Source organism: Echiichthys vipera, assembly GCF_963691815.1.
Source record: "Echiichthys vipera genome assembly, chromosome: 4".
In the NCBI taxonomy this organism is placed as follows: domain Eukaryota; kingdom Metazoa; phylum Chordata; class Actinopteri; order Perciformes; family Trachinidae; genus Echiichthys; species Echiichthys vipera.
Window position 1 is genome coordinate 12,533,790 of NC_139829.1, and position 144,179 is coordinate 12,677,968.

General features: G+C 39.4%; 7 protein-coding genes across 8 annotated transcripts; 3 read left to right on the plus strand and 4 right to left on the minus strand.

Annotated features, from left to right (window-relative positions):
- Positions 1-11,105: 11,105 nt before the first annotated feature.
- On the minus strand, positions 11,106-20,122 carry erap1b (endoplasmic reticulum aminopeptidase 1b). Its single transcript, XM_083912744.1, has 20 exons — positions 20,109-20,122; positions 19,670-19,694; positions 18,331-18,833; positions 18,109-18,247; positions 17,786-17,920; positions 17,437-17,557; positions 17,012-17,166; positions 16,686-16,799; positions 16,381-16,512; positions 15,973-16,104; positions 15,553-15,636; positions 15,099-15,256; positions 14,660-14,739; positions 14,351-14,534; positions 13,991-14,147; positions 13,419-13,603; positions 13,128-13,289; positions 12,753-12,893; positions 12,438-12,519; positions 11,106-12,130 (listed from the first exon to the last, which is right to left on the minus strand). Exons 3-20 carry the CDS (start codon positions 18,819-18,821, stop codon positions 11,960-11,962), a joined length of 2,823 nt encoding a protein of 940 aa, XP_083768870.1. The 5' UTR covers positions 18,822-18,833; positions 19,670-19,694; positions 20,109-20,122; the 3' UTR covers positions 11,106-11,959.
- A 1,904-nt stretch (positions 20,123-22,026) lies between these two features.
- On the plus strand, positions 22,027-32,875 carry naaladl1 (N-acetylated alpha-linked acidic dipeptidase like 1; the record flags this gene model as incomplete). The annotated part of the gene is made up of 19 exons (XM_083911798.1): positions 22,027-22,226; positions 22,659-22,831; positions 23,004-23,125; positions 24,843-24,962; positions 26,772-26,964; positions 27,159-27,252; positions 27,349-27,447; positions 27,843-27,928; positions 28,027-28,146; positions 28,239-28,324; positions 28,585-28,648; positions 28,895-28,962; positions 29,063-29,154; positions 29,838-29,931; positions 30,395-30,476; positions 30,645-30,818; positions 31,238-31,325; positions 31,431-31,523; positions 32,707-32,875. 19 exons carry the CDS (start codon positions 22,027-22,029, stop codon positions 32,873-32,875), a joined length of 2,217 nt encoding a protein of 738 aa, XP_083767924.1.
- Positions 32,876-35,447: 2,572 nt separating this feature from the next.
- Positions 35,448-61,906, minus strand: atosb (atos homolog b). 2 transcript variants are annotated; one of them, XM_083912853.1, is made up of 10 exons: positions 61,597-61,906; positions 45,727-45,913; positions 45,277-45,475; positions 43,329-44,684; positions 41,371-41,429; positions 40,889-40,988; positions 39,948-40,106; positions 38,973-39,041; positions 38,495-38,700; positions 35,448-36,795 (listed from the first exon to the last, which is right to left on the minus strand). In XM_083912853.1, the coding sequence occupies exons 4-10, from the start codon at positions 44,514-44,516 to the stop codon at positions 36,642-36,644; spliced, it is 1,935 nt and encodes a 644-aa protein (XP_083768979.1). In that variant the 5' UTR covers positions 44,517-44,684; positions 45,277-45,475; positions 45,727-45,913; positions 61,597-61,906; the 3' UTR covers positions 35,448-36,641. The 2 variants fall into 2 exon arrangements, with proteins under 2 accessions (XP_083768979.1, XP_083768978.1); XM_083912852.1 differs by lacking the exon at positions 61,597-61,906 and adding an exon at positions 50,460-50,929.
- A 1,167-nt stretch (positions 61,907-63,073) lies between these two features.
- Positions 63,074-70,462, minus strand: cenatac (centrosomal AT-AC splicing factor). Its single transcript, XM_083912310.1, has 11 exons — positions 70,327-70,462; positions 70,030-70,196; positions 68,972-69,070; positions 68,820-68,886; positions 68,419-68,481; positions 67,893-67,960; positions 67,671-67,785; positions 67,514-67,544; positions 66,564-66,665; positions 65,835-65,967; positions 63,074-64,292 (listed from the first exon to the last, which is right to left on the minus strand). The coding sequence occupies exons 1-11, from the start codon at positions 70,441-70,443 to the stop codon at positions 64,193-64,195; spliced, it is 1,062 nt and encodes a 353-aa protein (XP_083768436.1). The 5' UTR covers positions 70,444-70,462; the 3' UTR covers positions 63,074-64,192.
- Positions 70,463-77,848: 7,386 nt separating this feature from the next.
- Positions 77,849-79,148, minus strand: LOC310945920 (uncharacterized protein; the record flags this gene model as incomplete). Its single annotated transcript, XM_083912181.1, has 2 exons — positions 78,928-79,148; positions 77,849-78,795 (listed from the first exon to the last, which is right to left on the minus strand). The coding sequence occupies exons 1-2, from the start codon at positions 79,097-79,099 to the stop codon at positions 77,849-77,851; spliced, it is 1,119 nt and encodes a 372-aa protein (XP_083768307.1). The 5' UTR covers positions 79,100-79,148.
- Positions 79,149-80,063: 915 nt separating this feature from the next.
- On the plus strand, positions 80,064-89,155 carry LOC310945924 (uncharacterized protein). Its single transcript, XM_083912185.1, has 4 exons — positions 80,064-80,251; positions 81,932-83,283; positions 86,821-86,977; positions 87,824-89,155. Exons 1-4 carry the CDS (start codon positions 80,080-80,082, stop codon positions 88,744-88,746), a joined length of 2,604 nt encoding a protein of 867 aa, XP_083768311.1. The 5' UTR covers positions 80,064-80,079; the 3' UTR covers positions 88,747-89,155.
- Positions 89,156-92,146: 2,991 nt separating this feature from the next.
- LOC310945769 (uncharacterized protein) lies at positions 92,147-97,500 on the plus strand. Its single transcript, XM_083911976.1, has 2 exons — positions 92,147-92,346; positions 94,232-97,500. The coding sequence occupies exons 1-2, from the start codon at positions 92,175-92,177 to the stop codon at positions 96,364-96,366; spliced, it is 2,307 nt and encodes a 768-aa protein (XP_083768102.1). The 5' UTR covers positions 92,147-92,174; the 3' UTR covers positions 96,367-97,500.
- The last annotated feature ends 46,679 nt before the right edge of the window (positions 97,501-144,179 follow it).

Below are 144,179 nucleotides of genomic sequence, written 5' to 3' on the forward strand. Positions count from 1 at the left end.
ACAATAACAGAGGAGTCCTGGTTAGTCCGCTCCACACACAGTATCTGTTCAGCCAGTTGGCGTGGTGCTTCCTGCACGTTGTTCTGTGTAAACATAGAACTTTTGAAAACAAGAGTTAGAAAGTATTTAATAACAGGAGACATTAACTTTATTACTTCAAACTGCCATTTTCGTAAATTATATCTCAGGGGCCTGTTTTAAAATCAAAAGTTATCCAGCAAACTTAAAGATAGTACTTAATGAGAAAGGCTGCAGAGGACTCTGCTGCACACACCCCTGTAAGATGATATGTATTGGCCGCTACCCTGCCCCGGCCCCCCTTGGACCCTCTACAGCCACAAACTCTCCTGTTTTCTTTTGCGACCCCCAACATTCCTGAGTCCCACTGATCAGATTAACATCATATGCACAAACATGGTCAAATGTATAACATGGTGACACTTTTTGTCTTCACATCAGACCGTCATTATGATCCTTAAAAAATGCAAACCTTTCCCTTCTGTAAAGTCTTTGTACAAAATTATGAAAGCATACATTTTTAATGATTTAAAAAAAAATCATCCTGCAAAATGAAGTGACAAGTTAGGTGTTTTTAGAACCTCGTAATTTAGTTAAAAAGGGTTTCAATTGTAGCTTTGGGTTGATCAGATATTGTTTTAATGAATAACATTTGTGGGGGTAAGGGAAGGGGTGAGAGTAGGTTTTCAGGGTGCATTTGTCTCTTGTTATGCAAACATAATTATTGTGACAACTATCCCACAAGGCATGAAATTGTCTTTAAAAAACGTTCAAGGTTGTAATTTCGACAGTTGGCTCCATGAATAAAGCAGATAATGCCAATCAAACCTGTTGATGAGTATATGTTGATGTTAGTATGTATCAGTGTGAATGATTTTTCATGATACATTATTGGTTTTGCCAAATAGATTGACTGAAATGCCACACAGTTTAGAGTTTGTGATGATGAAGGCCAGACAAAGATAGCAGTGCATGGAAAGACTCATGCCATCAGACAGTGTAATGCCAGGGGCTCTCCAGTGTGTATTCATATCACAGACGAGTGGGGGAGGGTAGGTAAAGAGAATGGGAGGAAGGTAAGAGAGACGAGTCATAAGCAAAGAAAAAAAGCAACTGTGCCCCGTTATCATTCAACTGAACATGAACAGATACACAAACGCATGCCGTTAGCAGCTCTCTTGCTCTGACACTCTTTTCTTGACCGACATGCTCACATGCACAGACACAAAAACATCCCATGCATTCCTTTTCATATTATCTGTGCTTCTCTTTGCCTGTGCAGCCCTCTGGGAATTTTCTTTCTCTAAATATATTCCAGGATCCAGGATTAGCAGCATTCAAACTCACCAGAACTCACTATGTGCGCTACCTTTTCTCAATAATGTCACTCACATACAAAATTAACTTTAAAGACTTCTCTTTCTCTTTGTTTAGCCCTGTCGGTCTGTTGGTCTGTTTGTCTGCAAGAAGGATTTAGAAACACTGATGACCAGATGTCTTTCTAGTTTGGTGGACCTTTTAAACTGCCCTCATGTGGGTCATTAATATAAATGCACAATGAGAGATGCCATGTTAAAACCCACTAAGTAGTCCAGATCATAAAGCCTCAGACTGACACTGAAAAGAGTAAAAACTATCTACAGACCAGATCCAGATTTAACAATGGTATCCTACGACGTGACTTCCCTTTTAACCTGTATTCCAACCATGGAGGCTCTGGCCACGGTAAGAGAGCGGCTCACACAAGACAAATCCTTACACAACCGAACAAATCTCAAACCAGACCACATTTGCCAACTTCTGGATTTTTGCCTGAACACCATATATTTCCAGTTTAATGACACTTTTTAAAGAACAAAAACATGGCTGTGCCAGTATCCCCTATTGTTGCAAATCTATACATGGAGGAGGTAGAGAACAGGGCTTTGAACTCATTCACAGGAGTAACCCCGAGTTATTGGTTCAGATATGTGGACGACACATTGGTTTAAATCAAATCCAAACTTTTCCTGAACATTTAAACTCTGTGGACAGAAACATTAAGTTCACCAAACAACCACTGCATAAACGCATGACCCAACACAGGAGAGCTAACTCCTCAGGCCTGGACTCTGCTGTCCACTTACATCTCAAGGAGAAAGCCCACTCCTTTGAGGACAACAATGTCCACATCCTGGACAGAAAGGACAAATGGTTTGAAAGAGGAGTAAAATAAGCCATCTATGCAAACGTAGAAAAACCATTGCTTAACAGAGGAGGAGGTCTGAAGGGCTCACACCACTTATCTCCAATTTACAATGCGGCCCTTTCATCCCTTCCCAGGAGATTCAACAATCTAACCTCAAAAAACAACTGTTCACGGATGGCCTCCTGTGACTCCAACGACTGTCGTTAAGACTCAATAGAGCACTCACGAAGTCGAAACTTCCCACCAACGACTGTAACTGTTACGACTGTTGTTGGCACTTGGAGCACAAAGGGTTCCAGTGAAATCATCAGCCTTGTGAAAGGCTAGATCTCTACACCAGATAGTTGGACCAGTATCAGCCATGTCAGTTGCGTAAATGAACTTATTAAGCCACTTTGATGAGAGGTGACTTCCGAAATAAATAACCAAGTCCAGTGGTTTTGACGCAAATTGCTTTGGGTATATCAATGGGGACCTGTACAAATGAGAACATTCACAGGCATAAACTATCTATGTTTCCCTTTGATGTAATACTACATGCACAGCGTGTAGGGAATTGTATACGTAGGTATACAACGTATACCTCCCTCTTTTTCTGGTGTTGTACAATATCCCCACCTTTCAGCCAAAAAGCCATTTGAATATGAAGGAAAACATACCCTCTTCCTCCTTGATAACCTGACTATAACCCACCTCATCAAATACCACTACCCCACTGTTCATGCATGTAATTCAAAATAATCTACTGAAATCGGGTGTCTTTCTTTGCCCCCCCCCCCCCCCCCCCCCAATTTATTGGACCACAAAATGGTACTAATGAGAAAAAGGGAGGTGGAGCAACAGTTGACACAGATAATAGCTTGATCACAGAATGATGCCAGTAGGATGCCCACATGCTGTATTATGTCACTCCTTGCTCCTTTTGAAAACATGAGATAAAATATTTGGCTTCAGTATGAGCCAGTTTGAGTGAATAAAGTAAGAAAGACGTCTTCTTTTTTGAGTATGTTAAGCGGTGGCCAAACAGCTCATGGTGAAGGAAACTCTTTAACTTGCAGACATCTAAAAAACACAAAAAAACGACATGCCACTTAGGAACATGGTGAAAACAGCAAACAGGCGAATGATTAGCAGTTCTGCTGATTCACTTGAACTTTGAACCTCCTCAATTAAGCTTATATTACTTACATACTTACTTACTATTACCTGTTACTTACTTTCTGAATCCTATTTTCCCACTGATAACTGCTTACATCAACTCTCTGTACAAAGGCTGGTTGGCCTGCGGACATGTGCCCAACTACTGAAATGATCAAGCCATTAAATGACACATAGTAGCAATAAAATAAAAATAAATATTGGAAACTATAATTATCCCTGTAATATAGATGTATGCATGATGGAATTTTTTTTGTGTCAACTTTAAAACAGTCTGATGAACTTCTAACTGACAATCGTAGACTGGCCAGGGAAGTGTGGTTTGTTCTATCTTCTAAGGCTGCTCTTGAGCAAGTGACTTACCTATCAGCTGCTGTGTGGTTGTGCTCAAGTACAAAAAAAATGCAAGAACTTCCTAGACATACTGTAAATAAATCAAAATATATTCTGGGAACTAATCTACACACTTGCACTGCCCTCTAGTGTTTAATTTGCACTATACAACAATATCTTACAGCCACAGTCCAAACTTCAGTAAATTGTATGCAAGTGTGTAAATGGTTTCTGCTGTGGAAGCCGCCAACAACCTCAACAGTATTGCATGTGTTTTATTACAGTATGATTAAGAGGATTAACGTGACATGGAAAGATAGAAAAGAAAGAACGAAAGAAAGAAAAGCCTCAATTAACAAAAATACATGTGAAGATTGATTATTATTATTATTATTAGTTAGTTATTATTATTAGTGATATGATCAAGACACACAATGTAATTAACATACTGATGAAGAAATATAGAAAGAAAGAAAAATAAATAAATAACAGTGACATGAATAAATACGGAAATAATAAACAATGAAATAAAAGCATTGAATTTGAAAATAAATTTTTATTTCTATTTATGTGCATTTTTTTCAAACAATTCTGCATATTTATTTGATAGTTGCGTCTTTTATTCATTCATTAATTTATCTATTTTAATGTCAGCTTTGGTCCTCCACGGTTGAGATTCCCGGTGCTTAACTCTCTTGCAGAGTTTAATGTCATGAATCAGGAATAGTTTGTGTCATACAATTACACTGACTCAAAAATAAGTACAGGGTTAGGGTCACACATCCACTCAGACATACAGTACTCCGCACATGCAGCCATACCCCCTGCACATGGAACTATATGCATAGCGTAGTAAAGATATGTCTAAGAGGAGAGGATCTTCCCTTATAGAGGCTGGAAGACGACACCAAATCCGGTTGCTGTAAAACACAGATAAAGGGACACGTTTGAGTCCTCCTGACATATATAGGATTACAGATCATGTGTGTATGTCTGGGATACTGTTGGACCATGTGTGGCTGTATGTCAGCCTGTCCACACAAGTGTTAGGGATTGTAGACATCTGGTCTGCCTATATATTCCGACTTTCACTCAACAAATTTGGCTCCCTGTCAGAGAAAAATATATGTAATTATCTTGAGATAAGGAGTTAATGTCAACCAATACATGTGATTATAAGAAATACAATGTGCCTACATTTCAGTGGCATTGATGATGTCTTTTAATGCAACAGCAAGTTAAGTAAGAGGAAAAATTTGATGTATATATGAACTTAAATAAACCTTAAACTTGAGTGCTCGCCAGGCTAAGATGTGCGTTGTTGTACTTTTTGTGGTGGACTGGAATCTGCTCAACTGAAGAAAATATCAAAACATTTAAAAAATGTAAAAAGTGAGCTTGGATGGCACGACTGGACACTCCGTCTATCGTCAGCCGCCTCTGTCTAAATATTAATATACAACAGAGAGTTCAATTACAGTGCTGTATTTATTGTTTGTTGAAAACATATATGATCTGTATATACAATAATATCATTATCATGAATATTATATATTTTTAATAATTAGATTTACATAGAAATATGTTATAAAATTAAATATATAGCCATAAAGGTAGATTTCTATACTCAGTCTATCTCTCTCTCTATATCTCTCTCTCTCTCTCTCTCTCTCTCTCTCTCTCTCTCTCTATATATATATATATATATATATATATATATATATATATATACAAATGTTTTTTATTTATTCAGGAATCTATTTGTAGACCAGCTACTATATGTAAATGCCCTGAGACTTTATTTTACAATTTACACATTTATTGCACTGTATCACCATTGTTTAATTAAAGCCTTTTAGATCAAATTCTCCAGAAATCTCACAAAAAGTTCTCCTGTGGTTTTCAGAGCAGGATGTTTTAACTGTATGTCATGTAATTTTGGAAAGACTCTGTAGACAAACAGCACACCGCTGACCTTAAAATACTGATTTCAGGTTAATACTCTTAACATGAGTTTTAACGTGCAAACATACAACATAATCATATAAAAATCTACAGAAAACTTCAGTCAAGTTTGATTACCTGAGAACAAGCTGTTGCTTTGGACCATCATGTCACATCATTTCTGAAAGTCATTCCAACTTCATTTGAATTCAACATAAATAGATAATTCAGTCACTGAAAACAATTGCTACTTTCCATACATGTCTCTGCTTTTGTCTCAATGCTGCTACTCAGTTTAGTGGGTTATGGGGGGTTTTGTATAAGGATAAATTGTGCCAAAAGAATGATGCAACTCATGAACATTGAGTTATGGCCATTTTCCATTTAGCATGTTGTTGTGGCACATAAAGACAACATACTATCAGATTTGTCTTGATTTTACAGAATCAATACATGCAATCTTAATTTGATTGAAAACAGCCAATGCATTTAATAGTTTATCAATTAGGTCACAACTACAAGACTATATGCCAACCAAATATATAATATAGCATATTTTGGTGAAGATTGGATTAACTGGTGTTGATAAAGAATAACTTCACAAGTACTAATACATATTGGAAAAAGATATCCAGGGGGCAAATGGCAGCCAGAGTCCCCTTGATTCAGGATACATGAGCTGAAACAAAGTGCTTTATAAATTGCCACATAGTGACACCTTTGGATTCACATTCGCACCTGAATTTACACTGATTTTATTAATACTTTTAAAGTGATTTTTGAGATCCTGCTAATGGAACATCAGACATACTTTACATGCAAACACACAATACCAAAAGCAAAACCTCCTTGTTGGAGAAAATAACAAGTGGGGAAAGTAGTGTGCACACAGATCCCATTTTAACGATCACCATACATGGGAATAAAATCTATTTTGGGTTTTAAGAGCAACTCATACTTATGGCCATCGCTGCCGCTTTTATCCCATCTGTGCCATTATCACATTCATTACCACAATAAAAAAAAAATACAAGCTCACAATAAAAAAATATTTTAAACATTATAAACTCCAGTGTCGGCTCACTCAAGTCCATGAGTGGCAGTTCAATATCCAAGGCTGCCCATAACTTCAACACAGGCACAGTGTGATAGTCCTGGATTATTGTTGTGACTGTGTTTGTGGTTGAACCATGTCTATGTGAGTTGGAGGTGTGATGGGATACACAGGGACGTTATACTCTGTGTAAGCAGGGGGAAGATCCTCAGGCTTAAATTCCAACTGAAAAACACGGAAAGGAATGCAAAGTTAAAATACGAAATACCCAGAATCATTAGCCTATTTTTTACAATGAATTTGGGATTTCAGGAACAGGAAGGACTGAAGGCAATATCAAAATGCGACACTGTCTGAAGCCTGGTCTGACTAGTGCAGTTTTCAGTTTTTATCTGACATTGAGTGGTTTTGTTTTAAAATCACCTCATTATAGGAAGGTGGGGGCCCACAGTAGGCAGCATTGTTATGTTGTGGTGGGGTGTGGAGCTCCTGGCTGTATCGAGGCACCCTGGGGTGGTCCTCACTGTCCTGTTGCGACAGGCTTCCATGGAAGGGGATGAAATATATCGGAGGCGGGCGTGCGCCCTGCTCACTGCGTCTCCAGGCCTCCCTCTCTATCTGCTCCTCCCTTAGGCGACTGCACGCTCTGCAGAAGGTCGTGCAGAACAAGATGGAGAGGCCGAAGCCCATGATGCCCAGGAAGATCCTTGAAGAGGAAGAGGAGGAGGAGGAGGTAGGTGAGAGGAGGATGGGAGAGATGGAGATGGGTGCAACAGGGCAAGATGGAGAAAGGAAAGAGAAGAGGCAATGAAGGAAGTGTCAATGGGAATGGATGAGAAAAGCAAAAATACAGAAAAAGTAAACCTTTCTTCCAAAGAAAACAGAGATACTCTAAAAAATTGCCCCTGTTAAGTAACTCAAAAGCCCTAGCTGTACAATGTGGTGAATATAAGACATTTTTAGATTTAGATACATTTTTCTTTGTATTTGAAACACATATAACATATAAAACATGAAATATGTCATTACTTGCAGCTTAAGGGTCCTTTCCCTAATTTGTCACATTCATTCATTCACATCAATTATGTAAGCTCAGTTTATGGCAAAGGTCAGTGTTTCCACTTTAATTAATTTCTGTTTAAATAAGGTTAGAAGGTGAGGGGGGACAGTTGATGTTTCACTTTTTATGAATAATGAATTCTCATTCAATCTGTATTGGCTCAGTAGGGCCCCCCAATGAGTAAGTAAAGCCAGTGTCAACAAATTAATAGGAACTAGATGATAAACTCGATGAGACTAGAAGAAAATAATTGTGTCTTACTCTAGAATGGGAATGTAGCTGAATGGCATCCTTAGAGATCAGTGGATAAACTCCCGATGCGCCAAAATGGAAGTGGAGTCAGAAAAACACAGTATGAACCTAAAGGGGACACAGGCCAAAACATCATCAACTACACACTTAACTAAACACACTTGCCTTTGTGGACTACGGAGTTTCGACATTATTTCTCTTCCTGATCAACAGAGACATATACTTTGAACTTAAGACCCATAATTTTATTGTCCAAGACACCATGAACCAAGAATATTGTACTGCCTGTCTCTACTTGTAGGTGGAGTTACAATAGAAGTACAACTCTAATTGCCCTGCAGTAACCTCATACAGTTTACAGTCTTCTGCAATGGTTGCTGTTATTACGGAAAGATTGGATGATTACATTTGTAACTGTGCACTGTGCTCAGAAATCTGTCAGGTGATCAACCGGAAAAGTAATGTAAAGGGAGGTCGGAGGCATTGGTATCAAGATGTGGTGTAAATTTCATTTTGCATTTCAGGATTTTCAAAGAACAACGAAGCAGGTTGATGGTTGCCTCATAAAGGAATAATTCACCCTCAAAATGGTCACTTGTATATCAATTATTCAGCATGTGTTACCTCAAATTCTTGAAAGAAAAACGCTTGTACCACATGCCTCTATAGCGAACGAAGAATCACTCACAGTGGAGGCACAGGCATATGAGAAAAACTGGATTTGAAAATTGTGAAAATTTGAATAGAATTTTAAAATTTAAAAGATTTGAAAATTTGAAAAATTAAGCAAACAAAGAATTCAAAGTAACACATGATTAGATACACAGATGATTATATTGAAAGAGAAGTCTTCCATTGAGCTATTTGGTCATTTAAAAACCCAGTGGGTTACCTGAAAAATGCTTTGTGACTGTAGCTGTTCTTAGTTCATAAAAAGCAGATGTCTCGGAGATGCATTGTTTTCACAGGACAGCAACCAAATGATATGATAAGGCCAGCAACTACTGACATATTCACTCATACTGTCATTAGCTGACATATAACTTATAGCACACCCTTGAATCAAAAGTAAATCCCTGCCAATGTCATTCAAATCAAACAGAGAGTTGAACAGTTTTATATCAACACCTAAAAAAGTGTGTATAGACACTGAGGTACCACAGTGCAACCACGTTACTGTTAACAAGTTGTAACTGCTTGTACACTGTAACCTAATGTGAGGTGTTTGGCTCTGTGACCAAAGTTTATAACAGGTTGACTGAACTTTCTCCTTTTACCACATGAAGTCCTCAGCATGATGAGTGTGAATCTGTAGCATAGGGGAAAACAACTCTATACATATTCTGAGGTAGTGGATGTTACCACATTTTATATGTTTTAAAGATCGTTCAAGAAAATCAAGTTAACAAAAGAGAGGTCAAAATTCACAACACATGATCCGGGAGAACACTGAACACACTGACCAAGTCTGTCAATACTGACCAAACAAAACATCTCCTAAAATTGCTTTATTTGAGATCGCAGTGAGATTAACTTTGAGAAATTTCCAGAAATTAAGCAGTAAATTCCACTTAACTGGAAGCAGAAGCAGAAAGACAAACTTCAGGCTCTTACCTCCAGTCCAGACGGCTCTCCTCAGGTGTAGGACAGGGAGGGAAAACTCACTGGAGCAGAGAGCATTTTCTATTGTGGGTGCGCTGATGAGGGGGGCGGTGTGTGTGTGTGTGTGTGTGTGTGTGTGTGTGTGTACATGCATTGGAGTGAGTGCAAAGCCCAGTATGTACAGTATATAACCCCTGAAGCACCCTCAGAAATTGAAGCATTCTTTGTTATATCAACAGTGTGTTTAAGTTTGTGCTAAGCGTATACACAAGTGTTATGTGTATTAATATATGTTCATATGTAACGTATGTGTGTGTTTTATCAGTTAGACGGTGTGTTTTATTGGTTTGTGCTAAAGGTCCATCTGAAGAATTTATGGCACCATTAGAAGATTTAAAGTCACAGCTACCACAAGGCCTCAACTGAGAGGTTAGTCACCTGAGAAACAAGCAGGAAGAGCAGTAAAATAAAGTTTTACATAGAGATTCACCAGAAAGAATACAACTACAAAAAACAACAACAATTAGAACATGCAGCAGAGGGAAGAAAGACTACATGACTGTTTCCCAAGGGAAGAGCACCTTTATCTTGTTCCTCTGTGTACTTGAGCAGAGAGTCAATACTTGTGCTCCAGAGTCAAAGAGACAGGTGAAGACACCATGCTTTCATCTTTTATCGACAGCTGCCAAAGAACTTTGTCCTTCCTCCTAAAATTCTGGAAACAAGGCGGCAGAGTTTGAGCCATGTGTACGTGTGAACCCACATGAGTTTGTTTGAATGCACATGCTAACAATTAGCTTAGTTAAGGTTAAACCATGAATTCAGCCTGAAGTTGAGCATTGAACTAACATTTCATTTAACTGATTGTGTCAACTTGGATCAAGTATAAAGGGCAGCGGTTTAATATTGCACTTGCAAAAAAGTGAGACAGAGATCAGGAAAAAAATGTCAGAGGTTAGATATCGTGAGTTTTAGACCCCGGTATGAATCATGCAATCCCCACAATTCAACTCAACACCCATGTCTTACAAACTCTACCCAAAGGTCCTTTTCAAATACTTGGCAGAGCTCCTCAAGAGCAACAAGGTTCATTATGCAACTGTAGGCTACTCCCCATAACAAGTAAACTGATGCCAATGCTTAAAAATTGGTGGTTTTGTTTCAAAGACAAATGCTCCTTGAATTAATCAGCCGCCTGCTTTGCTTTTCTTACTGTGCCAGTGCTTGTTTGTGTGACTGCATAGCAACACAGCTTAACCAAATGATTGTAAAATGACCCCACAAACCTGGAAACTTAATCTTTACTGCTGGCAAAGTGTTCAACCTGCTGATCAGACAAGTGAAATGGTACAAAGGTTACCTTCATATAACGCCCAAGATGCAACGTCTGTCAATATTAATGAGATAAAACAATAATAGAATATGAGAATAGAACCACAAATTAACTCAAAGGAATTTTATTGATCAAATATTAATTTCAGTCAGCTGGGATCGGCTCCAGCCCCCCCGCGACCCCAATAGGGACAAGCGGTTGAAGATGGATAGATGAATAAAATATTCAATTCAGCCAACACATATTGTCCTCACAAATTCACAGAATTGTTATGAATCCTGTCCTACAGAACATTTTACAGTAGCATAAAAATAAGACATGCACTGTTGTTTTTTTAACAACACATTCCTAATTTAAGTTCTTTTCTCATCTAAGAGAATTTTAATAAAGTGCTACCAAGAAGAACCAGTGGTGTCAGTTAACATATTAATATTCTCAATATTGAGAAAACTGTATCTGATCTGATCTTACAGCAGTGTGTTCTTAACATATTTAAGTCAAAAATCTAACAAGTGTATTAGGGTAACTTTCTCTTTCTGGCTTCTTTCTCTACAGGGAATATCCAATATTTATTACTTTTTTTGTTTTTCATGTTGGGGAGAAGGAGTGGTTTGGTACCTAAATATCGGAGAAAAAAATAAATCTCTCATGCGCAGTACAGTTATTTTGTACAACATTTACTATGTACAACACCGTACAATATTTATTCTTGTTGCTTTCTGCAGTGACAATGCAGCACAAATTAATTTAACTTCACAAATGGAGAGAAACTCAAGAAACACTGCTCACCCACCCTCACTTAATAAAAAACGCACACACACCCAACAAACATACAGACAGTCTGCTCTGATCACAGATGTTCAGTTGTCATGACTCTTGCAGAGCGCTTTTTTCAAACTGAAGTTACCTCTTCCAACCATTATCATATGGACTCTTCTGTGTTGCATCCACACCTCTTGTCGTTTCTGCCTTTAGCTACATATTTGTCCAATCTAAACTTTCTTGGTTCCACTGGATCTATAAATCTTGATGCACGTCCCTGTGGTTGCGTTTGTCCAGCCAGGCCTGCAGCAGGGAAAGGTTGGTGTCCATCCAGCGGATGTTATCCTCGATGGTCTCGTAGGTCTGCCGGATACATCTCATCTCTGAGCCCGACTCCTCAGTCAGAGAGCCAAAGAAGCTTCTCACCTGAGCATATACAGGGAAGGTAAACTTAAATACATGTCCGTCTAACCTTTAGGCCGCCACTGCCCAATTACAAAGAGACAAATTAAGAGGAACATACTTTATATAGTCTTGTGTCTGAATATTTCTTTTGAATTAGGAACACAGAGTAAAAAGGAAAAAATGTGGGATATGGGCCTAGGATTGCGGATCAATAATGAGATAAATTTAAAATAAAAAATCCACATTCTTTGGGCAACAGCACACACTTTCTAAAGACAAACATACGTAAGTTCTGGAAGCCCAAAAGAATGGACACAGCCTTCCTTACCTCATCTAACATCTCCCTGGTGGAATACTGGTTGGTCACCCCCGTCACCATGTATGATACAGTGTGAGAGCCCAAGTCAAATCTACAGCATCGAATCAAACAGAGACAAAGTTCAGAATACACAACCTTCATATACAAAACAAGCATGCTAAGGCTCTACAGGTTTGAGCCACAGTGTCAATACAGCAAGTTATTTTAACTTTAGTTTTATTCAAGAAGGACTTTAATAACATGAAAAATTCTTGCATTACACATAGTAGCAACAATTTTGTCCAAAAAAAACCCCCATAGTATATGTCTAATAGGCGTACTGACTTCTTGATCAGGGTGTGCCAGTTGGCCCGGAGGAAGTCCCAAGCCAGTTTGTAGCCACGGGGGTTCTTGCTGACAGAGACGATCACGTCAGGGAGGTCCTGAGTCTTCATTACTGCACCGTGGAGGCTCTGCTCCATCATCCTGCAGACAGAAAGAACAGGCAGAGTGAAAAAGAGGAGGAAACAGGAGGCGAGAGGATAATGGAGTGGCATAGAGAAGGGCAGAAAGGAGGGAGTTAGAGAGAGTATGAAATTAAAAAAGGCAAACTAAACGTCGCAGAAGTGTGATGTACAAGCTGCAACCTCTGGGGCTGAAAGATGAAGCCAGTGACAAAAACTGCACTTCCTCAAATGGCCACTAGGGGCTGGTCCTCACCACTTCAGCTTGTCCTGCAGTGGACTGACGGCCATTGCAGTCTTCATACGGCTCTTTACGGACATTTGCATTGAACTGCGGTACTTTTCAAACAGGAAGTCCCACCCCTCTGGTGTTCGAGCTCCAATCACAAACACAGCCATGGTGATGTCAACAGGGAGGCTAAAAACAGGGAAAGCTTCCAGTTCAGTAACAGTTACATTAAAACAATTGATTTCTACATCACTTATTATTTTGAAAGCTCAGCTCAGAATGCAGGCAGTATTTTTGTGCTATTTCATGACCCCTGACCTCATGGTGCCGTCAGAGTCCCTCCACTTGTTAAAAAACTGGGTGGCTTTCCTCACACATGGAGCGTAGTTCCTGACGCAGCCAAACAGAAGCAGGTAGCTCCTCAGCACTCGCTCAGACACTGATCCAGAGTCAGTCCACTCCTGACGCTCAATCAGTCCCCGGAACAGATCCACAATGTAATCCTGAGAGACACATGATATGAATCAATCTATTTTTAATTATGATTATTCAATTCTGACATTTATGAATCAAAAATATGACTTCAGCCTTGATGTTTCTTTTAGGTGGGCTTTTTATTTTTTAGGTAGCTAAAATACATTAAGCCGCTGCCCTTGTCTACAGCAGCACACTGCTAGCTTCCGGGCCTTTCCTCCTGCCTGCTTCTCCAAACTGCTGACCCCCTTCCATTTTAGGTCACACACCGACTATCGTTAAGTACCTCATACAACCCCACATTTAAGCTGCTTCCACTTTAAGACAGACTGGTGGGCAAGATTTTTATGAATTTTATCAACATACATGGAATATTGTCTGTTTTGTGACATGCAATCAATGCTGCCTTCGCCAACCTTCATCTGATTCTCCAGAGCAGCCATGTCTCTCTTCTCCATCAGTTTGTAGAGAGGTACGAGCTCTCCAAAGCCCTGAGTCACAGCCATGATCTCAGTCTCTCTGGACAGGTACAGAGACAGCTCCAGAGCCGTGTCCAGCCTCACCTTCTCTGTACTGTAACACACATGACAGGCTCTAAATCAACACCAGACATACAATTTTAGGTCATTTTAAATATTAAAAATGTATTGTATTTGGTTTAATGAATATCTTGGGAATTAAAATTGAACTTGGAGCCAACTGTATTTCTTCACTTAAACTAGTCATTGTGTGACATAGGATAAACATCACCGTTATTATCCGATCTTTACACAGACCTGACCAGCTGGAAGACGTTGTGGATGAGGCTGGCGCGGTCGTTGCTGCTCAGGGCTGTGTGATTGTGTTGCAGCAGTTTGATAATGGAGTTCCACCCCTCGCCTGCGTAGTGGACCATGTAGTAGCCGCTCATATCCACATTGAACTTTACCCAGTCTACCTCCTCCGGCAGGTACAGGACATCTGCATGAAGGAGGAGGAAAGACTAAGCTCTAAAGTGAAGAGGCGTTCTACAATTAAGCTTTTATGAACAATATGTGGATAAAGGATATAAGAATCCGAATCATCACACTGAGCAACACACTCACCAGTCTTTGTCTTCAGCAGGAAGCGGTGGATGGTGTTGGAGGCACTGGTCATGTAGGTCAGTGGGATCAGCCACAAGAATCTAACAATACACAAAGAGCATCATTAAATAATACAACAAATAAATAACTACAACATGTAAATACAATGTAACAAATACTAAAACTATACAGTCAGTGAGGATGACACACTTTTCACTGCATGCTTCAAATGTTGCTACACTATTACATCCCAAAAGAAGCTATTTTGCTGATGTATCATTTTTGGCAAAAAATGGATGGATTTCTGCATCTAAGCTGCTTCAACAGTTTGTACAGTATTTGAAAATGTATTCATTTGTCCCAATCTGGTGGCAGTATAGACAAAGACACTGTGGCTTTAAATATACTTCGAATGCAGGAAGAGAGTCTGCCATAACACTTGATTAATGTGACATTATACCCTTCAGTGAGGGAGTGGTCGTCTGTCTTCAGGTAACGCCCCTGACTGAGCCTGACCTCCCGACCTCTGACCTCCACAGTGATCAGTGGGAAGCCCTCCTGCAGCGTCCAGGTGTCCATGATGGCCTTGACATCCAGCTCATCACCAGAGTACCATTTCTGCGTATGCACACACATTTAGATACACACGAGTGACAGAGCTACATGACAGTACCATAGAAACATTTGGGAAATAAAGAAATACTGAATTTGTGTAGTCAGTAGTTGCAAAGAATCATGTATGTAAATAAAAAAAACACAATACAAAATATCAGCTGGAAAGCATAAAAATTACATGCATGATATTCCACTTTGATCAATTATGCTTGTGATCTTAGTATTATTATAAATAATCAAGTCTGTTTGCTCAGTCAAAGTGCTGTGTTGAACCTGGTTGTTACAAAGGGTGGACTTACAGAAGCTCCAGACTGGTGGTTGCGCTTGGTGCAGAATTCTTTGTGTTTCATTCGGCCTTCGTCCAAATCGTCTGTGTTGCAGATCTGATCGAGACCCACAAAACTTAAGCAGAGAATCCAAACAGTGCCAACAATGGCAGACACATTCAGCATACACTCTTAAAAAACTCCCAAATCTACAACTGTACTACTGATACTTCAGGGTCACATGAGCAGGAGAATTAAATATGGAAAATCTGTCCCCCAAAAAAGATTTGTATGGTGAGCTGAACAGTAATGTGAACATAAAACTTAACAAAACCTGCTCTGTGTGTACACTGGGCTTTTACTATGAGAGGCTTATTTTAAGCTCTAAATGTGACGTTGTGGTGTATCCTGCCCTCTAACCACTTACCCATACACTCACATACACACACTCACATTAGTTAAGCTCTCCCAAAGGTGACTGTTGACAGTGTTTTGGTAGCTGTAGCGCTTGAGGTATCGGATGATGCCAATCTCAAAGGCTTCAGGAGTCAGGAAGTCCCGCAGCATATTCAGAATACATGCCCCCTTAAAAAATAAAGAATAAACAGCTCGCTGAAAATGTACAATCCAAATACTTCCTGTTTTGTGATTAAGTATTTTTAGAAGTCATTTGACCTGTATTTTATGTTTTGTTTCGACTTCACAGTTAAGGTTAATGGGCAAATGATGCTGTACAGAAATTACTAGCACACTTTTTGATTAGTCTACTTTTAACCAAGTGCCCAGATAATTGTTCACACAGTTCCACTATCCAAGTGCATCAACGCCAAACGGTTGGTCCACTGACAGAATGAGGCTGACCTTGTCATATGAAACGTCGTCGAACATCTCCTGGATCTGTGTGGGGTTTTCCACAGGGGTGGAGACTGGGTGGGAGGAGCTGAGGGAGTCTACCTCCATGGCCTCAAAACATTTCCCTAAGAAGAAGTCATCCTAGGAGAAAGAAAGAGGAGGAAGAAAATGTGGGAGAGTACAGATAAGAGAAAAATATACTGTACTGTATGGCAGAAAGGCAAATTAGAGGATCATCTTGAAATGCATGCTCTGACTGCTCATTCACATGGTCCAATTAGGAAACGAGTCCGTTCCCTTTACTCGGTTCTTACCACTTGCAGCTCTGGGTAGGTGATGTCAAGAGAAATAAACTCCATGAACTTGGCAAAACCCTCGTTGAGCCACAGGTCATTCCACCACTCCATCGTCACCAGGTTCCCAAACCACTGCACAGGAAGAAGAACGTGTAAAAACAGATTTGCGTACAAGAACAGGATTTTCATACAAATGCATCGTTTAGTTTAGATCTATACTGTGCATGCTGACATATTGCCTTAGCTTGTAGCACGAGACGGCAGCTTTCAGCTTCAATCGTCTCCTCTTAAAAAAAGAGATGAAAATGACTTTTCTTGTTTTTTTTCAAAACAGATGCAGCTACCTGGTGTGCGAGCTCATGGGCGATGACCTTTGTGATGCCCAGTTTGTCTGAAGCTGAGGACTTGTCAGGGTCAAAGAGGAGGCCCGTCTCTCTGTAGGTGGTTAGCCCCCAGTTCTCCATCGCACCAGACTGGAAGTCAGGGATAGCAGCCAGGTCTGTAAGGAACAACAACAATCACGTAAGCTACATATGGTATATTCACGTCACTTGCTCCTGGACTCATGCCATATTAGACACTCTACCCAGTGAGCTACCAGGGCACCAAATTTATGCTGATTCTACCCTATGGAAATTTCTTTCTTAAACTGAGGCCCGTGAAAATTCAAAGTCTAAACCTTCATTTATACAAAGTAAATACCACATAACTAGAAATATTGCTACTCCAGTTGCTAAATAACATGGTAATAAGATATATTTCCACTGACCCTGTTTGGGAAGCGGGTAAGGAATATCGAAGTAGTCATCATAGAAGTCCAACAGCCTGACGGCAGCATCCAGCGCAAAGGCTGTCTGGTTGATCTTCTCGGGTACAGCGTAGACTGAAATCTGATGGGAGTTATGGAAAAGAACAAACTCTTCAATACTAATGTTACAGCAATTACTTTAAGTATTAACGATGGATGTATGGTTGCTACATGATAGTTTAAATATATACTGTACTGTTGAACTCTCTAAAATACTGTAAATTTAAAAAGTTACAAATATTTTTACATAAACAATTTCTGATTTAGATCAGTAAACGATAGCATGGCCGGTGTCTGTTGTCCTCCTCACCTTGACACCATGTCGCGTTGTCTTGCTCACAGACAGGAAGTCAGACACTATGTAGGCCACCAGGTAAGTGCTCATTTTTACAGAGGGGTCAAAGTGGTCCTCAAGCAAACCACCCGGCAACTCCACAGTTTTTACCTGAGAAACACAGGTGTGTAGTGATAGAAATGGAGAAAAGAAAGGAGAGGTTAACAGAGTTGACAGTGAATTAAAAATCACAATAGCTCTTTACTCTGTAGTGTGTTTCATTAGATGAAGGCAACACTCAATTTTGTCAACCATTTCTTATTTGGAATAATTCTTGATATTTCTGCGTTCCTGTGTACCATGGGCATGTTGGATATGGTCATGTGGCGTGGCTCTCGTATAATCCGTATGGTGTAGACTGCTTTGAATGCAGGCTCATCAAAACAGGGGAAGGCTCCACGAGCAAAGGTGGCTTCAAACTGTGTGGATGCCATAACCCTAATAATGTAAATAAATACTAGTAAAATAAGAGTTATACTGTGACAAACATAAGATGCTGTATTAGTTATTTATGCTCTTACCGAACTTCCCCACTGCTGGTGCGGTAGCTGCTCTTGTAGAAACCATGAAAGCTGTCAGAAAGGTTGGCAGCAAACTCCAGCTGAACTTCGTACCTCCTACCTTTGGTCAGCACTGATTCTGACAGCAGGGCGAGCTGATGGAAACGAGGATACTCCAACACCTGGAGAGGCCTCACACCCTCAGGTGCAAAAAGCCACACATTGGATATCTGCAACTGCTTTGCATGGAGGACAATAGTGCTGGTGTCTTTGAGCACGTCCAGCTGGATCCGAACGACTCCAGTGAAGTCGAGGGTGGTCAGGTTGGGATGGATGGTCATGTCATAGTGGATGGGGAAGATGGTTTTAGGAAGTCTCATGCGGTCCCAGGGGAATGGCTGACCGTTGGTGGCTATGGGGGCATTCTTGGCTTGGCCTTGGTTTGGTAGCTGTGCTCCTGATGAGGGAGGAAAGGAAACTAACAGCAGCAGCAGGAGAGGTGCTGCTAACATGGTGATGATCACCTGTACAAATATCATACAAATGCATGGTTATGTTCAGGGATACCTTTTTACTTTACTTGTTACTTTGTGTAATTTCAAATTGTATTTAAAAGGTCCCATATTGTAAAAAAGCAATATACCATTATCTTTTGTTATCATTATTATAAAGCAGGTCAAGAGGCTATATTTACTGTGAATGTATAAAAATGCTCAATCCACTGAGAAATGCAAACTATGCGTTTAAACAAACTGTCAGGATTTCTGTACGGTTGCGATGTCACAACATACTATAGGTTGAAAGTGCTGCTACAGTGCCATTACAGTCATTCGCCGACTGCAGTGATGATGGAGAAATGCAGAGAGTGGAGATGTTAAAGACTCAGAAATCCTGACCAATCAGAGCAGACAGGGCTTTTTTGGAGGGGGGCTTGAAGAGACAGGCGCTAAAATGGAGGTTTCAGACTAAGGGTGACTACAGGTATATTCAGACATACACTATGAGTAAAATAACGTTAGCTTGTTTCACATTTAAGCATGTAAACATATTACAGTACAGTAGTACAGTTAATAGCCATTGAAAGATTTAGCGTCACATTCTTAACATGTATGTGGGACTTTTCTAAAAAAAAAACATCAGTGAAAAATGCATAGTATTGCTAGCAAACACTGTGATACGCACTAACACAAGTGAGGCGGAAGTGCAACACTTTCGATTTTAACACAAAGTTCCATTCATTTATGGTCACGTATTTCTACCGGGTTAAAAACTCTTATTCCACCAATACTGAGGCGTTATATCGTATTTTACATTACATTGTTAACATTAATCATATGTGTAATGTAGCGTGGCAACTCACCGTGTTGTCTTGCACACGCAGCAATCTTTAAGGACACAAAAATTCAAGAGTGAAAGTGAAACAGCTGGAGGATTTGCATGCTGGGACAAACTGGAGGAAACGTGTCAGTTGAGGTCATGCATGGTCATGGATCTGCAGCTTTTATGTGGAGAGTGCAATTTAATGATGCTTTTAAAAAAATATATGTATATATAGATCTATATATATATATATATAGATATATATATATATATATATATATATATAGATCTATATATCAGGACACATCTTCGTGCCTGCTGCTTCTACAGACAGCCAAGGAAGCATGAGTTGGAATTTATGCCAAATATCAACACATTTTCCAAAGTAACATTACAGATTCATTCCATCATGGTTACAAAAGGTTGCCAAAACAACCACGAGCTATACATTACAGTAGGAAGTAGAAGGAAACACCTACTGTGAACAGGAAGTTCCGTGTTGTTATGGTCTGCAATGATACATTTCGCCACTAGAATGCGCCATTGCTTTGATAAAGGGCCATATGATCTGTTTTCCGTTGGCTTCCTGTAGTTGTGTGTCTGATGATGGTCTACTCTAAATCACTGGTTTTGAAACTGGTACAAGCTCTTTCTGGTGGTACGCGAAGGATTCTCCAAAATCTTTAAAAAAAAAAAAAAAAAAGGAAACATTAATTGCTAAATTATTATAATTCTAAGAAAATACTTAAATTTCTAAGATCTGTGAAATGTAATTTAAAATAAATTTAGCATTTCCTGTCATATTTTCGTTTCGATATCAGCCTGACACGTAGCCACATTCATGAGTTAGAAGCTAAGCTGTGATGGCAAGATAGTAAGCAGAGGTAAAATGATTGGTTTGAAAAAACCGACATATCAGTTCTTATGGGGAGTTTACCTATGTTCACCGGGTCTTATGTTCCCTACAACATGGCTGTGGCTGAAGACAGTCAACAATAAATTTTCTGATTAGGTATAAACCTTTCTGTCCGTAGCTGAATAGTGTAGTCCTACGCTACTGTATTTTAACATTGGTCTTAGTGGTGATACTTGAGAGAACCTGATATTTTTTGAGCTGGTACGTCATGTACAAAGTTTTAGAACCACTGGTCTAAATAATACGAATACATTTTATGGAACAACCTGAAATTAATTGAAACTAGCTAAATCAAACCATTGCCCTTTTCCATCTGTCCACCAGACTTCCCTCTTTTCTCCATCCCCTGATTGCCACACCCATACACCTGCCCACACTTTACTTTTCCTGTCGCTGCTCAAGGCCTTCCCCAGCCACCTGCATCTCATTCACTCATCAGCAACACTACATCTCTACCAGTTCACCTCTTTTTGTTCTTTGGCAGATAAAGTTGCAGTGTGGTTTTATGTGACTGACCTGCTAAATGTCCCCTACCTGCTTGTTATCTGTCACTCCCACTACCATTTTGGACTCTTTCACATCAAATCAAATCAAACTTTATTCATAGAGCACATTTTAAACAACCAATGGTCGACCAAAGTGCTGTACAGTTCAGTAAACAATACAATTAGAATACAAAATACACAAAAAATACAGTAGACGGGTATCATGCTCAGCCTAAATTAAAAGCCAGTACACTCATTTATACAGTAATTCACTGAACTGCACAAGTATGCTTGTTTCCTCTTTCCTCTTGTTTCTCTTTTAAGAAATATATTTTAATGCACACAGTTCACAATAATTGTACAGCAAGACGAATGTGAGTTCGGTGGTTAATTAAATTGGGGAAACATAACAACATAGCATTGTCTAACTGGTCTAATTGATAATTATCATCACAGATTAGTCTTTAGACTGTGGTAAATGTGTGCAACTTTGTGCAATTATCTTTCAATTATCACTATTGTGGTACCAAGAGTTTATTTTTCTCACTTTAGAAATGAGGATTTAATGTTTTAAACAATATGAGACACTGCTAAATATCACCTCAAATATGTATATACATAGCACATGTACGCATGCACACACACACACACACACACACACACACACACACACACACACACACACACACACACACACACACACACACACACACACACACACACACACACACAGGGATAAAGTCCATGCCATCTGTAAACATTAATGAGTAAACTTTACAATGAGCATGTCTCCTTCTTATGGGAGGTCACTTCAGCAGCTGCACTGGTATCGCAGTGATCATTTGGGAGTCAGATGCAAGGATTTCCCCTTACATAAGACTGGATTCATAAACAACACATTCTTGACCTTTAGAGAAAGCTCACTGTCTGGTATAAGATTCAGATCCAAAGCGAAGGAGAACTATTTTGTTTGAAGGCTTGAATCCAAGGAGGAGAATGATAAAGCAGTTGCTGATTGGGATTCTTTGTGGTGCTGCCGTACTGACCGCAGGTATCCTAATCGGCCACTACGGTATTACTAAGAGCAGCAGCTCGGAGCCGTCCTGGGTGAAGGATGTTGCGAAGGATGTGGACGAGAGCCTTATTGACAAGTTCTTGTCTGAGGTGGACACCATCCAGATTCAGGAAAACCTCCGGTGAGTTGGTGAATGGTCAAATTTAGATTCAAAATCAATTATTCTTTTCATTGTGTTTATTTATTCAAGTGCTAAAAAATTGAATTGGATAGAATAAGTAAAAAAAAAGGGAAACGAGATGGATTATAAAGAAATTTCAACATATATTCAGTATTGTATTTAGTTGTGTTTAAGTGTCTCAGTGTAAAAACTGAAGGATCCACGTTCTTATGCAGTCGTGGGATTCATTTAGCATCATGAAGTTTTTCTTCTATACAGTACCATATATTCCTTAAGGATTCTTAAAAAAATGCATGTCACTTGATCTCTCTGTGGTTTCCCCAAGGTAACACTTTACATTCCTTATAGCCCTGTAAGGTTTTAAACAGTGAATTATCCAAAACATTACAGAAACCATTACAAGCCTTTCTCTATCCTTGTCTTCCTCCACAGGGAGTTGACCAAAGTGCCTCATATGGCCACCACAGCTGGAGACGAGCAGACAGTGCAGTTTATGCTAAAGAGATGGCAGGACTCTGAAACCGGTCTGGACCAGGCCTGGAGAGAGGAATATATGGTTTATCTGTCCTTCCCAGACCCCAAGAAGCCCAACAAGGTCACTGTAGGTGAGTCAACAGGTTGTTTAAGAAAGTTCAGGGATGAAGGGGCATTCACTCAGGTAGTGGGGTCTAGTGAATTCATGGAAACTGTCCAAATGACACATTATAAGATGGTGTATGATTTACTGCAGTGAGAGCTGGCACTAGCAGAGCAGTCACCATGAGTTGTTCATTTCAGTGAGCACGTCTGATACTGTGCTATACACTGCAAGAAAAAAGGAGAAGAGTTATACTTCGGACCAAAATGATCCTGAGGTGGTTCAGCCATACGCTGCATACTCCCCTGCCGGACACGCAAAGGTAAAAGCATTTTCAAAATTCATACGTTATTCCTACGACAGTCCAGAAACATTAGTTAACATGAACAAATCTCTCCAAACAAAATCGAAAAAACTAGATTGAGAAAACTCAAATTTGTGATGCCGTCAAGTATATAGAGTGGAGCTGTTAATTACATTAGGTCCTGATGAGCAGATGGCACCTTGTAAGGCAGCCTTGTGTACGAATGTGTGTGTGAATGGGTGAATGTGGGAAGTAGTGTAAAAGGTGCCTTAAGTGGTCGAAGACTAAAAAGGCACTGTATGAATACAATTCCATTTACCATTTTCTGTTTCAGAACTGCAATACTACAATAGAATAAAGCTCATTTGGGTATTAAAGTAAGTTTTAGACTTACCTTTTCACTGTTTTCTGGCTTTGAGAGAGGGCAGCTCATGTTCACAAATATGAACTGAAATTTCTTAGGCTAAAGATTGAGGTGGTGTTCCCCTTTAAAGAAATCTTAAAGATCCCTGATCCTTTAGTAGTCTAAAGCGGATAAGGCAGCGCTGACTTGACCAGGCACATCAGCCTGTAATATACACATCGTGAAAATTCCTATAACCTGCCATTTTACTTTCAAGCAAATTCAAGGAAAGCAAATCTAATTTACCCATAGAAATAACCTTGTCCAAAGGATGATTTCCCCCCTTTGGGTCATGTATTTTTTAGAAAAAAACAAAAGGAGGCCTTTTAACAAGAACAAGTTTACAACCTGTGTCTTGGAAACCAAATTTGTAGCACTTAGCAAAACTAATGAGTACAATATAATACAATATAGACTAGTCACAGAAGAAGCATCCAGCATTATTCCATGGATACAGTATTAGGTGAGCAGATGAGTGGACAGATGAAACCACAGATAGTCAGTGTTTATGTGACTTTTGCTTCAAATGAGGCATACATCATTTAAAGGAAGTAACTCACTGACACTATAAAAGATCACATGATAGTCACAGCACAAGCTCATCTGCTATAACCTTTGAGGCCTCTTTCTTGACAAATAAGTAACATTTATCCTGCTTTAAACAATGGTCAAGTGGTGGTGCAACAAAATATATCTGGAGCTTAGGGGAAAGTTTTGTTTAGTTTTAGCTTTTACAGCATGAAAACCTTAAAAAAGGTTAAAGTGGAAAAAGCAGAATAATAATTTGGAATGTTTTTTTTTAGCTGTTAGACCAGGAAGATATGACTGGTGGATAAATGATGCCACAAAATGGCATTCCCATCATCCAGAAGGCTAGAACCCTTTGTTTGTCTTATCAAGTACAGATAATGTTACACTTGATGTATATTGGGTTTATAAAACAACAAGAGCCCATCTGTTAAGAATCACACATCATGGTTAAACTGTAATCTGTTTATCCAGGGAGGAGGAGGGCATAATAATGTAATCAAAGAGGAAGCAATCATAACTTATATCATAAAGTATTTTATAAGTCAGCACTTTACTTAAAATATATATAACAGCAAAAGAGTTTAGTGCTATGATTAACATGGTGCTGCATGATGTTTTAGATTTATGAGGATTAGGATTTATGAGAAGATTTGGGGAATTTGTATGTATAAAGTATTTCTTACAGACTAATATTGCCATGTCTATGTGTAATTTATCTTCCCTGTGCTATGAGGAACTGAACTTGTGTCATGAAACGATCATCTAATCCTGGCCAATTGTTGATTTTTCCAATGGTTTTAGGGGAAACTGGTGTACGCCAATCAGGGGAAGCCAAGTGACTACGAGCTGTTGAGTGAGAAAGTGGACCTTAGAGGAACCATCGCTATCACCAGATATGGCGGGGCAGGAAGAGCTGCTAAAGTGAGTGACTTATTATCCTTTTTGTGTGTGGTTATGTTTTATAAAGCTGTCCAGGAGAAATAAAACATTTGAGGTGACACTTACATGATTGTAAGCTTTGAGTGCTTTGGCAAGTCAATACAGTCAACACCTCTAATCTTCAAATTACACATTTTATTGAGATACTAAAGGGTGTGGAGCATAGACTGTATAAAAAAATGGACGTAACCTCTCCGCCAGGGCCCCTTCTCTCAACCTGATCCAATCGTACTCGCCTCTGGGAGCCCCAAACTTGTCAGACTTTGACTCTTCCCCAATTCTCTAACCAAGAAAGGGCATTGATGTGATGTTGGGGGGAGGGAGATACGGCTGTCTTGCTGACATTTACAGGATTAGCCATATTAGCTCACATTAGCTCCGACACCCGGGAGCTAGGCTAAGAGAACACGTTACTAGATAAACGGGAGCCAGTGTTGAGATTTTTTCCGGGACCGGGAGGGAATGAGAGTAATTTTTTTTAATTTTGTAACGAGAACGGGATTTTTTAGAAGTTAGAGACTGATGCGGCACTCCGTTTGTCCAGTGGAGATTACACCGGCTCCGGGAGTAAAGTGCAGGCAGCATTTATGATATATGTTTTAAACCGATTTTCAACACAGTACCATGCTCATAGACTGTAAAACACCGACCCTCACGGCCCGAATCTTCCCGGTGCTCCAGATTAGCATCTAGTGTAATTTCTATCGATCTAGCCATCGATAGAAGGCTGTAATGCAAGTCATGGTGCAAGTGCGGCCATTTAATTAGCATAACAGAGCTAACGTTAACACAGTGTGTTCCTAACCCATCTTTTTGTACAGTTGAGCAAAGAGCAAACCATGTTGTCACTTATGGTAACACATCCACACAGGTTGAGATGACGGAGTTAGCAGCTTATCCTGACAATCAGCGTCCGAGGTGAAGTGAGGGACAGCGGCTAGCTGTCACTCAAGAGGCCGCTCCCCTAATTATTCATGAACTTTAACCTCCAATAACATAAAACCTAGCCTGGTACAAAAAAATTCACCCCCCTCAGTGTTGTCATGGAGATATGACCTAAACATACAGACTAGAATGTTCTTTTATACCAGGCTTTAAACAGGTTTATTAAGCTGTGAAAAAGGTCTATTTAACTCTATTGTGCAAACTACTCCTCGTGGACACTCGGAGAACTGCAGTTTTGGGCACTTCCGTATTGGATCAACCTGGAAGTTGCTGTGGTGGGGGCTTGGTGTGGACGACATATTGACAGTCTTACCACTTTAAACAAAAGTAGCCCTACAGGTTTCTTCACAGCAATGAGAACTAAACAGCTGAAAGAGAAAACATGTTTTTGTTTTGTTTTTTACATTGCATACTTTATTGTGCTGCATAATAGGCCTGGAAATTCAGAAAATGTGTCCATTATGTGAGCAAGATTCAAAATGAGTTTCTATAAAGCGGGAAATTAAAGGCTCACATGAAACCTACACTTCTCTGTATTATTATTATTATTATTATGAAATCATGCTAATAAAATGGTTTATTCTAAACAAACGTATACAACCAGTTGTGAATCTTGTTTCTTAATAAATCATTTGTTATTGAAATAGAGGTTAAAAAATCCTTAATACTGACCCTTTGACTCTTTATAGTGCACAAAATAACAAATTACCACCAAGTCATTATGATGTCTAAATTATGTTCTACCTAATTTAAGATTCAGATTTTGAAATTATTGGAAAGTGTAAATCAACAAATGATGTCAATAAAATCCAGCTGTTCATCAAATGCCATGTGTGTCTCATCCAGGCCATCAATGCAGCCCCTTACGGAGTCATTGGTGTGCTTGTCTACACAGACCCTTCGGACATCAACGACGGTCTCATGTCAGACATCAATGAGACGTATCCTCACTCCTGGTACATGCCGCCCTCTGGTGTGGAGAGAGGTTCCTTCAACAGTCGCTATGGAGACTTGCTCACACCATACCTGGCTGCCAAAGGTAACCAGTAATTCTTCTTTTTTATTGTGTCTACTACTTCACTTAAGCTTTAACACAGTCTGATGAGGAGCTTTTACAACAGCTATACACAGCTTCAAGCATAAATATACAGTTAATGTCAGGAATTTTTAATAATTTTTGTTTTAATATTTAACTATTCTATAAATTCCCCACAATTGTGAATTCTTTTGCAGATGAAACCTATAGAATTCCAGTCGAGAACATCACAGGGCTCCCTCCCATTCCAATTCAACCAATCGGGTTTGAGGACGCCTACATGCTAATTTGGTTTGTGACGAGACAAATCTGCTTGTGTTGTTTTTTGAAATAAAGTGCTGGTTGGTTATGAGCTAACTCTAACTTGTTTTTCATTGGTCATTTCAGTGAGCTCGGTGGAGAAGCATCTCCATGGCAGGGAGGATTCAACTGTACCTACAACTTTGGCGGTCCGGGGTTCAAAAATACATCTCATTTCAATGACAGGTAGTCAACTGCAAGATAAATTCAGGCATTAGTTGCATTTAAGTAGCTGATACAGGAGCACTTTTGCTGTGCAATGCATTTGCTTCAATTATAAAGTCAACAGCATCAAACCTTTCATTTTTACTTAATTCTGTATCTGTTAAGGCTTATTTATCTTGTTTTCAAACCTTATGTTAAAGCTGTATCCTTGTCTCACACCTTTGAATTTCTGCCCACATCTACAATTTATTTAAGCAATTCAAATAAATAATATGATAATGAAGTAAAATAAAGCCTTAATGTTTCACTAAAGGGAAATTAAAGTGTAGAGTGATTAAAACCATTTAATCTCCGTGGGACATATTTATCACTATTTTTTGTTGCTTCATACTTCTGAATTTGAACCTCTTTTCCAGTGATGTGAAACTGGACATCTTCAACTATGAAAAGGTGAAGAACTCCTCCAATGTGATGGGAGTTATCAGAGGGAGTGTCGAGCCAGGTGAGACTAGAGACCAAGTCTAAATCAGCCATTCTCTATCATCTGTTTTCAGCTTGTAATTCCTCTGCTCTGTGTTTGTACTCTGCGTGTGTCAATAGACAGGTATGTGATCTATGGGAATCACAGGGACAGTTGGGTTCATGGTGCCATCGACCCGAGCAGCGGGACGTCAGTCATGCTGGAATTGACAAGAGTGCTGGGCAAGATGGTCAAACAAGGTGAGTGTGAGTGAGTGTCAAAGCTGAATGAATGACTAATTGCCTTGTTTAGGACCGGATGAAGAGTTAACTTCTGTTCCTCTCTGTGGCAGGCAAATGGAGGCCTCGCAGGTCCATTATCTTTGGAAGCTGGGGAGCGGAGGAGTTTGGCCTTATTGGGTCCGCAGAATACACAGAGGTTGTTTGCAATTAATCTGCAAGATTAGACATAAAACCAAACGATATATAAATGTAATTCTATTGGTTTTTTTGTTTTTTTTTAAAGCAAGACTGTGTACATTTTGAAGGCAGAAATAAGTCTTTCATTACAAATGAAAAGATGAATTCATAAGCAAAAAAACAAACAAAAACACTCAATTGAACACACTTTAAGTAGGCCTATATCATTTAAACTTACATGTGGTGTCAGATATGACCTTGATCTTGTTTTTTCTCCAGCAATACTTCACCAAGCTCAGTGAACGAACTGTTGCTTACATAAATGTGGATATAGCTGTTTTTGGTAAGAAGCTACTGCTGCACTACTATAAAAATATTACATGCCTTGTAGTCAAAATTTACAATTTTGTTCGATTAATGCTTTCAGACGTTTGTAGAAATGTTGTTGTGAATTATTTGGTGGTACAAATAATTCCTACAATGGCTGCAACTGCATGTTGTGTTCTGAGACTGCAAATACTGTGCTTTGGAAATGTACAAGTTCGAAGTAATGCTAATCCAGAACACTCATTCATCTTCCACTCCTAAGCCAACGCCACTCTCAGGGCTTCTGGGATGCCATCACTACAGAACGTCATCTTCAAAGCCGCAAAACAGGTGAGCTCACTTCTGTCAGTTCAGGTGTTTCCCTCCAGCATTTTAACTTGAACAGAAAGGAAAAAGGAACATGTCACATGAAAATGTGGTCATTCTCCAGGTCGATGCACCTGGACTGGACTCCACATCTGTGTATGACAACTGGATCAAATATGCCAACAGGACAAGCCCGGAGCATGATGTCATTCCCAAGTAATTGAGCTATAGTTACACTTTCCTAATTTCCCCACATTTTGCACTGCATCCTCGGAGAAGGTTATCAAGGTTTTGTTTCTTTTTCCAAATCCTCCTCTTGGTTTGAAAGTTGGCAAAAGTATTTAAGGAAGGTATTTGGCCCATTGTGGATCTAGACCAAGAAGCCTCATCCATAAACTGACGGGAGGTTTTGGCTTGGGGTCAGACATTTGAAACAAATAGGGTTAGCTGGTTAACTGTTAACCCGAGTGATTGATAAATGTGAGCCCACCTCAACTGTTCAATGTTCTTCAGCAGAGAGCCTAATTAGAGGTAATCAAGCCTTTGATTGGCGAACAAAGGAATTATTTGACTGCATGTGTGCATCAAACTGTTTGCAACTAAAAAAAAGGAGCATGTGTTATTCAGTTTTAATTATGTGGTCATGACAGTTTGAATTATTTAATATTCCGTACCTCGTTAGATAATCCCACATAGTTTTTGTCTTTTTAAAGATTCGACAAATACACTGAAATTGTGGAATTGTGTCTCCTATACAGTATGTAGTTTATTATCTGTCTCGTGAGATGCATCATAACCATGTTCATGTTCATATGTGTTCTCACAATTCTTAGGTTAGTCATGCACTCAATAAAAGATGTAATAATAAAAGTTCTTGTTTTCTTGCTGTCCTTTGACAGGATGGGATACCTGTCAGGAGCAGGGAGTGATTATGCTGCCTTTGTCCATTACCTTGGAATCACTTCCATGGACATTTCATACACATACGACAGGGTATGAAAGATTTGCTGCCTTTGACTCACTCACATAGTATTTTGTCTGATGACAATGTGAGTGCTGCATGTAGGATGTAAAATCCTTCTATGGTTCTGTTGAATTTTTCCAGCTAAGGCAGCAGGAACAAGCCAACAAATCTCTTCAATCTGCAGTGCTGTGGCCATAAATGAAAGCCTTGTTTTTTTATTTTCTGCTGTCATTTATTTATCCTTTCATTGGGTCCAAGACACATTCCACCTCCTCGCCAAATGGTACTTTCTCTTTTTTTATTTTTTGCCCTTTGCTATCTTGCTGCACAGTTAACTTGTAAGCTGTGTCATCTTACTTCTTGTTTGAAGCAGGCTGTCACCTAAGAGGAAAACAGATGATGTGCACATGTTTGAGGAGAAGTCAGAATTGGATCACATTTAGTCAGTTATGTTATGGAACTCCTATCACATAGATATTTTTCTTTTTACAGAGTAAAACAAACGCTCGGATTTATCCTGCATACCACACAGCATACGACACCTTTGACTACGCTTCAAAGTTCATTGATCCCGGTGAGCACTGATGTCTCTCATGTTAGCTAGTTGGATTATGTTGAAATGTACATCTTTTACAGCCAGTTTCGGTTCAATCTTCTACAAATTTGACAGCTGAAAAGACAAAACATTTCCCAAGAATTTCTCTTGTGTCTAACATCTCATTCTACCACTTCCTCCTCTCAGGGTTCGTCAGTCACCAGGCCATAGCCAGGACAGCAGGAAACGTCCTGATTCGACTGGCTGACAGCCTGGTGTTGCCATTAAACTGCAGTGACTATGCTGAGATTCTGGAGGACTACCTCGAAACAGCAGTGACCCTGTATCAGCCTGAACTGCAAGAAAGGAATATCTCCATGGGTAAGCACAGGACAGTTAGTTGCAGTACACAACACACACAAATAGAAATATTATGCAGGTAATTGAATATCATCTGGGATTTATGTTACAGTATGTAAAGACAAGGTTGTGTTACAAATGGGGCTGTAAATGTTTTTATGGTTTGACCAAGGCAGCTGGAATAATTACTGCATTACATCTAATTGTTGGACCTAAAATCGACAATGCCTCTGACTGGAACCTGCAATAACCGAACATACTCTCTGTAGCAGGAAAAACCTGAAGACAGATACGTGCTTAAAACACTGTCTTCGGACTGCACTTAAAAACAGAACAAACAACAGAAGCTGCATCTGTATGCCCTACCAGCAGTCACAGAGGATTAGAGACAGTGAAATCTTTTCGGGGAGGCTACACAGCTGATCTGTGTCTTGTTTCAGAACCACTAAAACGTGCAGTGGCCAGCATTCGCAGTGCGGCTACCCATTTGGACCAGGTGATTCACAGTTCAGACCTGGCAAATGAAACGTAAGAGTCCAAACATACACACTTATATTGTTATCTCCTTTGTCATCAACATAGAAATTGATGCCAGTTAACCCCCCCTCTCTCTCTCCGTCCCTCTTCTATTAGACCACTGAAGGTCAGAAGGATCAACGACCAGCTCATGCTGCTGGACCGAGCTTTCTTGGACCCTCTGGCCTTCCCAGATAAGTATGCGTACAGGTAAGATGATGATGATTTGTCTCCAGGGCGTACATGTTGGTTTCTTGGGTAGTGTGCAAAATATAAAGAAAATGTCATGCGTATTTTGCTGTGTGCACTGTACCTGACGGCCACAAGTTATACGTCATAAAAAGACAGTAGGGAGGAGGAATGAGGGCCTAGTAAAGACTCACTACTCCTTTTTGATTACCCTGGTAATAGCCACTGTTTTATGTAAAATCTTCTGACTCAAGAAGGTTTATAAATAGTGCTTCTGCAGGACTGGTATATAGCCTAAAAATCCTTTTAAAAAAAAGCACAATTAACAACTGTACCAAATGTCTTTTTGGGGCTGCAACATATAACCATTAAAACTTACATAGTGACAGACGGACACACAATGATAAAAAGACAACAAGACATCATGTTTGGCTTTAAATAAATACGAAAATACGGAATTCTGGATGGAAATATGGAGTCAAGCTAGGAAATTGTAAATACGACCTTTTTTACCAAATTAGCAACAAGGCTCTAAGGATGTTTGTAGAGGTCTAGAATTAAATATCTTGTTGGACAGAGGTCAAACATTCATGTTCCCCAAATTATGTAGGTGTCTCAAACTGATTCTGTAAAGGGCCGCTGTGGCTGCTGGTTTCTATTCCAACCAAGCAAGAACACACCTGATCCAACAAATCCAACTGTGTGAAGGCGATTCAGTTGGTTGAATAAGTCTAGTCAGGTGTGTTCTTGCTTGGTTGGAGTAAAAACCTGCAGCCACAGCGGCCCTTTACTGGATCAGTTTGAGACACCTGATTGACTTTGGTGATTAAGTCTTTTCCCTTTAGCACCACCAGCAGGTTGACATTTGTGGTTACAAGTTAAATGTCCCAACAACTGTAGATCTACTTTACGTTAGCATGCATATCTACATTTATGAGCATGCTGTGTCTCAAGAAAGCGTGACGCAGCCGCTAGCACGGTTGATTCTTGTTGCAAAGAATTATGCAAAGCATTCATTCTATACAGTCCAATCCCTTTTATTTATTACACATGCTGCATTGTTGAGGGTCCCCAGAGCTCTTTTCTGTCTCTCTTCCTCACTTTGACTCCATCTTACCCTTCTCTCCTCCTGCCATGTTCAAGATAATGACAAATGATCTGCGTCATTGTCATGTGACTCTTTATTTCCCTTTATCTCCCCCAGGCATGTTATCTGGGCCTCAAGTAGTGCTGGCAAGCCAACTTTTCCAGGTCTGGCTGATGCCTATGCCAACGCTGAGTCATCAGGACAGTGGGACAAAGTGCACTACCACCTGTCAGTCCTGAGCCAGGCCATCGAGGGCGCTGCCCACACACTGGTTGATGTCATATAGATGCAGAGAAGGGAGGAGGAAGGAACTGCACTCTCTCAGAGATTTAAAAAAAAAAATGGAACCTGGAATACGGACCTGCAGCCAATCAACACTGATCAGTTGGACAATGGGCTGGATGGGGGAGGATTTAGTAATCAATGAAAAAAGATCATCGCCAAACAGTAACATGAATGATGTCTTCTTCTCTTCTTATATCTTTTTTTTCCAAGATGTGAGACACCATTGTGACATATAACTAAGGTACATCAGAAGATAAATATATATATTCCTTAATTATGTCTTCTATCTTTGTTAAAATGATAAGAACATTTAAATATGACAGTTCTTTTTTATTAAAGTACTCCATTCAAGATGAACTACTGTGAAGATTTTTAAGTGTACACCAACTAAAATTTGCTTACACAAAAAAGTACCTTGGAGAGTACTCTTTAGTACTCTGTAGTCTTTTCGACTGCAACAATAAGTACAATAAGAACAATGATGAAGAAAGGGAAAACAGAATTGAGACAGGGCACACTAATGACATGGAAGACACATAAATATCCACTTTATTAAAGCAAAATACACTACATTATTTTATATTGCCATGTGCCACAGCAGAATATTTCCAGAAATATTTTCTGTTCTTATAGCAAAGATCTCATATTTTCATAATTAACATTTTGGGGTCTTGACAATCACAGGAGCAAGAATGAGTCACAATCAATGAGGGATGATGACATGCTAATAATTCAGACATTTACATCATCTATGTGTGCCAACACTATTTTATCTGACAGGAGCAGTTAACAGTCATACCCCTGAGTCACCAAACTGCCAGACAGAGGCAGCAGAGACGCTATAGCAGAATGATGCAGAAATTTACTGGGTTTATGATCCAGAAGTCAATGCATCAAGACCATGACTGACAGAAGGATACACTTTAAGTTAGAAAGACTGGTGCAAACATTTGTCAGCTCATATCATCACTTTGGTGTCTACATTTCCACACTAATGTGAGATGACTATCTGAATTCCAAAAAAGCTCAATTATCTATGCGGAAACTGCAAAAACTGCTAATTTTGCACTGACTTACTGCACCTCAGTAAAAACCTGCATATAGCCTGCAATCTGGACGTGGCGCCACAGTACTGGCTTCTGCCACCAGGGGTCAGATGCTGCTTTAAAAACTATCCTATGGGCCAAATCAGGATGCCAGATTACAAAAGCTGAGTGACAGTATGCTACAAACCCTGTCAAGCAGCCACCTGGAAAGGTAAAGCTAACATTACTGTTGTCAAGCCTAGATAAAAGGCATATGTAGTGAAGAAGTGTATAGAAAGGGAGAAAAGGGCTATGAAGAGAGAGAGAAGGGAAATAAAAAGAAGTGTGAATAGCTGTTCTTTTTCTACTTTACTTTCTTGCCTGTTCAGGCGCTCCTGTAAACACAGGTCTCCCAGGGACTTCTGGTTTGATCCATCCCCCTTCCCTCTGGTTAAAGTTTACAGTGTTAGTCACACCCATCTGAGCCCTTAAAGGCACTGTGCAAACACAACTTAGTAGCACTGGTGTTTAATAAATAATGTGTTTGTGTGGGTTGGTGGTGAGAGGTGGGCGGTGTATTATTAAATTACAAACACTGCACACAAAGGTGGGTCAAATTAAGTTAAATGTGATTTAGCAGCATTGTGAGCTTTAAAATGTGCATTTAAAGCAACACAAGGCACCTAATAGAACTGTGGAGGCAAGATGCAGGTCTATAAGTCACAAAAATTACACAAAGAGGAACAGGAGATATGAGTTAAAAGTAACTGGCAGGTGCAGTAGGTACCAGTTGTCTAGATGTTCCTCTGTATTTTTAGCTTGGGAATATATTACAGATGATGGATTCCCTTTTCAGCAATGCTGTACCTGACATTCACACCGTTTGACATTAATATTTTTGCAGAACTGCCCAGAACAACCAGTCTGTCTGTTGGTAACCACTGAGCAGTTTCAGTGGTGCAGTAAGCCGGGGGGAGGAAGCACTTAACAGCTTAAAGGTTCCTCTCATGCAGATTTGTAAACAATCTGCAAGAATGGAAATCAAGCTGAATCTCTGTGAGCAGGCTTCCTTTTGTGAGGCAGCTGCTTCCTTTACTGTTATATTACATGTATCAGAATCCTGGATACTGTTTTGAAGAAAAATGGATTAGTTTGACAAGGGGTACTCTACTAAGTTTTTAATGTGAAGTTCAAATTGCTACTCGGCCTATGAAAAGAGTTGTATAATGGAGTTTGGATGATGTCATCAGCTTTGAGACTTTTAATTAAAATTCAACAGAAAGCCTGTATTGCATACTGGGGGTGTGGAGTGTGAGAGACATGGACGTTTAAAAGGCAGGAAGGGTCTAAAGAAAGTGGCTACCGTTATAGGAAGTGCAGGCAAAAAGTAGAATTTTGTCAATCAAAAACCACAACAAAGACAGGTGCTACTCGCCAGTCGCAGAGTTTATTCTTTTAAATATACATAGACTTTTTCCCCATATTAAATACCCCACCTCCCTCATCATCCCTCCCTCCTCCCATCTCTCCCCTCACTCTCAATTCTTCACTTTCTCTCTTCCCTCCCTCCAGAGAGAAAGTTCGTCCGGCTGAAAAACACACTCTACTTTGTGCAGCATATTGCTTATTAAGACATTTGCGAAAACATAAATTAAAAATACTACAGCTTGTTGTTTATTTTTTCTTTTCCTGCTCCAACATTAGACTGCTCTGAACAGAATCTAAAAAAAAGAGAAAGATTTAAAAAATAAAAACAGCACAGTGTCCCTCAGTCTGGCTACACAAAATGAACTGGATTCCTCAGTTTTTCCTGACATGGTATGTCCCTCCCCGCTTTAAGTGTACACAGCAGTCTGTGCAATGACAGGTGAAATGGTGGGAATTGAATTTTTTTCTTCAACATGTGTCCTGAGTTTGGTCAGATCATGTTGTTCCTTTTCTAATCTTGTGTTAAATGATGAAACATGCAATCAGAATGGCGATTCCATTTCAGCCTTTGCTTTCACTAGTGTTTGTGTCTCTGCTCGTCTCCTCTCTGCTGGTTAGAAAGTGTGCGAGTGTGTGAAAAGTGGGGGTGGGGGTAATTATTTTCTTCACCCGACAATCAGGGATGGGCTTACTGTTTGTGGCATTTTTTCAAAATAGAACATTTTGGGAATTGTTGGTCCAATGAGGTGGTTGAAGCTGCAGGCAGAGTGAAGGACAGTGTGATACGGCACTAGAGGAAAATTCAGGTGTTTAAGTCACAAGGCATGCATGTTAACACTGAACTCAGAGAGTCATCACCAGAAGTGTTTCAGCTGTGACGTGTGTGGTATGTGCTGTGGGTGAGTCTTGTCTGTCTGTTTTGGTGTGCGCATCAGTGTTTGTGCATTTCTTTCTTTGTACAGATAAAGGTGTTGTAAAAGTCCTGCTTCTGACTGACTGCATGCATGCTAGACTGCTTACACTCATATTTCTTTAAGATTTACCATGAATGAAACAGTAATGCCATGTTTGCTTGAGTGACCATTTTCTATCACCAATCTGTTTTGACTGTGTGACTGTTCAATGGAGAATAAGTGCATAAAAGGGGGACTTTTACTATCACCATCACTGTATATGTGCATGTGTGTCTTGTGTGCGTGTGGTGTGTCTCATCAAATCTTATCATTCTAGCAGTCTGTCTGTTTCCCTCCCTCCTTTTTAGGAAGCACAGGAGGGGCTGCATTGGCGTTGGAAAGGGTCAAAGGGTCGTTGGGGTCACACGCGGGGGGAGTATTTAGGGTTTCTTGGCACCTCGGTGAAAGATTTCAGCTCATAAGGGATCCCTGTGTCCACTTCGATGGATTTGCGGGAGAATAGCAGCCGGATATCATTGTGCAAGTAGATCTTCCCAGATTTGGAGCTCTGGAATCTGTGAAAGTCAGAACCAAAAATATGTGTTAGAAAACACAATAGTGTACTGGTATTCAATAAAACGTTTGCAAAGGCATTATGTACTAACTGGTCTGTAACAACATGATATTATTAAGAACAGCCACTGTAGTCCATCTGTGTTCCACAGGATAAGGACATTTTAATAAGCTTATTATGGTAATTCCATGATACCTTTCCAAATATCACAACACAGGCTAGTTAAGCAAAATTTAAAAAGGTCCCCATATTATGCTCATTTTCTCAAGTTCATACTCATATTCTTGGTTCCTACTAGAACTTGTTTACATGCTTTAATGTTCAAAAGCACATTACTTTTCTTATACTGTCTATCTGAACATGCAGTGCCTATAGAAAGTTATGATTCCCTTTAAAATAGTCACTTTTTTGTTTTATAGCCTGAGATGATAATACATTAAAAAATATATTTTTCCAGCGTGATTTACACATTTTGTGGTGTTTTTTGATTGTTTCCGAATAAAATCAGCTGTTCCTTGAGGAGTCCACTCCTAGTAGTGCATGCTAACACAAAGAATCCACCATGGTTGGAAAGATGCTTTCAAAAGAGGAGAAGGATATAAAAAGGTTACAAAGGCTTTAAGTATCCCTCTGAGTACGGTTCAGGGTATTGTCCAGAAGTGGAAGGCATATGGCACCACCCAGACCTCGCCTGGATCGGGCCGCCCCTCCAAACTGGGTGACCGAGCCAGGAAAAGATCGACCAGGGAAGCTACCAAGAGGCCCATGGTGACCTTGAACGTCTAAATGGCAGAGGCTGGTCGAGTTGTGCATGTGACAACAATTTCAGAAGTTCTACATGTATGGCAGGCTGGAGAGAAAGAAGCCTCTTGTGAAAAAAATGCCACAGTGAATCTCATAAAAAACATATTGAAGATTTGGATGCCATGTGTCACAGGTTATATGGTCAGATGAGATCAAAATTGAACTTTTTGGGCTGAACTCCAAACTAAACACAGCACACCACCCAAAACCCACCATCTCTACAGTGAAGCATGGTGGTGGCAGCATTATGTTGTGGGCTTGTTTCTCTTTAGCAGCGACTGGGCAATTGGCAATTTTATTACTTTTCAGAAATTTAGAAAACAAATTTCACTTGAATTTTGTAAGGCAAGATGTGTTAATCACGCTGGAAAAAAAAAAATTTTTTTTATGTATCATCATTTCAGGCTGTAAAACAAGAAAAGTGACTATTTCAAAAGGGTATCATGACTTTCTATAGGCACTATACCTTTATTCACTATCTGTCTGAAACGCTCTGTTTTAGAACCTGTCTCTTCAAGGTCCCCTCCCAAGAAAGCCCAGTCTGCTCTGATTGGTGAGCTTTTACGCATCTGTGCTCTCAGCGTCTCTGCGCCGTCATTGCCGCTGGGTAATGTAACGGCAATGTAGAGGCACTATTTTTCTATATATACTATAGTTGTGACATCACAACTATACAGAAGTCCTAACGGCTTATTTAAATCCAAAGTTTCTGAATAGACTGTGTGTATTTTTATGTAGATTGAGCATTTTGATACTTTCACAGTATTTGTATAGCACATCAACCTACTTTATAATAAAAAAGACAGTGAAATCCCATTTTTATTTATAACAATATGTGACCTTTAAAGTCCATTGATAATGAAAACTAATGGAGACAGTTGAAACCTCAGTCATACCTGAGATGTATCAGGTAGCAGAGAATCTTCTTCCTGTCTAGCACTCTACCACCTGGAGACGCTTCGCCTTTCCCCTCAGCCCCTTCCTCTACAGGCACCAGGAAGATACGGTGGCGCAGGAAGGTCATGTGATTAACAGGCATGTCGCCAAAGTTGTAGGTCACCAGGAACATCTTCACCACAGTTTTGTTGGGATTAAATAAGGTCTGAGAACAGGAAAACATAAAGGGTTTTAAATTATATCTACAAGAGGTTATATTTTCATTCAAACCACAAAAAAAATACTGCTCTTAGTTTCATTCTTGCAATGATAAGCACCCTCATAGTATGAAGATCATGATACATACTACGAATAACATATTCCACATCATCATATTAACACATTGTGGTAGCATAAATGTGGTATCTCTGAAAGATTCATAAACAACCTGGTCATTTCCAAAGCATCTGATGAGGATGAAAAGGAAGACAAACTTACCACTTGAATGGTCCCTGCTTTGGGTATGCTGTATCCTTTCTTTCCGAGAGGCTCGAGGGATATCACCCCCTGTGAGGGAGAGAGACAGAGACAGGGCACTTATTAAATGTCCTCAATCAATGTGATGCCGAAATAACTCATTGTGTGGTATGTTTTAATCAGGGTATGAATGTGGAAGAAGTGTGCTAAAAAGACAATTTTAGGGAGCAGCAGTATGACACAGCAGTTATTTTCATATCTGGTTTGATCAACTGAAATGCATCTGTATAAGTTATGCATGGAAAAACAAATCTCAAAATCATAACCACTAAAACCACTTCAAAACACAAAATAAATTCCTATATGAAAGCAGGCTTATTCTACAGTAACTACATCATGCTGTAGTTACAAATGCAGCTACACAGGGAGTCGTGCAATGTTAAATTCCAATTCACTGAATCAAAAGAGGCCTGACATTCATCACTTTTATATACAGCAATTCAAAGTCAACATGAGGCATGAAGCTAAGAAAGTGGAAACAGCTGGATTCCAAATAGTCCAGTGTCACAGCCGTTTAAGACTTCTTTTGAGCAGCACTTTAGTTGTTTTAATATGATTGTGGTCCTACCTTGAAAAGTACTTGGTGATCTTATGTTATATAATTATATATGTGATGAATATAGTATTCAGTGTTGATGTGGACAGAGAAACAGCTTCACGATATATGCAGGAAAGGAAAAACATGCCACATATTTTTTGCAACTGGTTCTGAAGAAGGAAGCCAACAGCAACCTTGTTCAGGCCAATCTAGTATCTGTTATGTTTTCCGATCTCCAATTGTGCATTGTTTTTCCTACACTGCATGTATTATTTTCATGATAGCAAACAAACAACCTGCCATGTGCAGTAAACAGTGTTGGTTTATTGTTTGTGCTTGACCAAGCACCCAACCACACACAGTATCTTGCAGACATACATACAAACACACAGACTGACCAGGAAGGGAGAGGGGGCACTGTGCTCTGAGATGTCGTAGTACGTAACCTGCACCGGCAGGGTGACATGCTGTGGGCAATAGGAGCCACTGGCACCGATCTCTGCTGTGAAGCCTTCGATTGAGCCGGACGGGGAGAATCGTCCTTTAAGTATAGACTCCTGTAACACACAAGAGAAAGAAAGGGGAGTATACAGTCGTGAACAGGAGACTCTTTGAATATATTATAGATATATTAGAAAAAACAGAAAAACAGCTAGGCCTATTCACACACAGGGGAGATAAAATTTGATTTTTTTCACACAACAAAAAACACAGGACAAAAATAATACCAATATTCCAATATAATGCAACTTTATGCAACAATTTTCTGCTTTTTGATGAATAAACTTAAACTTAAACTTGGACATGCCCAGGACATCAGTGCAGTCACAATTTCTAAAAGTGTCCCAATAACAGGACCAAATCTATAACTTTAATTGTGTTGATTAATTTAAACTTTTTTGCATTGAGATTAGGTTAAGTTGTGGTGTTGTACTGCATTGTATTGAGATGATTTCTAATATTTTGCTGCCCACATGTATAAAACACCTTTCAATGTGCGGTAGATACCAGTACAAAACCACCTTAAACTATGACCTCAATAATAAACATAAAATTGAATTTACACATTACTGACAAAGTCACCAACAACTAAAGATTACAAAATTCATAAAAGGTAGAATTTATATCTGAGCTATTGTATTAAATTGCATTCAATTGTACGGGTAGCCACAGAGTCTGCGTCGTCAAGGAAGAACCTAAGAGTCACCCCAGCTTCACTTGGATTTACATTGGTTTTCAGCTGTGTCTGTCAATTCAGACACATGGACACCAGCACCATCTTTGATCTGCAGTTACTCGTGTCTCCTGAAATTATTAAACTAATGTTTTGCATTTGTACCTCAAAGTTGCCGAGAAGAGATCTGCTGATGGAAGATGAGGGCCAACTGGAACGTGTGGAGCGGCTGGTGTCTGTGTGTCTGCCGCTACGCAGCTGCCGACTGAAAATGGCCATAAACACACACGAAACAGACCTGGTTATTAGTGGTTAAGATAACCCTCATTTTGTCTGAAACATGAGTGTGTCTGACTATTGAGGTTCAGACAAAAAAAAAAAAAAACATTCCAGAAATTTAAAAATAACATACAACCTACACTAACTCCCACCTTCTTTCCCTGCAACATGTTGACTTTGTCACGTACACATTTGTATGGATGTATCTCATTCATACAATTGTGTACATGTTCTAAACCTTAAAACCAGTGCACCTGATGAAGTTAAAATATTGTTTTCATAACCCCTTTTTAGAAGCATTGTCTTTTTTATATTTATAATCATAATTAAATGGTGTGACTTTGTCGAAAATAAGATCGAGCACTCACCTTTTCAGCCGCAGCCCACTTTTTATTCGTCTCCCGGATCTTGTACAGTCTGTGGCGGTCTAGACAAAGAGAGGACAAAGAAAGGAAATTAGAACTGTTTTTCTCTATTAATATCCTGATTAATGTCCATATCTTTTCTTAAATGAGTAACTTCCAAAATACAAACAAAGGAAGTAAAGACAGATTAAATGGCCATGTGTAAGTGTTTCTGTGTTCCAGTGGGAGTAATGTATGCAATTGTGTAATTCAGATGTCTTCTTACTTACTGAGCACTGACTTTTGGATGTTGCATCACACGCATAAACATTCTCCATTTCCAGGGTGCCGTTCATCCTAAAGGCCACCAAACTGTCAGATGACTCGTCACTAGCCAAACCTATGCTACCTGCTAGCCACTTGGTCACAACAAACCTTTCACTCATGGTTAGCGTATTGGTATTAGCAAACCATTTGTTACACTGGCTCTCTACAGAGCTTGGAGCTTTTTGTCAGCTTGTCGTTTCATCGCCACACTCAATCAAAACCACGGAAGGCATTTTAGAATATCCTCCTGTCTCGCTTTTCTGTGTTGTTTAAATATCCTTTTCTAACCTTATTTACCAAAATATCACCAGTGACAGTTTAGTCTTGCTCCTTTTCTTTAACTATCCTGTCTTTCTCTTTCTACCTGTGCTTCCCTGCTCAATCACTCTTAACACCTCTAGTCACAATGAGCCCACCACTGTATGAAACCTAACCAGTGAACGAGTGAACCCTATTGTCACCATTAGCACACTCCCATCCCACTAACACACACACTCAAAGCTCTTTCTGGCCTCCCAATGTTCAAAAATGGCCAATTCACTTCCAGAACCATTTTTTAAGCAGGATGCAGGATGTAGTATGTGTGTGTGTGTGTGTGTTTGTGTGTGCGCGCTTGCGTGAGTGTGTGTGAGGGATACAGCAGCCTCATGTGGGGGAACAATAGACCCTCCCTCAATGGGCTTTATTCTGGAGCTACTCAGCCTGTTCCAGTGTGGTGTGATAATGAGCCAGCCATCACTTCATTCTTTCACATTTACTCATTCTCTTAGTTTCTCTTTATTTATGCCTTAGCATCTTTTCCAGAACTGTAAAGGCTCACAGATGTCTTACCATTAACCGTTGTAAACGGCTATTCCCTATTCCAGGGGTGCCCAATCCTGCTCCTGGAAAGCTACTGCCCTGCATGTTTTAGGTTTCTCCCTACTCTAATACACCTAAGTCTAATGATGTGCTCGTTATCAAACAGCTGAAGCTTGTCACTTGGTTTGAAAATCATTAGAGTCAGATGTATTGGAGGAGAGAGAGACCTAAAACATGCGGGGCAGTAGCTCTCCAGGAGCAGGATTGTGCATCCCTGCCCTATTCCTTATTCAAAGTTTCAAGTGCCTCCACATATGGTGGTCTTAATGCTAAGAAAAAATGCTAAAAAGCTAATATTTTCAAGCAAATGTGCACATGCTGTTTTTGAAAAGCATGCTGCAATAAAATCACCTACAGCTTCCTTCTAGTGGTTGTTAATTAGGGTTGTAAAACTGTATCATCTGGTCATTTTAAAAAAAGAACACAGTATTCCTCAGCTCTAATTTGCCTCCTAGGTTGTAGGAATATTATATCTATACATTTCAAGCTCTTGCAGTCAAACTTTTGACTGAAAGATGTTTCACTAATAGGGAACACTTTTCTGTCATCCATTGTACTAAGTAGCGATAAATTCTGTCTTTCTTGACTGCAACTTATCAGTTTGCTACTAATGTGCAAGGCTAACTTGTGAAGTAGCTACTGGTACACCATGGATGTTACTGTCTTGTTATTGCAGCCAAGTCGCATAACAGCTAGCTATTAGCTAGTAAATTAGTTGGAACTATAGGCTGATGCACTTGTTTTAACTCAAATTACTTAAAGAAAGATTCCAAGCTAGAAGTGAGTGTGCTGACCTTAGGGCGGTCCCATGCAGAGGGAAGCAGGTGGTTCCAGTAAGGGGCAGCTTTAGCATCAGTGCTGCGACCTGAGGCCGGGCCAAGTCCTGAAGCCATTAATGACAGCCTACTTCTTTTGGATGTGGAGGGTCCCTCATCTTCTGAACATGACTCGCCTGTGTCGCTTGGGGACAGCAGTCTCTTTTTGGCTGGCCAGTGGCCTCCAGAGGATAGCCGAAGCCCATTGCTGCTGGGAGTTTTCTCCCAGGAAGCCAGGCCATTTGCAGATGAAGAGGCAGTCTGGGTGGCACTTCTCTCAGGTGGGGAGGATTCAAGTCCAACTTCCCATTCTGTGGCCTCCCCTGGCTCCTGCAGCTCTGTGTGGTGTGGTGGGGAGAAAGGGCCTGGAGGGCTGGTGGGACTGGCAGGGTTGGGAGTCTCATATGTGGACATTTCATGTAAGTGGGGGCTGTTCTGGCCTCCAGATGACCCGTTACTACAGCTCTCATTTGCAGGGCTACCTAGTGAGTGGGTGGGTGTGTGGCTCCCGTTGGGTGGCTCAGTCCTCGCTGAGCTGCTAGGGGAATGGCCCTGGTCACAGAAATGACCATGTGGGTCACACATCGGGGGTGATTTGGGTGAGAGTGGATAAAAAACATCAGGAATGGGCCTGTCATGATTGTGCTGAGCTGGGCGTCGGGATGGGTTGTGGCTTGGGGAGAGGGGTGGAGACCTGGGTGAAAGCCCCCCCTCAGAGTCTCTGTGCTCCATCTGTGTGCAAGAGTATACAGAACCAGGCCCACTAGGGCTCATTGCTATCCCCATCCCAACACCTTCAGCTGGGGCTGGCCCACACAGTACCCCTCCTTCCAACACCTCTTTGTCTGACGAGTCCCCCAGGTGGGGGCGCTTAGGAGTCAATTGGGGCTCCTCTAGCCCCCTCTTCACCCCCAACCGGACAGGCCTCTGCTGGGCATCAGTGTGGGATTCTGTGGAGGTAGAAAATCCCCCCAACTGGGAGAAGATGGAGAGCTGGTAGACCTTTTGGAGCCGCAACTCCTCCTGGCCAAAGTGCCTGGGCCCCCCTGGTCTGACACCAGGGTTTAGGCCCTGTGTTGGGGCTGTAGATGGAGGCAGGTCCCCCTCCTGGGCTGGAAGCTCTAATGGAGCCTTTTTGTGGGCTAACTCCACATGAATGTGCCGCATGGTTTCTATGCTGGAGGATAAAAGTCTTGACTAACTTGCAACAGGGTCAAGTAGGTCCTCACAGGTGCCAGGAGGCAGAGTAAGATGGTCCACAGGAATAGGAAGTTCTATACTTCCTGCTGTGATGTTGTCAAACAATATGAATTAGGAAGCTGAGCCGCACAGCACCTGAGAGGAAAAATACAGCATTACTATTCATACTATTATTTAATAATGTTAGACTGTATGAGTGATAGAAAAACATAAAATAGCATGGTGAAGAAGGCTTTGAGCCTTTCTAAGTTATAAACAATGATGTAAGAATATAGAATGATAATATAGGGCCTGCCTTTGGTTCTGAACATTTGTTGCATTACACGTGGAAACTTTTGTTACATATTTGAATACAATTAATGCATCTCATACAGCATACAGGTTAGCGTGTCTTTCACAGATCTCTACATAGCGGAGTAGAGACTGACTGCCATAGACAAACACCATGTCATGATGATATCTGAAAAAGGTGTAGGTAGTTAACCTTTTCTGCCCTGAAGAAATATTCTTGCCAAAAACATCAAAAAGTTGGTCAGGCACTACCGCGTTCCAAAAGCGGAACTTTGTTTAACTCAGGGCGCAGCCATCACTCACTGAAAAACAGGTGCTTTTGCACCGCAACCGCATGGGCCACTATATGAATGCAATTTAGTCAAGGAATAAGCCTTATTTTTCTAAGCCTAATTTAATTATATATTAAAGACAATGCCCAAGATCAGTATCTCACCTCTTTGCCCGTCCTTGTCTAATTTTGCCCATCTGGCACAACATCTGGTGGTTGTGTCTACAATGGTCTACCAAAGAAATCCGTTCATCTCCATGGCAGCTGCCACAAAACGACGCCAACATCCCAAGATAGATAATCAGGAAACAGTAAGGACTCCAGAGGAGGCAGTAGTGAAGGTGGTGGACGCAGAAGCTACGACCTGAGGAGAAATAAAAAAGGTTTGTCGGTTTAAAATGAAAATACAATCAACTAACACCATAATAGTTATTATAGTTTATGATTTGATGTTACTACAATGTGTTTATGTATAATGCAACACTGCAGGAAAGCCACTTTTTGCCTTTGACTGTATGCTTGTCAAATACCTTGGATACATTTCCAAGAATAAAACCAGATTTCTTTTACCCATTTGAAGTAACAAACAACTTGGTCAGACAGGCTAAAACTCACCAGAGGGGCGGAGCGTCAGTGATGCAGGAGGCTCTTGAGAGAAAATGTCTCTGAACTGGAATCGCAAATAACTCTATTATGGCTCCCTCTGTGATTGTCTGATAGCCAGACACGCCCTCCTTGGTCACCTGGGCATGGAGTGTGGCATAGCTGTGGCATCATGGCAGGGTCATTCCACCCAGAATCACTGAAGAGACAGAAAGACAAAGAAACTAATCAAATCAGGGGTCAGTCAGTTGCTTTTAGTTTGCCATTAGTAATTAAGATGAGACTATGAGAACAACACAAAAGACAAATAATGAAGTAATCAATCCTCTTAGCATTTAATAACTTAATAAGTCATCAGATGGACAATATTACTCTCTTTCTCTTTTAATTTTCATTTTGAGTACAAAAACCCAACACTTTGAGTGTGAACATGGAGGAGCCACTCGCAGAGCAGAGAGTTGAGTTGAGTTGTTCCAGTTCTAACTTGGCACTAAATGGTCCAAAGACGAGAGAAGCGGGCCATTTCCTGACCCACTTGGACCAGAACTTGGGAATGTGGATGGGGGTGGGTGAGCTGTTGTGATGGCAACCAGTAGCCCAAGGATAACAGCTCTTTTGTGCTTGGCCACAAAGAGGGAGAAAAAAAGCAGAGCTAGAAAGAGAGAGGGGGGGTGCTGGGGAGACTGGCAAAGATGCTCCTCCAAGAAAATATCTATCAAAATGGCTGTCCTCCATTTAAACACATTGTGATAAAGGCCTGTGTTCTGTTGACCTAAAGCAGGTAAATGTAATTTGATTGAATTGCTTACACATTTCATCCAACACTTGAAATCTAAAAAGTGACAGAAAGCTAATCTGGCTAACACCCTTCTCGGTAAAGAAGAGAAATGCAGTTGCTTTCCATTTAGACCTGCATTAAAGAAACCAGCTACTTCACTTTCTAGTACTTCCTTTTGAATCATCATGACACAATCAATTGCGTACACAGGAGTGATGACATAGGCCTATAAATCAAGCAAGAGAAAAGAAAAAAAAAACAGTTGCGAAAAATTAAATGTAAATAACAAGATTTGTTCATAGGTATTTTCCACTAGATTGAAACAAACCTGAAATGTACCTACTGGTGAACCTGCAAGGGCTGTTAAATAAAAATCCCCAAATTCCTATACACATATGTAGTGATCAACTCCCCATCTGAGCTTGCACAGACTAACTTAATCAAATATATCCTTTAACAACCCAAGATTGTTATTTGCTTTATTGGTAGCATACATGCCATGAAATTGCCTTTAACTTATAGACAATATAAGTAGGCTTATAAGTAGGTATAAGTAGGTTATAGGCTTTTGCTAGTAGGCTAATATGGACAGGAGGGAACATGGTGATATCTCTGTATGTTGTAAAAACATTTAAGCGTCACATATCAACCCCGGATAAGCGGTTGAAGATGAGATGAGATGAGATGAGATGAGATGAGATGAGATATCAACTTGCCCAAGCCAAGAGAATTTTGCAGACAAATGCGATAAACCAGATTATTTTGCCAATATCTCTGGGTGGGGGACACACTTGGGGCCGAACCAGAACTGCCCCAGTTAAACAGGGATATAGTTAATCTCATTACCAAGTCAAATACCAAAAGATAAGCAGTTTGACTTGAGTAAAATCAACACAATACAGGAGTCACGCCCTCTGAAGACAGGTGGAGTCTCCGAAGTGAGCCCTAGAAGCCAACACAGAGTGGGGGATGGGCAAAGAACGGTAGAGGTGTCTGCAATGAGTATTTATAGTCATTGCCCGTGTCATAGCTCTCTGGGAGAACCCAAAAGCTTTGTGCTAGTTCCCACTTGATTTCTGACCTTTTTTTGAACTAGCTGAGTAGGAGGTTGGCAGAGGATACCCAACCCTTTTCAGGCATGATCCAAGAGCCAACAGAGGAGGGGGAAAACTCTGGCTTCACCCCAAGAAATGCTTCAGGTTGCTGGGCATGTGTGCCAACTCAGACTTGAGAACTCTATTATTGCATCACTGAATATTGTAGTGATTTTAATACATTAACACCTGCCCTCTTAGACAATGTACTCAGATTCACTTCTTATCTACTCTTACAATCTGGTCTGTGTAAAATGCACAAACTGTGCACACTAACTGTGTGCTACTCACACAGTCAAGGATATGAAAAATCACCCTGCCTGTACTGTACCTGTAAAAGTAGGTATAGCACATAAACCATACAAATAAGATGCACCAAATGGCAATCCCCTGTGCATGTCAAGGACAACAAATGTATTTATTAACTGCGTATCCATAGCAGTGAGTGATGACATTTCTGTCATGCTGCGCCTGAAAGCGATAGAAAATAAATCTCTGACACTGAAGAAAGAGGGTGATTTACACAAAGACGGAATCGAAAATGTCCAACTGTGGAGATGCCCCAAATCATCATACAAATTCATATTTATTCCCAGTAAGTGAGAACGTGTTGACACGGAGACTCTTCTATTGTGTCACGTGTGAAAAAAAAACTCTAATTCTCCTTTAACTGTTCAGGGTTTATATGTGTGCATGATTTAAGGTAACTACTCAGGAGAATTTGTTTTCAGTCTAAAACTTGATATGACTATTTTTTATTGTGGACTGAGGGGCAGCCTGACTAAAGCAGCATTAAGAAACACTAGTACCTCATGGAGAAGGCCTGAGGTCAAAGGGTTCAGTACACTTGACTTGAGACATGCCTGTTGTGGAGCGCAAACATTTTGTTCAGGAGATGGCCGTGTCCTTCAAGGAGGATATTTAGCTGCTGAGGCGTATTGAAATATGTGCAAGTCTTTGTGTCTTTGTGTTCCTGTAGGCCGAAGAAGACTGTGGTCATGTGGTCATGAGATCATAGGCAAACAGTCTTTGATCAGATCCATTTAATTTCCTCATCATGAGAGAGCTGGTGGTGAAAAAAGCTAACACAGAGGCAAAAGTTCTGATTTACATGTGGAGAAGCATATATACACACTAGACTGAGATTCTCATCAGTCATTTAAGTGGCAATGAATCGTATATGATTGAAGGGGGAGTTCAAAGTCTGCACAGTCTAGCCTCAGAAAATACCCCGACACTTGGCCTGTGCACATTCATTACAACACCCAGATGCTACACACACACACACACACACACACACACACACACACACACACACACACACACACACACACACACACACACACACACACACACACACACACACACACACACACACACACACACACACACACACACACACACACACACACACACACACACACACACACACACACACACACACACACACACACACACCTTCTCTGTTTACAGTTGTCTGGACTTACAAGAACTTGCCTACTCCCTTACGACTTTAGAGATTATATTATTTCATGATATTATTTAAGGACTGTTTTTCATATTACATTATATCATGTATTATTATAATATAATGGTATGTAGAATTGTAGATCCACACCATTCAAAAGCCAATAGAGCTGCAAACTTTAACAATAAAGTAAAACAAGTGGCTCCTGGAGGAAATTTAGCCCATACTCAGCTTATGTTACTCTCTACCTTTAGGGTGTTATAGTTTAAATAAGTGAATCATTTATAAGTTGCCATGCTTGATAATTGCTCAAAATTAGCTTATATTATTTGAACACTAATATTCCATGCTATCTTTTAATTTATTCTACAATCTATCATACAGAGGCAGTCTTCAGAGAGACACTGTACACCAATGAAATGCCACAGTAATCAAAAAACAAGGTTGTCCACCTGTGCTTGTTTTTATATTTTCCATCCTGAACAAATAAAAACACAACTATTCATTAAGAAGGGCAACATTCTGTGGAATGACGTTCTTACAAGATCTGGTTGAGAACTGTATTAGCTGAAGCCATCCAACAACCAAATTATAAAACAATGTGTTGTGATGCCAACATCAATCAGCACGCAAACTTGACAGTTCATTTTTAATCATTTCATCTTTAATGTTTTGACTAACTTTGCATATGGCAGCATTTTTCTTAAATGCCTGTTATAGACTTATTGAAATGACAGGATATAAGCTCATCCTTTTTAGTAGGCCTTTCGTAAACACTCTTGTCTCTAGCTGCTAGCTGCACTCTGCCCTCCCTGTGTCCCCAGTCCACCCTTTACACCCAGCAGTGAGATAATGTCAGCATGAAGTTAGCAACCTCCCAAATGCCCCAATTGTCTCATCAACTTTTAGCAGAAAACCGCCCTAGCTACTCCCAGGCCTGCGCTGTGCCTGGAGGCTGATAAACACACAGACACACACACTTGTGTGCACATTCCCTTACACAAAAAAGTTGCTCCTACAAACAATCACCTGTTGATTAGATCACAGGAGCCACCTAGAGTTTGGAAATCTGATGTCATTGTGCACAATGGGACGGAGTGACAACAGACAGGTTAAGTTGACACTAGTTGTAATACAAAACACACATACAGTACTCAGGCTGGGGAGTCATGACAGTCTAAACTGAGCTGGCTCAGTGACATGGTTGCTGAGAATGCAGTTTGACACGGGGTCCCTTTCTGTCTCTCTCTCCCTCCCTCCGTCTGCATGTCTGCCTGCCTATCTGTCTGCCTTTCATGTGGCCATTTTAGGAGACATTGAGTCACCAGAGCCCAGCTGACAATATGACAGGAGCAACATTTTTACAATCACTTTGCTTGACAGCAGGACAACTAGTGACACTCACCGTCTTAGAAAGATGGGGTTTATCTGGCTTTCTCAGTCTGTCTTTCTCCTTCCTTCCTCTGTAGTTTGGTGGCTGGATGGGTAACTGCTGCCTTCTCTTTCTGTCCTCCTCTGTGTTTTTTTTAGTCCACTGGGTCAGGCCTCTCTCTCTCGCTTTCTCTCTTTCTATCCTCTCCAGTTTGTTGCCTCTCTTTGCTTCCTTCCTCCTGAATAGGTTGTATTGAGAAAGACAGAGATAAGTCAAGTTGTTCTTCCTCCCTCTGCTTGTTTCGTGAGGAAGCCTGATAGACTGCACTCTCTCTCGCTCTCTCTCTGTTTTTTGTTTTCTTCCTGTCTACCTCTCTCCACCCTCTGTCATACACAAACTCAAATCCCACCAACAACTCTCACCCCTCACCCATCTTGCTCTTTCCCTCTCGCTCAAGCTCCCCCCGCCCTCTTTCTTCCTTTCTCTCATTCGCGCCCCCCAAAATATCTTGAATACAAAGGCCACTTCACATGCTAGCGTTTCCCCTTTCTTCTCCTCCCATTACTTTTCTTCCTCACCCTCTCCTCTCTTCCTCTATCTACTCACAGACCCCTCCTTTCAACCCTTTCTCGCTACCCCACCCTCACTGTCTCTCTCTCTGTTTTCGTTCTGTCGTTTCCTCTCAGCTGATAGAGCAAGGCGTGCTTTGCTCACTCAGCAGTGAAGGCGTACAGGGAAAGAAGGGAGGGGGGTGCTGACAGCTGATTGGCTAGAGAAAAGGGGGGCCAGCTGTAGTGACTTAGATCCTGATTGGCTGGGGAAAGTAGTGGATCGGGGGGGCCCACCTGCTCCTGCTTGGCCTGTTCTGCAGAAGTAGAGAACGAGACCAAAGAGCACTTTCCTCAAACTGTGTGTGTGTGTGTGCTTGTGTGCTAAACATGTGTCCTTGACAGCTTAAAGCATGTTTTGTGTACAGTGTTCAACTTGTGTAATCTCTTCCCATAGTGTGGCCCCCCCCCACACACACACCTACACACAGGTGTAGGTGTGTGTACAGTTCATAAATTAGGTTAATGCCTTAGAGAACACGCAAACATCTATGCAATTCATCCTCACCCTTACTTTATTGCATAATACACACACACACACACACACACACACACACACACACACACACACACACACACACACACACACACACACACACACACACACACACACACACACACACACACACACACACACACACACACACACACACACACACACACACACACACACACACACACACACACACACACACACACACACACACACACACACACACACACACACACACACACACACACACACACACACACACACACACACACACACACAGCTTATCTGCTGCTAGAGTGTAGTTAGAGAATGACGTGCATGTGAAAAAGTTTATCAGCTGAGTACCAGGAGAGTGTGTGTGTTGTGTGTGTGTGTGTGTGTGTGTGTGTGTGTGTGTGTGTGTGTGTGTGTGTGTGTGTGTGTGTGTGTGTGTGTTATGTCATCTGTGAGCTAATAAGGAACAGCATGTTGACCCGGCAAGAACTATTTCAATCAGAGTAGTGTGGTTAAAGTATGCAGTGCATCACACACTTGCGTGCGCGAGCAGGCACGAAATCGGCCAAAGTTGTTAATCAATGATCAAAACAGTTGTCGAATAATTTCTCGCTGATTGACTAATTGATTTATTGACAGTAGTATGCATCAATTCATGTGGAAGTATGTCAGTTGTTTTGGTGCATTTGTCTGAATAGCAAGCAGAAATGAGGTTAAAAAAACAACACTCAACACTACGTACCGCCAAATATAGAGATGTGAAGGGGGGGGGGCTTAGAAGTCATAGTAGACATAGACAGCAAGTTACACAGAGGAAGATGAACTGACAGAGACGGGCAGATCATATTAGGCAAGGTTCCTGTCGTGAAACAGGCTTGGCATCTGCTTTTTACAGCAAAGCCTGTAAAAACTGTTATAATGGGGACTCAATGCTCTCAAGCAACACTGTTATTTAGGATTCCCCACATACACAAACACACACTCACACACACACTACTGTCCCTTTAAGAGCCCATGTTGCCTTCCATATTTGGGTCAAAAGGGTGTGTCATCTCGGTGAAGGCCCTCCTCCATTCAAGGGCACTCTGAGTGCAGCTGAGGAGAAAGAAGCATTGAAAACACTACTCATTTACATTCCATCAAACACACGCATTAATGCAATCCTGACTTGAGAGCATGGCAGTGTTTGTTTTGATGTTACAACGTTGGGGTTGGATTTTCAGCCGTTGGCATGTGAAACGCTAGGTTACACACATAGACTTGCTTTTCTGGGCCTCTCAAAGTGACACCAGCTGTGTTTTTTTGGGGGTTTTACCCACCAGCACTAAACAGTCACAGCCTTTAAAAACTCAAGAGTTTCGATCGGACTCAACCAGCCCAAAACTTCCTTCAGTAAATGATTTAGTCACAGTGTTAAATAACCAGTTTTACATAATGAAAACAAGGTCCAATTCACCCTCCTTCTCTGGTAGGGAGAGAACAAAAGGAGGAGAGGAAGAGGGGTGGTGGACAAGGGGTGGGAAAGGAAAGTGTGTGCATGCATGTGTCTGTTTATGTGTGTGTGTGTGTGTGTGTGTGTGTGTGTGTGTGTGTGTGTGTGTGTGTGTGTGTGTGTGTGTGTGTGTGTGTGTGTGTGTGTGTGTGTGTGTGTGTGTGTGTGTGTGTGTGTGTGTGTGTGTGTGAGAGGGGGGGGGGGTGTTAAGAGGTGCACATCTCTCCGACAAGGGAGTGATGAGAGCGAGCAGCAGCCAAACAGTGGGCAAAACTCCAGTGTGCAGACTATCAACAAGGATATTAGACGCACTGACGATTTGACTTGATGGCTCTGATGCATTTGGTATTTTTGATGCAATATGTTTGGTTTTACCTCAACATTTAAGTAAAATATACTGTAATAAGGTTGAAATATTGTAGGTGTCAGTGTGCGAAATTAACTTTTTGCCATTTTAAAACATTTTTTAATAAATACAACACCCTTCCCCTGTTAAGTGCTGGCTTTCTCACTCATACAGCATATGCTTTTTTTTCTCAATCTTCATTTTCTAACTTAAGCAGCATCGGTTATTATGTGTCACCGCCGGGTAATAACATTAACTGCTTTCTATTTTCAACATTTCAGCCCTTATTTCTCTGCAAGCAACAGGATTTTACAGCAGGACTGCACCTCTGAATAGGATGCTTACCTGCCAGTTTGACGGCTATAACCCCACCCAAAACTCGATCGTCATTAAATAGACAGTTCCTGCAGGTTGTTTTTCCATCCAGAGTGGATGCTTTATACTTAAATTTCTAGAGCACTGTGACAATTCAGCGAGATTAACTCTTTCTGGAAGGGTATGTTTGACCAGCTTCCTGTTAATAAAGAAGATAAGTAGCTGCTGGGTGATATGGCTAAAATCTTCTGTCCCAACGAGGTGATTTCATTCTCATTTGTGAAGAACTTCAGTGCAAAATGGACATTATGTGCAACGAGGCCCATGTATACTTATTGAGAGATATGACGAGTTTGTTTGATAATAAAATCCAAACTGCAGTTTCCAAATGATATTCCCTCAGGTATTTCAGGTTTTATTTCACTTTTGTGAAAAGTTTGAGTGAATGTGCTTATTTTCAATTTAGATAACGTAATTCACCATGTGATTTCTGCATGATATTGATTCCATGTAAAGACAATACATTATCATATTGAATTATCACTCTGCCACATCACAGAGCTATAAAGAGACATGCCTGTTAAGTATAAGCACTTAACTGCAATCTTTATGGGTTTGCGTTACATTTAGGATTGGGGCTAGGTTTAATTCGGGCAGATGCAAAAAATAGACATTGCTGAATGCAGACATTTTGTAAGTCCATTTTAAACACCGGACTGTCCAAATAAAGCATGCCTGAAATAACTTTTATTTGTTTTTCCATTACCAAATAGGCCTCTCTCTATTTCCACCATTCATGACTAGATCCTGCAAGTCCGAAAATGCTTCTATTGAGTATCATGTAATAAGTTGCTGTGATTAAATTTCCTCAGAGAGATGATCAAATATGTATGTATTTATCTACTGATCCACACCTCACGGTAACATTATGTCATATTCAATTACTCTTTGCTATATAATATCTAATCCTAATATAAAAAGGCAAGAGAAGAATACAACCAAGTAATGGTTGATCTGTAGAAGGAGGAAGGAGAGAGACAGCGTGCAATGGGAAGAAATGTAGAGATGGGGAGGAGTGTGGCACCCTGAGTCTTGGTGACAGGCCGGGCCAGCTCAGAGGATGGAATGTTCCAGAGAAATATGTTGCCTATTCATGGAGGACAGGAAATTCTCTCTCTCTCTCTCTCTCTCTCTCTCTATTCAGCTGCCTGTCTTTTTACCTTACTCTCTGCGTCTATATGTGTGTTTCTTCCTCTTCTCCTTATCTTTGGGTGTTTTTCTGTGCATTTTTCCTCCATTTAAATTGATTCCCATTTTTCCCATTTCATGCTTGGGGAACTCGCACAGCATTGTGGCTTTGCACCACTCAAACTGGTAACGGCTGAATGTCGTCCAGCCTGCCATCTGGTAATTGAAAGAGCATCGCTTTCCTTGCTATGTAGCTAACTGATATCTAACCAGGGTATATTGTCACTTTTTTACGAGCCGACCTGACTGATTGGTTACTAGCCATAGTGCATGATTGAGATTACGATACATAGAGCTCAGCTAAAGTCCCTTTAGCCATTTGTGGAGGAAACATAGCAAAACTTTATAATGAATTTGAGGACAATCACTAACCTTAACTAAAATACCAGGGAAGCTTGCACACATCCATATACATGCACAGAGAGTGGCTCATCCGTTTTGGTCTGGAGGGCGTAACAGGGTGAAGGGCAGAGACGGGTCTGGCCAGGGTTAATCCTGAGATCAGTCATGCTTGTGCTTGCTAAGCAGTAGTTAATAATGACAGGCTTTGGTACCACAAGGGTTTCTACTCTGTGGTTGAACCCTATGGCAGGGCTGTACACACTCATATCCTAAATAAACACAAACAATATAAACAAGTTGAATATTGGTCAAATGTGTGTATGCCTTTCTGTTTAATGTCTGTATGAAAATATGACACTGACTCTTTGATTTAGCAAACATCCAATCTGATCAGCACATTAAACTACAGCTTTAAAAGGTAACTAGCCCCAGTGGTATATCTTCCAAAATGTTTCCCATGACATGTCATCAAAATAACAAGGCTTGCTGCTGTTGTTGTGTTTTACAGCAATGTCTGTCAAGAAACATTATGATGTCACAGTAAAATTGACCTTTGACCTTCAGGATATAAACTGTCATAATTTGGTGGTACCAAAATTCTTACGTTTCTGCTAAAAAATGTTTTGTGAGGCCCCAGTGACCTTGGCATTTTACCTTCAAAATTGAATCAGTTCATCAATGAGTCCCAGTGGACATTTGTTCCAAATTTGAAGACACCTTGTCAAGGAATTCCTAGGATATCACAAGAATGGGACGTACAGACAACCTGAGAACATCGATACACAGCTGTCACCAGCATGGAGGTATAAAAACATTCTTGTTCACCTTGATGATACACATAATGAGGACTATTTTATCACAGTGTGAGAGTGAGACTAATCTTGGGAGATAGTTTGTCACTGAACTCAACCATACAGTATGCTGGTCATAGTTTGACATTGTGTAAAAGCGTAATTTCTTCAGCCCATCTGGTGATGCTTTTCAACTGTGTCATGACACTGATGGTGTCCTCTGCTTGTTATACTGGGCCATCGTACAAAAGGGATCCTGCCAAGGAATCAGATCACTGCAATTAGAACAAAAATGCTCCAGCTCAGCTGTTCCCTGGCTCAGATGAAACGCATGAGAGCAGCCACACGCAAAAACGCTTACAGCACACTAATGCACCACAACTATACATACAAAAAAGACAATGATAAACAAATGGCTTCAAGGCTCCACTTTTTTTTGTAGGCAACTTCTCTGATGCTTTGTGGGGAAAAAAACAAACACCGACACGCACATGCTCGGACATCCCTGTACTCCTTGAAGGTGTTACACAACAGACTTTAAAACTTTTTGGGAGGATAAGATACAAACTTATGCTTTCAGATCTACAGGAAGTAAACAATTATGTATGTTATTTTAATATTAGGAAATAGATGACAAAATGTACTTCCAGTGTACATACTGCACACATCAATGCAAAAAAGGTCACTATTGCAACTTTATATTTTATAAATCCACATACAAATGCATTATGTAAAATAATATAATTAAATGATTTGCAAGAGTGGGTATTACAGTTTATCCCAAGGGGAAAATGGAGAGATGGAAATAAAAGCAGCACAAGAAGATGAGAGGGCTTTGACAAATGACAATGTACTGAAGAGTAATGGGCAGAGGGAACACGACAAGAACGAGAGGGGGCGAGGTCTTAGCTTGATAAGCTCTGTGTTGACCTATATAATGCACATATAGAGCTATATCTGCCTTTCAGTATCTACTCATTGATTCTGGGGCTTGAAAGCCATATCAACAAACTAAATGGCTCATACATATCTTTCATGTTATGTGAGCTCATTTACTATGTCAGATAATCCCAACTCACCAGTCAAATCATACTATCTGTGATGGCGAAACTGATGACGACGGTGATGCACCGTCAAAGTCATCACCTTGTTCATTGCTCTGATTGCTCGTAGTCGTTGTAGTGCTATCTAATTGCGTGCAGTGGTATTTTGAAATGCATGCTTTGGTGCAGCCAAGTTAGGAACGTGTATTGCTCGTTGCCAGATGCTACATCAGAAAAGATGTGGGTCTCGATTTCCATGCTACAAAATCCTCATATTCCACATTTGAAACTGCATATATTAGTTATCATTTGTGTATTAGTTTGGTCATTATTGCACTTCCCCCAACTAGGACTGCAAGAAATTATTGATTAATCGGTCCATTATTTTAGTTCCCAGAGCCCCACGCAGCATGCACAAAGGATTTGTTTTCCCTTACCAACAGTCCTAAACCCAAAGATATTCTGTTTAAAATGACATAAAAGGGTTCAAACAAAGTAAAGCCTCACAATGGAGAAGCTGGAACTATTGTTTATTAATAGTATGCTATTTGAATAACTAATCATGATAATGAACTGATTATCAAAGTTGCTGATCATTAAATGCAGGTTTTTTGCTTGATAAATGACTTAAATGTACATTCACAAGTCCTGTTAGCAAAGTCAAAAACATCCAGAGATAAAACTCTCACATACCCACACAATACAGAAGCCCTGTCTTTCAGAGTGTCATGTCAAACCATGTTGATTTATTCAGCAGGTGCTAGTGTCACCTTGACATCCTCCTCCCTCTTTCTGTTGTCAGCTGTGTTTGAAAAAGGCTGAGCAGGCTGCTACTATAGATGGAGCCACCAAAGATTCAAAACAAAGATGGAGCCCTTTACAGAGAGAAAAATACAGATTTCAAAAGGCGATGCTAGTTTCCTGTTACTGAAAATATTAATGAAACATGACAAGGGTGGGTTTTCAATCCCCAGGATACATAAAATAGTACTTAATATTAGCCAGTTTTAGCCATTTGCTTTCAGCCCATTCTCAATATTTCCATTCTGAAGGTATTCTATTACTGCGCTTATCCACAATTTGGTAATAAATCCTGAAACTTTGATTTAGCCTATACGTTTTATAAATAAATACCTAATTAAATTAGGAGCTCTCTCTTTACTTTTTCATTATTTTTTTTCATCCCAACCATTTAGGCAACTCCATCATGTAACAAGCACTTCGCAAGGTCAATCAGATGCAACATTAAAATTACATTCAGTCCTGGTTTACGTGGGCTGTTAAGGCCGCTTAGATTAAAAATAACACAGCAAACTACTCATATCCTTCAAAATACTGCTTAAGTGACTACCTCATTATTGCATTGCTTTGTTGGATCTAATTGTCAATAGACTTTGACCCTTCACAACATTTAAAAAAGTTTGACAATATTCATGTATTCCAAGCCTCCTTCAATTAATTGAATTCAGTGCCCTATAAATAGGTTAAACTAGAAACCATCCAAACACATGAAATATGCAGGTACGTGAGAGGAATAACTAGTTCTTCTTATTGAAAGAATGGTAAGTGGACTAAGTGACCTTTAACAGTAAGCCTGAAGCCTGGTTTAGTTAGTGTGGAATGTGTAAAGACCGAGTTGAGGGTTTAAAGGTTAAAGCGGAACCAGTCAAAGATACATAGGTGCCATTTTATGAATAGTGTGTTCTTGTCCTCTAATCTTGTGTGTCTTTAGTGTGGGGATACATTTATCTTTAAATACAGGCAAACATGCACATTCACACACAACTTACTTTGCCCTCTGACCTATCCTATTGTTAATTTTATCTTTCAACTCAACGTGCCTCCACTCTGTCCCTGATCTGAACGAGGTACCTTATAATAAACAGCATCGCTCTAAATGTCTCTTTTTGCAGCAATTCTCAAACCCAGGGTTGGGAACCCAGAGGCCATTTTAAGATGATGTAAGGAATTTTCAACTGTGTCACTTTTAAAACATCTAGTAATGCATCCTGCCTTTATTCTGTGTGATAGATGTTATAATTTACAAAAGGATATACTATTTTAACCCCTGGGCTTCCACAAACAAATGGATCAAGTGGAAAAGATCTTTATAGTGTCACTATTTACCAGGTGGCGCAGTGCATAAGGGTGCGTGTATATGGGAGGAGCTTTATTGTAAGGCAAAACTGGTGGATCGACGAGGTTTATATTGATGTATAGATTAGAAAGCTATAAGTAGAAGTTTTTAAAACAAGTAGTCTTTTATTTGATTTAAAGACAAGAGAGACATTGTTCTGTGTGAGTCTACCAGTCAGAACTAGTTCTTGGTGATGGCTTAGGGCAATGTATCAAAAAAACATGTAATCACGGTGACATGCACATGCTTGTGCAATTACATGGGTTATATGTGTTACTCTTAAATAAACACTTAATGGGTGAATAGCTCTTTATGTAAAAGAGGTAATTTAGCCACACACACACACACACACACACACACGACACACGACACACAACACACGACACACTATTGACGTACATCAATACAGCCCAGAGCAGAGTTGAGTACTGGATCTAACCCACATAATCATCTGTAATCTCTAACATCAAATCCTGCAGAGACCCATTGGAGGGCTGACAAGCCTTGATCAGCTCAAAGTGTTTAATAGCCACCCCACGTTCCATGCACACACACGTCAAAATGATGCCAGGTTCAGACACTAAAAAAGGAGAATTGCAACCGTGAAACATAACCACTCAGTCAGATAGCGGTGGTACAGACGGTATATTCCAGTTGTTCAAACATAAACTAGGTGCACAGAGGACCACAGGATGACTACAGGATCCCTTAATGTCAGATGATCAGATGAACTAAATAAAACACTATATTGTTGCTGAACTGCAGGACAAGGTAAGAAGACAGAAGAGCCAGTTGTAGACCAATATTTGACAGAGGCTGTAACATTGTTAGTCTGGGCCTAATCTATTCAGACAGAAGCAGAAGAAACTGGGCTCTTAAAGTATTACAAGCCTTGAGTTAGAGTCATGTTGACCATAATGAACTCTTCTAAATAGCCTAACTAGGTACAAATGGCTCCATATCTTACCATGAGGAAACAGGCGACTCATGACCACACTGCTTAACTCAATGTACTTGGCTGCATGAGGTTGATAATGTTTGTTGTTGTACATTTTGAAGTAAGCAAACAGACCAGTCATCACTGGGGATTCCTGGCATTCTTCCATACTAAAAAAAAGTCCAATACTCTTTTTAGTTTTGGATCGCTGTGACAGGATTTTCTTAATTTCTTTGTCTTACCTCAATAGACCAAATTAATGTCTCCTATTTTCTTTTTCACAGTGTGTTTTAACATTTAAATCTTATGTCAAAGAGTGGCGTTGCATGGGACAAGCCCAGACCCAGGGCCCAGGCCTGCTGAACAACACGCCTTCAGGGTTGGTTACAACGAAGATCCGCATGACGTCACACTCAGCTGAGGACAAAGCCCAATGGTTTCTTCCAGACAGGGGGGGGGGGGGGGACTGTGCATTTGCTGCAGCAATGTGTGTGTGTGTGTGTGTGTGTGTGTGTGCAGAGATCTTGTATTCACATACATGTGAGGCAGCTGATGGATCCCCATATGCACGTGTGCTGTATGGGTGATGTAGAGTGAGTGTGACTGCATACACCTAATGTGTGTCAATGGCATCCTGCCCTGCTTGCCAGGACAATAGGAGGCAGTGCATTGCAGCTCAGCATCATGACACTGTAATAACTGACTCTACTCAACACTTTATAGATTATATATTCATTGTAACAAGACTTTATGATGCAATGCAACTCTTAAACGCAATCCATGAGGATAATACGGCCACTGCAATCCTCTCTCTTGTATGTTTCACCCACTGAGTTATAGTCATAACCATGCAAGTGCCGATTGAAACCTCCTTCTTGCACACCCCATATATGCACATTACCAGGGAGGCACCAGTGTGCAGTTGTAACAAAATCAAATATTTACATGTGCATATTGATCACACACACACACACACACACACACACACACACACACACACACACACACACACACACACACACACACACACACACACACACACACACACACACACACACACACACACACACACACACACACACACACACACACACACACACAGGTGATTAATTAATTGAGGTTTCTATCCTCTTAACACCGCAGACTGCATGCACGGATGCGCACACACATAAAGAAGGAGTGAGGAAGGCAGACAAAGCAGGGGCACGCCCCCCTACTCTCCCTTCAAGCTAACGTGACTGTCAGGTCATCAGCTGGTTTAAAGGCTTGGATACCAATCATCCTTTGCTCTGATTTAAATAAAAATGATGACTGCGGCGACATGGATATTCAAAGTGCAAGGGTTTAACTGCAAGCATCTAGGAATAACAAAACATACCAGCACCTTTAGTACAATTCCCATATAGATTGTGAAGCCTACTTACCAAACAAAAGGAGGTGGACTCAGGAGGAAAAACACAACCTGGCAGCTTGAACTGAGCGTCCCTGTCGTCTGGGAGTTTGGCCTTCCTCTTCTTCTTATCTCTCTACCATGTTCACTGCTGCGTTGTCGCATTCCAGGTAGCTAACGTTATCGGGGCGAAAATCGATTTCGAAGCTAAACGCCACCTTAGCAACCGTAGCTGGGTGTCTCACGTAAAGGTGAAATACTCTAACCGATTCAATGTCGTCCTCCTACTCTTGTTTTGCCACATAGCTCGCTTGTTGGCTGACTACGTCCCTTCCTCTCGTGTCTGTCTTTTTTTTGTGCTCGCAGCTGTTTTCGTTGTTTCAACCTTTTGCCTGAAATTCCTTCTCTGTCTCTTTAAGCGACAACGTTTCCGGGCTTTCCTCGTGAATATATAAATGAGGCGGGGCTTCGCGGCCCAGCTGAGCGCCTGTCATTTAAGCGATTGGCTGCTTCCATTCCTTTTAACCAATCAGCACTCAGGATATTACGCCTTCTTTAAAACATGCAGATTTATTCAAAACTCCCGCCCCGTGATTGGACTATGGATTAATTTAAGAAACGCCCAGTACACGTGCTTTTTCTCCCCTCCCATTCGCTGTGCATTAGTCAGTGCAAAGGATGGTAGTTGTGCGGTATGTCTGTCTGCACTCAATAGATCCTAGAAACTAGAGCAAACTGCATGATCTGATATGGAAGCAAAAACGTAATAGTTACGCAGCACTGAAACCATCACCTAGTGAAACCATTTGCGGTTTAAGGTAGCTGTGTAATTTGGAGTCAAATGTACACAACCCCATTTTCTTCGGTTTGTGAGTGATGCAGACATAGCCATGTTGTCACATAGCTAAGAATAGATCCGCTACACGTTGTATCCCCATGTTGCCTTGCAGCTGCACTGAACTCCACGCCCATCTATCCAATGCACACTGGGGCCTGATTATACCTTTGCCATGGAGAGGAGGAGGAGGCTTGTACAAAAGAAAGGCTGACTGTGAGGGAGTGTGGAATATCGGATACTGCGTACTGCTCTCCGCAATTCATCCATCTCTGTGCTAATGTTCCCTCTTTGCAATGCAACCGCTGCATATTTCACACAGTAATAGACAATGCAAAATTACCTCGTTTTTTTCTTATCCTAGATCTGTTATGCTGCAGGAGATTAAAACAAAGCATTATACCCATAACAAAACCAGTCATCAAGTCATTTCCAATTTTATTCACCACCATATTCAGAATTACAAAAAAAAATTCCTCCTCATGGATTCATTTAAAGTGAGAAGTAGTAGTTAAGCATGCATGCAGGCTTTCCAGGTCCCTTGAACTATGTAACATGGGTGGATATTTTACCCAAAAAGCTTTAATTTAGCTTCGAGAAGAGAGGAGAGGAGACGAGAAGAAATGTCCTTGAATAGTGTCAGCATCCCTACACACCAATTCAAGCTTTACTCACAGTAGCTAACCAACGTTTTTCTTTCCATATATAAAGGATTAAATAAACACCCATCTGGTTTTAGAGAGTACTGAATCTTAAATGTCGATTCTATAGAGACAAAATAAATATGAAGCCTGTTTCTGAACATTTATCCTTTCTTTCACATATTTTATCATCTTATCTCAAAGTGACAGACATTTGCATATGCAGCCTTTCAGCCTTTTCCATCATGTAACATGACCTGAAAGGGGAAATGAAAGCTCATCATTTGGTTGTACAGGTTCACTGCAAAAAAACAGACACATTTATTGTTGGTCTTAGGAACACTGAACAGCTGTTCTCATTCTGTATGATGCCATTTAGACAGAGACAAAACACAGCAATAAAAAAACAAACATCTATATATTCATTCGTGCTGTCTTTCTTCGCCAAATCAGTGGGGAAAAGAATATGAATCCTTAAAACGGAATAATACCTTTAAGGTTTTAACCATGTTGTCTTAGTGTTGGCTTCAACAGCCTGCCTTCATTTTTTATCACACAGCAGGTACCTTTGTTAGTTGAATGGCTGGCGACCCCTGCTGTTGACTTGCTAGAACGGTCATGTGGTCCTCCAAGAGCTGTAGTCTAACCAGCCTATTATCAGAATCTTGGACTTGCTGTGAGAATTAGGGCAGGAAAAATACTTAATAATAAAAGTGTTCATCTCTGTTCCCTTGACTGAAGTGATATCCAGCTGGTTGGATGGGGCAGGTCAGTGACCAATTGAGTGGCAACACCAATGTGGTTTTAAATCTTTTGAGTGTGCTGCAGGGTGTCGCATTGAAATGAACAAAAGATTTTGGAAATAATGTTGTGAAGTTGGACCATACATTTTCATACAAGAATGAAATTATGAAAGGAAACTTTCTAACGCAAATATATACAATAGGCACTGCCCAATATACAAAGTTAATATCTAAACTGCAAACTTTACCAGTTATGTTATAAAGAAGGTTTTATACAATTTCCTATCCACACTTACTACTGTTTGGTAGTGTGTCTAATCAGCCTCAGCAAAACTCCTCAGAAACATATCTCATTCACATCTTACAAACTACATACATTCCTTCACTTATGAATTATCACACACCATAGTTTTAAATGTTGTCAGAATTTGCTTTCTTTGTCCCCTCTGTGCCGTGCACCCTCTTCCTCTTCTGTCTGTTCTTCTGCCCTTCTTCTTGTCTGAATTGGTGCCTGTTAAAAAGAGGTCACATTTGTATTCAGAGACCAGAAGCAAGTGTTAAATATCATTGGGATGCTAAAAAGTGCAAATTACTGTGCTGCTTCCATAATAAACCCTAATAACTTACATTAGTACAGAGGTTGTCTCTGGTAAAAGGACTTGTACTTATATAGCGCCTTTCTAGTCTTCTGGCTACTCAAGGCGCTTTCACACTACTCGTATCATTCACCCATTCAGACATTCACACTGATGGCAGTGGACATTTACATACTATCTAATCTTACCATTCACCATTGCCCAAGGACACCTTGACATGTGAACCGGCGATCTCTCGAATGGAGGACGACCCACTCCAACACTGAGCCACATCCACATACTATTATTATAATCGCTTTTGTTTATACTGAATTTGTGTGTGTATTTGGATTTTTGCTATATCAAAGCACAAAAACTGATGTTTTTAAAAGTGCTATACAAATTAAGTTATTATTATTCTAACTGTATTATTATAAAACCATGAATGCATGGATCAATTCACTTGCAAAAGTCTCAGTTAGCAGGAAGATAACAGAAGGCCATCAGCCAACAGCTCTTTCTAGATAAAAAGTCAGATCGCGGCATGCTTACAGTCTCATGTCTATACTACAGATCTAAATATTTAGTTTGTACATAAACACGTTACCCAGCTGACATCCAAGAAAGGAGAATGTAGATTGCAGCTATATGAATAAATAATGTGGTGTTGCATATATATCCAATCGGTGTGTCACTTGTGCTGTTCTGAATGAGACTTAAAAAGGAGCATTCCATAACCCAAAACCCATCGGAAAGTCTTTAAATAAAATCCGTAAAAATCATCATCATCATCATCATTCATCTTCAACCGCTTATCCCGAGGTCGGGGTCGCGGGTGTGCTGGAGCCGATCCCAGGTGACATCGGGCATGAGGCGGGGTACACCCTGGAAAGGACGCCAGTCTATCACAGGGCACATAGAGACGTACAGAGACAGACAACCATTCATACCTACGGGCAATTTTAGACTCATCAATTAACCTAACACATGCATGTCTTTGGACTGAAGGAGGAAACCGGAGTACCCGGACAAAACCCACGCAGACACGGGGAGAACATGCAAACTCCGCACAGAAAGGCCGAGGTCGGGATCGGACCTGTGACCTTCTTGCTGTGAGGCGACAGTGCTAACCACTACACCACCGTGTAGCCCATCCGTAAAAATAACTATTAATAATTATCAAATAACTGAATTGAATAATTGGATTAACTATCATAACCCAAGCTGCAGCAATAGGTTTCTAAGCACACTGATGATCATCTACCAAAGTGGCTGGTCGTTACCTGATACTCAGCATTCTGAGAATAACTCCTAATTCTTACCTCAGCTCTAAAATGATTTCTTCCCACACACAGATACATAAACATAGGATATCAAATCTTAATCTAAGGCTTGTATGTGTGTAAATTGCTTGGAACGGAGTGATAGGAGTAAATGCACATTAGTCTCAGGTGTAGCGAAGGGGGCTGTGATCTCACCTGGACTGCCAGCGTCGGCCACTGTTCCACACTCTACCAAAGGAGGGAAGCCAATTGGCGTCTGTATGTGAGCTGTGATCAAAGTTGGCGCCCACTCTGTTTGGTGGAAGCTTCCTCAGCTTCTCTTGCTCCTCTGCCAAAAGTCATAAAGGTCTTTTTAATTACACTCCAATATTTGTGAGATTTTTATTGATTTTTCCTTAAAAAGTGTACATAGATATAATCTTTGTGTCTTCAAGAATGGCTGAGATTACGATCAGAGACCAATATGTCGGTCCTGTTTTAAGTGTAATTCCAGCGCAATGATTAGCTTGGGGCAGTGAAGGCATTAAAAGAGCTTTTTTAACCACTAATACTGCTCAAAATAACACCAAACCTCTGCAGTAGCATGATAAGTATCCCTACACCTAAAACGAAGCCGTACGACGACGACCAAGCATGCAAGTGCTGAAAAAGACCATGAAATGATTTTGCACCGGAATTGAACTTTAAGTGTTTTTTTAAAAAGGTAAGATGTCTAATGAACTTAAATCGCCAAAATGGCAGCAAAAAAGAAATTCCTACAGCATATTAAGGCATTAAAACAGAATCTTACAAGATGTATCATAAACCAAGGCTCCCTGGTTACCACAAAGTGATATGACAGCAATCTGTTGCTCATGGAAGTTATCATCAAGTAGGAACATTTCTTTGAGCAAACAAATACAAAATTGTGAGTTTGCTTCCTACTCTGTTTGAGGAACTCTTGGAGCGATGGACCAATCTCCTGTTGTGCTGCAGCTCCCGACGTCCCCTCCAGAGGATCGTCCTGGAGCCACGGTGGGACAGCGCCTACGACACACAGTGGCTACATGCTTATTCTACATCAACCCCCACAAGATCAGAGCTCATGACGATCAGAGACACTAGGTTTGTGCGCAAGCTGTGAAAAGCATGGAAAACACGATAGGAAATTTGAAAATGTTCTTATCAAATCGAAGGAAACTAATGTTCGCCCTTTGTGCATGATATCTTGATACATGATTTTATTACAATACAAATTCCACTGAAAGATGTATGTACATTGAAACATGGCTCAGTCCTATGATGATAAACTGATCTGAAATTAATTTAAAGCAAAAACTCACTGACTCAAACTTAGGAATTTCATGTGTGGTTACAATATTTAAAAATGGGATAATTAAATCCTGTTGATCACTGAATAAAAAGATGAAAGAAACGCAATAAAAATAATTATATATTTTATATATATACATATGTGTTAAATGGTTACATAATAACAGTAATATGATTCAACTCAACTTATCCAACTGTGAGGCTTTATGGATCAGTAGACATTGCAAGGTTTTCCTACCGTTTTGTCCTATGTATATTTCCAATGTACTCTTGTTCTTCTTCTTTCTTTGCAAGCACCTTATATTCATTATCTAACAAGCAAATAATAATTTCCTTTGTCCTCTGTACAATTTTATACAATGATTCGTAATTTATGGTTATGTTTTACCTCATTGGATTCATTATTTGTTTTATTCATACTGCATGTGTGTGTTTTTTGTTTTTTGCATGTCAAAGCACTTTGTTAACTGCCATTTTATAAAAGGTGCTATACAAATTAGGTTATTATTATTATTATTATTATTATTATTATATTATTATAAAACCATTTATCATCACTTTACCTGTATGAACATTTCCGCTGTTGGATGAATCCTGTAGCATAAAAAAAACCAAGTACTATTAAATGAGGTGATTGCATTTGTGTGGAAAAACAGCCACATAAAAAAAGCAATTCATTTTTAAACTTAAACATTTTCTGAATGAGAGCTGTCTGTCTACCTGATAGCCTATGAATGTCAGGCCTTGTCCTGTTGCAGCCCGTGGTGCTTCGACCATTGACTCGACAAAGCTGCTCCCCGCCTGCTGGTCTGATCCTTGAGAAGTAAACTGAGAGCTGTTCCACAGACAAAAGATGAACCCCAAAACAACCAAAGTCATTGCAAGTGCTATATGTGATATGATGCAAAAAGGATAAGATTTCATAAGTAGACACAGTGTTACCTGACAGCATCCTCAGCAGACGTGTCTGTGCCGTTGGGTCCATTGAACAACTCTGGTTCTGCGTCATGCTGGCATTGATTCAGGAAAAGCCAACAGTGGTTCATAGAGGAAGTCTGAGCACTCATCAAGATTCATCTCATGTTTTCTTCATCAGAATCCTCACACACTGCTTTACCCCATATGTCAACATAACCATTGCTCTAATCATGTCTTTGTTTTACTCTTACAACTTCATTCCATATTAAAGTAAACTAAAAAGCTTTTCATCTTTACTATAACCTGATGTGGAAAAAGATTTTCTCTCAAATCCACCTAAACCACCAAATACAAGCTTTTACAATCCACAAGTTTGGGTTTAAACACTGACTCCAGAGGATCATTGGTTACATCCTTTGGAAGTTATAACTATTTAGATGGAGAATGGCAGTATTTCCCGTTTTCCATAGAACTCAAAATCATATCATCATAGAAACAACAGTCAAGGCCACAGTGATGGATACTGCCACTGCATCTTTGGAAAACAAACCTCTAAAAGAGACTGAAGGACCTCTTGACGATTCTTCTCCTGGGCCCGGATGTGATCTGCTTGCTGCATGGAAAGAACAGGGGGGGGAAAGTAAATTACTATCAGCAGATCAAGCCTGGTTAAAATAACACTCCAGGACGTGTTTTAGTCATGCTGCAGCAGCAGGTCTCCAGGAAAGGCTGGAAATTTTGAGCCCAAAATTAAAGATGTAGACTGAAATCCTGATGGTTCTAACCCCAATACAAAAAAAGTGCAATACATTCCCAAACAAGTAGTTCCAAAGGTTTACACCTCTAAATGCTCTGTGAGATTGTAAGCATGCTGATGTTTATTTTAGCTCCAGGCACTGCTGTGTCTCAGTACAGCTTCACAGAGGCCCTTGCATGGGTGTAGACGCATACCTGTTTTAGGAATTCATCCTCCTTCTCCACATATGATTCCAATGCGTTCGCCACCTCAGCTTTAAACCTAAAAAATGAACAATGATCATTGCAGTCTCTTTAATTGTCCAAACAAACTTTATAAATATAGATATTTGGCTCAGTAGGCCTACCTTTCCGTTTCCTCCTCTGTGATATTGACCTTGTCTCTTAACTTGGGGTCGGCCTTATTCTCCCACCAGAACTTATGAGTATTCTTCCTGTGTTCTGGTCTGAAATCAGACACATTTTCTAAATGTCTAAACAAAAGCAAGTTATCTAAAAATTCATGGACAAAAGTATGAGAATTTTTTTCAAGGAGTCCACAGACAAATGTATGTCTGTGTTAGTTTGGGTAACATATGGTGCCTCTATATTGTAGTTTAAGCACAAAAAGTCAAGATGACAAAAAGCAATATTCTGAAGCTTTTTTTCAAATGCAGAACACACAATACAGAATACTTTTTTTGGTAATCATTTATTTAATTAATTAATACTGTGTATGTCTTCAGTCAAGCCTGTTTTATAAATACGTACTATATAAACATCTTGTTTTCCAACAGTTATGTTTTCATTAGCCTAACGAAGCACTGAGAACAACATGGTGCTCCTGCTAATCTTAATCAAAATATCTTTGAGCATACAGTTTTATAGGAAACAACTTACAAACTTCAATATAGGTGTTTTATTCTTATTTTATTCTCACTGTTGGTGATGGGTGCCACGCACGCACACACACACACACACACACACACACACACACACACACACACACACACACACACACACACACACACACACACACACACACACACACACACACACACACACACACACACACACACACACACACACACACACACACACACACACACACACGATATGTATATATTCACCTATATTTTTCAATTACTTGTGTATATAATCATATCTATTCTACACTTGTATTTGTCAAGCTTTGTTGTCCTTGTGCTTAGCTGTTATGTATATTTCTGTTTCAGTACATGAGAGAAATGCAAATCCTTGCATGTGTACACATACTTGCCAGTAAAGGTGAATCTGATTCCAATGTGTCCAATACTTAAATGGGGTGCTCTGTGTCAAACATCCTGTGGTTGTACTCAGTGGGTGTGAAGCAGGACTTCACTGAGCAGAGAATAAGCTAAGTAAAAGTTAATCAAATAAAACTTACGTGGCCATGTGTTCTATCAGTCCTCCGTACAGCACGGTCATGTTGCCATCTGTAACATTCCTATCAATTTCTAGCCCACAGCAGTAGCACCAGAATGTCTGCTTATGCTGGGTGCAATCAAACTTTTCTACCTGGGGTTTTTTAAGTGTTCGGCGAGCTTCCTTCACCTAGGAGACAGTGGATAAACACAGAACGCTTCAATTTGATGATACATTAAAACAGTATAGAACATTTCACAGTTGTAAACATAAACATTTTACACACCAGTAAGAATGCGTTGATATTTAACCTACTTACCTTTTCTAAGAATTTAAGAAGAACCACTCTAAGTCTGCTTTGGTGACTTTTTCCGAAGATGTGTCCCTTCCCCGTGAATGTTGTTTGCCGACATATAGCACAGTAATATGCGCCCATTTTAATCCATCAACTCCGGTAAACCACAAAACGGAAAATGATAAAAATGCTACAGGAAGCAATTCCGTCTGCATATGTTTCCCCCCGGAAGCTAGTGTCGTTAAACTTTTCCATATGACGATTTTGATTTAAAATGTCTTGTTTGGATTGCGTTACTAACGTAATCATCACTGCATTGGAAGTGTGTTTGGTTCATTTTTTATTATTATTATTTCTTGTTATTTTCACATCGTGTTATTGCTACTTTTACTTGCTGAACCATATCCGACCCATGCTAATGTGAATGCAATTTCTTTAAAATGATTGTTTCCGAAATAGCTCTAAAATACAAAGTGTGGCAAAAATATAATTTGAAATGATGCTAGGGAAATTTTCAACAGTCCAAAGCCCTTGACAGCGGAAAAGAAAAAAAACCGACAGCTCACGTCCACTGTCGGAACCCAACAGTGTGACACATGCGCGGAAGTAAACAACATCTCCATGCACCTATTGAATTAGCTGGACGACGAAATTGTCAATGTCTCCAGTTGAATATTTGAGAGTTTGTACGAGCGACTAACTGCTGCTGCTGAAGAAATATTCGGAGTTTTAAAAAAAACAACTATCATCGAGTATGAAGAAGAGATCAACCGCCAGCGCAAACTGTTGGATATCGTTTTGAAACCTGGAATAAAGTTACACAGGACAGGTGTGTAGCACTTTAATGGTCTATTTTTAAAAGCCCTACATCATGATATTTGCTTTTATTTGCTCATATCCGTCGTGTTTCCCAGTCAGTGGTATCATATTTATTTTGCTCTCTGTCCCTCCAGAGCTCCCACAGGAACATGTCTGTAAGGAGGACGAGGTTCTCTCTGACCAGCAGCAGCTCTGTATTCAGGAGAGGAACTCCAGTCCGGACCAAGAGGACCCAATGCCTCCACAGTTTAAAGAGGAACTCTGCACCAGTAAAGGAGGGAGAGCAGCTCGAACTGAAGCAAGAGACTAATGACTCTATGTTAGGAGGAAAGTGACCACAGTGAAGATCAGACTAGTATGTACTTGAGTTAAGATAAAACTCACAGTGCGGTATTAGAAAAACATCTTAACTACATTTCAGTAAAAAATTTCTGTGGTACCAGAAACCAACGATGACCTCTCACAAGTCTCATGAAGCTCAGAGCGAAGATCAGAAAGGAAGCAAGCATGGAGACCCAGAATCAATTAGAATTGCAGAGCCAGAACAACAGAATCACAAAAGCAACTGTCACAGTGATAATGGACTGTATATAACCCTATTGTGTCAACCATTCAATGTGATACTCACTCAGAGGCCATTTTCCTTCAGCACATGTGGGAAAAGATTTAGTAGGACATCACTGTTGAACTCCCATGTTACAGTCTGTAAAGGTGAGAAACCATATTCTTGCAAAATGTGTGGGAAAAGATTCAGCAAGACAAAAGTATTTGATGCTCATTTCAAAGTCCATACAGGTGAGAAACCATATTCTTGTAAACCTGTAGGAAACAATTCAGTTGGACATCGCACTTGAAGACTAATAAAAGAGTCCATACAGATAAGAAGATGGGGAAAGACTCTTAAGCAATGTTTGAACTGACAATGCATTGAGTGCTTTGAATAGCTTTCTATTTAAACCCAAGTGAGGATCCACATGCATGCAGCACTTATGGAAATGTTTTTTTTAATTTATTTTTTTACTTAAAGCCATTTCTCTTATAAGAGGTTGCAATATCTTATTGTAAGGTAGCACTGCATCATCAACACAGGCTCTTCATTGTTTACATTACTCCTATTTCTGTTTGCGACAGTATTTCTGTGAAACAGTCATTATTTCCCAAATCTTTGAAAAATCTGTTGTTAGGCGAGTTCATAGTCCCTTTTCTACATTTTCTTTATACAGTAGAAGAAGAAGAATTACTTTATTATAAATTCAATGTTTTCACTCTGTTATCAGGCTACACACACACATGCCCAAAATACACACACATGCACAAACAGGACCTATATACATGCAATTAATGGAGAGATGTCAGAGCGAGGGGGCTGCCAATGGATCGGCACCCCGAGCAGTTGGGGTTCGGTGCCTTGCTCAACAGCACCTTAGCAGTGCCCAGGAGATGAACAGGCACCAGTCCACACTCCATTCATGCCCTATGTACCTCAGTTGAGTGCATTGTGAGCTGTGATGTTGAGACTGAGAAGCTTTCTCACTTAAGTTGTACTACTGTCAACAAAGTGTTTGTCTTGTTACACCATGTAACATTTGTATGTATGTTGTGATTGCTGTTTTGTATTTTAGAATACAAATTTTAGTTGATGTACTACATGTGGTTTTCTGATCTCATGGGTGTATTCCACAATATAGCTTTGTATTGTGATGAATTAAGAATACCAAATTCACCCTTACTTTGGAGCTATGAGCAAATTCTGTTCATCGAGGCTGCAGTAGTGTGGAGTTTTATCTTTCTTAGCAAAAGTTATAGGCTGCAATTTAAACCTGCCACAAAACACGTTCCCTTTCTAAAATGCAGAGCCATTGCTCTGCTGTCAAGTGGTTTATCTTGTGTATTCTTCACTTCCTGCCTAATATTCTTGGTGAATACAGAGAACCACTTTTTACATTTTCTACCTGCCAGAACATGTATCCCCCTCTATAATTTACAGTCTCTGTGCTAACATCAGGTTTTATTTTGTAGTCACTTCACATCCGGCCTAATATCCTTGGTGAATATGAAGAAGCTTCTTATTTCCTAACAAAAGTTACTAGAGTGATACAAATTCGGCCAGGCTTCAGAAAACAAACAGTGGATTATCTTGTGTATTTGCTCGCTTCCTGCGTTTCCAAGTATTCTTGGTGAAGAAAACCCTTTTCAACCCAAAGTGATCAGGTGACACAATTTCTGTAATATTGCATTTTCTGCCTGCCACAACGAATCGTAACCTTACAATGAAAAAACATTGGCACAATTTGGTCAACCAAATGTAGACTGCAGGGATAAGGGATTGAACCAATAACCTAAACAAAGAACAGACATTTGTTATAACTATAACATCACTACGCAACAAAAAATTCAAAGTTCCGATTCGACTCGCGATAAGCACTGTATTACTCACATGGCAATATGGAGGAAAGAAAACTTGCTGGCATTATGATGTACTTCATTACAATACAATTTGCTGATTTCTTCTTCTTGGGAAATGCTTTGTATTCAATTACATGTTGCTATTACAAAAGTGTATTCATTTTAATGTGCGAACATTCATCCAGAGGGGTCTCAGTTGATGGTTATGCCTGACAAAACAAGCCATGAGTCCTACATTCATGCCACTACTCAGCTGTGTGGGTTAAAATAGAAGACCATTTATCTGCATTAGAGCTGCCAAGATTAACTGATAAAAGCGATATTTGTTAAGGATTAAATTAAGCATTTACTTTTTAAAAACTGATTAATCAATTTGAGTAATTTTCTAGGAAAAGTCAAAATTCTGTCTCCAGCTTTTTTAAATGTTAATTTTTCTGGTTTACTTAGTCCTCTATGACAGTAAACTGAATATTTTTGAGTTGTGGACAAAACATTGAACAAAATAGGACATTTTGGGAACACTGATGAACATTTTTCCCCATGTTCAGACATTTTATAGACCAAATCACAGATTATTCAAGAAAACAATCAATAGATTTATCCACTAAAAATAATCCGTAGTTGCAGCCCTCGTCTACATGCACACTTTTAAACCTTTCCCACATGTTTTGCAAGAAAATGGCTTCTCCCCTGTGTGGATTATCAGGTGTCTCTGCAAACGTGACTCACATTTAAAAGCTTTTCCACATGCGTCGCATTAGAAAGACTTCTTACTTGTATGAGTATTACAGTGAATCGTTGACGTAGTAGGGTTATATACATTTTTAGTCTGACTGTTGCTTTTGTGATGTCTTTTTAGTGATTTTGGCTCTGCAATTCTAGCTGATCCTGATTTACCATGCTTGCCCCGAGATAGAAGCTGATGGTCAACGTGTGTTTCTGATACCACAGAGACTATAACTGGCACGTTGACTGCAGACTCTCTCTGTGCTTCACTTAGAGTTTCATCATTGTAGTTCAGAGTCTGATCTTCACTGTGGTCACTTTCCTCATAAGTAGGAGTCAACATAGAGTCATCAGTCTCCTGCTTCAGCTCAAGCTGCTCTCCCTCCTCACTGGAGCGGAGCTCCTCCTGTTCCTCATTAATCTGTGGAGGTTCTGGGTCCTCTTGGTCCACACTGGACTTCCTCTCCTGAATACAGAGCTGCTGCTGGTCAGAGAGAACCTCCTCCTCCTCCTTACAGACAAGTTGATGTGGGAGCTCTGGAGGGACAGAGAGCAAAATGAAACGATACTACTGTGATGATTAAGAGGAACATGTAGACATGTAAGCGGATAAGTACCAGCATGAACAATTTTTTAAAAATCCAGTGTTACACACCTGTCCTGTGTAACGTTATTCCAGGTTTCCAAACGATATCCAACAGCCTGCTCTGACGGTTGATCTCTTCTTCGTTCTCGATGATAGTTTTATCAAAAACTCGGAATATTTCTTCAGCAGCCGCAGTTAGTGGCTCGTTGATAAACTCTCTCAAATATTCAGCTGGAGACATTGTTGTTCATTTATAAGTTAAACCTGTTGTCTGGGCTTCGACTACTACTTCTTCCACTGGTGTTCGTGTTATTTACTTCCGCCGGGTGTGTCACACTCGTTAAGTTCCGACAGTGTTCTTCTTCCTTGCATTTTTTTTGCGGCTTGCAATACAAACTGTAAGGTGCATACCGCCACCTACTGAGCAGGAGTATGTAGGACAGGATCTAGTTGTCTATAGTTTTACATTGAATTATCTTATATAATAAAATAATAAAACAAAACAGAAAAAACGCTATACATATTCATCCTCTTTATCGTATAGAACAAATCAGTGTTACCTAAAAACTCCCTCTCTGTGTCTCCCACACCTTGTCACCCTTAGTTCCCGGTACCCCTGCCAAAATCCACTCGCGTCTTGCCTCTCTCCCCCTGTCTTTCAACCTTGTCCTTTCTTCAGTATATTTACTTGCATGATTACATGTTCAGCGTTTTGTTTTCTTATATACTGTACACAAATCTGAATTAACATTTACCCAATAGAAATAAGGTTTTATGTAATCCAGTGTGATCAAATCTTAATCTTGATAAAGCTACCTCATCTCTTCTACTTCTTCCCATAATGCTCTTTGCTCTGTGTTTTGTATTCTATAATAAGTTCTGCCCTTACTGTCCTCGTGCCACTTCTTCTGCCAAAATTCAGATATTTTCTTTGTGATTAGTGCTTTACCTTCACCTTTTCCAAAGGGAATACCAGTGATATACCTTGTACTTAATGCTTTTTGCCAATTTATCTGCACATTCATTGCCTTTTATCCACACGAGCAGGTACCCAGCAGAACTTTTCCTCCTCTTATTTCTTTCTTGACTTCCTCCTCAGACATTCTTAACGGCACATTTGTAATTACCCCTCTCAGTTTAGCCACTATTCCAGGGATATGAGATGTGTGTTTATATTGAGAACTATTTCTGGTTGCTGCTTGATTCATGAAAGAAATAAGTACTCTGCGATTGTTAAGAAATTTGGCAAATCGCATCTTTCCAATTTATTTTTCAATATTTCAATAAATTCAAACAGGATCGAAGCTCCCTGTCTCTTTCCCAAAGAAAATTATTACTTTCCGCTCTTTCACTTATATTTCATGTATATAATTCAATGCCATATGTTTAGTTTTGCTTGTGTTCATGTTTATATTTATGTAGGCACTGTTAAATCAAGTCAAATTCCTTGCAATGAAAATTGTCTGGCAATAAACCTGATTCTGATTCTGATTCTGATTCTGATTCTTTGTCATTCTCTTTGTCATGTTGCGCTTTATCTTCCTGATATGATCTTAATTTTTTAATGGCGCCTTCTACTTGACCACTTCGATCTGACCAATATTCGCTTCTATCTTTCATATCCTGTCTTTTCCTTCTTCGGTTTAATGCAACACACCAAAATATCTTTGTCATCCCATCCCTCTGAACTTTCACCCATCAAACACTCACAGTTCAGTGGATTTCAATCTACGCACACGCCTCCAAACAGTTCAGTCCACCTTCTCCTTCAACACCTCACTTCCTCCTCCATGGATAGCCACTGACTTTAGTTTGGTCTCCCAAGTTCCGACAGTGGAAGTGAGATTTTTTTTTTCCACCTTTCACCTCATTGCTGAATTAATTCAAAATGCTTCTGTTTAAAATCAACAGCTACATCTACCTCGCTTCATTCTTCAAGGAAAGTGTGTATTATTTTATAATTTAAAAAAATCGACATTCACAGATTAGTTTTTGTTACTTTGCAGAGTTCTTGTTTACAAATTGTCACTGTGTAATTCATGGCGTGATCAAAATGTTAGTTAAGTGAAAGCATGGAGGCATTATAAGCACTAATGATTTAAACCACAAGATGCCTTTTGACAAATTAACATTTATGACATTTATTCAGACAACAGTCATCCACATCCAAATATATAGAAAAAAATATTCCAAATAAACAGAAACATGTGTTTGATTTTTAGACATGCTCAACATATTTTGCTCAAACAAACATACTGTAAAATTGGTATAACAAATACGCACCTATTGCACAACCATATTGCTTTTTTAAACACTAAAATCTGTCTTACTTTTCTTCTGTCCCCAGTCAGGAAGCCGAAGTAGGAAAAGCTGACACTGAACTACTGTACGTTATTTTTTCGAGTTCTCTTTTATTTAAATGCTCTGAATTAATTTGAGTTCCTTCTGAAAAAGTTATCAACGTAGTGTGTGTCTAGAGCTTTTATTGTGAAAGGTAAGAACTGAAGAAGTGCAGCTATTTGTGCTGCCTTTATCGAAATTGAAGCAGTGAATGGATTTCCGTCTGATCCATGGATATATGAGGTCTAGAAGCAACACGTCTGTGTTGTTCTCTTATAATCCTCAAATGTAAACAACACAATGTGATTGGTTGATGTAAAATGTACATGGTGTAAACCTTGTGAGTAATGCAGTAGTATTTAGGGGAAAAACAAGGTTAGTTCAACAAAACTCTATGCCATTACTGATGTACTGCTTTAATGAGATATTGTATGTATTACATTTAAAAATGCAGCGTCTGCAAAAGTTTTTTTTCATAGTGAACATGTCCCCACAGGAGTTTCAGTTCTATGGTTTCCCTTGTGTACACTGACCCTCAGGTGTTTTTACACTGTGCTGCAATTATGTGGCTCTTCACTTTTAAATGTTATCATTAAATATTAAACATAGTATTGTTCTGATCATCAGCCACAATAAATTCAGTCTCCCATGTATTTTGGAACTAAAAGGCTACGTGGCTGGATGTGATTTTCTTCTATGCCTTGCCAATTGAGACACATCAAAGTATCTTTTCCCGCAGGTGTTGCAAAGGTACGGCATCTCACCAGTGTGAGCCCTTCTCATGTGGACCAGTAGGCTACTATTACGCGCAAAACCTTTCCCACATGTTTCGCAAGAATATGGCTTCTCGCCCGTGTGGATCCTCATGTGGACCACCAAATCATGGTTACGTCTGATTTTTTTCCCACAAGTTTTGCATGAATATGGCTTCTCACCTGTGTGCGTTGTAACATGTGTTTTATATTCTGATAGCCGAGCGAATCTTTTACCACAGAAGTGGCAGGAATGTATTTTCCCACCTGTGTGGACTCTCAGGTGTGTACGCATAGGGGACTTATACTTGAAAACAATCCCACATATGTCACATTGGAAAAGCGCTTTACCTGTGTGAGCATTACGGTGAATCTTAAACAAGTTAAGCTTATCTAAATTGTTAGTGTGACTCTGAAGTCTCTCCTGTAATTTTGACTCTGGGTTTCTCATTGGTCCCGAGTCTCCACACTGGCCTCCTTTCTTATCTCGGCTCTCAGCTTCCCGAGAGTTGTGAGCGAGCAGCTGGTGGTGAATGTGTGCTTCTGATACAACAGAGCCTATAACTGGTATGTTGACTGCAGACTCCTTATTCGATGCACTTAGAGGTGTATCAGGCTTCAAGTTCAGAGTCGGATCTTCACTGTGGTCACTTCCGTCATAAGTAGGAGTCAACATGAAGTAATCAGTCTCCTGCTTCAGTTCAAGCTGCTCTCCCTCCTGACTGGTGCAGAGTTCCTCCTGTTCCTCTTTAATCTGTGGAGGCTCTGGGTCCTCTTGGTCCAGACTGGAGTTCCTCTCCTGAATACGGAGCAGATGGTCTGAGAGAACCTCCTCCTCCTTACAGGCATGTTGCCACGGGAGATCTGGAGGGACAAAGGACAATGATACTACTGTTCTGGTGTAGAATAAAATGCAGATATGCAAGTAAATTTCCGCCAGTGAACATTTTTAAACAACTGGGATTTATATTGTTCAAATCATTTCGTTGAACCCACCTATCCTGTGTACATTTATTTCCGGTTTCAAAACGATATCCAACAGTTTGCGCTGACGGTTGATCTCTTCTTCATACTCGATGATCGTTTTATTAAAAACTCCGAATATTTCTTCCGCAGCAGCAGTTAGTCGCTTGTTCACGAACTCTCTCAGATATTCAACTGAAGACATAGTTGTTTAATTATAAATGTAAAAATTATCTACGCAACGACTCCCAGAAAATTCCATACAAAGAGCTAACTCCGCGACTGTTGCCTGTACTGTTTACTTCCGCTGGATGTCACACTGTTAAGTTCCGACAGCGGCAGAGATGTTTTTTTACGTCCTGACTGCATCAAGTCCAGTTCATTGAGTATTTTTCGTTCAGATTTCCTAGGGAGGCGAAAAACTATATATTTTCGGAATCGTTACAACGAAAAAGAATCTCTCCATTTTCTTTCCAAATCAATGTTTTAAAAAGGCCAGTTTTCAACACTTCATCATGTACAAGATTGCAGGCGTTTACTTTAGGTGGCTAAACGTACTCTTTATGTATTCAGAATTTCACATAAACAATCACATTTATCTAACAAATGGTGGCTTGCCTTGCAGTAGACCGATCCCAGCTGACATTTATTTAAATTATAATTACTTTATTTTAAATATTTAATTATGTTTTAAGCATTGGATTTTCACACGAAAGTATACAGATACAGACAAGAACAGGACAGGAAAACATATATACAATTCAATTTAGAAACATTCAAGACAAATATGAAAGGCTTTCCAACTGTTTTCAATGCTTTACTATTTTACGTCCATGTATTGTTTGTATATGATGTTCAAATTCTATTTTTAATTGTTGTTGTTTCTTTTTAGTTAATTCGAATTTTTAAATGAAGAATTTTCAGGTTGAACGTATTTTCTTTTGTTTTTACAATCAAATGAATTATTTTTGTTAAAAAATACAACATGTCTTTGTTCTAAAATATATTTGAACCCGCCTTATTAAGCACAGACACTCTCGCACTTCCGCTGTCGGAACACAACAGTGTGACACATCCAGCGGAAGTAAACAACACAAGCGCTAGTAGCGTTAGCTTAATGCACTTATTGGATGGCGAAATTGTAGCCGCAGCGCAGATAATTATTTAATTTCTCACAAAGCAACTATGTCTCCAGTTGAATATTTGAGAGAGTTTATCAACGAGCGACTAACTGCTGCTGCTGAAGAAATATTGATAGTTTTTGAAAAAACTATCATCGAGTACGAAGAAGAGATCAACCGCCAGAGCAAACTGTTGGATATCGTTTTGAAACCTGAAATAAAGTTACACAGGACAGGTCTGTACAACTTAATATTAGAATAACACAAAACAGACATGTACTAGTACGGTATGTCTGCAGTCTGACCTCAACCATCACAGTAGTATCGTTTCCTTTAAAAAAAAAAAAAAAGCTTTATTGAAGTTTATACAATTTTACAAGTTGTGCACACACAACAAAACATACAGTATATGTTATATAATGAAACCATGTGCAATTAGTGCAAAGTCAGTAATAAAGTGCGTTCAGTGCGAATAAAGCCCATGGTGTTCTTCTAAAGTGCTGTGTCACAATTCCAAAGTTCCCTGGAAGGAGCTGTTTTTTGTCTAGAGTTTGCGAGCAGCTGTTTGCTTACAGTGTCACTGTCCATTACAGTCTGTTGGAACATCATGACACATCTGGTCTTCGGCAGTTTCCATGCAGAAGATGCAGATGATCAGCTGCATCAGTTCTTTGTGTTTCGCTGTGGGACTGTTTTTCAGGACACAGTACATGACAGATTTATAAGATAGATCGAAGTAAACACTGTACACTTTTAGTTTGTCCCAGACTTCCTTTGCTCTGTAGCAGTCCATTAAAACATTCTGTTGTGTCTCATCATCGTAGCAGTGGATCATTGGACATTTGTTTGTTTTGATGTAACAACTCCAAGACACAACAGCTCTGACAGCAAGTCTGTTGACAGATAAGAGCCAGCGGACGTCTCTGATGCTTTCTGAGAAGTTTTTATTTTTTAACATTTTCAAAAACTCTCAGCCTTCATTATCAGTTATGTGTTTATATTTAATGTACCCACCATATCTGTAATCGTTGATTCTTTTTTTTTAAAGATCATTTTACTCTGGAGGCTGGTCCAGTCTATTTGAAGGTGTTGGTGTTCACGGATGAAATCACCATAAATGAGTTTGTACTCTGGAGCTTGTCGAGCTCCCCCTCTCCTTTTTCTCCACAGGGGGAGATCATCGACCCAGAGAGCATTTCTGGAGATGGCAGCAGAGACATTTTTAACAAAAGCAAAACACGCAATCTTGATCCCATCTCCACTGCCCCTAACCCCCGTATGCTTTACTTTTTAAACAGGAGTTCTCTTTTGGTCACTTCTCTAGATGTTCCCCAGACTAAGTTCACACACTGTTTGTTTAGTTTCATTATCATTGTGTTCAATGGAGGAAAGATGTTGGCTAGGAACAGGAGTTTGGACAGTATGAAGGTTTTAACGATGTTAACTCTTGATTTATATTTTTTTTTACAGATGGTCAAACCCGAGATTTTAATCTCATCGTTTTCCTTTAATGTTAATATTTCTCCTGCTACTTTTCAATCCGATCCAAACTCCTATTTTATTATGGTTTAATTTAACTTGTGAAGCAAGTACATACAGGTTTAAATGATTAATTAACACATCCATCTCCAGTTGATTTTGTACAACTACACTAACATTGTCGGCAAAGGCCGTTGTAGTGACTTTAGGAGCATGCCCGACACGTGTACCAGATATAAGGCTGTCAGAGTTTATAGTTTTAATGAGAGGGCTGATGGCCAAAACATATAAAGCAGCGCTCAGAGGGCAGCCCTGCTTCACACCTCGCTCTACTTTAAAAGGCTCAGTTAAAACATAATTTACATTAACACACACATTAGATTTAACATACAGACACTTGACTAAAAGTAGAAGTATCTTTTCCTTTGTCTCTCCAGAGCTCCCACATCAACTTGTCTGTAAGGAGGAGGAGGTTCTCTCTGACCAGCATCAGCTCTGTATTCAGGAGAGGAACTCCAGTCTGGACCAAGAGGACCCAGAGCCTCCACAGATTAAAGAGGAACAGGAGGAACTCTGCACCAGTAAGGAGCGAGAGCAGCTTAAACTGAAGCAGGAGACTGATGACTTTATGTTGACTCCTACTTATGAAGAAAGTGACCACAGTGAACCAGAACCAAACAATGTCTATCAGCTTCTCTTTCACAACTCTCATGAAGCTGAGAGCCAAGACCACAAAGGAGGAGAGCATGGAGACTCCACATCAACTAGAATTGCAGAGCCAGAGCCAAAGAGAATATTCCACAAAAGCGATATTCACAGCATTAATATAAACGACACTAACTTGTCAGGGATTGATCATAATACTCCCACAGGAAAACAGTCTTTCAAATGTGACACATGTGGTAAAGATTTTAGGTATAAATCACTATTTTATAGACACCTCAGAGTCCACACAGATGAGAAGCCATATTCTTGCGATACATGTGGGAAAGATTTCAAACTTGGCAGTGCCTTGACAATCCACATGAGAATGCACACAGGTGAGAAGCCGCACCTTTGCAAGACCTGCGATAAAAGATTTTGTGCCATGCCGGCTTTGAAAAGGCATATGACAATCCACACAGGTGAGAAGCCCTTTACTTGCGAAACATGTGGGAAAAATTTCCGCCTTGGCAGTGTCTTGAAAGTGCACATGAGAACCCACAGTGGTGAGAAGCCGTACCTTTGTAAAGCCTGTGGGATGAGATTCTCCGACGTTTCAACATTGATAAAGCACATGGCAATCCACACAGGTGAGAAGCCGTATACGTGTAAAACATGTGGGAAAGGTCTGAGACGGAACAATGACTTGAGAGCCCACATGAGAACCCACACAGGTGAAAAGCCGTATCTCTGTAAGACCTGTGGGAAAAGATTATGTGACATTAAAGCGTTGAAAAGGCATATGAGAATCCACACAGGTGAGAAGCCATATTCTTGCAAAGCTTGTGGGAAAGATTTCAGACGTAAGGATGAATTGACGGTCCACATGAGAACCCACACAGGTGAGAAGCCATATACTTGTAAAACATGTGGAAAAGATTTCAAATCGAACAGTTATTTGTTAGCCCACATGAGAATCCACACAGGTGAGAAGCCATATTCTTGCAAAACGTGTGGAAAAGGTTTTGTACGTAATGGCTGCATGTTGGTCCACGTGAGAAGAGTCCACACTGGTGAGAAGCCATACCTTTGCAAGACCTGCGGGACAAGATTCTTTGGAGTTTTTGAATTGAAAAGGCATATAAGAGTGCATACAAAAATGTCATTTTCCATGTGAACCCACAGAAATGAGGAGCCATGTGAATGCAACATTTGCGGTGAAAGTTCTTTATCAAATCACATTCTTGATAAAACACCTGAGGACCACTGTACACAGGGGAAACCAACGAGTTGAAGCTATTGTGGAGATGTGTACACCAACTGAAGGAAACAAAAATGAGTTGCAATATCTCAGTGCAAAGGTTCCCCTCATATTCTGTTTGCAAACAGTATTTCTTTCAAACATTCATAGTCATCCAAATCAAGGAAGAATGTTAATTTCAGTGAGTGCACAGTAGTTTTAGTTTAAAGTTGAAGACTTAAGATTCATGTGCCTCAGGTAGTATTTGATGGCCTGGTATAAAGCCTCCTAGACATTTGCAAGAAGTCGGATTTTACATTTTAGAAGGACTAGGGTCACTGTTTCATATTCATCTGGAATAAATTCTGTAAATGTGAACGTGCCTTTTTGCTATTTTTAAACACACACTTGTATTTTTAGCAAAATTCTTGCCTGAAAAATTATTAATAAAGTGTCAAATAATTTGCTTAATATCCCAGAATTGAAATAACCCCAAAAAATGAAACTTGGGTGTAAGTATTACTGTAGAAGCATTAAGTTGTTAATGGTTTGTTAAAACATCCTGACTTGCTGTTTATGCAAATAAAGATTGACAAAATGTCTTTTTTGCTCTGTAAATATATCATAATTAGTCTATGCTTTATGTTCTGAATGATTTATTAACATTTGCTGTCTTTCATGACTGCATTAGATTTAATTTACCAACAACAATGAAAGGTAATAATAAAGCATATAGATGCATCAATTTGTACTTCACTCACTGTATTTAACCACAGTGTATGTATTTGAGACACACAATAACATATGATACTTTGACTGTTCATATCAAGGATTTTTTTTTCCAAATACAGGCAAATCCAAGATAAGATGCTGTGGGACTAAACATGTTTTCTTTTAATTTAAACTGGCCAAAATACCAAGTGTTTCACGAATATTAGGGTAAACATAATCGATATGTAAATAAGATGTATTGGCCAATTATGTTTGCACGTACAAGGAATGTGATTTGCACCACATGGCCAACTGTATATAGAGAATGTTGGCCTAATGTTTCTGTGAGTTGTAAGAGAGGTTCATTTCTGAGACTGATAGTCATTTGTAAAGAAAATGTCATGAGTTGAAAGTGGAAAGAAAAGCTCCTGTGCTTCCACTGTCGGATCTTAACAGTGTGACACATCCAGCGGAAGTAAACAGCACAAGTACTAGTAGCGTTAGCTCCATACCTTCTTTTTTTTATGGCCATGCTCCATACCCGCACCGAATAAGCTGGCAGAACATATTGTAGTTTTAGGGCAGGTCATTATTTTACTTGTAATCAAACAACGTCTTCAGCTGAATATTTGAGACATTTTGTCTTATTGTTACTTCATGTGGATGTTTGGCCATCACTGTGCAGAGGGATGTTTGTGTTGGACACTAGACTATTACGTACAAACATTATTTTGTGACATCTCAAATAGTTCAGACTATCATTAAAGCAACATCATATGAGAAGGAGTGCTGTTGTACGGAATAGCGTGACAGTCGTGGTTATATTCAGTACAACAGTACAGACTTGAGTGCTATGTTGCTTATATACAACAGTTTTACAAGCACCAGTTATTTGTTAACAGTAATAAGCAACAACAACCCTGCAGACTAGCTTGCTTGGCTATTTTGTGCAGGCCTACACTTTACTACAGCCCAGCTATTTTTCACCATGTACATTTATCTGAGTCTTTCCATTCATTGTGCAACAACCAGTGAAATAAGAATATTAACAGACACTTTGTTGGCATGTGTGATTCTGACACCTGGAGGCACAGAAGTACCCAGGCTTCTATCCTTCTTCCCCTTGTCCTCTTCTGACCATCATTAATAATTTAACTCATACATACAAGAGGAACTGGAAGAAGTCTGCACCAACAGTTTGTACTGGGGCCTTATAGTTGATTCCTATTTATGAGGAAAGTGACCACATTAAAGATCAGACTGTTCACAGATCCTGGTCAAACTCAGAATGCAGATAAGAAAAAAACAAACATTTTATATCATTTTTCATTTTGGGACAGGCAAGAAGCATTACATTTGTGGGAAAAGATTAAAAATTAGCTCAGACTTGAAATTGTACATGAAGATATCCACACAGGCAAGAACTCTTACAACTGCAAGTAATGCAAAGTGTCGCCTCATCTGTCTCAAGGCATCTCCAAGTGCTTACAGAGGAGAAACCTTATGAATGTCAGTTGTGCGGGAAAATATTTACCGTTGAAAGTCCACTTTAGAATCCATATGGGTTGAAATAAATATAAATATGAGAATTTTGAAGGACCTTTCACCACCTGGCCAAACCTGAAGAAGCACATGGCTCTACATCCTAATGTTGGAGATAGACACTGTATGAAGAATGTTACTAAAAACCACATTAAAATGGTTCCTTTATTATCTTATCATCACTGGCTTAATAAAATGAACATGTTCTAAAATCTGCACAGGTTGTTTCCTTGTTCTATTAGTATTTATTTAGAGATGAATAAACCCTGAGTATCCTTAAAAATCTGTACCGTACTATATCTTGAAATACAGAGGCACACAATCAATCAACAATTAAGTGCATAAATGTCTTATCCTAACCAGTTATATATAATTTATAGAGATTCTTGTTATTTGTTCTCTGTAGTCAGTGGTGGAAAGTAACTAAGTACATTTACTCAACTACTGTACTTAAGAACAATTCTGAGGTACTTGTTCTACTTTATACATCTACTCCGCTACATTTCAGAGCAAATATTGCACTTTTTACATTACATTTATTTTGCAACTGTAGTTAGTAGTTACTAGTTAGTCTACAGATTAGGATTATTACATAACATAACACGTTGTTATAGATTAAGATACATAGAAGTAAATAAAGTTTAAAAAAAACAGCCCCACCTTTACCAGCTGCAACATTAAAGTGATATCTACATTAATCCATCAATTATTATGATTTACTATCCTGAAATTGGTCATTCTGCATAATGACTACTTCTACTTTTTGTACATTTTGATGGAAATACTTTTGCACTTTTACTTAAGTAACATTTTGGAATGCAGGACCTACTTGCAACAGAGTATTTCTACACTGTGGTATAACTAATACTACTACTACTACTAATACTACTACTACTACTACTACTACTACTACTACTACTACTAAGTAAGTAGGTAAGTAAAAGCTGTGAGTACTTCTTCCACCACTGTGTGTAGCTGGCAAACTACTTTTCCAGTAAACATTTGCCACTTACTGCAACAGAAAGCGTTCCCTTTAAATCGGAGTAACATCAAATTGAGTCCGGCGGAAGTGGGAGTAGTGTTGCTGCAGCTAGCTGGATGTGTTGGTTGTGCTTTTAAGCGAATACATATCTAATGATCCCGCACGGTATCTTATGTCTAAGTGAATCACTTAAAATGTCTTCTGCCCAGTGTTTGAGAGAGTTTGTCAACGAGCGACTAACTGCTGCTGCGGAGGAAATATTCGGAGTTTTTGAAAAAACTATCATCGAGTACGAGGAAGAACTCGACCGTCAGCGCAAACTGCTCGATATCGTTTTGAAACCAGCTATAAAACTACAGAAGAAAAGTTTGTAATGTTACACTTTCCTTTGCTAACTGATCGCACTGAGGCGCTGTTTATTTTCTTATTCAGTTGCTCATAATGATCGGTCTTCTTAAACGATTAGTTTCTGCATGTTTTCTTTAAGTAGGCCTAATTTTAATGGATATTACTAAAACAATAAATAACATTTAATAATGGACAAAATAAAGTCCACGTGCTCAATTACTGTAGGACTACTTATACTTTACTTAAGGAGCCTATTTCCATTTTTGAACATTTCAAACATTTGATGGATTGATTGGTTGATTGAAATGTTTGTTTAATCAAAACAATAAACAAAATAAATAAATAATTCAAATAATAATAATAATAATAATAAAGCAAACTTATTGTACCATTGCAGGCAGATTAAAAAATAAAACATAAAAATAGAAAAACAAATACAAAATAATTTAAACAAAAAATCAATTTCACATATTCAAAACCTTCTACTTGGTATTCCACTACATTTATTTAACAGCCACATTGACTTAGTATCCTGCTGATACACATTTTGCATGCATGACATATGATAAACTCATTAAAATGCTGCTTATGCATGAATGCATATATTTTTGTCATCCAATAACAGTTTAACACTCATGCATTTCTGCATGATTATTTTTGACACTTTAGGTACAGTTTGCCTGTAATATTTCACTATTTTTCTTTGACATTAACATGACCTGTAACAGAGTATATGGTGGTATTGCTATGTTTACGTTATGTAGAGGATCTGAATAGTTTTTCCACCACTGGAGGATTCATAGCTTTACATAGGTGTGTCTTTAATCTAACCACTAAGAGTGCTTCTCTTGTCCTTACCTTCAGATATCTCACACATATCTGTCTGTAATGAGGAGGTTCTCTCTGACCAGCAGCTCTGTATTCAAAAGAGGGACTCCAGTCTGGACCAAGAGGACCCAGGGCCACCACAGATTGGAGAGGAACAGGAGGAACTGCTTTTGGATCCACTGCCACTGACCAACATCTCAGCTATAGTGATAAAATCAGAATCTGACAGCGAGGGCTCAGGTGTATCAGAACCAAATGGTGACCACCACCTTTCTAACATAAAAACTAAAAGCGAAGACCATGCAAGAGGAAACCAAGAGAATGCAAGTGTTGATCAGAAACCAGAGAACAAACATTTCAAATGTCGCTTTTGCACTGAGGAGTTTCATGATTTCTTGAAGTTAAAAATCCACATAAGGACCCATACTAGGGAGAAGCGATTCAAATGTGACATTTGTCAGAAAGGGTTCACCCAGAAGGCTCTGGTGAGCAAACACATGGTGACCCACACAGGGGTTAAACCCTTCAGATGCAGAGTTTGTGGAAAGGATTTCAGCTGTCAGTCAAACCGCGTCACCCACATGAAAACTCACACAGGTGAGAAGCCCCACAGTTGCGGCACCTGCGGGAAAGGTTTCTGCCGCGGCGCAGACCTGAGGAGGCACAACCGAACTCACACAGGGGAGAAACCGTACAGCTGCATACACTGTGGGAAAGAGTTTTCTCACCATTCATCTCTCACAAATCACGTCCGAGTGCATACAGGGGAGAAGCCTTATAAATGTATTTGGTGTGGGAAAGGGTTTGCTGTCGGCACAACGCTGAAGATACACACCCGAGTCCATACGGGGGAAAAGCCGTATAAATGCAACATTTGTGGGAGGAGCTTTGCTCATAATACAGGACTGAGATTACACAGGAGGATCCATGCACGGGAGAAACAACAGAGCTCAAATTAGTTTTGAGAAGGTTCAAAATACATACAAAGTAAGAGATTATGAGATTTTTTTTTTCAACTCAAACGTGTGCCATATTGGAAGCGTTACACAAAAGGTTTTTACCTCCGAAGTAGTAAGATTCAATATTTGTAAGACTCGTTTGTTAGTGTTTAGTTATGTATAGCACACATTGAACAATGCTAGACATCTAATTCTCCCAAATTGTGGATAAATTAAGTACTTCTATTCTATTCCATATTCTATGTTCCCCGGGTCCTATGTTCCCCGCTTTGAAGGGTCCCATGTTCACCGCGTTTCCCAAAAAAGTCCTATGTTCCCCGGTCTGTTATTTTTTCCCACAATCATAGCCGAATTCTACGGCAAATAGGTAGATGTAGACCCTAACCCCACGCCCTAACCCCGACCGTAATCCCTAACACAAAATGCTGAATTAAATCAGCGAAGGTTTATGCGACATGGGAACATAGGACCCGGGGACCATAGGGATGCCCCCCTCGAGGGCTTATTCAGACATTAGACTGACGTGTAAAATTACCATAAGATACTTAATGAGGGCTGTCTTTGGCGTTTGGCTCTGTTTAAACGGGGCTATATTACCTTAATGACGCTGCTGCAGAAATGTCACATCAAAAATAACTTCCATGGCTAAAATAGTTAATCCAAAAATTGCCTGAAAAATACATTTTCTTTTACTTTCCCCTCCTATCGATATGAATTGAATACATTTAGTATGTGACTGTTGGTCAGACAAAACAAGCATGTATACGATCTTAACCTCAACTGCATTATTTTACTGTATTTATCAGTTGTTGAGAGGTGTTTAGGTCTACAGTATCTTTGGATTTTTTTCAAACAAAAGCAATTCATGTAACGGAGTGAGTTCTTCTGCTTTGAGGAGCACAAGGCTTATATCATACATCTCTTCTTACCTGCACTTACCTCTGCAGTCTCTATTAGTCTGGTGCCTTTTGTTTATTTCATTTTTCTACTGTTGCATTACTTGTTATATTCTACTTGTGTGGATATTTTCCTACAGGATCAGATTACTTTTGAGTAACTGTCCAGATGTTATTAGAATATCATCTTACATTAAACATGCTACCAGTCTGTCCATTGCTTGATCTCATACATGAGATGCATGGATGTATGACGGGATCCCCAGCAATAATACATAATCTTTTTCTGACTATGACTAAGAAACCCACTACAGTTACTGAACTGTGGAAAAGACTGAAGAAGAATGGACCAAGATCAAACCAGAGCAGTGTGAGAAACTAGTGATGTCCTGTGGGCACAGATGTGCTGAAGTCATTCAAAGCAAGGACCTCTAGTCTTCCTATTCATTTTTGAATACTATAGCCTTAAGAAAACATTGTTTAAATCTTCTCTTCTGACACAATGGTTACTGTTCTCTAATTTTGCCCTCAGTTAAAACATGCTAGTACAGCAGTGGTTCAGCCACAGCTGATATTCTATCAAATTCTGAACAGTAAAAAAAAATTGTATTTCAGAATAAATCAAGTATTCATAACTTGTTCTCTGATTTTCATCTCCAGTGTATACATTACAGCTGGCTAATCTAATAAGGGCATAAAACAATGAAGAAATAATGCCTTGAGAGCAACATTATAGGCTACGGCAGAAGAAAATGTTCTGGAAATGTTGTGATCACATGAGTCAGAAACAATCCTACACAGCCAGCACTGGGAATTTATTGAGTAGTATACAACTAATAAAAGTGTAGCCTCATTGCTTCAGCAACAGTGAAGAAATATTGGGTTTAAACAGACTAGGGGAAAAAATAAATGTTGATTTAGAATTAAAATGTCAGCGTTATGAATGAGGCTTCAAACTACTCGCTACAGCCCTATCCTGTTGAAACATTTAAGCAAAGATGGAATGAAGTTATTGCTATTATGTAATAGCGTCTGGGAAGATGGAAGAATACAAGCAAACCTGGGAAAGATACTTTAATGTATAGACCATTTTTTGACATCACACAGCGATTAATGATGAAGCCGCAGTATATTGTTCTGGTAATTGTGTTCTCATAGATTTAAGGCCAATGTGAGGATTTCGAATGAATACAATTTTGTACATTTTGCACAATTACAAAGCATCAAATAGGACATTCAGAAGTTTTGAACCTGACCATATCCAAATATGATCAGTACGTTTTTGTAGAGGTGTCACAATAACCAACACTGAGTGACATGTTTTAATCCCTCTCCCCTTCAACAAACTATATTTTGTCTGTGTGCTTGGTCAATTAATTGTTTAGAAGATTCCCAACATTATTTGGTAATGACTTGATTGTTTTTTAGCATTCTGTTGTTCCAGCCTCTCTAATGTGAATATTTGCTGCTTGTGTCTGTCATAGTGTTATCATTTCATACAAAACAGTTGAAAATATCTCCTGTGTTTGATATATTTCACTTTTTTGCTTACATTTTACAGACAAAATGATTTAATGAAATAAACCAATTTAGTGTAACATATTACGAAAACAATATGTTGGTTGCTACTCTATTTACATGCCTTCAGGAGCTAATGGTTAAAAAGCTACTTTGACAAATGGGCCAAGGTCCAATATGATTTATTTTCTTGATTTTATATAACATAATCAGTGTGGAGTTTACAAATGAAATTTCGGCTTTACAACACAGAGTTTTTGTGTGAGTAATTCATCTGTATGAATCTGAAATTGTTGTGTCCTTAAAGGTGTATAAGAAAATGTTAATAAACAAATCATCATGCATTCATTTGTCTGATCATTTTACGTTTTTTCTCACAGATTCAGATTACAAGATAATATACAGTATATCAAAAGGTTTAAACCACCTAGCAGTATAAAGTGATTCAAATGAGCTCCACCTTTAGCAGCTGCAACATTAAAACGATGAACACATTATCGCACCAATAATTATTGCACCAATAATACATATTATTCTTAAATGGGCCATTCTGCACAATGACTTACTTTTGGTACTTTCAGTTTATATTGATATTAATAGCCTACATTTGAATGCAGGATTTTTCTTGTAACAGTATTTATACTCTGTGGTATTATTACTTCTTCTAGGCCTACTTAACTAAAATAAATCTGAATATTTTCTCCACCATTGACTGTAACTATACTCAATAATTAGACTATGTTATACATATAATAAAAATCAGGTAATTTAATTTAATTTAACAGTCTATTTTTAACTGTTTGTTTATTTAAAAAAAAGAGATACATTGTTTATACCGTTTTAACTCTGTAACCTGCACACTCCGGGACAGTATGTGGCAGTATGACCCGTTAAGAGATTGTTTATATTCTCACGCGGAAGTAAACAGAAAACTGACAGCGCACGTTCAGTGAGCCCGAAGAGTTTGACGAAGTTTTTAGCGAAGTAAAAAAGTATCTAAATTTGAATTCAAACATGTCTTCAGCCCAAAGTGTGAGACGGTTCGTCTGTGATCGACTCACCGCTGCAGCTCAAGAGATACTGGGAATCTTTGAAAGGAAAATAGAAGATTACGAGGCAGAAATCGGTCGTCAACGCAGACTGTTGGATGTCATTTTGACACCTGAGATAAAGTTGCAACGGACAGGTTGGACAACTATTTCACACTAACACTAATCAGGCTATTCACATTTGTTTTGTGTATGTGGAGCATCAACTGTACCTGACAGACAGGCGGACCGGGTTGACAGGTGTTGTGCTGTGACAGGTTATTATTGGGTGTGGCACGTCACTATGATATCTATCCGACGTGTGTTCAAATTGGACACTTTAATGTGATTATTTTAACAAAATTCTCTCTTAATACACGTTACCCATTTGAAACCCCAGTACATGCGGAAATCACTTTTGTACTTAAGTCATAACGGGTCACCCACAGGGGGCAATAATGACACTAAACACATCCTAAACGTTTTCATACCCGCCGTTGCAATGTGGGACAACTTTCTTTGAACAAGCAATGCTGGATAGTTACTAAATACATTTCCCTTTTTCTTATTGTTAAAGTGTGTGCACTGGTGCATGTGTATATAATTAATATCCTGTTTATCTATTTGTTTTAATGCTGCAAACTAGATTGTTCCAACAGAACATGCAATGACAATATCTATCTATCTATCTACCTATCTATCTATCTATCTATCTATCTATCTATCTATCTATCTATCTATCTATCTATCTATCTATCTATCTATCTAACTATCTATCTATCTATCTATCTATCTATCTATCCATCTATCTATCGATCTAACGATCTAACTATCTATCTATCTATCTATCTATCTATCTATCTATCTATCTATCTAACTATGTAACTATCTATCTATCTATCTATCTATCTATCTATCTATCTATCTATCTATCTATCTAACTATCTATCTATCTATCTATCTATCTATCTATCTATCTATCTATCTATCTATCTATCTATCTATCTATCTATCTATCTATCTATCCACTCAAGTAGCCTATATTTAAATTCATTTTTGAGGTAGTTATACCCTTGAGTATTTATTCATGCTACCTAAGGTATACTTTTACTCCAATACAATTTAGATGCCATATTGAAGGATATTACTCCATTACTTTAAGGGAAGACACCAACTAGGTATCAACATGTGAGCTAATTTGCAGTCATTTCCAGAACAGAGAGCTGAACATTGAATAAAGCCAGGTTCAATTATTTCATTTTTGTTGGAATATTAGAGTCAAAGGGTTTTACTGAGGGGATTTTTTTCATAGGCCTATCTATTTTTTATCACAGAAAATACTGTAAACAGCCATTAAAAGTGCTGTTGGAGCTATTTGTTCAATTGTTAGTATTTACAGTAGTGCTGTTTAGTACTCTGTTTAGTGTGAAGTTAGTTTTGATTATTCTGAATTCATTTATTTGATTTAGGATTCGATTTTTATTGGTATTCTAGTTTTTTATTTGTTTAGTTTAGGTGTTTCTTCTTTATTATTTGTGTTTTGTTTCACTTGGGCACGTTATGGAGCACCTAAAATTTTAAAGTTAGGCTATTGGTAAGGGACCAGTAGGCACCTGGGTGGGCTAATGAGCAGGAGAGGCACATTAATTTTTCTTTATTGTTTTGTTTCCTCGCTTTTTGGTTAAATAAACCAACTTTTGTTGAAACTGAACATTTTGTTTGGACATTGTTTTACCCATCCTCGTAGACCATGGCCCTTTGATTTGAAACTTTTCTTTGTTTGCCAAACAGCTACTACAAGTGCCAAAAAGCGTTTATTAGAATAAAAATGTTCTATAAATCGGACTATGAATGATATGCCTTTGAAAAAAACCCTTTGTAAAAGCCTTCAGAATATTGCACTGGACTGTTCAGTGTTTGTAATTGCTACTGAAGTGGAGACTTCTCCCGCTGAGTGAGAAAAGTGTAATTTTAAGATAAAGGCCTTTAAACCTTTAAGCCTTTAATTTCATCATTGTCCAATTCCTCTATCCTTCCCTTCAGAGATTCCAGTGACATCTGTCCATAAGGTGAAGGAGGAGGATTTCGCAAATCAGGAGCATCACTGCAACAAGGGGAGGAGCTCCAGTCTGGTCCAACCAAATCCTCCACACATTAAAGAGGAGCAAGGGGAAATATGCATCAGTCAGCAGCAGCAGCAACAGACCGAAGCCTCTAAATTGACTCAGACCGCTGAGGGAAGTGTTCACAGTGACCAATGTCAGTCTTACCAAAATGAGAGTGCATTGAATAAAGATCCTCCATCCAGTAAATCAAACGAAGATATCTCATCTGGATCTGAGAGAGAAAGTTCTGCAGTATCAGCAGTAAGCACTGACCCCCAGCTCCTCTCTCACAACTCATGTGTGACAGCTGAGAGCCAAGATCACATAACTTGTAACCATGGAAGTGCAACACCAACTGGACCTGCTGAGTCAACACCAAATAACAAAAGCAGCAATGGGAACGCAACATCAGCTACAAGAACTGAGGCAGCATCAAATAAGGGATGTACCGATGAGAACACATCATCAACCAGTAGTATAGAGCAAACACCAAATAAGGAGCATAACAATGAGAACCCAAAGATAAGTGGAAATAGTGAGCCAACGCTAACTGAGGAACACCATGAGAACCCAACATCAGTCAGAAGTACTAAGAAAACAGCAGAAAAGATTGGTGATGGGAACGCAAAATCAAATGGGGGTTCTGAACCAACACCAAATAAGAAATGTAACAATGAGAAGACAACATTTGACCCAACAGCAAATACGAAACCCAATCATGGGGAAGTAACAGCGACTTTGAGTACTAAACCAGTACCAAAGAAGAAACACAGTGGCGTAAAAACAACTGGAGGTATAGAGCCAACACCAAATGAGAAATGCAATGATGACCACCCAACGTCAAAAGATCATGGTGAACCAACATCAAACAAGAAAAGCAAAGATGGGAGACCGACCTCAGCTAGAAGGGCTGAGCCACCACCAAATAAGAGATCTAACAAAGAGAAGACGAAATCTGATCCAACAGCAAAGAGGAAGTCCAGTGATGGAAAAGCAATGCCTTCTTCAAGTACTAAACCAGCACCAAATAAACGCAATGATGGGAAAACAACTTCTACTGGAAGTATTCAGCCAAAACCAAATAAGAAACGTGATGATCGGCACGTAACATCAAGCAACGAGTTAACACCAAATAAGGAACCTGATGATGAAAACACAAAGTCTATACCACGTAAGAGACAAAAGGACGGGATAACAACATCGACGACAAGTACTGACCCAACACCAAATAAGAGACGCAAGGATGAGAAGACAACATCAACCAAAAGTACAGCACGAACACAAAGTGAGAGAAGTAACAATAAGAGCACAACATCAAATCGAAGCACTGACCCACCACCAAATAAGAAACGTGGAAACACATCGGGCGTCGGGAATGAGGATGACCCTTACAAGTGTGACAGGTGTGGTAAAGTGATGAGTAATTTCAAAAACTACAAATTTCACATGAAATCCCACACTGTTGATAAGACTTTCAAATGCGACACTTGTGGAAAAATGTTTAGGGAGAGTTGGGATTTGAATAAACATGTAATAATCCACTCTGTCGAGAAGCCTTTCAAATGCAAGGTCTGCGGAAACGGATTCAACCGGCGTTATAATCTCGACCTGCATGCTCGGGTTCACACTGGGGAAAAGCCGTACAAATGCGACACCTGTGATAAATGCTTCAGCTCATGTATAAATATGAAGAAGCACATGAGGATTCACACGGGTGAGAAGCCTTACACCTGTAGCGACTGCGGCAAGGAGTTCGCCGATTCTTCATCTTTCAAAAATCACCTGCGGGTGCATTCGGGAGAGAAGCCCTTTAAGTGTTCTGTGTGCAAGAATAAATTTGCTACCAGGACGACTTTGAAAAGGCACTCCAGGATACACACAGGGGAAAAGCCATACAAGTGCAATGTGTGTGACAAGGACTTTGGTCATAGTTCAGACCTGAAAGCACACATGCGGACACATACTGGGGAGACGCCTTATAACTGCAGTACTTGTGGAGAAAAGTTCTCCACCTGGTTAAAACTCAACAAACACAAGCGTGTACACGCAAGTGATGCAAAAAGCACTGCTTAAAAACATTCCATGCGTTCTTCTTCTTCTTCCATGTCAAACTCTGGCACTTAAATTAACCAAAATGCAACACAGTTGCAGTTGGGTCAAGGATTCTGGTGTGGCTTATAATGTAGCGTCGCCAGTCAGACATTAAGAACGTGCTACAGATGTCTGGCAAGCTCACTTCTTGCCAACTCTACACCCTGATATTTTTTTATTAATTTTATGTAATCTTCAATTTATCAGATTTCACACAGCTCTCTCAAGCTTTACCACACCTCCTGGTTTCATCAGATGTTGCAGGTTCATCCAGTTATTCTTATGTCTAAATAGAACTAATACAAATACGACTTATTTTTTCATGTACCGTAGTAAGTCTGTGGGGTTCCTCTTAAATTTTCTTAGTTTTACCTTCTTCATGGTCTTGATAGTAAATACATAATGCCTTGTTTTTACTGCTGGAATAGAGTTTAGTGTATAAGCCAGCTTGAATCGGACTTTGGTGAGGGTTTGTTGCTCTAGGTACCAGTGACGATCACTCCAGGGAGTTTGGTTAGAGTGTTAGATCTATGGGTGCAGAACGCTGCGAGAAGTGCAATAATTTTATCGACAACTGTGACATAAACAGTAGAATTTCACTGTTTTTGTTATAAAGTAATCTACCTGAAATTTTATCTTGCATTTATTTGACTGTACAATGCAGTTGTCTGCTGGATGAAGTTGCATTGAGTTACAGCAAAGGTAGATCCAGCTTTTACTTTTTTGCTGGGCAACTCTTTTTTTAAATGTCTCATTGAAATCAGTGAGTGGGCTGGCAATGCTGGCAGTGATAATAACCTTCTGAACATGGCCTTATCCGTGGCCTTTGGTCTCATGATGGTGAAAATTAATACTTATGTTACGACAGTAACTAAGGAAGGCTTCAGTTTAAGCAAATGCAAGTCGTTGTTGACTTGTTTTGTTGCTTTAAAATAGAAAAAACAGGGTAATTTGCCTGCTTCTTAGATCTGTTGCCTATTTCCAAAGGAAGATATTTGTTGAATAAAGACTTTCATGCATCTGTAAATATTTAACACTGAAGTTTAGATTGTAATGATGAAACCAGAAGCTCTACATGGACCACAAAATCCGAGCAGTTCGTAAGAGCTCAATATCAGTTTTGGGCCCAGAAGTTTTGTGACAGTTGTTTAAATACACAGAAATGGTTTATAGTCAATTTATCATTGTTTTAATTTGAGTACATATAATTGATTGCACTGGACAAATGAGGGGAAACAATCCTAAAGCCTTAATACTTTGATTTGCTTATAAAGTGAAGCATACTTCTCTAATCTACAGTATAGCACACTTGTTCTGTATAACACTGTATACATGAATGCATTGTGAATGTTTTATTTCATATATTTTTATTAAATTTGTATTTTAATACTAGCCTTTATCCTTCAATGATGTGGTTGTAATGCTGGTGCACATTTTGGCTACCAGCGTGGATAGATGAAAACCTGCCCTCTTTCGCTTTTGCAACGGCTACCTGATGAATTGCTGGATAAAGATGCAGGATTAGCAGGAAAAGAAACTGGGGTTAAGTTAGTTTTAATTTTGATATTGGACAGATATTCACTCGGGTTCATAGACTGTATGCTCGGGTCCTAGCCGCCACTTTACTAGGTTTGCCCAGTGCAACACGGTATCACACCGTCAGAATGGCTGGAAACTGATTTAGGCACCGTCATTAAATTGCATACAAAATAATTTCAGTTTTTGCAATAGCTTCCATGTCATGCGGTGGTCATGTGACCATTATGTTTTCAAGCCCCTCCCATTTCCCATTGGCCATGAAGGAGGGGACCTGATTGTACAGTGGTAAAAAAAATATTTTTTAGCATGTAAACGGAAATATTCTGGCTGTCAACTTAATCAACTGTTGTGCAAAAAGCAAATTGATTCAGGTAGAAAAATGTATGTCATACATGTTGATGAACTACTAACATATAAAACAATGTGATGATGCTAGCTGAAGATTAGCCATAATTGCTAAGAGAGGTTGTTTTTTCTAAAATGGTGGTGGTGGGGTAAAGTGAGACAAATGCTGTCTCACTTTACCCCACCATTAGGCACAATTTAAGTTAGTCTTGAACACATTTTTATGTAATATAACATTAGTTTTATGCAATATTACATTATGATGTATTTCAAGATAAAGATGCAGCATTAGCAGGAAAGGAAGCGTGTCAGTTTTTGACACACTTCAACAACAGCTTGTCTGAGCTACAGCCAAATAAGTTAAACCCTAATACACTGAAAATGTCTGCAGTTGAGAGTTTGAGAGGGTTAATCAACGAGTGACTAAATGCTTCTGCGGAGGAAATATTAGGAGTTTGTGAGCCTGAGCGGAGTATTGTACAAAGAAGAGATCGACCGTCAACTCAGACTGCTGGATATCCTTTTGAAGCCTGAGATAAGGCTACAGAGGACAGGTCATTTTGTTACTTTTACATTATTCTAACACGTATTAGCTGTATAAAACAAAAAGGGCCTAAATACAATATTAGACTACATGCATTTATTTTTAACCTTTACCTGGACGCTGGCTTGCCAGATAATTTTAATTCATGTTTTACAAAGCCATTAAAACATAATGCATTCAACTCACAAGAAGACTTGAAGGCTGGGTGCCGGTTCTTTAATGTGCATGAAAGAGCAGGAAATGTCATAAAGACGCTGAAGAAGAGGGCCTTGAAAAGTTACATGCTGAGTGCTGTCCTAGTCTGCATTTTAATTATAAAGCTGTTTAAAATGCTGCACTAACTTTAATTGTCAATTAAACAAGTTCAAATAACCAGTGGTGAAAGAAGCAGCCTACTGCTCTGTAAAAAAAAAAAGAACATGAAATAAAAGTCATCTATGTAGTCTACTAGTTGGACAGAATGGTTCCTTTCAGAGAGTTAGATTATGTCCAGCCCTGAATTTGCTCGTATTAATGCAATTTAGACAGTGTCTCAAATATAGTGTGGTGGTTACATCAGTGACACCTACTACAGACCAGTGGCACCAAAAAGTGAATCCAGTGACAGATTGATGTTTGTCACCATGTGTCACAAATTGGGGGGATTTTGTCTTTAAATGTGTTGCACATACATTTGAGAAGAAGACATAATTCTTTATTAGTCTCAAAGCGGGGACATTTGCAGTATTATTGCATCAGGGGGAAGGACAATAAGAGGCATCAGTAAAAAAAAACACATTTATCATCATTTTTGGGGAAATGGATAAATAAATTCTGAGACAGAGCCATTGTTGGACCCAGGGTCAGCTGCTGTCTTTAGCATAACTGGGTTAACACTGTGATCAACAGGCTATACAACAAATACCTCAGTAGCTGTTACAAAAAAACCCACTTATGGTCCCATTCTGCCACCATGTGGTCCCTTTATATACTTGCACCATTGAATTTGCCTCTCATAAATCCAACCCTAACGTCCCTGTCGTGAGAGGTGGAAACAGGTAAAGCTGACCAATAGGGCAATGGTAAAACTTCATGGGCCAATCACCCGTGTAGTGGATTAAAATTATTAAAGGAACATTGATGAAGAAAAAGAAGCCACACAACCTAGCAGAGGAAGACTCTTCAAGCCTAAAAGCTAAAGAGACAATGAAGACGCATACTGAAAATCACATGGAGAGGGTGCGTCGGAATCTTCTCTCTCCTAGGCAACCTACCTACCATTGAATTTCAATATTTTTTGAGTAGATGTGATATTGTTGTGGCTGTTTTCATTAGTTTTGGTGGTAATGGTGTTTGTTTGGCGTCTGTATTCCGCTGTATTTGTATAACACTTTCATGCGGCTGATGTATTTGTCTGTACCTACCTTAAATGAGAGTGGTATTATATATTACCATTATATATTATATATATTTACATATTCCTTTTGTTTCTCCGCTGTTTTGAATCTGTTACATAAACATTCATTGTTAACCATACATCTAACGAAATTAGGTATGTTTTCATTGTGTTTTTGTATTTGTTCACTACTACCTATGTATACACACACATACACACACACACACACACACACACACACACACACACACACACACACACACACACACACACACACACACACACCTTATCTCTCTTCATCTTTCCTTCTCTTCTCTGTTATAGAACAGTATATACACAGACAATCAAAGGCATGCTTCTTGCAAAATATAGAGCAGAGGTTGCTGTCAGATACAAAAGTATATATGCATTTACAGTGTATAGTTGTAGTTTCATGGGGTATACAACGTGATAAACATTGATAAAAGATATTTGAAATGGAAGAGAATTGCACAAACTGTCCCTATCTGTCCGTCAGACCACCCACATATGTCTTTCTACAGTATATTTATCAGTCTGTGCTGCAGTGGTTAATCAGTTTTGTGGTTCCAGAGCTTCAGTGGCTCCACTTTGGACCATTAGCAGCTCGTAGGTGGGTTCATAAATCATCTAGATTGTGTTTGCACAGCTGGTAGCAGCCCTCCACTCTCCTAACCTCAACCTCCGCCACTGTATCAATTTCAAACAGGCAAATATTTGTAATCATGTTGGATGACTTGTGTAACTTTGTTAATGTGATTGATGGAATAAGTGTGAGTAGGCCTTTGGGCCACATTATAAAGAAACAATGTAATATAGTATAATATGGTATGAATAAACACATACACTATCTTTTACATGGGTGTAGGCTATTTAACAGTGGTGAAATCCTCATATATATTTTCTGAAGTAAAACTATGTATTAACAAATCATTAAAATAAAAGTACTTGTTAGGCAGAATGGTTCCATTCAGCGAGTTATTTATTATATATATTATTAGAATATTATTAGGCTACTGATGCTTTAACACATAGCCTATAAGCAGTATTTTAATATTACGGCTTGTGGAGGTGGAGCACATTTGAACTTCATACTGTTGAATGTTTAGAGCACAGTATCATATTTAGTAAATTGATCATTATGTTTTTTTTTAATAAATAAATAAAACATTTGAATAAATATTTGTTTCTAAAAATATTAACGTAAGCTTTCATATAGTGTACAATGAATTCACTCCTACACAATATGTAGAAAATATAAATACTTAAAATTGTACTACAGTATTTGAGTAGCCTAAACTACTACTACTAATTACTTTAAACCACTGGTATTTAGGTATTGTACCCTGTTTTATCTTTTACTCTGCCTTATAGGCTAGGCTTACATTGGATTTAAATTCTAACTGATTTACTGAGTCACCAGTCAGTGTATGTTCCTGTCCTTATGAATATGAGTTTTATTGTTTTGAAAAATAAAAGTGAACTTTTGATCGTTAGCATTTTATTAAAATATAAGCCAAATTAAACCATTTTTTACCCAAGTGGAACATGAGCTGGCACCCGTGCGTTCACATTCATATATCTAACGCACCCTTTCATGTTGGCATGCCGGTCGTTGAAGCTCCCTGTCTCCCCTGTCCACACTGTCTCGCCGTTGGTGCATTGCTCGTTTGCAAACTTCGTTGTGCTTTAAATAAGTAGAAGTAAGTGATATTTCATTCACAGGTCAACTGTCGGATAACAGTCCGATCCTACTAATGGTGGAAGGATTTGTGGAGAAATAACGTATTTGCACCATGTTTCCTGTTCGCAGCTGCACAGGTGCACTTCAGGCCGCAACACCTGCGGCAGACCACACTCTTCCCTTCCTGCTGAGATGCCAAAGATCAGCTGCTTCACTTCTCCAAGGTAAGAATTGGCTTGTGCTATTATTATGCAGACCAGCCTTGGCTCTGCTCGGTCACATGTTATGGCATGGAAATACTGTATTTGTAAGCTTTAAGTCTGGCTGCTGATGCTGTTGGCTGTTTAATGCTCTGTGCAGATTCGCTTGTGTTTCTTGGCCTCTGCTGGCTGATATTTTCTGCTTTGCTGCTGCCTGTGTGCTGCATTTTCATTGCCAGTGTCTTTTATTAATGCAGAATTAATCCTGTGGCTAATGTGTTTACTTTGGTTGTTGTCTCCTGCAATTGATTTGCACAAGGGCGAATCCACGTTAGAGTAGTTAGGACTCTGAATAGGAAAAGTTGTGTGTTGTTTGATGGATATTTGAGTTTGGCTTGCTCTTGTGGCATGTTTCCTCCCAAGTTCTTGTTTATTGGGAGTTACCCACTGTCGGTCACAGCAAATATCTCTAGTTTCCAGTCTCTATAGTCTTTTGTCTCTTTAATTTTGGTTTTATGAATGTGAATATAACTTTTGTTGCACACAAGGCATTCACATAATTATTTCCCGGGCATTTATGGCACACTGGATGATACACAGTCTAGTCAACACACTTCACATATTCAGCTAAGCAACAACAATATTTCAGCCTGTAACAGTGGGTTATCTGTCAGCTTGCTTCCCTGTTGTTGATAATATCATCTAAACTGCTGATCTTCTGCTGAATGATTTACACATTCAGCCACACTCTTCTCCATTTTCATGTACTGATAGCTAGCTGATGCTTACAGCAGATTTTAAAACAGTTCACATTGCCTGCCAATTGGCACGATTTCATGCATGTTTAAATATGCATGTTGATAATTATCTGTTGCATACAGGATATATTTTATCCTGCTGATATTTACCCTTCATGTCTATGTCTTTCTCAGCTTTTCTGCTGCTGTACTGCTCCTCTGCACACTGGTGTAACACTGCTGCCACTGATACTCAGATATCAGTTAATTAGCAAAGACTTTCAGTTTCTTTTTCTTAGTTTCATTGGGGGGAGATTATCTTTTATTATCTGTTTCTCTGAGCTAGGTGTTAGTGCGTAGTGATGAGGTCAGAGCCTATGGATTGCAAATAAAATCTCTGCATGAACGTAAAAAATTCATTCTACGATGAGTTGCTCACTGAAGTATACCATAGTGAAAGCTTCGATGATGTCCCCCGAAGGTAACTAAAGTCATGTTTACAGTTGTTCCGACCGATACCAATACCAGTATCAGAAGTGCCTCAGATACTGCCTAAAATGCTGCAGGTATCAGAAAGTACGCAAGTCTATGCACCTATCTGATACCACATAATTTTATTTTTAGATTTATTAGTTGTATTTAGTTTTATTTAACCTTTTCTGTCATGATTGACTGTCAAACATAATAAAATAAAATATTATATATTTACAGGATCACAATAACAAGTAAGTAATATTGCACAGGAGGTTGTATTATATCCAAGTTGGTGGATACTGCACAGGTTTGATTTGTGTGTGTGTGTGTGTGTGTGTGTGTGTGTGTGTGTGTGTGTGTGTGTGTGTGTGTGTGTGTGTGTGTGTGTGTGTGTGTGTGTGTGTGTGTGTGTGTGTGTGTGTGTGTGTGTGTGTGTGTGTGTGTGTGTGTGTGTGTGTGTGTGTGTGTGTGTGTGTGTGTGTGTGTGTCATTTCTGTATGCGTGTGTCTCTGTTATTGATTTAGCAGTCTCATGGGGAAAAGTTGTTCCTCAGTCTGCTGGTGCGTGCTCTAGGGGTCCTGCACCTCGTACGTGAGGGCAGCAGGGAGAACAGGCTGTTTGCTGCAGACTTCCTGAGGCACTGCTGGATGTAAAGTCCCACAGGCTGGGCAGGTCACACTCAGGTGATGTGCTGCGCCGCACGCAACGCCAACCTCCCCAGTGCCTAGCAGTCCATGCTGCTGCAAGTGAAGAAGAAACATGTCAGGAGGTTCTCTATAGTGCCCCGGTATAAATCCCTGAGGATGTGGGGCCTCATGCCAAATTTATTTCGGCACCTGAGGCCGTATAATGCTGTAGGGCCTTTTTTACTGTGTGACAATGACCTCCTTGGTCTTGGGGATTATATTTGCTGGATGACATTTTGCTTTCCAGCAAATATTTTTTTCTAGGTAACACTGTGGAAATTGGATTGGACAGCGGTCAGTACAGGAAACAGAGTTGCTCTCTCATACTGGTGGCAGTGTTCCTTAAACCAGTCGCCATAGTTCTAAACTCAGACATTGACACACACACACACACACACACACACACACACACACACACACACACACACACACACACACACACACACACACACACACACACACACACACACACACACACACACACACACACTGCAGAGTTTATGTTTCGTAAAAGAGGTTGATTTCAATGGGAACTTCCCACTCTACATCATACTTTCCAACAGGGCTAGTCGGTCAAAAGTGGACACATAAAAAGATAAAAAGGATTTTGTATATTTAACCAAATTACATAAAAGCTTAAATGGATTTGTGATGAAACCCTAAGCTCAAAAACCATGTCTGCGGAATCCATCATGGTTTTCACAAGCTTTCCCTGGTGATTAGCATTGGCTGGAGCGTTGCCGTGGACTGCAAATCAAATCCATATTCATTCTGCCCTGACACGCTTGTGTGCTCGCAGAAAGTGTCTCAGTTGCTAACCCCGTGATTTATAAACGTTTATCTCACCACAGTGGCCAAATCAAAGGCCTGGGAAAAGGGAACAAATTAACAGAAAGGTATTTAGCTTTTCTAAGAGCCCTTATTTTGAAAACCACACTATTCATAAAGCCACAGTGCACAATTATGTTTTTATAGCTGTATAAGCCATGATGTTACCTTGTAATTTCATGGTTACAAACGTAGCAATTTTGAGACCCCAGTTTTGCTTTGGGTTTGTTTGTTTGCATTTTTGTATAATTGTATTTTGTGTAAAAAGTTGTGCATGTTTTTAAAAAACTAATTTTCACAGGATGTGGGTTTTTTGTAGATGTAACATTTGGGTTTGAAAAGTACTTCTGGAGTGACAGGTGTGCAGTGGGTGTTGGCAGGAGGTTTAATAACTCAAAAGCCTGAAACTATTTATCATACACTGCTGGCTGTATGTTATTCAGAACTAGGGCCGTATTTAATTTGTGCCTAGACATTTTATATTTTAGTTTGTGAAGGACAAACGATGTCCCCTGCCTTATGTTTTCACACCTTTATTTCCTCTACTTCTTACCATGACTGTCTTAGCAGTCCACTTTGTCCTTTTGATCTATGTTGGTCTGCTTTAGCTGTGTAGTAGTTATGTATGGATGTAATTTTCTCCAACAAAAGATTGAGATCAGTCCATTTCTCTGTCTATAATTCACAGACTTCTTTGGTGCTTTTATGTTTTAGTCTTTAAACTGATGTGGTTATCCAGACCAACAAATAATCAGCAAAACAATCTTTTGTTCCTACTTTTGGATATGTACAGCAATACAATCAAAAGTAAGACAATATTTCTCTAACAATATTCCCATGACATCAGAATGATAGAGCTCTGAGAGGGACACTTTATGGAAAGGTCTGAGTGAAAAGCAGAGAGGGGGCTTTGTTCAAGGTGACATGAGGTAATAGTTGAAAAGATTACTTTGTAGGAAGGAAGCAACTGCAGTTCTGATTACAGTGTGACGGTTATTTCACCATCAGGGAGCCAAGATTAGAGCTGTGTCATGGTGTCATTACTTCTTCAGGCTTAGACTCAACCAGTTCTCTTTTAGCCATGGGAGACAAATGCTTGAGCTTCAAGCTGGCAGTTTGAGCTCTAACATGAATAATGGCCTTTAAGTGTAACTTGGTTGTTGTAATAACTTAGACTGAAAGCAGTGAGAGTGTGTGCTTTTTCAGAAATAATGGTGAGAGGGGCCTTAAAACCTGGGTGGGTGGTGTAGCAGCAGAGGGAGAAAGCATTAGCCATCCACCTGTTAAAGTGTATAACTGTCTGTGCTATTAGACATTTTCATTTGTGAGTGTGTGGTACAGCAACAGGGTGTGTTTTGCTGTCTGATAGGCACAGTTTGAGATGATCCCTTTTTCTCGTCATTGTGTGCATTATGTCAGCATGGGTGCAGGTCTTTATATTATTGTCCCCAGCTGGGGCCTTTCTGTGTGGAGTTTGCATGTTCTCCCTGTGTCTGCATGGGTTTTCTCAGGGTTCTTGGGCTTCCTTCCACAGTCGAAAGACATGCAGGTGGTAGGTTAATTGATGATGGCTGGATGGATGGTATGTGCACACAGCCGATATGCAATTATTACTCGATTAGTTGATCAACAGAAAATGAATCTGCAACATTTTTGATACATCCTTTTTAAAGAAAAAGTCAAAATCCTCTGGTTCTGTGAAGTGCATTTCTTTGTTTTGTTTTTTGACTTCTGCTCTGACAAAACAAAACATCTGAAGACGTTTCCTTGGGCTTTTCACCATTTATGGATATTTTATAGAGCAAACAATTTATTGTTTCATCAAGAAAACAATTAAGGATTAATCAATAATAAAAAATGTTAGTTGCAGCCTTACAAACTTTATTTCAATATAGATAATAGATCCAGCCATAGAAAGTATCACAATCTCAATTCTCAACACGTTTACCTGCTTATGGCCACCAGGGGGCGCCAGTACCCTGGTTGATTGTGACTGTGACTGCCTCACTCAGAATCTAAATCTCAAGTTCCCCTCCCCAACCTGAGAGGTGAGAGAGGGGCGATCACATCATACATTTATCCAAGGGATCAGTATTTAAACTGAGACACAAATTAAATTCAGATTTTCTGTTCAAACCAAAACAAACAAACAAACATGAATGATTGTAGTTTAAGCAAAGCTTAAATCAGTACTTGTATGCCTAATCTGTAATGTTTGTAACACATCACACTTAATAAATGCACATTGGAGTTAAAAAGTAGTATTGTTTTTTTTATTTCTTCTTCTGTTTATGTGAGTCTTTATCAGTTGCCTGGCTGCTGTGCTGTCACAAGCGGATAGTGTTAAAACAGCTGTGGGAAGGCAGAGGAGAGCTGGAGAGGTCGTAAATCTTCTACAGCTCACAATAGTGTTGGCTCACTGACCAAGTGACACGACTTCAAAGAGAACCCCTGTCTTCAAATGAACTTGTTGCCTTTACTGATACATGTTTAGCGTGTGTGTGTGTGTGTGTGTGTGTGTGTGTGTGTGTGTGTGTGTGTGTGTGTGTGTGTGTGTGTGTGTGTGTGTGTGTGTGTGTGTGTGTGTGTGTGTGTGTGTGTGTGTGTGTGTGTGTGTGTGTGTGTGTGTGTGTGTGTGTGTGTGTGTGCCATTCTGAATTGTTGGTTTTAAAAGCAGTGTTTTGCATATTGTAATGTAAATTTTACATTACTCATGGTCATTTTCTAACGCCTACTACTGTTATCTATTTGTAAATGTGATTTTAAATATAAGGAGAACCTTCTTTTAAATCAACTTATTTGAGAGTAGAGCTGCAATCACGAGTTGATCAGATGATTAGTCAATGGACAGAAAATCAATCAGCAACTGTTTTTTAAGATCAAATAATCATTTTAGTCTTTTTATGCCAAACATTTGCCTTATTCAGCTTTTCAAATATGGTAATGTAGTGCTTTTATGTGTGATATATGATAGAAAACTGGATATCTTTATTCAGGCGCCACTCTAGACCATGTGACAATACAATTTGTGACTTTTTATAGACCAAACTATTAATCAATTAATTTAGATAACAATCAGCAACTTATCAGATAAGAATAAATAATTGTTAGTTGCACAACCCGACTTAAGAGGTAATTATCACTGTTAACATAATTTTTGCAAAGTCTCCTCTTGCTGATGCAGTTGTAAGAGCTGTTGTTTTGAAAGAAAAGATCCCTAAAATACTACACCATATTTTGGCACACCTTTGCTCCCAGCAATGAAAAACATATGTGACCCTACAGTTCCCTACCGAGTTTGGAATCTTAGAACACAGAACAGTAACATCTATGATATATACACACAGTAAAATAAAATGTATTTTGTTTACTATTTTGTCTTCAAGTCAGTTACACCCATTGCAAAAACACAAAATCTTATCTAACCTGAATCATATTATGAATAGAAATGTTTGAAAAAGGCATGTTCTCAAGAAACTTCTCAAAAGATTATGGACAACTTTGCCAAAGGATACAGTTTCTGAATAACATGAATCCCATTGGTTCCAAATACTGACATAAGAATTTGGGAAACCGTTTTTTCTTTTCAAAATGCATGAAATTGCAATTTTTGGACTCTGGATACTTTGAAGAAACACATTAAGCAGTTTGCAATAACAGGAAAAAGTCCTTGTGGCCACAGATAAGAATGAATAAAAACAGCTGATGTTTGTATTGATAAATGTTCCTCTAAAGGGATGTATCCCTTTAACAAATGTACGGTCTGACTTCCACTTGTTGTGAAAGCAGTCCTGGCTGGTCATGTGTTGGGGGGCCTGCAGGGTGTTTGAGCATTCCAGTAACAGCACTGTCCTTCCAATATCTTTCTGGTATTACTCTTTCTTCTTGGGATCTGTCTTTGTGCTAACTTTGATTTCTCTACTTTACCATGAGTCTTTCCCCCACCCACTCTCGTCTCGCCCCTTTTCCTGCCTTTTCTTCCTATCCTTACCTCCTCTCTCTCTCTGCCCATCTCTCGTGTTGGTTGTCTTTCCGTGTCAGAGACTAAGCAAACAGAGTCGTGTGTGAGCGGCCTCATAATTCCACGTTCCTAAGAGACTGGGAGCTCTCAGACGAGCGCAGCTGTGTCTTCATTTGTCAGCCATGTTCAGCATTCTCCAGATATCTCCAGGAGGCTCCTGGGCTTTTTCTGTGTTCTGGTTTGACCTTGTGGCTTGTGAGAGGCTGTGTGGAAGGGACACAAACCGGGACACATTTTTAGGTACAGTTACGAGGTAGATAAAGACACAAGACATGACCCAAGAAGAAGTTTGGTAGGGCTGGGCCATAATGTTTAAATCGATCATACTTCTACCTAAGGGTTTATTATTAAACATCACACATAACCTAATCAGGGCTGCAACTTACCAACAATTCATCTGTCTATTATTGATTTTTTGATCTATACAATGTGTATACAAGGTGATATCTTCAAAGGTCTTATTTTGTTGGACCAACAGTCTACAACCTATTCATTTAGGGTCACAGCAGACTAAGAATCTAATATCAAATGGTATTATCTGAGAGGATTAAATCAGTAAATGTTTGCCATCTTGCTTAAAAATTACAAACAAATAATCAGGTATCAAATTGGTTTCCGATTAATTCTCTGTCAGTCCATTAATTGATGAATCATGTCACCTTGAAAACTGACCAAATTATTGGTGAATGCAATGACTTGTATTCCGCTGTTGTGCATTTCACCAGACAAAACTTTTCACATGTAAAACAAGACCTTCTGTAACTCATTGAAACAATAACATTTTAGAATTAATTGTATTTTCTTTTGCTAGACTAATCAATTAATCGACCATTTGTTTCAGCTCTAATGAGAGAGAGAGAGAGAGAGAGAATTTGCACCCCCCCTCCACTTTCTTCCTCCTCTACTTGCAGTCCCCTTGACCCCTCTGCTCCTCCACCTTGAAGGCGTGAATCATCAGACACACACACACATCTCTAGCCACATTCCCTACTCACTCCTTTTCTCTATCATCTCTTCTTCTTTTACTTTTTCAGTCATCTCCTCAGTGGTTCAGAATCAAGCTCTCTCTCACTCTCTCTCTCATCTGTTTCTTGCTGCATCTGGCTAACATGAGCTGTGGAAAGACAACAGACAAGTAATGGGAGAAGTGTGTGGGCGAGCGTGTTTGTGTACTGTGCGGGGGCGGCTGTACACATCTGCATGTGTGCACATATGCATGACAAAGGCAACTTCGTCAACTAAATCCCATCTGAAAGTATTTTCATATAAGCTTTCTGTTCTGTACCGACACCCACAAAACCACTGACACTTGAGTTGCTAAGCTGTCCAACAAGAACTGCTGAAATCTCTCAATATGAACCAATTTATCATCATGAAACATACTCTGCATTTCAAAAGCTGGCAAAGGAGCCTGGTGGTTGGAGAGTAAAGTCTGTAACGTGTCGATCGCAGATTTGATTCCTGTAGAGGAAATGTATCTATCTGTCTCGACAACAACTGGAAAGAATCATACAGAAAAATTACACTGGTTTATTTGTCAGTAACAACTTCTAGCCTTCATAACTCTAAGGGCCCCTACACATGACACGCAGTAAAAACACGTTCCATTCATCTCCTATGGAAGAAGTGTTAGCGCCCAATGTAGCGGCAACGGCCAAGGTAGCAGCACACACTGCTCAGATTTGCCTCTCTGCCTCTGGGCTCACAGTTCAAATCGGTTGAACTTTGACCAAGTTGCCACTCCTTTCAAAAGTCAACCAATGAGATAGAAGCTTTGAGTGTGACGTTAGCGTTTCCTAGGTAACCAGAGAGTGGCATCAAGCCGGCTAAAAAGATGGAGGAAAAAACCTATTCTGTGTCTGAGTTTTCCGAACTATTTAACATTACATTCAAGACGTATCACGATCTCGGAAGAAAACGTAATGCTTGGAGGTTTATAAGCAGTCACACCAGGTTTGTGAATCGGCAGTTTACGGTTGTTTTAATACTAATGTTGATTTAGCCGTTAACTGGGTCCCTGCACCTAACCTTGTGGTGAGCCCCTGCGTAAAAAGGTGATCATGTGAAGGCCCCTTAAATTAGTTTTCAGTAAGTGTTGACTCTGTTTGGCTTGGATTACTTTTTAAATGTTTTGTTAGTCAGGTTGAGAGCGGGAATCACAGGTAACTCAAAATACGATGCTATCACAGTATGTTGCCCATGATAACGATGGTATCACGATACAGCAATTCTGTGATACTGCGATAGTGCATTGCAAGATAATCATATATGATACATTACGATACCTTTGTAACTGAAGAAAACCTACCCTTAAAGAGACAAAAAGTAGGAATTATTTATTTATTAACTGCAATTTGACATAATTGACAACTGAGATGAAATGATGTGCAAAAAATTAATGCAAAAGATGCACATTTTTCTCTTTAATAAAAATATCTCACCAGTGTATTGATAATGTAATGCAAGAGAAAGTTAGATGATATATTGCCAACCCTACTCATGTTTATGAGGTACAATTGGGGGTGTGTTTAAACAGCAGGTTCCATTTTGGATGTGGTTGCTGGTCAGCAAAATACCCCAATTTGATAAGGTCGGACACTAACGAATCTCTTACCAAACCTTCAATCTCCCCTCACACTTTTTTCACATTTCATATATTGTGCTTCTCCTTTCATTTGCAGGTTGGAGGTGCAGGTTGTAAATATTAATTAATAACAGTAGACATTAACTTTCCCAGAGACATTTTTGTCTGACCAACAGTTCAACACCAAAACATATCCAGTTACCTTATTAAAAGGCTAAAACCAGCAAATATTCAGATTTTACAGTTGAAACCAGGGATTTAAAAACTCTTTCTTAAAACAATTAGTTGAATGTTGAATTTATCATTACAGTTTTTGCAGATTAATTTTCTATCAAAAGACTGATCCATTTAGCTCTAGTCACAACAATGAGATATGCTCTATCTTAAAACCCTGACACCTCATATGGCAAAGATGGCCTCTTGTATTAAAGAAATAATGTTAGTCCAGTAGGCTTATTAAAAATGAAATGACATATTAGTGAAATTTTGTGACCCCATGACAGATCATCTTTGAGTTCAGTTAAGTTTAGGTTCATGAGACTTCAATCATCAATTAAACATCAGGGAATAATGTTAACTAAGCTTAATATTGAGATATGACATTTGGAAAGCAAATGTGTTTTGAAGGGGAACATAAATTCTTTCACATGTTTTACTGTTGTGTGAGTGTGCAAAATTGACATTGCGTGATTTCTCTGACACTTTTTTGTTAAACTCTTGGCACCGTGATTTTTGAGCTAAGGCATATGAAGTGCTAGGTTGCATAAGAGAGTGTTCAAATTCGGTACTTTGCATATTAACCTTCCACGGCCATCTGCTACTAATGAATAGTTTGTGGTTCAGACCAGGCAGATGCCAAGTTCTGGATGTGCAGAGCCTGCCAGTGACCATCAGTTACACAGTTTTACTGCGCTGCGAGTAATATGACAACCTGATGGTCTAATTCGCTAAGAAGTAACATCTGTAAAGCTAAAAACATAGTCTGAAGTGTAAACAGATGAAGGTTGTATTGGTTTCTTTTGGAGGCTGTTTGGTGGTTTTGTACTTTCAGCACACCTACAAAAATGAGCAAGCCACCGACCACATCTCCTCCATCTCTGGCCTCACTTTGCCTGAGGTTTCCCCTTGAAGTACCTTTGCTAGCACCTTGCAAGCCGCAAAACACCAACTGACTTTGGGAAGTGACAAATTGAGGGGTTTTGGCAGTGTGCTGGTGGTAAAGCATGCTTGTTTACATGGGAGGATCCCACAGAACCACAGACATGTCTTCGACAGCCAATAAGAGAGGAGAGGAGGGCATGGAGGGAGAGCTGCAGGGTGAAAAGAGGAGGGGGAAAAGTATAAGGAGTGGTGAAAGTTACAACAGACAGCATTTCTGCCACAATATTAAGTGCACACATTTGCTTGAATATAGTTTTCAAGCAATTCATAAACTGTTGACATTCATTCTTACCGCTACCTTATTTTGCATTTTCCATGCTAGTGACATGCCTTAACATGCTAAACACAAATAACATAGTGAACATGGTAAACATTACGGCTGCTAAACATCAGCATGCTAGCATTGTCACTGTGAGCATGTTACCAACTAGCCTCCGAGGGAGAATGAGGGCCAGAGGCTAACTGTCACTCAAGAGGCTGCACCTCTAATTATTCAGAAACTTTAACCTCCAATAAAATAAAAACTAGCCTGGTATAAAAAAATTCACCTCCCTCAGTCATGGAGATATGACCTAAACATACAGACTAGAATGTTTTTTTGTACCAGGCCTTAGACAGGTTTAATTATGCTGTGATAACGGCCTGTTTAATATGGGGGTCAATGAGAAATTGCTCTATTATGCAATGTGCCCCTAGTGGCAACTCAATGAACTGCAATTTTTGTCACTTCCTAATTGGATAAACCAGGAAGTCGCTGGGGTTTTGGTTTGGTTGGCTCTTATCGACAGTCAATCGACAATTTCAGGTTTGCAATGCATGTGTGAAAAGGGCTTTAGTCTTGTTAATTTGATTTACTGATTCTTGGATGCTGCTGGCATATATGTGTGTATATATATATATATATATATATATATATATATATATATATATATATATATATATATATAATATTCAAATTCTAACTGTTTCTCTTCCATACAACACTTGTTATGGCTTTAGTACAAGATCTCTTTAAACCCATAAATTACTGCAGACCATTGTCTTCAGTCAGTGTGTTGAGCTGCCTGTGGAGCGGGGCTCAGATTTCGTCGCCAAGACAAAACTTTAAGACGCTCTGACAGAAACGTCTGAGAGAGGGGAAACCCTATCCTGCACATGTCGTTGCAATTCAGGAATATTATATGATTTAGAGGATGGAGAGCACAGGGCTATGGAAACACAGGACTCACTGGCAGGGCACACAAAGGATGTCTGTTCTTTCACAATGGAAACCTTGTTGGCATTTTCTTAGTGCCCTGGAGAAAACTAAAGAATAAACAACAGTTTGCTGTCCCCCGTGGGATTGTATCTCTGACAGCCCATCCCAAATGGAAGGGTGGATTTAAATTCATCTGAGAAAAATCTCAGCTTGATACGTTATTGATTTTATTCGGTCAACAACTCTGTATGGCTTCATTGTGAAATTGAGGGGTAAGTCTCACAAAAATCACCACAAGTGTCCACTAAAGGTGGAGTGCAGTTATAAAAAACAACAGTGGTTGAAGCTCAAATCTGTTTTTGTGACATCAGAATGTAATTTTCGGAGGGTCACTGCTCTGTCTCCACTTCTCTTCGTTCAGTAAAATAAATCTCTTTGCCCTACAGTAAGTTGTTCAAGTCCACAAGAAGGATAATAGACTCTTTGTATCTCCTCAAAGTTAAAGCTTCCATCCAAGTCAAGGAGCTGCACTGTTTTCATTTATTATGCTTGCGCAATGAAATGTGGAACTTTCCCTTTAAAACGGAGTTAAAAGGCGCGTGAATATTGGACTTAAATTACCAAGTTCAATATGTAGTGTTTTGAATAAAATCAATCAAGTCAAATCAGATGACTAAACACATCAACTTTATGGGGTGATAACATGTCAATGTTTGTTTATAGCTTGTTGCACCCTAGTGGTGTCAAAATTGGTCAATAAAAACAATTAAGTTTGAATATATTTGAACATCTGTTTTTGCACATTATAACCATAGGTATAGGTATATTTATTTGTATAGGTATATGGTATAGGTATAGGTATATTTATTTATTAATTTGATTTATATTTTATTATATTTATTTCAAAATTAACATGTCTTTTAAAATATCTACATAAAAACAATAAAATAATGCCTTAAAAACCATAAAACTTAATTTAATGATCAGAGGCCTCTCTAGAGTGTATAGGAAGCAGGATATGACAGGGGTTAATGAATTGGATTTATATAGCGCCTTTTCAGTACTCAAGGCGCTTTACAGAGTCCAGGTTCCATTCATTCACACAGACATACATGGCAGTGGTAAACAACGATAGTAGTCACAGCTGACCTGGGGCAGACTGACGAAAGTGTGGCTGCTAATCAGCGCCTACGGCCCCTCTGATCACCTCCTGGAACATACAGCAGATCGAACCGCCGACACACTCCACCAACTGAGCCACAGCCGCCCCACACACCACAGTCACTTAACGTTAGCTCGTTCGAAATTTGGTCATAAACAACTGAGTCTCTCGCTGTTCCTTGAATATGTTGATGATGATTTCAGCGTCAACTATAACCGACAAAAGTTGTTGTCTATCCACTTAGAAATTTTCGCTGGAGTCTTCTTCTTCACCCTTGTTTTCTTCCGGTATGCTTTTCCCCATTCATCGAATATTGATTATCATATTCTTATATATGTTGGGTTTTTTATATAAGTCAAATCTGTATTGGAATTTAAAATATTTGTTGACAGCCATAATAACCAGTCCAATGAATGCAGGTTTAATTACAAGAATGGAATCGACAAAATATTTTTTGGTATCTTATAACACAATTTCTTTTGCAATTAATTATTAATTGAATCTATTTTGCTTAGAGACCACGTACAAATAAATCCCTAGAATTATGGGTTTCTATATTTATTGGCAATGTAACAGTGGATGCTGCCGGATATTGTGTTTCAAAGTTCTTGTGATTCCCTGTTACAGTTGCAGTCTGCAGCAGTAAATGTTCACTACACCACATTATTCCCTCTGCCAGGGGCAAGTGAAGAGTTTCATTTAAGAAAAGCTCCATAGGAAATGAATTTGATGAGATGGAAAATATAGAAAAAATGCATATGACATTCTCCAGGGTTATCTTCTGGGGATCAGATCTCTTCCAGCAACTGGAGATGGCACAAGCAGTGGACTCGCTCCACTACGTTGCCATCTCCTTTATTGTCTTTTATCAACAGAAAAAAAGAATAGAAGAATAACACTTACACTTTAAAAGGCTGGGCAAGCAGAACCTGAGTTAGTGAAGTCAACAAGTTCATTTGAAGACAGGGGTTCTCTTTGAAGAAGTGTCACTAAGCAAACAAGTGAGCTGAGGGGGATTTACGACTTCTGCAGCTCACCTCTGCTTCCCACAGCTGCCTTTACACACTCTGCTGGTGACAGCCCAGCAGGAAAGCCAGGAAGAGCTGCCAAAAATTTAGCACCTTAAAAAGTTAGTGAAGGCAACTCCATGGTATGGAAGAAGCTGAAAAACTGAAAAATTAAAGCTTTAAGATGTTTTGCACTTCACATATTAGACTACATATGGTGACACATTAAGCCCATTATTGAACCTGCCAAATTCTGTTTATTAAAGAGAGATTAGAAGAATAAACTCCCCTCCAAGCCCAGTAGGCTTCACAAAACCTGTTCAATACAAGTCTCAATATTAAATTTGGTAATTTGGTTAAAATCCATTAAACCCATTCAGCCATTAATATTTTCTAGTGTTGTTAGTTAAAAGTGTGGCTGTCACGTGCTTTCCTATCACAAACCACACCAAAATGATGCACGTATACAATAAAAAATTGTGTTTTTTTCCATGATGGAGTCATTTAAGTTGGAGGGATCAAGACCTCATTCAAGGGACTGGCCAGAGTTTAATCAATTTGCTGCCATCTTGATTTGCCAACGATTAACCAATCGGCCTGGCAATCAGCAGCAATTAGCCTGGACTGGAATAAAATCTCCTCCTCAACCCTCAATCTGCGTTTTGTCCAACTTATCAGTCTGGCCCACCAATGGACGGGGCTTGTTCAAGTTCCTGTGATTACCTTTGGCGTCATCTGAGCCGCTATCTCCTCTCCTGTGTAGGGAGGCCAAAAATGTGCAGGCATTGAAGGGGACTAATGGGCCAAATCGTGAACGGTCCAGATGGCTACGGAAGAAATTGGTCTAAGCTGACAGTTTATCCAGGCATCCAACATTACAGCCTCCTACTGAAAAAAGGCAACATTTGGATAGTTCATTTAGATCTTGACAATAGAGAGGAAATGTCGAAACACATTCCCACACATAAATGGCACCATATGGCAGGCATCTTACCTGGGTCTGGTTCCAAACCTGTCATTTAGAGTGTATGGAAAAAGTAACACCAGTAGTTTAAAATCTGTTGCCACATTACATTTCACTAAAGTAATACACCAGATATACAGTATAGCCATTAAAATTAGGAATATCAGGAAGTAGGATGTCCAGTGAGTCATCAATCCAGAAGTTTGAAGTTTTGTCAGATGCCAAAACACTGCCCAGTGGTTTTTCATACTATTACTACTATTTGTTACTACTAATCTAACTATTTTGGCACCAATAATGTTTTCCTCTGTTCTTATAATCACCACATAAATAATATATTTTCACTGGCCACATTACAAAGTAATCTACCAGGAATCGACTTGGCATATATGTGATGTCGTATTTTGCGAGACCATTGTGTGTGTGTGTGTGTGTGTGTGTGTGTGTGTGTGTGTGTGTGTGTGTGTGTGTGTGTGTGTGTGTGTGTGTGTGTGTGTGTGTGTGTGTGTGTGTGTGTGTGTGTGTGTGTGTGTGTGTGTGTGTGTGTGTGTGTGTGTGTGTGTGTGTGTGTGTGTGTGTGTGTGTGTGTGTGTGTGTGTGTGTAACTGAAGGCGACTTGTTGCTAAGGCTAATAAAGTTGGATGCACTTTAAGCATCTTAAAGAAAACCTAGAATTTTCCAAAAGCATATAATATATTTATAGATTTAAAATAAACTTTACCTTGCAGGCAGCCAATTTCAGTTCCTGTTGACACAGAATCGAAAACCACTTGCAGAGACTTGAAATTTGGTTGAGATAAAACATCACAGTGGATGCCATGTATGTTTTTAATGTATTCAGAGTTGTTCAGATGAGAAGAAGAGAAGAGGCTGTATGGAGAACTGTTCCTAGTACACTCATGTGCACGTGAGGTTGGAAAAAGGAGAAGTATCTAACTTGTGTAAAAACTTACTTACTAATATAGCTTGGGTTGGAAAAACTCCACTCCACTAAAGCTTTTTATTCCTTTAACTCTTTAATGGTGAAAAAATCCTGTTCACTTCAATGTCAGTTTATCCTCTTACAGTACTTCCGATTGATGACTTCAGATACATATATAGGCTACAAAGCATGTGGTTGAAGGCTTTAGTTCTCCCCAACTTAAACCTTGGCAGAAAGCTTTCATCTATCTCATTAGTTTGGTCCACTGGAAAGTGATAAAAGATCCAGAACATTTATTTTGAGTGTGCTCAATTCATAGAAAACAAAACAAATAGTAAATGAATAACAGATGGTTTGGTGTATAATACAGAATCAATTCCAAAACATCTGCTGCAAATAAGCCAGGGAGACGGGGAGAGAAATAATAATTATGCGTGAAACTCAAATATAGACTTGACTACAGCTTGATCAAAGCTTTTGCTTTTCTTCAACAACATAATGATACAATAATATATTCAATAGTATTCTGAAAAGGACATAAAAACACATTACTGCATAATAATGAAGGAATGAATGCCATATTTGAACACACAAAGAAGGGAGTGGTTGTGTGTGTGCAGCTGGGTTTTTGATGCTGGTCCACGTGTCCTGGAAGATTTCAATGTCCCGGAAAAACGGAAATTCCGGTCAAATATTATTTGTCTTTATTGTGCTCAAAAACTATTGATAAGCAGGCTAAATGATGACACCATCAAGGCATGTAGATGTATAATATTTTGTGGTATAAAGTAGGCTACTTTTTCTTATATTATTTTCTAAATGATGGAGAAAATATATATTGGACTTTCACAGACTGTCCATTCGTACCGTGCCCTGTGCTTTAGGGTGATTTCCCCCCCTCCGTCTTCCCCCTCGGCGCAGGCCCGATTGTCTGGGCCGCTGCTCGAATGCCCCTCAGAGATTTAATTTTGTCTGACTGTTTTTGAACATTTCATCTGAACAAATCTACAGTAAACACTCCACCTCCACATCAGACCTCCGCATCAGACCACTGCAAACCGCTCGGCGTATCTTTTTAAATGTCTGTCGCGGGAACATAAATAAACATCAAGACCACCTCTCTCAACCAGGCCGTGGCCGGCAAGCGTGTTGTGCCTGGGCGTGGTACAGTTGTACTCATACTGGTCAAACGAACTAGACTTTAGCTGTGAAGGGTGCTTGGGCACTCACACTTGGCCCAGATGATTTGTGCCGTGCCGTGTCATGCTTTAGCGTGATTGTCCCCCCTCCCTCTCCCCCCGCGTCCCAGGCCTGCTTGCAGTCACATTACTTGAACTGATCCGGCTGTTTTTTTTCTTGCTTATAGACGCCATACCCCTTTGGAGTTTCTTTGTTGTCCAACTGCTTTTAAATATTTTCATCATCTTTGACCAAATCAGCAGTAAACACTCCACCTCCACATCAGACCACCGCAAAACATACTCATGCTCGTACATGTGCATCTGTGCTTTACTAAAGTCCACCTCTCTCAACCTGGCCACGGCTGGGAATCATGCTGCGCCTAGGTACGGGACAGTTATTCTCACACTGGTCACAAACAAACTACACTTAATTTCTCATTTGTGCTTGGCCATACTACGAACGGCAAGTGTGAGTGTGCCCTTCAATACTGCAAAAAAAACCTTATTGGAGTTTAAAAATACTGCACAACACAATTTTCATGCACAAATAATTGGTACGAGTTCCCTGCAAGGTATGGCAGCAAGTGCACTCATAATTCTGTGTCAAGAACATTTTGGGATATAATTTTGGGATGTATAACATGCTCTGTTTTTTAACACTTGCTAGAAATTTTCAGTTCAAACTATGAAGCTGTATGAGTCACCACTGAATCAATCATGCCTTTTTGCAGATCAGTGGGAAGCAAAACCCTTGTCTGAAGCCAAATCCTTGAAAGAAGTACTGCAATTCATAGACAGTTTGGTTCCAAGTACATGCTGATCAATAGCAAAAAATGATTTTCATGGATGAACAACACAACCGTGCAAGATAATCTCCTTCGGAAAAGTTATCCCTCGATCTGCACTGTGAGCTCTTCAAATCCTGGTAAACGGGACCCAGAGCGAGATGAGCCCAAAGATAGACGACAGATTTATTGCACCCCAGATGTGCCTGATTTACGACCATTGTTTAATCTCCAGATTCCAACCACATGAAGGTCTTATATTTGGAGCCTTAATTTATAGAGCTCAGAGAATGCAGGCTTAATGTTTTCTCTCTGTAGAAGATGAGCCAGCACTGTGACTGTGGCAGATAAACAGATGCTTGGATTAACATTGATCTCATAAACAGATGTGGAGAAAGGTTATCTCTTAAACAGGCTACATAGGTTTTACAGAAAGACAGAAACCTTGGATCCAAACTTCACTGAATCCAATATGAAGACTGTCTTTAGTTATACGTTATTGTGTTTTAACCTGTAGGTGGCTGTAGTAGGCTCAGTTTAGCGGCTAGAGTTGAGGTAGTGTCATTTGAAACTAAACAATCTTAAGGAATCTCATTGGTACCAACCATGTTATGCTAGATTGAAGGGGCCAAATAATGCTCCAAAGTTAGGGTAAATTTTGGCAAGGGGAAAAAGTGGCATGGCCATTTTCAAAGGGGTCTCTTGACCTCTGACTTCAATATATCAGAATAAAAAATAGTTATATGGGTACCCACGAGTCTCCCCTTTACAGACATGCCCATTTAATGCTAATCTCGTGCATTTTGCGTAATATTCATGCCATTTTTCTCATGCAGTAAAAATGTGTTATTTTCACCTTTTCTAAAATGGCGTATTTCTGCATGCTTGGGTCCTGAAACTGCCTTGAATTGCAGGAATTGAGTCTGACTGGAAAGCTTAGAATTTTAAATGTCATGATGTTAGTCCCCATAGTAACCATTTCATTATTGTGAGATCGTTTTTTAAAACGTGACCTCACTGTATAAAACGAGCTGTTGTGACCCCTAGGATAATCACAGCCTCATGAAACTTTACAACAACAAATGATGTTTCTCGATATATACTCCACAAATAATGTTCTCAGCACTTATTTACTTTTAAAATGTATTTTATTATTAATAAATGTATTAATTGATTTATTTTTAGTTCAAATTTATGACTAGAGGAACTTTACACAGTGCTGAGCTGAATCTGTAATTAATCTTCGGATTCCCAGCATTCAGATGAAGTACATCACTTTTATGTGGCATCTACTGTTGACCTGCTATCTCCTACTGAACACCTCCCTACTGAACAAATAGGGAAGGAGTGGAAGAGGTTAAGGTCAAAATGTAAGTGCAGTGCACAGTATAACCATAGACTCGCTTCATCTTCAAAAGTCGGTTAGTAATCTGCAGTTGAGTTTTCAAGTAAAATTTTATTTTGGGGAGAAATTTAGGAGCCCAGAGTTTGATTTTAGAGCTGGTAGGAGGCAGGACTGTCACACAAGTAATTATACATCATAATATGTCTCTTTTTTTCTAATTCCCACCCCTTTGCGTCATAGTCAAGTTCTCATTACCAGATCGGCTGAGCTGAGAGCCCCAGGCGGCTGTTTTTTCCCAGCAAGCCGGGGTTCTTGTGTTGTGGTGGGAGGGTCGGCAGAGGCGACACGGGCAAATGTTGCTGTTTATTTCCATTCTGTCATGTGTGTGAACCTGATTACAGGTCGCTAAGTCAATATTTAGCTTCTGCGGACGGCATCATCGTGGGCCAGTTTATTTTTTCTTGGCCCCGCCACATCTGCTGCCAATGTCATGCGCGGTAGCCGACGTGTGCCGCTACCAGGAAGGAAAGCAAACAATGAGTCTGCAGTCTAGGTCGAGTGAGTCAGGCAAAAGAGTGGTGAGCATTAAACCATGATTTGCAGCTAGAAGTCAGACTGGTTCGAAGACAGTGGTGCTTAAAGTGGTTTGAGGGATGCCTTAATGGATCTGATGAGAGGTCGTGGAAAACTAATCTCTCACATCAGCCTCATTCATAGGCTAAAAGCAAAAACAGGCTTACTAAGATTTAAAAGTATGCCATCTTCGTAGAAACTGCAGGGATAATAATTGCATTTCATGCATTTTTTCATTTGATTCCCCTTGTCTGAGAAGCTTCCATGGGGGCTGCCACTTTATTATGAGCCAAGAGGAACACTAGGTTGAGGCTTCTTTTCATCTTGCCTTCAGGCAAGACGGATTTGATATTTATTAAAAATAGAGAGCAGTAAATTTCTTCCAGTCATGACTTCTTTACTCCAGGTTATTCCAGTAAAATGGACCACACACAGTCACTAGATCTGAAATCCCTCCTCTGCTTGTTTGCCTGACCTACTATTTGAATTTGAGGGTTTACAGAATTGTAGAGTTTATGTGCCAAAGATGTGCAAGTCAGGACTTCATTAGTCTTGGAATAGTTTCTATGCTGGCTGTTACTGAACTGAGTTGGAAATAGTGTAGTATGTGTGGTCTTGCTATTTGTTACAACAATTGTTGTATATTCTTCTTTTGAATTCATTGTAATGTAAATCATTTAGCTGGTTTAAAAGCTGAATTGTGAGTTTCACTACTTGTTTAAGACATTAAGGACAAAATGTCTCAGTACAACCTTGGAGTCCTGCCATCTTTAAGGGTCCTATACTGCTTTTTAGGTAGGCGACGTACATACATACATTATACATACTGGGCAAAAACAGAATGACTACCCTTAACTGCCAGCTCCCCTCCACCCCATAGAATTCACTTTCGTCTGCAAAACATCTGGAATTCATTGAGAGAAGGAGGTTTGGGGGGAAATGAACTCCGACAAGAGTCTGTAGATTTAGGTACAGCCCCCTGCTTTAAGTTCCCTCAGATGGTTAAGATAGGCCTGCAGACAAAAACCTACTGGTGTGTCTCACACAGACTTTTACCTGTTCCACCCTGAAAACTAAGTAATACTTTGTTGTGATAACAGTGGAACCAAATTTAGCATTAAGAAAAATGCTTTTATAGCATTAGGATAGCTACAATATGTAGACGTCTCGACAGAACCCTTCATCTTATTCTGTTAAAACATTAAAATCAACATCTAGAATTAAGTAAATTTAAAACAAATGTAATCCATATTGATGCAGTATCATTAATTAACATAAAATCATCTCATTACATGTACTGGAGAATTTGTTTCAGTAACTCAGTAGTAAATTCCTATTAAAGAGTGAGTCGTCATGTTGGTCACAGTGACCAAAAACAAAAAGCCAGCTTGCACCCTTGCAGATGATGTTAATGGTCATAAGCAGCTAGCTAACACATTAATGTGCTCAATATCATGTAAAGTAATCTTTACAACTGTAATACACTGGTTTGTACTGTCACTTGTGTCACTTGAGGGGTTCATTTATTTTGCCTGAGAAACAGGCAAGTTCCAAATGCAGCAAAATTACGTTGTGAATGCGTTCTTTGTGAGAAGCTCTAGTGTCCCAGCATTAAAATAAATATCACCTTTCTTCATGGCTGGTCTAGTTTTCTCCTTTTTGTGTTTCACTGCTTAAATATAGGAGAATCATGAGGCTAGAAATCCTTGTTAAAAGAAATAAGCATGGAGCAGTGCCTGAAGCAAATAGTTTCACAGTAAAACATTGGAGGCTGCATGTTGGCCTCTTTATGAACAGAATTACATCTGTTTTTTGTTGGTCTGAGACATTAATTATATCCCTCTGGAGTTGAATACACAGTGTGCTGGTGTAATTAAAAGTTAGACAAAACATTGCATTTATTAACAATACACACTTATTCTTTTATATTATCTCTTTGTCATATTCTGCTAGAAAATGTATGTTGCATTTGTAGTTTTTAGTTCATGTTTTAAATATTAAAATTACTTTTTAACAACTAGAGATGTCAGATTTCCGGATGGGATGTTTTGTAGCTTTTCCAAAACATGTCTTATTGGGGCTACAAGTTGTAGTCACGGCATAATGGCATATTGATTTTCCCTTTAGTTAATATTCACTCTTTTTAACTCTGTTTCCTTTAACTCCTGATGGCTAAATATCTTGGTCTTTAGCTGTTAAATTCTCCTTTATTTGCACCAACTAAGGGAGCTAAAAGATGCTAAAAACAACTTGCAGGGAACTGCAGAGTTGGCTAATAATTATTTGTGGGTTTGTCACCATGACCATGACCTGTTGTTAAAATATTATTATAGCTACTTTAAAGAGATCCTCATTCTGTGACTTAACTGACTCAAAAGCAGGAAACAACAAACATGTCTCCTTGTGAGGTACGGTGTGTGCTTCTTATTTTAATTTTGTGATAAAACCATTGAAATGTTTATCTGCTTAAACACACAAACTGACTTATGTCAGTTACACAGCAATATCTTGTGTGCTAACATGCGTTTTGTCGTTAATAAAACCATTTTTTCAAACTACATAGCTTAAAACTTATTCAGAAATCTAAACTTTAAAGTTTTAAAGTTAAAGAAACGATTTGGGCAGTTGTGATGGCACGCTGTATTTCTTATTTCTAGGTTTGTCCCAACCTTTCTACCTAAAACTTCATTATGACCTTCATAAAAATAACTTTTCTTTGGCACACAAAACACAACACAAACTGAGTGAAAAAACCACTGCTCACATTAAGAAAAGCCTGTTACATTAGCGATAGAAGTGAAAAGACGTTTACTTTGTTTTTAGAAAAAGTTAATATGGTAGCTTTGGTTTTAAGTGTTCCCAGCTGGTCTTTTCTTTTTACTTTAGGCCTCTCTCAGCGGGTCTGCTGCAGTAACAAGGGTGCCGCGCTGTCCCAGGGTCCTAAAACTTTATCATACACAGAACTGAGGATCAGCATGCCAGCATAGGCTACTAAGCGCCTCCTTTTAATAACCTCAAATATGTGGCAAGTCATATGGATGTGGTTCACTCTATTTCTGATGGAAAACTACACCCTGACGCAGGAACCAAAACACTGATTCCATCAGCGCAGGGCAGGGCTCGCTGCCAAAACACTGCACTGATTTGATGCGTGTTCCTGGTCACCAGCGTGCTGCTCAGGTCCTGCTGCTGTCGTCTGAAAGGGTCTTTCAGAAGAGGGGATTTGAAAAGTCGTTTTCACGTTGGGTCAAACTGTGCACTGCTGTCTCTTTGAGTTAATTTATTACTTAAACTGAAGGTTTAACTGAAGGTTGTGTGAGTGGAACGAATGCTTCATCAGCAGAGTTTAACAGTGTTTGGAGAACACAGGTAAGACCCTTCAGGCCAGAATTCACATTAACTTTCATCCCAGATGCTAAAACACAAATGATAGACCAAGAATTCCTTCTCTCTTGATTATCTGTTCTTTCCCTCGTAGCCATAGTGGAATCTAGATAGCAGGAAACAGTGAGTGACATGTTTAGAGTTAGATGTTTTGACATAATCTCCGACGAAATGAGAGCGACATCTCCATCTTCATGTTGTTTAATTGATTTTCAGTTTTGTCCCAGGGTGGTTGTAGTTTTCTGAAACACTCCTGTGTTTACTTTTGTTTCCAAAAGCAGCTGTTTTAAGAAGTTGTTGAAGCATCTGAGCACTCCTCAGCGTTCAGTAGCTCAGAGGGCGAAACTCTTCGGATTATCATCTAAGCCCTCAAACAAAGCTGATCGCTGTGTAAACAAACTTGCCTTTTTTCACACTTGTTGCGTCTATTTGCTTTACTTTTTCGATACTAAAAATAAACAGTTCGGCGACTGCTAAGGATTTGTGATTTATCCGTCTATAAACTTTTGGCCCCACTCAAAAATAGTAAACAAGGAGCAATTTTAGTCTGGTTGTCAGCCAAAGCAAATGGTTATATTATGATAACAGGCCTATTTCCTGTAGTTAAGATTTTTGTTTAACATTAGGCCCTATTCTCAGCCTGCAACTGGCAGGGAGCGGTGGCCCAGTTTCGACAATCTTAACCTCTGCCTCAGCCAATCAGACCAGATGTGGGTTCCCTTAAGCAAATTATTAGCGGTTCCTAGTACACACAGGTTCCCTACTAAGTGTTTCCAGCTCAGATTTGGCAGGACACGGAGGAGACATTCCAATGGAGCAACATCATATTTTCCCTTCAGCAAAGCCATAGCAACTAATTATTTATTGTGAAAAAAATCCATTGCTAAACCCAACTAATGTGTTATGGCCACTCATTATTTTCTGGATTGGAATAAAACAAGTTTTTTCACACTGAAACAGTTTGGGAAGATAAATAGTGCAACGTCTCCAAATGTGTGGGGAAAAAAAAGAAGAAAAGTGAGTCTGCCCTGTGATTAGTCATTCTTGTGTTTGCTTTTGTGGAATAAAAAGCCACCCAAGAAATGTTTGATTTCTGGGGACACTCAGCCTTCCCATTCTGGTACACTGGTATATTTTATCCACACAGTAAACCAACTCCAAAGCTCCAGTAATGAATATCTTGGAGGTATTTGTTCTTTATTGTTCCATTACAATTTTTTTTTTATTAGCCCACATAATCATGTAATGTGTTCTCATATTCTTCCTACAGAGCACTTTACACATGTTGACCAAACTACTGAAAATGAGGCTGAACTTCTTTGGTAGCATTTAATATTTAGAACACTTCAAGGGGCAGTTTTTCTCATATGAACTCCAGACAATGTCAGGAGAGTTACTGTAGGTACATTGGGCCTCATTCACTGTCGTTTTTTCTTACATTTTCCTAAGAAAAGTCTACACCCGATTCATGATGTATTCTCAAACCACTGAAGTGTTTGTACGTTGCATTACCTTGTAAGTTGAAAGCACATGCTCGATAATCCTAACAGGTAAATTCCCCGCCAATCCCCATGAAAGGGCATGAGACTGCAGGGCCGTGTGCAAACAGCCGCACACAGAAATGGAAATCAAAAGTTGAGAGAACCAAGTCAATAATGTGCAGAGTCTTCAAATGTGTACTTCTGAATCCAAACTTAAAAAAAAAAAAATCAAACTTAAACATGTTTGGAAATGGAGGTACTTCTGCAGGAAGTAAACTCCAAAAAGCTGTAGTAGTGATAGTAGTAGACATTAACAAATACATCAAACCCTGCCTCAGCTGTCACATGTAGCTGTTCAGCTCAGCTGGTAAAGCCTGAGCTCCGGGATGTATTCTTACTGCTGTACTGCTGCGTCTGGGGTTTGAGTCCAGCTCTTTACTACATGTTGGCCTCTCTCTCTCCCCCTTTCCCTTGTCACTCTTTAGTTGTACTATTCAATAAAGGCAAAAAAAGCTCAAAAATAATCTTAAAAAAAACTACAAAAAACAGACATGCTAAAAATATTATTGCGACTTCAAATAATGTAATATTGTACTGTATAATTGAAGAAAATGCAATAACCATCTCTTTAGCACAAACATGTCAGCACTCAAATGTGTGTAACAGTGTTCTTGAGTGTGCATAGATTTTGTTACATTTCGTAACCAAACTAACTTTTGTAAAATTGTCAAGTAGAAAGACATATTTTTGCTGATGCAACACTTTTTCTATGACACACAAGTAGTCTCAGCAGCCCCTGATGTACTGAAGCATGTAAACCTGCACTGTCTAAATCTGTCTGAGCCCACACCTTTTTAAAATGTGAGTGCTGGCAGGGAGGGCAGCCGACAGCTAAGGAAATATTTACAGTAAGAGAACACCTACACATGGTGGTTGTGTCTCTCTTGCCTGGATTGATGTCGGTCGAAGGTGGTTGGTCTCCAGAATGAACATAAACAACCAGCTGCAGCAGGAGCCTGCCTGGTGCTAACGCCAAACTCCTCAACACGTAACCACACATCGTTCAGCAAAAGGCATCACAGTTGGACACTTGGAAAGTTATGTTTTAAAGTTGTGATCTGTTTCAGAATACTTGTTAGCAGCTCTAACGTGTATCTGTGAAACATAAGGAGAAAGATCTGAGCTGAAAGCTTCCACATAGTTTTGGATTACTTCACCTCCATCAAGCAGTCATAGCGCTGCAACAAAATAATAAAACATTAAACTGCGTGTTTCACTTTGGCTATGATTGTTTCCAAGTTTTTATGATATCAAAGCTATTGCACAGACACTTAAGACCCTTAAAACCTGTGATTCAGATCCTCACGATTATCCAACTGTGCAGATTTTGTTTTTTTGTGAAATTTATTTAATCTGTTCCCATCTTTTTCCATCCAGGGATGGGAAGAAAACTTTTTAATATGTATTTTGCCATGTATTATTTGTGTTCTGTGTGAAAGTACAACAGTTCAAAAAAATATACAGTACTGACGTGCGAATTAATCGCATGAAAAAAAAAGCCTGGTGTGTACAGGCCTTACTCGTCTCTTTCCCTGCCTCTCCTTGGGTGCAGGTCACCCAGGTTCTAGAGTGCTCCTGTCATCACTGTCTTCACAGTTTCTAAGACCATGTAAAGCATATTTGCAGCATGACTTTTAGGACTACATCTGTTGTCTAAACAGCTTCTCAACCGTTTTACTATCATGTAACTGAACAAACCAGATATTGTTCTGACTCAAGCTAGAGATGCTAAAGCTATCTTTTGAGCAGGAAGATTCTCAGAGCAAAAACTGGGGCTTCCTCTCTCTAATTGCACTCTTAGCGATAACTTCCTGTGGGGACTCCATGAGGGATGTTTGGTCTTGACTCTTCAGATGACCCCAAACCAGAAACCTCAGCACTCATTCTTCTGGTTCATGAAGTATGTTCTGGACTCAAACCACTCCCCAGTGGATCATTAATACAGCACTGTCAGTACTGCCATCATTTGCTTTAACCCTTGTCTCTTACGGAGAACACAGGCTGGGGATAATGGAATATAATCACAGTACAGGATAATTTCTTCAGCTTGTTTTGCTTAGACTCCATGTTCGACCAAATGTATGCTCTCCTTTTCATGTTGTTAGAATTATCAGCCTATGTGATTTAGTTTGATTAAATGTGTATAAAAGTAAATACATCATCTGTTATGCACACATTCCTGCTTTCTAGCCCAGGTTTGCAGGCTTGCAAAACTTTCTCAAACTCCTATCTAAGTTTTCCATCATAGATGCAGGAAGACTCCCTGTGCAGTGAATCATCTGACTCCTGCTCCCTGCCCTCATTTGCTCTGAAAATCTATCTAGCTTTGGGGCTTCATTGTGTTTTCATAGTCAGGTTGTATTTACATTTGAAATTGTTCTGAGAGCAGCTTGTCTCTACTAGGAGTGTACACTGTTTAATCCAGAGACACCAGATAAGTCAAAGGCTGTCTGGACACCAAGCCAGGCTGTTGAAGCAGGATCAAAATCCCATCTATAAATCGGACGTCTCAGGAGTCTGAAATAAAAGCCTGCCTATTCTCCCATATGATAAATAGTCACATCACTGTTGTAGGAAAAAGTTAAATTACTGAAAAGAAAGTCAGAGAAGGTAATGTTTCGTGTTGTTTTTTTCACATCAATGCAGTCAAAGATGACATTCCTTTCGTTGTGCTCACAGCATTGAAAAATGAAATTCAACAGCAGCTCTTTCAGAAACAATGTCCTGGCTTCTCGGAGTAATCAACAAACAACTCTGTGAGCAGTTTTTGTTGAACTACTCTCTATCTAAGGGCAATTCACACCAGTAGTTTGAATATTTTTCGTACAGATGGTGCTTTTTACCTCTGCTCTTGTTCTTCTTCATTATTATGTACTATTGTTTTCTCTTTTAACAAGACTAGGTGTTTGTAAAATGTCAGAAACTGGTAGAAAATGTAGATCGGTGTTTCCCAAAGACCAAGATGACGTCCTCAAATGTCTTTCACTTTACTGTCGTAGAGGAGGACAGAAACCAGAAAATATTAACATTTAAGAAGTTGGAATCAGAGAAATTTGACTTTTCTTTCATAAAGACTGACTCAAACCGATTAATCCTTTAGCAAGTAGTTGACAACTAATCGATTAATAAATTAATCTTTGCAGCTCTAGTAAAAATGAAATAATCAGTTGGTTTGGTCTTAGTCAACAAAGATTTCATTAGTCGATTAGTCATTTTTTTATGTTTTATTTATGCTGAATGACTTATTTCCAAGAAACATATGCGCACATCTCAGGTAAACACAAGAATTAAAGTGGTGCTTATTCCATGCATCTTTGTGGAGAAACTCAGTTTTACAGACTTGTCAATTAATTAAACTAATTGATGAGTCGACAAAATCATATGAGGGTTATATGTATGAGGGCTGGTGTCACAAAGACTTTACAAAGAAATTATAAGCATCAGTTCAGTTTATCATGGGGATACGTTTTATGTTATTTGGGTGAACTGACCCTTGACTGGGTTGTCATATGATAATTAGAGTTAAATGACTTCTCCTTACAGTCACCAAATATCTGATATATTAAAATGTGCTTAAAAGTTGTCACATTTCATAGAACACAGCTAATCTTTTAAATATTAATAAATGTGAAAGTTGCTACTCAGATTGGTCCGAATGCCACTCCCGACATTGTGATTTTATTTATCTTGCAGAAAACTAGTCTGGAAGTCAAACCATTCCTTTATTTAAATACCATCCTACATCCCTCTATCGTGTGCCAAAGAGAAAGCCCAAGGGAATAACAATCCATTATACAAATATTTCCTTTATTCAAAGAAAACCTGGAGTTACTACAGGCTGGGGCATAGAAAGCCATGATAATATATCAGCAACAGCTTTGACTAACAGATCAGACCACCTCTTAGTTTTCAGTGTAACCAGGACCACAAATGGGCTGCAAACTTACACAAGTGCTGCTTGGCAATCCGTTCAGCAGAACAACATAGCTTTATTTAGACTGTTTCAGGTGTATTGGATGATAAGGTTTCTAAATCTAGTGTATTGTTTGAGTTACTGGAGAGATAAGTTTGTCTTCTTTGAATTTGACTGGGTCTGGAGTAGCTTAAAGGAACATTGCCTGTATACTTATCTACAGCATGTCATGCTATTCTCGTCTGTAAACATTGTATGAGAACTTACAGTACTTTACATAGTAGTGGATATATGGTGACAAATCCCTGACTGTCCCTTTTTCTTAATTTTTCTATGCTTATGGACATCTTAACATACTTTATTACCATGTCTGATTTTAAAAAAAAATATATATATATATATCTTGGTATTTTCCTATTCGATAACTTTGAAGCTGCATCATTGCGGGCAAATGATCTTTAGATTTCAAACATCCTCTAGTTGACATGACTTGAGAGTCACAGAGGTGTCAGAGCACTACTGACTGAATTATACGTTTATTTGACATCCACAGCAAAATCACTTGGAAGTGTTCTCCTTTGAGGTTTACATTCAACTAAACATTTAGATCTTCTTGGGCCAATTTGCTGTCTTCAGCCAGAGAAGTCCTCATATTCACCCCTCAAGCAGCACTAACAGAAATCCAGACTACAGAGATGATAATTCAATCATAAGAGAATGTCACTGAAAGTTGAACCAGGGGAACATCTTCCAAAATATTCTGTCTTTGCTGCCTTTGATGTAGCCAGAATTCTCCCATTTTGACTGACAGTCACTGGGATAGGAAGTGATTTGGTGCAGAATGTTTGATAGCGCAATACGTTTAGTTTTTCTGGCAAGTTTCTGACAGAACAGACTGCAGAATAATCATCTCATATACTCGGTTGCAGTGTCTACCTTTCCTTACTGTATTAGCAGTTTAGTAGGCTGTGCATTCAAATCAAAATAGGCAGTACAATGGTGCCATTCAATATATGACAAAGTGTTAGAATGGCTGTTGTTATTGTGTTGGAGTCATGTAGAATCTATGAGCTTTGGTATGAACATTTTTCAGTCTATTTATACATCATAGTTGACAGAAAGGGTCATGACAAACAACAAAAGTGCAGAGATTCTACTAATAGATGTAAAATAACCAGAGCATTAATATGATATGATTACTTCATCAAACTGGCTTTAACATCAACAAAACAAATATTTGAAATTTTGATTAATCTACCAGTTACGACATATTTTAGAAGCAGGTAAGTCTAAAGAAGTTACTTATAACAAGCCCTCAACCTGTCGATTTTTGCTGCAGTTCTAAATACATTTGTGTTTGAGGAAATGTTTGCCAAACTACAATTATGGCAAAATTCCTCTATGTCATTTTAATTGAAGCCAGGGATAAATCATGATGCTTCCCTTTTCGTTCCTTGAATTTCTTTTCTGGCTTCAATATTAAGACCGACAGACATGAAATAATCAGCAATAACGGAGCAATACCCTAAAATGGATCGACTCCTAAAATAATTACTTGACTTTTCCCATTTTTCGATGTTCCACATGTGTCATCATCATCATACACAGTTAATGTGCCATGCTTTCCATGACTGCATTCTTCATCTCCAGGGATCATTCATTTTCATCACTCCCATGACCTTCAAGCAAAGGAATCACATGCCTGCCTGCGTGCCTTACGGTAAAAATTTGATTTGATTAGACACCCTAATCCCACACTATTTGTGTGTAAATTAATATCAATGTGGTGTTTTTAAGTTGATTCACTGCACGTGTCAAGGTGTTAATAACATCAAGACTTCAGAAAAGGTTCCTTATGTATCTTACCTCGCTCCACTCCTGCTTTTTTCTTTCTCTGACGTTGTGGAGATACTGAATAACCCACGACCACCCGAGTCCTAACTCTCACTCACAGGTGGGAATCTAGTGTTTCAACTTAAGTTAAAAGTGATTATTGTGTCTCGAAACAACCCTGTCTACACACTAGCATGTCAAATAAAGCTCTGAAGAGGGTGAAAATAGCCAGCAATGTAACATTGCAGCAGATCCTGAGGCCACAGCCGCCTGGCTGCCTGCCTGTCGCTTGATGTTTAATAAGCTGGCCATTTAAACACCGCTAATAAAACATCTCCTGCTGAGGGGATAGGCTCTTTATAAACCCTCACTTCACGATGTTAAGTGTACGTTTCCCTCTGCAGCCCTCTTCTCTCCCCCTTTTGTCCCCTGACCCAGTATATTCAAGCAGGCACTTATGTAGGCGTCATGTTTTTTACTATAATTGGAGTGATAAAAGTGAAACAGCCACCACATTATAGCTGCTGTAACTCATGTCCAGACTTGGGTATCATATAGGTGTATGTAAAGAAAGCATTTATTAGCGTATTGTCTTCATAATTAATGGAATTTTTATTGTAAAGAGAGAGATAAGATTTCCCAATATTTGATATGAGATTACTTTGACATTATTTGAAATATGCTTCTTATGGTGCTTTTACACATATAGTTTGGTAAAATGTAGGATACAGGGGTGAAGTTGCAACATTTTAATTTGGTTCGGTAAGCGTTCACATTGCACTTTGTCAAGCGCACTGAATATTGTTAACAAACGCCACGCCTCGTCTATTGTACAGAATATCCAAGTGAAACTCATCAACATTTGCCGGTCTCAGACATAAGTTCAAAGTTTTATCTTTTCAACATAATGGAATTGAATCGATAATAATGGGCCAAAAAAAGTTATGCTCCCATAAATTGTTTGCAAGTTTAAGTTATTTAAAATTGCAAATAAAAAGACCCAGTGAATTTTAGTTCACTTCCTAAATTTGTTCTCACCTCAAGTGAACACTGCAGGGTTCGGTCAACATGAACCAAACAGCTCTGGTGGAAAGGCATCCTTAGATTTATTGTTGAGAGTTAGAAGGGACGATTTATACCATGTCCAATAAATATAAAGCTGCAGCTGCTTAACTTAGCTTAGTATAAAGCCTTGAAACAGGGGACACAACTAGCCAGACTGTCCGACACAACTAGCCAGACTGTCCGAACAAACCTCTAAATCTCACTAATTAACATGTTATATCTTGTTTATTTATTATTATTATTTATCTGTTAAAAAAAAAAGATGAAATGCTGCAATGTTATATATGACACTGGGATATTTTTCTGAGAGCTGTCACATAAGACAGACATGAGAAAAGTAGTAAGTAATCAAATAGATCTGGCACAAGACTGATGACATTCTTGTGGGGTTAGCGGATTTTGGTCAAACCCAGGGCAGAGAGTGAGGTTTCTCCTTTACCACTTTCAGTCTGTAATATCCATTCAACCCTGTCGAGACTCCAAAACCTACACTATATGAGACCTTGTAATTCGTAATATTATGTTATTACATAAATGTGTAAGTTTCGATTGGTGTTGCATTATGTCATCAACCTGGCCACAGACTTCATGAGAATCTCTGTGATGGAACAATGGATTTAAGTTTGGATTTGTGGTGTTAATAAGTTACCCACACTCCTGGGGGGGGGTTCCTAATATTAGATATCCTTCAGTTCAAATGCCAAAGCTCTTCCGTCATTTCAAATTCTTTGGACAAAAGATGGATTCCAGTCCTGAACTGCAGGACTCCACAATCAGCTGACACCTCTACTCCGGAGAAGCTTTACTGGAGACAAAAACTGCTATTCTACTTCTATATGTCTTATTATGGAATTAAGTCCTAGGAAGCAAGAAGCAGTTAAGAACAAGACATGTCATGAACTTAAAAACTTAAGATGAAAACAGAGGTTTATGTTATAGTATTTGGTTTCAAGGAGCTGGATACAGAAAGTGATTTTTTAAATGAATTTGTTTAAAATATGTGGGTACTTCAAAAATGGTTATCGTGTTGCAGTGCACTCTAAAGCCCCCATCTGCTCCTGAACCCCTACCATCATATAGCCAGGGTGCAGCTGCATCCTCCCTCTCTCTCTCTCTCTCTCTGCTCTCCACCCCCCCTGACCAGCTGTCACCACCAGAAGTTAAGGTATCCCATTTCCCTTCAAGTATTTGGCTCTTACTTATTGTGAAATGATAATCGATGCATCAAATTCTTCCATCGTCTGACCTCTGTGAAGGCCGGCAGCAAATAAAGGTGCAGTTCAACAGTTTTAGATAAAAACAAAACATTGTTCTATATTTTTGGTATTGTTATGTTATTGGTCAAAGCCTAATGTATATTATTCATCTGTGCCACAGTGCTCAATAGTTGTCCATAAAACTTTTAAAAACATTTAAGTGAGCCCCACGGTTGCACTGGGTGACATGTTCCTTCATCACGATGAGCATGGGCGCTGTAGTAACCTGTAACACCATTCATTCTCGTTAACATTTAAAGGTTTGCTCACACTATACTTCTGTCTAACGAATATTGGCTCTCTTTCCAATTCACTTCTATTGAAGCATGGACTGCGGACAAATTCAAGCATGTGTTTTCTATTTTGCTGTGATCTCTAGCATGTTTAGGGTTAGCGATTGCCTTGATCAATATTTATTTATTTCCTACATCCAAAATGTGACATTGCATCTTTTGAAGTGACCCGAGTGCGGGGCACTTATAATAGGATGGATCCAAAATGTTCTTCAGCTAGAAGAAAGTGCTGCAAACGGCACAGGGAAGACAGAAAGTATTGAAAGACAGTCTTAGACATTGTTGGTTTTGGTCTTTTCTTTGGATTTGTTGGTTACAAAAAAAGAACAACACCACAATTATCCTTTAAACGAATAGTACTGTGTGAGTTAAAGTGGGTGTCTGTTAGTGATTCTCTATATCTCTTCTGAAGAGATAGGAATATATGAATGTGAAACCTTACCTGCGGTGCCTGTGACCCTGGACCTCATCCTCAATCTCTCTGTATGTCTGATGGATGCAGGCAGTTTATCTCTCATTGAGGCGGCTCCATGCGGGCGTGCAGCTGCTGGTAGACTGAAGTTACAGGTTGAAAGAGTCACAGCCTGCAGGAGAAGAAGCTGCAGAAAGCTTCTATACTGTTCAAAGAGGAGGCCTCACTTTTGGCAGATAAAGGTTGCAGACACTTTGATTTCAGTCCGTCAAATCCAGCTGAGGTGAATAAATTCCATCAGGCTTTACCACTGCCCTTCTGTCTCTGAACACTGAACGAAGTGTATTACCTGCACTTGAAAGCATTTGCAAATGTCCTGCTCCAAAGCCAATTTTTCAACTTATTTCTAAATGAATGAATGATACATTACTGCTGTTGGGTAAAACATAATTAATGCTGATATCTTAAACAAAGGTACTATATGTGAGAGTAACAAATGAAATCCACACACAACATATTTAAAATATGCGGCCACTCAAGAAGCATTCTGCTGTCAGGTGCGATGAACAAACATACTGAGTGTTGTTCACTTGTGATCCGATCTAGCGGGAGGGATTTTAAAACCAGGTGAAAACAGTCCCACTGAGGCTACATCCATACTAATGCATTTTTAAAACATATAACTTTTGCTTGTTTATGCCCGGTGTCCACATTCATCTGGCGTTTCAAAACCTCTAAAATTGAGACTTTTGGAGATACTGCTCATCCCATTTTAGTTCAAACTCTGGGTAATGTGTGTTTGCTTCCTCATTGGGTCTTACAGTGTCAGTGTAGACGCGCCAGATTCTTCATGCCCCTCTCACATGACCCTTTTCTAAAAGAAAACAAACAACATCAGCCTTGACAGAGGTTAATTTAACATGGATGACAAATTACAGTTGTTTCTGACCTTGTTGTTGATGCTAGCAGCTGTTTAATTCAGCATTTTATAATGCTACTACTGCTTACATGTGCATGAGGCAAGCTGGGGGATTGTTTTTGTTATAAAATGCTGTTTTACAATGATAACGTAGTAGTGTCGATGTAACGCAAGTCCACGAGAGTAAAAGTAAAAAGAAATCGCTCCACTGTGATTATTTATTTTTTATTTTCTCAATTTACTGATTAAATGTTTGGTCTATAATTTGTGAGAAAATAGTAAAAATTGTCCATCAAATTTTCCTTAAACTGCAAGGTGATATAATTTTACCGTTTGCTCAACCAACAGTCCAAAACCCAAAGATATTCAGGCAATTTGACAGATTCCACACAGCTTCTTCTGGAGCCACGCAAGGATTTATACAACATTTTGTTCATGTATGCAGTAGTACGAAGGTCTGTAATCAGACGTTGATTTTTAAAATTGGTTCCCCTTTTATTACTGACACTGCAATAACCTTGGTTTAACATGATAGTGTAATTTTGTATGCTTATCACGGGGCTTAGAGTTCTCCAGCGCCATGCCTGATTTCAGAGCAGTTTTAAATGAATAAAATACTTATTATACTGTATTGTACAGATTTCCTCTTGGACAGCTTTCATTCCTTGCTTTAACCCCCTGCTATCATCTAGGACATAGTTCCACAAATAAGCCCAAACTTCTAAGGTAAAGTTCAATCCGTCAGTTTGCAGAAAACCCACAAGATTAAACTGCTTGCTAAAATGGAAGAACTTTCTCTTTGTGTGCCAAGAAACCACTTACTGGAGCTTAAAGTTAGTTGTGGCCTGCTGAGAATCCATGACCAGCTTGGAGGCTCTGCTCCACTTAGACGTTGATTTGGCTTTAAAGGAATAAGAAGTTGGCCAGTGGAAATTTGAGAATGGTACTTATACTTGTACTTGATGAATACTTAATCTAGTTTTTATCTTCAATATACTGCACCAGGACAATATAGCTAGTGTCAGAACCGAAAAGCTGGAGGTGTTTTCACATCTAAGTGTGAGCTACAAATAGGTGCAACTTTTGGTATTTTGGTGCCACAGTGTCTGCATGTTACTATATGTGTGTGTGAGCTTTGTTTTCCTTACCAGACATCTAAAGCAAATGGCGTTCTCATAGTTGCACAGATTGTAATCACAGCATGGCTAACATGGTGAGGGCATTACTGTGAAAGGCAACACACCAAAGTACAAAAACCCAAATATGTTGGGCTGTTGTCAAAGAACAGCATTATATGAACGAGTAACAGCATCGCAATCAGCAGCAATTTCATGTACTTTAGGTAGTACATTATGTTTTTGTATGCAGTTTTATCTGTGGGAGTTAGATTGGGCAACTACTAAATTTGGCTGCTCTAGGGACCCATACTCAACACAGCACTTTTGTTTTCATCGTGAGAACATTGTTGCAAGATCACATGTCAAAGAAAAACCTAAACAACCAATGCCAGTAAAATGTTATCACTTCATTTATTAGTTTCTTATTCAAGTGTAATGACCTGGGGGGGAGGTCCAGGAGGAAACACACACACACACACACACAAACATATTAACTCACTCACACACTCACACACTCACACACTCACACACTCACACACGCGTTCCCTGAAGAGGAATGAGGATAAAAGGAGTCTGGAGACCCTGAGCTGTTACTTATAACTAAAAACTATAATCAGAAGAGCTTTACAGATGTTCTTTGGCTCCCTGTCTTAAAGGTCACAGGTTAGTTCAGACAGTCATCATGAGGTTCCTTGTTTTGGGAAACTTTTTTTAAAGTATTTGATGTATCAGTATGAGAAGCTGATACAATAGAAAAGTTACGGAGTTGAACCTTGTGTTGGTCCCTACTGTAAGTTCTCCCTAAACTGGCCCCTCAACTAATTTAATCCAAGCAGGAGAGAAAAGCAGACATGAATCTGCCTGTTAAAGTTGAGAAACATCCACTATAACTTTATAGACACAATTGTTTTTACATTTTAAAAAATAGAATCCAATTACTGGACTATATCACCATAAAAAGCTGTGCTGGACTTTAAAGCTGACCTTTTTTTTACAGACATAGCATGGGATTATTATGAGATATGGAACAAACTAACTCCTTACATTTCTGTTGAAGTGTGGAAAAAAGATATAAAAGTCATGTCAATGTGTGCATGGTGTGGGTTTGGAATTTTCTTCACTATTACAGTGACAGCGACACATTTATCTTGGAATAGTTTCATGTTGACCGAAATGTGTACCGTGCCTATCTGAACATCAAAACCAGGCCCCAGAACAGATGCCAGGAGTTCTCTCACAAATGAGTTCCATATGGTTTCAACCAAAACAACTCGTTGGCCTTGTCTGAATTTATACAAAAAGTTTGTATTCTTGTGGATTACACAGTAGTTTGTCTACATGCATGTTTAAATGTGTTTGTCTTAGAGTTAACACTCCCTAGAAAAGTAATCTTTCACTAAATATCATTATGTGCAGTTATTTTTCCTCTGTAATTCTTTTAGTCATATTCTCTGGGCAGTCAGACTTTGTACTGTCTATTTACCTTGGTTTCCCATCAGAGTTAGTTTGTACAACGATGTCACAATAAAGCAAAGAAGGGTAGCAATGTCCACAACAGCACATATATTGGAGTTTTATCTAGTTTACTAAACACTAATTAAGACATTGTTTTTCAGCAACTTATCCCATTTTCCTCAAAAAATGATAACTGACTAAGTTTTGCTAACTTTCTTAGGCTCATGTTTTATGCATCAGTGCTTGCTGCCTGTCTGCTTTTGTCATTGATACGGAGCATGGCCTGGTGTGCTCTGCCTGGAATGGCAAGAAGGCTTGAGTTTCCTTCCAGCACATCCCCAGTCCATTACCCAGAGGGCTGTGCAGCTCATTCAGTGGCCTTAACAAGACCTTGTAGGGCCTGCATTTGCATTGGATGTTGTGTATATGAGCTGTCCCAACTTAAAGAGTGCGATTTTTAACAAGGATGTTACAGTACCAGTGTCTCCCCACAATATATATATATATCTCCCCACAATATATATATATATGTATATATATATATATATATATAAATAAATAATAATAAATAAATATATTTTCTCTCAGCATGCACTGGCTCCACACATCCAGAAACACCAGCACGTTATTCATTCTTTTCTAATCTAATCTAATCTCTAATAGTTTTTGGTTTGTGAGTGGCAGTGGAAGAAAAGGTATTAAGATACTAAAGCAAAAGTATAAAAATCACCGCGTAAACATATTTAAAAACAATTGAAAGTCCTAAATTTTAAATTTCAAGAAGTGCAAAACATTACATCACTGGATTAACATAATTACTACCTTATAAACTGTGTATGTAAAGCATTACATCATATTACTAGTAATTAGTAACTAGTAGCTTCCAAATATATGTAGTGCATATTGTCAAAAATCTAATTTATACAACTGAGCGTATGAGTATGCACACTAAGGGTGCATGGACGTGCCAGCCTTGGTAAAATGTCATAAACATCATTTTGAATGCTGACTGAAATGCTGAGAGCAGGGCAGTCCTGCAGGAATTTTGGAGATGACATGGCCTATCTGTCATAAGGAGCAGCTGCTCCTGTTAGGTAGGGTGGGGGTGGGGAAACTGGAGGATGTGTAAATCAGGGCTTGCTTGTCCCCAAACTCCGACCAGAGACTTGAGTGAAGCCTGATGGAAAAATCAGGCCAGTTAGAAGGAATCCTTTGGACTCTCAAGGTCTCACTTTTGAGAGTTTATCCTCTGGATGCTCTAAACACATACACCTAGAAAAAGTGGGATGAAATTGTGGTTGAAGGGAGCGTTACAATCAAGAGAACTGGCATCACAATGTGACGAATTGGTAAATGTTTTGTCGAATTTTTAAAATGTGTGTGCTGATGTTTAACATCTGTAGTTGAACATTTTGAAATACTCTCCTCTTCCCTCTTCTTTCTTTTCCAGGCGCCTACATAAAGAAAACATTTAGTAAAGTGTACTCTGCAGATTCTAACTGCCTAACATGCCTAAATGCTTAAATTAACTTTGACTCGAAAACAAAACTGCATGCACACACACACAAAGCACTTCCTTAACATATACCATGTGGAGACCATGTTATCTCAAGTTCAAAGCAAGGCCTGGGTGTCTTTCTTCCTCTGTGAAGAGGCTTACTCAAGCCTAGAAAATGCTTTAATGATAAGACCTGAGTGTGATGGATAGTTTGATATTAAAGATTCAGAGACCAGACTTGCTGACCTCTTTTTCTGTGTGAGGGGAAAACGTACTGTTCAGCCAAAGTAACAGTTGTTTTAAACGTTATGCCATTTACCAGCCATTTTTTCTCGGACATTTAACAACAACAACAATGGCCGCGAAAGGTTCACGTTGGTGTGATGCGGAGGTGGAGTGTTTACTGCAGATTTGGTCGGTGAAAATATTCAAAACAGTCGGACAAGACGCACAAAAACTCCGAGGTCTATGGAAAGACTTGTAAACAAAGCGACGCATTGTGATAACGTCATCAATGCGTGTGACGTGTTACAACGTGATGACGTATAGGCAGGCAAGAAGCATTTGCACGAGGCCCAGGCAGTGTGAGTACAAACGGGCTGGCAAGCGGGGGTAGAGGGAGGGGGGGACAAGTACCCTAAAGCCCGGGGCGCGGTGCGGAAGGACAGTGTGAGTGCACCCTTAGATCACACTATCCTTTTGGCCGCGGCCAAAACCGGTTTTTCAGCTAAAGTCTAGTACCTTTAAGTAGTGTGAGCGCACCCGCTCCGCGCTCAACTGGGGCCAGCTGGGCCGCCACGGCCCGCTTGAAAGAGGTGGGCTTTAGCGGAGCCGTTTGCACATGTACGAGCACGAGCGTGCGCACGTGTACGAGCACGAGCACGAGCCCTACGGCAGTAGCGTTATGTCCGCCTGTTCGGACATGTAAATAGAAGGACGGACCATGCGCGGATATTTAACAACAACAACAATGGTGGTGAAAGGTTCACGTTGTGTTTACTGCAGATTTGGTCGGATGAAAATATTCAAAAACAGTCGACAAGACGCACAAAACTCAGAGGTCTACGGAAAGATTTGTAAACAAAGCCACACACACGCGATCAATGCGTGTGACGTGTTACGGCTTGAAGGCGTGTGGACAGCAAGAAGCATTGGCCGAGGCCCTGGCAGTGTGAGTACAAACGGGGCTGGGGCGCGGGGGGGAGAGGGAGGGGGGACAAGTACCCTAAAGTCCGGGTCGTGGTCCGGGAGGACAGTGTGATCACGCCCTTAGAGTTAGTCAGAGTTGGCATACTTAAACAAAAAAAAAAATGGTCAGATTCATGTCATATTTGTCAAAACACGTTTGAGGTTGAAGGGATTTCAGACATTACATTACAGCTCCTCTAGAAAGAACAGTTGATGCCAGATACAGATAATAGCACATTATGCTTTTCATCGTGTGTTTGCAGGTGAGCTGTGCTGACAGATGAGGAAAGCATTTACGCTTCATGTGATCAGTAGAGTATTTAACTTGACAGGAGAATAGAGTAAAGACATGGAGAACTCACACAGACAGATATTTGTTGTGTTGATATATGCGGTTTATTGAAGATGTCGTTATTTGGACCATATATAGCCAATGTTGACCAATGTCACTTAGACACATTTAAGTAGGCCTGCGATTGCTGTACTTAATGGATTGAATATTAAACTAGGTTTGCATTTTGAATTACCTCAAATCGCTCAAAATTATTATCCCAGATTAAATATATGAATTTGGCCGAGTTCGAAGAACAACTGCTTATTTTCTTATCAAAATGACACATTTGTGTAAAGCTGCACTAATCAAAACTGTTTCTATGAACAAGTAAATGCATGCTATCAGCTTGTCCGTTTAAAAAAAAAAAAGGAAATCAATCAATACTGCTTTGAATCCAAACTTGATTTACAGTCTAAAAAAAGTCAGACAACTCATAAATAACACATTTGAGTTTGTAAGGCTACTTTTATTGGCTTCTGTAATGGTAAACCAACATCAAATTAACAGAGGTGCTATGAAAGACTATAACTGGCGTCAACGCCTCAAAGGTGTCTGTGACAAATGCCAGGTTTATTCGAAACATTGGTAATATCTTTGTACGCTCAGAAAGCAACTGTGTTTCTGTGCTTTTCTAATTTTACCAGTTTAGCTTTGGAGTACCTGATATTTTTGACCCGAAGGTCATCCTACATATCTAATACATTAAAACACATTTTTAACAGTTATCATCACGACTTCTTCTAGTCTACATGTGCATGGTTAGCCTTGCTGCTGTGATAAGAAAATACACAGAGACACACTTTTTTTTATCCCTGAGTTCTGCCTTTGCAACTGCAGGCTTATCATTAGTGCTCTTAAGTATCTCAGGAATATGTCTAGAGGAGGTAGATAAAAGAAATAAGCAGGGCAGAGAAAGATCTTCAAGTTGACATTATCCAGCCATCTGCACAAGGGACTTTCAGATAGTTAAATGTTGACTGATAAATCAGGCTCTGGTGTTCTCCTTTATCTTCATTCGGAGTGGACAGATTGTGACAGAAAGTATGTCTGGACAGGGAGGGCCAGAAGAAGGAGCAGATTGTTCGGCTGCTGTCCCAGATGGATCAGAGGTCTGCTGTGTGCTGGATGGATGAGTGTGTTCGCTGTGTGTTTGCAAGGTCTATATGGGCCCAGACTGCCAGACTCCATACATATAGACAGCCGGGGTGCACGTCTGGATCCAGGAAATAGCCGAGATTATGCCAAATGTCCCCTTTGCCTCAGTGTCCTTCATGGTGATGGATATGGTATGTAATGAAATGGAGATGCGGCCTCACTGAGCATCAGTGTTTGCTTTCCCATGAGTCTCTATTGTAAAATCTCTGAAATTAGCCATAGATTTCTATGTCTCTCTGTCTGTATACACATTCTTAGTTTGTATAAATGTGTGAACATCTTCCTAAAAAACACATTTTCTAGTTAGGTATGGAAAGACAACTGAGTTAGCAGGCACTCCAGGGTCATAAAAGACATCTTAAGCAAGCCACTGCACATCCACGCTTACATTCCTACCAGCTCACAGGATGACCAGAGGCTAACGGTGTGAGGTAACAGAAAATATGCAGCACACACAATGTTGTAAACTTTTGGCCATGCCAGTGGGACACACACAAAGAGACACAGGAGGTGCACACCTGGATTGGAAATGTGAGTGCAGCAACAAAACCATGACATAATTAAGTTGAACTTATTTTGCTTAGAATGTGTCATTTATGAATTGTAAGTGATGTGTTTATATTTACTTGCACCAATTATAGCCATTTGGATATTGTATATATGCTTTTCTATTAAGCTTCGATAAAGAGTCCTGTGTCATTATCTAACAATTAGAGTTTTTGAAGCCCAAATCCCAAAATGCATTGGGCAAAAAGTAGAAACACCAGTGAAGGTCACTTGTTTATCACAGATAAATAGAAAACATTTTAAACCTGTATCCTCAATTTTGGAAGAGTTTTAGCTTGTAGAAACTGAAGCTCTGAAATGATTTCCTTCCTGGTATTAATGTGCAGTTCCCTCTCTTACCCTGTTTCAGTTAACAGGCAGAGCAGTTCTTCTTCACTGTTTCCAACCTTTGAGAAAGAGTAAACACAATCCACCGAACCGTATTACACCTAATTTGGCTTTTATGCAGTGTTTGGTTTACTTTTAATAGTCTTAATGGTGGTTTTAAGAGTTCACTGACTTAATTTTAAGACTTGGTGTGTTTTACCCCCC

Bases quoted from the DNA above. Each gene is read 5' to 3' on its own strand.
- erap1b (XM_083912744.1), bottom strand. From the start codon at position 18,821: ATGTTAGCAGCACCTCTCCTGCTGCTGCTGTTAGTTTCCTTTCCTCCC. The intron at 17,167-17,436 runs GTCAGTGGAAAT...TGTTCCTTACAG, and splicing joins TTACCCGCTTCCCAAACAGG to ACCTGGCTGCTATCCCTGAC. The intron at 12,894-13,127 runs GTGAGGACCAGC...TTCTGTCTGCAG, and splicing joins CTGCAGGACAAGCTGAAGTG to GATGATGGAGCAGAGCCTCC.
- atosb (XM_083912853.1), bottom strand. From the start codon at position 44,516: ATGCGGCACATTCATGTGGAGTTAGCCCACAAAAAGGCTCCATTAGAG. The intron at 40,107-40,888 runs GTACAAATGCAA...TGTGTGTTACAG, and splicing joins CTCTTCTCGGCAACTTTGAG to GAGTCTATACTTAAAGGACG. The intron at 36,796-38,494 runs GTATGACTGAGG...TGACTTTCACAG, and splicing joins TGCTACCTGATACATCTCAG to ATTCCAGAGCTCCAAATCTG.
- cenatac (XM_083912310.1), bottom strand. From the start codon at position 70,443: ATGGGCGCATATTACTGTGCTATATGTCGGCAAACAACATTCACGGGG. The intron at 69,071-70,029 runs GTAAGTTTTATT...GTCTGATTTCAG, and splicing joins CTGATAGAACACATGGCCAC to ACCAGAACACAGGAAGAATA. The intron at 67,961-68,418 runs GTTTGTTTTCCA...AATCAATGCCAG, and splicing joins TCCTTCAGTCTCTTTTAGAG to CATGACGCAGAACCAGAGTT.
- LOC310945924 (XM_083912185.1), top strand. From the start codon at position 80,080: ATGTCTCCAGTTGAATATTTGAGAGAGTTTATCAACGAGCGACTAACT. The intron at 80,252-81,931 runs GTCTGTACAACT...TTGTCTCTCCAG, and splicing joins AATAAAGTTACACAGGACAG to AGCTCCCACATCAACTTGTC. The intron at 86,978-87,823 runs GTTTGTAATGTT...CCTTACCTTCAG, and splicing joins TATAAAACTACAGAAGAAAA to ATATCTCACACATATCTGTC.
- LOC310945769 (XM_083911976.1), top strand. From the start codon at position 92,175: ATGTCTTCAGCCCAAAGTGTGAGACGGTTCGTCTGTGATCGACTCACC. The intron at 92,347-94,231 runs GTTGGACAACTA...CCTTCCCTTCAG, and splicing joins GATAAAGTTGCAACGGACAG to AGATTCCAGTGACATCTGTC.